General features: G+C 37.9%; 2 protein-coding genes across 9 annotated transcripts; both read left to right on the top strand.

Moving 5' to 3' along the window:
• The first annotated feature begins 8255 nt into the window (after positions 1-8255).
• On the top strand, positions 8256-89625 carry LOC132141163 (spectrin beta chain, non-erythrocytic 1-like). Of its 7 annotated transcripts, XM_059550452.1 has the most exons (43): positions 8260-8689; positions 9089-9196; positions 39747-39931; positions 62162-62313; positions 62576-62749; positions 66883-66974; positions 67083-67163; positions 67986-68101; positions 68300-68412; positions 68532-68719; positions 69345-69462; positions 69566-69724; positions 69808-70110; positions 70929-71082; positions 71167-71561; positions 71646-71750; positions 71869-72027; positions 72702-72913; positions 72997-73134; positions 73321-73540; positions 73637-73990; positions 74546-74728; positions 74910-75112; positions 75524-75614; positions 75813-75959; positions 76305-76568; positions 76733-76957; positions 77202-77291; positions 77397-77687; positions 77821-77951; positions 78041-78245; positions 78387-78764; positions 78886-79130; positions 79452-79590; positions 79730-79814; positions 80003-80199; positions 80314-80429; positions 81179-81254; positions 83992-84105; positions 85675-85856; positions 85955-86128; positions 86248-86290; positions 86387-89625. In XM_059550452.1, the coding sequence occupies exons 3-43, from the start codon at positions 39775-39777 to the stop codon at positions 86594-86596; spliced, it is 7179 nt and encodes a 2392-aa protein (XP_059406435.1). In that variant the 5' UTR covers positions 8260-8689; positions 9089-9196; positions 39747-39774; the 3' UTR covers positions 86597-89625. The 7 variants fall into 7 exon arrangements, with proteins under 7 accessions (XP_059406440.1, XP_059406435.1, XP_059406433.1 ...); XM_059550450.1 differs by lacking the exon at positions 9089-9196; XM_059550453.1 differs by lacking the exons at positions 8260-8689; positions 9089-9196 and adding an exon at positions 9332-9588.
• Positions 89626-91366: 1741 nt separating this feature from the next.
• Positions 91367-102863, top strand: cdc42ep2 (CDC42 effector protein (Rho GTPase binding) 2). Of its 2 annotated transcripts, none has more exons than XM_059550449.1 (2): positions 91367-91669; positions 101606-102863. In XM_059550449.1, the coding sequence occupies exon 2, from the start codon at positions 101896-101898 to the stop codon at positions 102664-102666; it is 771 nt and encodes a 256-aa protein (XP_059406432.1). In that variant the 5' UTR covers positions 91367-91669; positions 101606-101895; the 3' UTR covers positions 102667-102863. The 2 variants fall into 2 exon arrangements, with proteins under 2 accessions (XP_059406432.1, XP_059406431.1); XM_059550448.1 differs by lacking the exon at positions 91367-91669 and adding an exon at positions 96206-96536.
• Positions 102864-107342: the final 4479 nt, after the last annotated feature.

The raw sequence follows: 107342 nt of genomic DNA, 5'->3' as shown, positions 1-107342 counted from the left end.
CTGAGGACTGAAACTATTTAACTTCCCTATAGTCTGAATTTCCAAATATAAGCAATGCCATCAATAAAAACAACACGCTTCCTCAAATCTCCATTAAATGTATGCACAATTTAAATTATTCTCTAATTACTATTCTATTCTAATAATTTTCCTAGAGCTGCACCATAGGATAACAGTCTATCTAGAAAGTCTGTCTGCCATTTATTTAAGGATCCTCACGTGCATAACCTCACTGTGCCACTGATGCAGATGGATCTGCTTTTGGATGGTTATGTAGTGTCATACACAGTCAAGAATAACCCACGATCCCATATTTCTGGTTGCATAGCAACAAGAAGCATCTCATGTTCTGATAGCTTGCTCTCATTCCAGTTGCAGAGAGAAAAGAGAGGGGTGGATCAAATGATATTTTAACAAACAGAAAGGCATAACTTGGTTATGTAAGCTGCACAGTCTGTTGCAAGATGTTATATGTTTTCAAATGAAAATGTGTTATTTAATTATACAACCCGAATTCCGGAAAAGTTGGGACGTTTTTTAAATTTTAATAAAATGAAAACTAAAAGACTTTCAAATCACATGAGCCAATATTTTATTCACAATAGAACATAGATAACATAGCAAATGTTTAAACTGAGAAAGTTTACAATTTTATGCACAAAATGAGCTCATTTCAATTTTGATTTCTGCTACAGGTCTCAAAATAGTTGGGACGGGGCATGTTTACCATGGTGTAGCATCTCCTTTTCTTTTCAAAACAGTTTGAAGACGTCTGGGCATTGAGGCTATGAGTTGCTGGAGTTTTGCTGTTGGAATTTGGTCCCATTCTTGCCTTATATAGATTTCCAGCTGCTGAAGAGTTCGTGGTCGTCTTTGACGTATTTTTCGTTTAATGATGCGCCAAATGTTCTCTATAGGTGAAAGATCTGGACTGCAGGCAGGCCAGGTTAGCACCCGGACTCTTCTACGACGAAGCCATGCTGTTGTTATAGCTGCAGTATGTGGTTTTGCATTGTCCTGCTGAAATAAACAAGGCCTTCCCTGAAATAGACGTTGTTTGGAGGGAAGCATATGTTGCTCTAAAACCTTTATATACCTTTCAGCATTCACAGAGCCTTCCAAAACATGCAAGCTGCCCATACCGTATGCACTTATGCACCCCCATACCATGCTGGCTTTTGAACTGAACGCTGATAACATGCTGGAAGGTCTCCCTCCTCTTTAGCCCGGAGGACACGGCGTCCGTGATTTCCAACAAGAATGTCAAATTTGGACTCGTCTGACCATAAAACACTATTCCACTTTGAAATAGTCCATTTTAAATGAGCCTTGGCCCACAGGACACGACGGCGCTTCTGGACCATGTTCACATATGGCTTCCTTTTTGCATGATAGAGCTTTAGTTGGCATCTGCTGATGGCACGGCGGATTGTGTTTACCGACAGTGGTTTCTGAAAGTATTCCTGGGCCCATTTAGTAATGTCATTGACACAATCATGCCGATGAGTGATGCAGTGTCGTCTGAGAGCCCGAAGACCACGGGCATCCAATAAAGGTCTCCGGCCTTGTCCCTTACGCACAGAGATTTCTCCAGTTTCTCTGAATCTTTTGATGATGTTATGCACTGTAGATGATGAGATTTGCAAAGCCTTTGCAATTTGACGTTGAGGAACATTGTTTTTAAAGTTTTCCACAATTTTTTTACGCAGTCTTTCACAGATTGGAGAGCCTCTGCCCATCTTTACTTCTGAGAGACTCTGCTTCTCTAAGACAAAGCTTTTATAGCTAATCATGTTACAGACCTGATATCAATTAACTTAATTAATCACTAGATGTTCTCCCAGCTGAATCTTTTTAAAACTGCTTGCTTTTTTAGCCATTTGTTGCCCCCGTGCCAACTTTTTTGAGACCTGTAGCAGGCATTAAATTTTAAATGAGCTAATTAAGTGGATAAAAGTGTAAAACAGTTTAAACATTTGCTACGTTATCTATGTTCTATTGTGAATAAAATATTGGCTCATGTGATTTGAAATTCCTTTAGTTTTCATTTTATTAAAATTTAAAAAACGTCCCAACTTTTCCGGAATTCGGGTTGTATTACGTTAATTATAATAATATAATTTAATTATATTACGATATTAATTTGACTGGGTGTTCAGCTCATCCTCATGAGATAATGTTTGGCTTTGCAGGCCTCAGCCCTTTTAAGTCTTAAATTAGCATGATTAGAAAATCACTCATGAATAGGTCAACAAGTCCCTTGGTACCAAACCCAGAGGTGGCTACAATATAGGACACGCATTTCATTTATTCATTAGCTGACGCTTTTATCCAAAGCAACTTACAATTGCTATATATGTCAGAGGTCACACGCCTCTGGACTAGGGGTTAAGTGTCTTGCTCAGGGACACATTGGTGTCTCATAGTGGATTCGAACCCAGGTCTCTCACACCAATGGCATGTGCCTTATCCACTGCACCAACACCACCCATTTCAGTGCCTTAAATGCCCTTAGTGAATTAAACACGCTTGCTGACACATATGGAAGTGTAGAGTAGCATGATTTGACATGGTTTTCAGCCACTCTTTTATATATGAACAGAAGTTTTTCAGGACAAGTGATGTTTTGTGACCGGGAGATCCCAGTTGGTTTGATTCTGGAACGCATGAAAGTGTGTTTCACCCAGAGCAGAACAAACCTCACGCCTCATTTTGCTAAATCTCAGTTGACCCAATTCGCACACAGCACAGCCTCAAACTCTGTCTGTTTCTATTTCTTGCTCTCTCTATGTTGTTTCATTATCTTTCTCTTTATCCCTATGCTGCTCTCTCTCTCTTTCGAGGTCAGAGATTGAGTTTGTATCAAAGTCACAGTAATTCAGTGAGTGAAGCATCCAGCGTGTGTCTCCAGGCTCATAGTATTAATGATAACAGCGTCAGTGTCTCGCTACCTATACTCTACAAAATTCAGAATGGGACGCTGTAATGAGCTTGAGAGAGAGATATAGAGAGCGAGAGAGAGAGAGAGAGAGAGAGAGAGAGAGAGAGAGAGAGAGAGAGAGAGAGAGAGAGAGAGAGTGAGGGAGGGAGGAACTGTAAGTTTGTGCGCCCTGGTTTAAGATGGCTATTTTAGGTCGGTGATTGATTTAAATAGTTTTGAGCTAAAGTTTGAGGGCAGAACTTTTTTTTGGGATATCTGGGTTATCTAAACTGATAATGTGATTGTAAGTGTGTGTTTAGGGAATAATGCCGCCCAGTACAAAGTGTGAGAATGTGTGTCCTTTATTTTCATCACTTCCTCCTCTCATCTGTTCATCATTTTTTATTCTTTGTGTAGTTTCATCCACTGTCAGATATCTGTGTTAGGTTAGTGTGCATTTTGTAATGTAGCCTACATACACATTTGTTTTTCTATTGTAGTGTTTCTATTGTTTTTATACTTAGCTCACAATATTTTCTATTCTTTAATCTTACTCCTAAACTTTGCCGAAACCTTTCACCACTTTTATAATGATCAGTAAAACGTATATTTATAAAGCTTATTTCCTTGTGGGAAACACTGGTTACATTCTGTTCTTCAAAATGTAAGTGATTTCATTTTTACTATCCTTGAGGGGACATTTGGTTCTCATAACGTAGGCAAAATTTGCCCCACATACACGCTTGCGCAGCCATCTGTAGCATCTTGTAAGGGCTATATCATTTGCCACTGTCCAAACAGTACATTCTGGGAAGGAGCCGGAGATAAACATAACAGAGATATAATCTATTTAAGAAATGATCTTCCCGCTGTTCCAATCGCATTTCCCATTCTTCTATTTTCCTTTTTGTTCTCTTGCTAATTTTGTCACACCTTTCTCGTTCCTTTTTTATTTATCCTGTCATTTGGATTCATAGCCATCATAACAGTTATTCCAATCTGACACTAAATAATAGTTGTGACACCTTCACAAGAAACTACAGTGCACTGTGTACCTATGCAAAGTCAAAACTTGAATAAGCAGGTTGGTTTAATGTAAGAATATTTATATTTGGTTCCACATCTTAATATACAATAAGCTGGATCAGTCTTCTGCAGCCTGCTGCTTTATTCATGTTGTTGTTTATTTTTGTTTGTTTCTGGGTAATTCTGAGGAATTACTGCTATAACTGTTTTTAGAGTTAAGTGTAACCTGGTTTCTTTAGTGATGTAAGCCACATATTTCTTCTTGCCTCAAATGTCATCGCCTAAATTACTGTGCAGTCTCTTTGGCTATATCCTGATCCCTTTTTCCTTGACTCTGCCTGCCTCCATATCTCCTACATCTACGTCCTATTTTTATGGCAACAATTCTTGTGGTCTAAATTGGAACAGGTGACCTTCAAAAACTTGTTTCTGGAGGATAGGTAGAACTTGTTGGTGTGAGAATGAAAGAGAGAGAACAGAAATAGTTTGCTTGTCCCGATGAGATGACTCGAGGAGGTTGTGAGAGGAATATAAATAACTTTTAGTAGGTCGGAGAGAGAGAGAGTGGAAAAGATAAAGATACAGGAGAGATGAAAGACAGAGAAAGGGAAAAGGAGGGCCATCGTAGTTTGTATTTGCGTTTAATCATATAGTCTCTCTTGGGTACAGTTGTGACTTCAGCATCAGGGTACCTCATCAGTCAATGGAAACAAGAACTACACAGTCTAAACAGCTACAGTGCGGTGGGAGTGTTGTGCACAGCAACAGATTTGAAAGTCTCCATCTATCTTAGCACAATCTCCCTGGTGGTTAGAGCCAACAGATTTGGAGATCCAAAACTGGACACATGCACTGAGCCTGAGGCAAAAATAATTGCTTCTGCACACAAAACAAACAAATAGTCACAGACTGAACTGTGTGCTCATAATTTCACCCACACCCACATATGTGTATGTATAGGATATATATAGGGAGTTGTGCTTTATCACTGCTGCCATGAATTCACACACTACTGTGTGATGTTATACAAAAAACTGAAGCAGAAGATTCTACCCTCCCCTCATTCCCTACATTACTGGGCATTTTATTCAGCATGACGATGAATATATTCATTCTCCCATGGTGAAAATCCTTAAGTGGACATGTATTTCACTCAGTCTTAATGCTCTTGAGCAGCTGTGGGTTATTCTGTAGAGACGAGCTGAGCAACACTCTCCATTAAAGACCCGAGCATTTAAGGAAGTCGTCCTCCAGGAGTTAAATGGCACCGACGTGAAAATTTGTCATGAACTTGTACCCTCAGTGCCAAGAAGGGTCAGAGCAGTATACTTTAAGTTCTGGAGAACATACTAAGTACTAGAATATTATACATTTTCTGAAATAGATCTAGGGTGTACTAATTTCTGCAATCCTTCATTTAAACAAAATAGGCTAATTAACTTTTCTTAAAGAAAATATTGGCATATACATATATTTTTTTTAAGAATATTTTTAATATGTTTCAATTTTGCCATCTTTCCATGAATTATATTAGAGATCATTAAGAAAATACATCTTCTATATTTAATCAGAGGGGGTGTACTCATTTATGCTGTGCACTGTGTGTGTGTGTGTGTGTGTGTGTGTACATGTTTATGCTACATTGTGGGGACCAAATGTCGCCACAAGGGTAGTAAAACCTGAAATTGTTGACCTTGTGGGGACTGGCCTGTGGTCCCCATGATGAAAAAAAAAAGATTTAAATATAGTACATGATGTTTATCTGAAAATGTAACAATGCAAACAGGTTTCCTGTAAGGGGTAGATTTAGGGTTAGGAGATAGTAAATATCATTTGGTCAGTATAAAAGTAATAACAGTCTATGGAAAGTCCCCACAATTCACAGAAACACACACACTTTTTAAACAACTGTTTATATATAAATATATGTATATAATAGATTATATAAACTAAATAAATTCATTTTGACAATCCCAAAATCTGTCCCACTTTAGCCTCACCACAGCCACACTGCCATGTCTTTTATATAAGGACAGTAGGACAGATTTACAGAAAAACTGTAGACAGAGAGACAGACATTAAAAGATAAAACTGAATAAGAATGAGAGACTGAATGTGCTGTAGTGAGCAGAAAGCAGTTCTATGTAAGCAGAGCTCCAGCCAGTTTGTCCCAGCTCGAGAGGGCCCCAGTACCCACAGACACTCAGTGCTGCCCACTCAGCTCTTTTCCTTTGTCTTCCACACTATTGTTTGCTCTTTCAAAAGAGGGGACCAGGTACAGGGATGTGGACCATTGTAGGTGAGAGGGGTGGAGGTTTAGATAGAAAGAGAGAGAGAGTCAGACAGACATTAGTAAGAGACATTTATCACTGCATAAAAATTCAATTCAACCCCTCAGTCAGGAAGAAACCTGATCTGTAATCTATAACCAGCAATCGTTTTTTATCTGATTAAAAGAATATCATTATCAAAAGAATACTTGTGCTTAAACTTGTGGTGTTGGCGCATCGGAGATGTCACATGCCTTTGGTGTGAGAGACCTAGGTTCGAATCCACTGTGAGACACCAATGTGTCCCTGAGCAAGACACTTAACCCCTAGTTGCTCCAGAGGCGTGTGACCTCTGACATATATAGCAATTGTAAGTAGCTTTGGGTAAAAGCGTCAGCTAAATGTAAGATTTAATAAACTTGAGATGCCTGTGTGTCTTGAAGAGCCCATTATGAGAGTGTGTGCATCTAGAAGTGTGTATTGGCTCAGACTGAGCAAAACTGTTGTTCCCTTAAAACAATTTTTGCATCAGAGAACTCAAGATAATGAGCAACGGCTAAAAAGATCTCTAGGATATGTAAATTTAAAAGTGACATGTGAGACCCAACAGAATTAGATAAGGGCATGAACATCGTCAGTTGGCATATATAAAGGATGTGTTTGAATACATATCTGCTGCTATGTAAATGTCAATGACAGTCTCCATTATATGCCCCATTAGCAAAATTATTTTATTGTGGGACACATGCCCAGAGGCCCAAAGGAGTCTGGCCCCTCCACCCCAAATGAATCGAAGACCCCATCCCCCAAAGTCACCACTCTTTCATGTATCTTCAGGAGCCCCATTTCCAACTCCCAGTCAAGAGCAAAGCTGTCTTGAACCTTTTATTATTTCATGATACAAATCAATCAGAGGCAACTCCCTTTCTGATAAACATTAGGAATTCTATCCTTTTATCACTACTGCCAGCAAAAAGCAGATGGCCCCAACATCTAGCACAAGGGGCCCTTTGGGACTGCAAACGGGCTGAGGGGGAACGTGATTACTCACCCTCACGTCGTTCCAAATCCACAAGACCTTCATTCATCTTCAGAACACATATAAATCTATTTTTGATCAAATCGGAGATTCTCTGACCCTCCATAGACAGTAAAGCAACTGAAATGTTCCCAGGTCCAGAGTTCAACTGTAATTTTATGAAGCTGCGATAATACTTTTTGTGTGCAAAGAAAACAAAAATGGCTTTTTTAACAATTCTTCTCCTCCAAATACTGTCTTCTGCCATTATTGAGAGTACCTCTGCACATAAACAATATGTGTGATGCTGTTGACCTAGAACATGTATACGCTGAGCCTTGTTTACATGCAGAGGAAAAGCAACATGCACGCATCATGGTATTCTCCATAATAGCGGGATTTGATTTAGTCAATTTTGAAATTGATTAACTATTGTCCCGCCCTCACACCACTGTACACATCATCAGAGAAAAGAAGTCATTGCAAGGGGGAGAGGATGCTAATGTTTTTGATTTTCAGATTGTCAGCACATTGTCTACCAAGATCTAGTTTTACTGGTGACCATACAAAGGGCCCAGTTTGCTTTGGATCTCGTCTTGTTTGGGTAGATGATGCTATCTGTAAACCAGCGTGTAAGCATGTATAGGCTACAGTATAATTTGACAGATTAGACTAATAATATTATTTTAACTACTCAATCAACCCAAATTACAGTATGTCACACCACGTGGTACCTACAAGTTTACTTATATCTTGATTTAATATGCATCATGGTGGCAAATATCCATCCCTGGGCAAGACAAGCAAGTCTACTCTGTGTCTTCTAATGTTCACCGGCACAACTATTGTTTTGAAGCACCCACCGGCATTACCCACACTGTCTTTGATAGAAAAACAGCTAAATTAATTCGCTCGTTGTTCTTCATCCGTGGGCGCGAAATGCGTTTAACATACTAATCAGACGTGCCCCTCTCGCGCTGCTGTATGTAGGCGCGCGCTCGCTCTAGCTGTATGTATGAAACATAGATGCTGCGACTGAGCCCCCCCTCCCCCGCTATCATTCATTCTTTCGTCTATCATTCGGACTAAATACAGACGAGAGCGACACGCCGGAGGTCGCATGGACACAAGGCTTTATGACAATTACGAAGGAATTCAAATATTCGACGAGAACTGAAATAACGGTTTGAAATCTGTGTGGTTAACGCACCTGAGCTCACCGTCACGCGAGGGATTCGCTTTATGTTTCATAACCGCCCGCGCTACTCGGGCTGAGGAAAAAATATCCCACACACAAGGATGCGGATTTAACGGAAAACTATCGAGAGCTATCTGGCTTTTAAAACGGGAAGAAACCAGAAACACCTATGTGAGCTGGACGAAACCATTCCGCTTTGTCTTCGCCTGAGAGAAACGTTGAGATTCGTTGGATTTGAAAACACAGCCACGCCATAGGTAAGTCTGTGTAGCTGTAATGACTGTTCATTAAATATCAAGCTTTAGTCGTCGCGAATTAACAATGGCCACCAACGCATTTTGCGGTTGTCAAAATTGTGAGGTAATGTAAGGTTCAGATATCTCACACGGGTCGCGTGTGTGTGAGAGAGTGAGTGTGAATGACCATGCTGCTCGCCTTTTGTTTCGGCGTGTGTCTGTGCGTCCACCGCGCACATTCGTTTTTGCCCAGACTATCATGTGAGCTTTCCACCCAAACATTACGGTTCAGCACACTAATGTGAGGGATATGTGTGCGAGCGGAGGCTACCTGGCGTTTTCAATGCAATGCAATGTTATTTAGCTCGCATCTTGGGTTCCTTGCATGCCATCTGCTGTGTTATTTTGATTTTGTCATAGGTGGTGGAGGGGGATGCGTGGCCTCACGAGCTGTTGCGCTGTCTGAATCCAAGACTGGAGAAAAACATCACTACGATATTGCCAAATTGCCGTGGAAAGGGAGGACAGGTATATAAGTAAACCCAATGCAATTAACTGTATTACACAACAACGTTTAATGCCAGTGTTTTGGAAGGCTATCGTTGGCAGATTAGAGCGTTTAACGATTGAATCGGACATGACAGTGCCTGCTATTGCATGCTGTATAAATGGAGAGATAGGGCGAGAACACGGGATTTGATGACATTAACGTACCATGCGGCGGAGGATGGAGGGGGGATTACAGCTCGTGCTGCTGTTGACCGTCAGTGTCTCATTCATTTGGGCAGGCTGAGCTCTCTCTCATCTCGTCTGGATGGGGAATTCGAGGCGCTGCATAGTATCCCTTCTTTATTGAGCCCTTCGTTTGAGTACAACTGATTTATTTTTAGTCTCTTTACTGGACTTGAGTCAGTTTTCAGGTAATGTGACAATATTCTTCCAATTGAACAGCAGGTGAATAATGTTGTACTTTCTGTCTGTTCCTTCCTCTGTGGTTGAGTACGAGATGTACTGTCTGTATGTGCTATCTAAACAGTTAATATAGGAAATGTTGAGCTCTGGTCCCTATGTAATCACTCTCAGCGGGCCTTTAGATAAAAGGGAAGAATTGTTTTTGCCTGTCTGTGAGTTGAGATATTGGTTTAATCACGTTTTATAGGATGTTCAGTCATAGGTTTTCGAGTGGTCCTTAACTTGCATTTATTTTTCTCTCTTTCACATTGCTCAGTATCTCATTAAGTAGCACATTATGAGATATACCAACATGCAATTATTGAAATGACTGATTTAGTCATATCATATTGTGATGACCCATGATTATGAATACAAACTTTTAAGGGAAAATTCACCCAAAAATAAGAATACTGACATTGTTTACCCTCATGTCCAAACCTGATGACTTACTGGTTTTTAGGGTATTTAAAAATGTTAACCAAATGGATAAAAACACTGAGACATTTCTCAGAGTATCTGCTTTTGTGTTCTACAGAAGAAAGTCATACAGGTGTGGAATGTCATAACGAATGACAGAAATTTCATTCTCTTTAGCATTTCGTATTGTTGCTGTGCAGATAGAACAAATAAATAAAAGCACATTTAAACAGGAGTCTCTGGTTGAACAGAGTGTGCAAAAACTACAAACCAGCAAGTTAGCCTATAACCTGGTGCCAACAGGAAGTTCTTTAAAAGAACAGAACTCGGATGTTTCATTTGAGCCAAAATTGAAAGTAGTGAACAGAACTTAGTTATGCATTCCATTTGTTTTAGAACAAATCTCTCTTTTTTTTCCACCCAGTTTTAGGAATTTTAAGTCATATTGAGAAATGTAATAATAATAATATTAGAAATATATAATGCATTAGAAATGTACTTATTTCAAAAGTAATTTCTTCACTTTCAAGCTTGTTTAGTCCTCAAGACTTTATTTTGCTGTAGGACTGATGGAAAATCAATAGTTTTTAATGTGCTTCACATTCTAAATCTGGAGAAATGCTGTCAACTGCATTTTAGTGTTTTATCTTTTGTTTATATAAAAGTAGGGCTACACGATTAATCGAATGTGATTGTCATGGGCTTCTTGTCATTAAAGCTGGTTTTGTAATCAGTAGTAAATCTTAAGCACGTGCTTTCTGATGGAGCAGAATTTACTACACAGAGCCATAGTTCACTGAAAAGCTACGCAAAATTGCGTTCATAATCGCGGACGATTTAATTGCGCGATTATGATATAGAAGAAATCGTTCTGTGAATATGAAAGCTGTATGCGTAGCTTGTCTGTGAACTATGGCTCTGTGTAGTAAATGCTGCTCCATCAGAAAGTGCAAGAAAATACCACATTTGATAAGTTTTTACTCCAAACTCTTCATAACGTCAGTCGAGTGTTTGAAATAAATCCTTGTGAGATGATGTGGCTTCTTACACAGAATAAGGCACGCAACATATTTCATATTATTCTAAGCAGTGATTAAGGCTATGTCAATTAGCAATGCATTATTATATAGTTTATTATAATAAAATTGATAAGAAGACGAACTCCGATAAAACATGTTTTTAATAGGTAGTTAAATCTTCTGTTTATTCAGCAACTGCTATAGGGATTTCCTGGGTTTCTTCTGCAAGGCATATTTGGAGTTTCAGCGCGAGAGCGCCCTCTGGCCTTCAGATGGAGATTTACTGCTGATCACAGAACCGTGCTTCACTGAAAGATACGCATGACAATCGCAGTTTCTGCCTTATTGTGATTTATCGCCTTTCTGATTTAATTTCGTTTAATCGTGCAGCCCTATATAAAAGCAATAAAAATATTTGGAGTTATGCAAATGTGCCATTCCTGTTATGCCAGTACATTTTGAGCTCTTTGAATAATTGAGCTGCTCTAGAAATTGCTGAGACCTTGAACCTCATAGATGGGTGTGGATGGACAGATTGAACTAAAGATAATTGGAATCATGCTAGCTGACAGATGGACAGACAGATCTGCTCAGATGTACTGATGAATCATTGGCTGCAAGTGGCTGTGTTTGCTGGTTGATGAATGAATGAAGAGATAAATGGATGGATGCATCAGTATAGTGGAACCAGTGAGAGGAATGCGACGTTGGCCCCCCAGAGTGCTGACAGTCTAAATCCCCCCGTACTCTTCTCTCTGTATGTTGCTGTGGGTGAGACCACTATTGTCCCGATGCACAGGATGCTGTGTTTCTCTAAGCCAAGTCATCATTACTACTGCCGGTGCTTTTGTTTTCACTAATGCCCCTACATTCCTGCCCACCGCCACACTAGGGCACAGAGATGGGCACAATGATAATATGATCTGTATCAGCATTTAGCATTTGTGTGACTGGTCAGCTGGACGAACAGCCAACACTAAGCAAACCAGAGTCAGTTCCAGAATCTCAGCTATACCTCTACTGATTTATGCAATTTGTATAGCTTGAAATTCATGCCACTGGAAAGGTTTCAATATATGTTTATTATAATTATTGATATGGTGTTGGGTATCTTCTGTCAGAGCAGGGTAAAGGGGAGGCCGATATAATCTGATGTAAAATCAGCTGGACAGCTTCCCAAATGTCTCTTAGTAGCTCAGTTGCTTGGAGTAAACGTCTTTAACTTCCACAAAACCTAATGTCTGGGTCAGAGATATTGCAGTCAATGTAGTTTATCTGACAAGTATTTTAACTCCATTAGCAGTTTTGCAGAGCCAAATTCTGGCATGTTCAAGCCCAGTATAATTGCAGAAAATATGATTCTTTGGTCTCCCTAACTGGGTGGATCTGTTAGATTGACATGGCAGTTTAGAAGTTTAGGTGGGAAATGAACAGCTCAGGGCTTGAATTAACTTTTTTACTTGGTAGCACTGGTGCTAAATGTCAAAAAGTTAGGAGCACCACCAAAAATGTAGAAGCACTCACTAAAAATTTAGGAGCATCACAATTACAAATTATATATTAACAGATTTTATCTGTACATTCTTAACTTTAATGCAGATTTTAGATTGGTTAATATTAGCTGTCAATCACTCACTGCTTACGCTAACTACCATGAGAAAAAGAAAGGGCTGATGAAGAGAGAATATGAAAAGAACACTGACAGATTTCTTTTGTAAACAACCTAAAGTTAAGCTCTTCTTTGGCAAGGGTTAGGATGGTGTATGAGGTGTTAAATTTTATATTCAGCCAATTGCATGGAATAGCTGGCATCTAGGGGTGTGCAATATTGAAAAAAAAGGTATTTAGATGCATTTACACACTGATTAATGCAGGACATGAATGCATTTAACTGGCAGTTAATCATGCATACATAATATTTTAATATTGTTAACATTAAATGTTAAATACTGATATTTGCCATTTATGCTGCGGCGCCCGGGGAGCAGTTGGGGGTTCAGTGCCTTGCTCAACGACTTAGGTGCCCTTGAGCAAGGCACTGAACCCCCAACTGCTCCCCGTAAATGGCTGCCCACTGCTCCGGGTGTGTGTTCAGTGTGTGTGTGTTATCACTGCTCTGTGTGTGTGCACTTTGGATGGGTTAAAAACAGAGCACGAATTCTGAGTATGGGTCACCATACTTGGCTGAATGTCACGTCACTTTGAAATATTTGAAACTTTAAATGTGAAATGAAAACCACCAGAGGGTGGCAACAAGTCACTGTTAATAAGTGAGTCATTGTGATTGAACCGAATCATGTAACGAATGATTCATTCAGGACCGAAACTCCCTCATGTTGCTCAGAGACGCAAAACAGTGCTGTGACTTCATGCTTGTAATGATTTCTGCGTCTTTCTCTGATAGTTTTAAATACTTGCACACTGCCGACATGTTTGCTGCATTAGTGCTTGCCTCTATTTGACCACGTTAGTCAGTGTTCGGTACATATTATTCTGCCTTTTTGCTTATGCAATAAAACTTAATAATTTCAGTTGCCGAATATTCGTTGCACCCCTTTCTAACATATTTATTTTAATCTTGAAGAAAAAGCACTGTCACAATTGCTTATTCATATATAGTGTGGGGCCATTCTTAAAAATATTTTGGTTTGCAGTAACAGTAAAACATTTTTAAAAAAGGGTCGGTAGGTAGGTCTGTATTTTTTTTTTTTCAAGTTTCAATGTAAAAAAAAAAAGTACATTTTGGTGATGGTGATTACGTAGGTATGAATTTAAACAAATTAGCATATCGTGACGTCACTGACTGGGTCTTTAACCCGTGCCTTCGGGCACATCATTGCAAACCTCATTTTGATGCAGGCTATATAGACCACAAACAAATTTAAATCTTTGTCAAAAACATGTTTATTGCATGAATTTCAGGTGAGAACAAAAAAAAAAGAGGTCTGTTATGCTGTTTTACTTGCATTCACCGCTAGGAGGACCTACAAATGAGAGACCGTTTACTTTGCTTTCTTGGGTTGTCACTTTTGTGAAAAAAAAATTCCTGTTTGATTTGACAGAAGTGTTCATTAAATCGATTGAAAAATCGATTATGCATGTCTAAATACGTTTTATACGGCAAATAACACCAAATATAAGTAAATCCACGGACAACAGGCAGGACGAATGTAAAGATTCAATATATTGGTAAAGACCAATATTTCTGATGATTTATTCGAGTGAAGTTTGTGCACAATGACAAACAGGAGTGCAACATTCTCGAAAAAAAATAAGCAGAGTGGACTGCCATAACAATGCAAAACATTTACTGCAGGCTTCAACATGGCTGTGTTTACGATTAGAAATGTCAACAACAACAAAAAATGGCATAGGCGATTCTAGCCCGAATTTGTATGCATGAGACTTTCTGAATACTGGCAGAATTCACATTTCTGTTGAAAAAAAGCTCATTGTGCAGTAGTATTATTTGCTGTTATGTGTGTGTGTCCGAAGCTGCAGTTGCTGTGTGACATGTGTTCCAAAAAAAAAAACCTGCATACGCTTCGAGAGAAGGTCGTTAAAATCTATTTTCTATTTTCGTTTTCGAAACTTGTGTTGGTTGGTCCAATCGATTCGTGCAATAGATTTGCGAACATAAAGTGACAGTCAACACGGTCACTGTTTTAGACTAGACGGGAGAAGGGATGGGAAAAGATCTGGGCACAGTTTTTCCAGAACTTCGTGCCAAGTTAAAGTGATGTCGAGCGTTTTAATGAATTTTTTTGATGTATTATGGTGCCCGAACCCGTATGACTGAACAGTGACCGCGAACATTTTGTTTACTGCAGCCGCAGCCATCATTACCAAGCGCGAACCGTTGACTCTGACAATAAATGAGAGTATGAAATGAAGTGAACGCACAGGCCATAGTGTGACATCCATCGAAACATAAATGAAGTCACAAGTTTTTTTAAAAGAAAGAACGTAGCCTTCGTTTGTATGTAGTCCTAGGCAATTTATATATTTACAATACTTACTCAAATATAATTAATTAATTAAAAATAATAATAATTAAAAATTATTTTATTGCTTTTGTATTTGTTGTTTGAAGAGTAAAAAAAATTGGTCAGTCTTAAGGCAAATTTACAACCGGCAAGTCGGTCGGACTAAAAGCAAAAAAAAGGTCAGGTCACCTGAGATTTTTCACTGTCAAGTAGGGCTGCACGATATTGGGAAAAAATGACATTGCGATATTTTATTTTTCTGCGATATATATTGCGATATTTTTTCTTACAAACAAAAATGGGGTGAGCACACTTACATTCTCATTTTAAATGATTTAAACATCGACACCATCGTGTCAATTGATTAATATGCGCGAGGGAGAGAGAGCAAGACAGCGCTCGTGTTGTTTGAAAACGGCTCGCTCTCTCTCGGTCTCTCTCTCTCTCTCTCTCTCAATTCAATTCATATTGCTTTATTGGCATGACATACAAAGGTACATATTCCTAAAGCATTGTACATAGCAGAATAGAAACAAACAAAACAAAAATACATATATATTCATAAGAAAAAAAAATTACATGCAAAATAAATCTATATACATTTCTATAAACATTGATGGTACTTCTAATGTACTCTCTGTCTGTCTCTCTCGCGCGCGCTCTCTCTCCCTGTCTCTCGCACGCGCTCTCTCTCCCTGTCTCTCGCGCGCGCTCTCTCTCCCTGTCTGTCTCTCTTGCGCGCGCTCTCTCTCTGTCTCTCTCGTGCGCTCTCTCTTCCTGTCTGTCTCTCTTGCGCGCGCTCTCTCTGTCTCTCGCGCGCGCTCTCTCTGTCTCTCTCGCACGCTCTCTCTCCCTGTCTGTCTCTCTTGCGCGCGGTCTCTCTGTCTCTCGCGCGCGCTCTCTCTCTCTCTCTCTCTCTGTCTCTCTCGCACTCTCTCTCTCTCGCTCTCGCTCTCCCTGTCTCTCTCGCGCCGCCGCGCGCTCTCTCTGCCCTGTTAAACTTGCATGTGGTTTTCAGTCCTGTCAATTATAAACTTTCACTCTATGATGGTTAAGCTGTGCAATTAATCCGCGAATCACATTCGTCAAGGGCAGGGGAGTAGCTGGCCCGTACAGTTAATGAATAACGGATCAACTACGACAGCCTACATCGCACATCCTGCGATGTGACTATCGTGGATTTGTACATCGCGATATCGATGCTTAAACGACACATCGTGCAGCCCTACTGTCTAGAGTATATATGCTTTTCTTTGTTGTTTTTTAATTTTTTTTATTTATTTGCATTATGTTTACATTTGGTCATTTAGCAGATGCTTTTATCCAAAGTGGCTAACAAATGAGGACAAAAAAAATTAAGTCAAGTAGGGCTGAAACGATTCCTCGAGTAACTCGATTACAAAAATTGATCGAGGCAAATTCCTCTGCCTCGAAGCCTCTTTTAATTTATTTTAAATCTCATGTCAGGTTCTTTCGCAATGATTTATTTAATGTGACACAAAGCGTTTACGCCACCCACAAAGCAGAGACACAAGCGCTGCGTCTGAAATCGCATACTGCAAGGAGTCAGCAGTGTTTTGATTTAAGGGCGCAGGCAAACGTAAAGAGAACGTCGTGGCGTGTGTCCATTGCAAGATAGAGCTGGCATACCACAACTAGGGCCCTGTGATTTTCGTAATGCAGAAAACGCAGAGGGAATTGCGGAATCCAGTCATAAAAACGGAATATACAGTTAAACGCGGAATGGCACGGAATTTGCCAAATTTTGAATGAATTAATCAAAAATAGGTCATTGCACTTACATCAAATCACGATATGGACTAATATCTGTAAATATTAAGCTGGAACAGTCTATTTAAATATGAATCCTGCATGTTCTGCGTGTCTGTGTTAATGAATGGAGCAGAAGCGCGTCTTCCTTCATCACACACACTGAAGCGCGCGTAACGCTCCGGTGATTTCAGCGTCTGCTGTCTCACTAAATAAGGACGTGAACACATGAACAACATCTCCAGAACTGCTCTGACAGTCACTTCATGAGCATTTGACCGTTTGATTTGAGTAAAACTAGCGTCACATACACAGAACTGTAAAGGTACGTCAACCCGTCAAAATAAAAGTCCAGTTAAAGACTATTGTTCAGCAGAATCTACATAGCCTACCACAAAAAAAAAAAAAAAAATCAAACATTATTTTTAAAGGTTTAATCACACAACATTTCTTCCATGTTTTATTTTTAATAGTAAATCCCCTTTGTTTACCAAAAAGTTGTTAATTTTGAATAATTAAAAGATAAATTAAATTATTGTTTTATGTGTTTAATGTTTAATGTGCATCATGCTTTATTTAAAACCCCAACTGAATGGCACTTAAATGCACTTAATTCATCTGTCAACTTTGTTGTCATTGTTCACAGTACAAGTACAGACAGAGAAACAATGGGTACTAATTAAATGTTTATTTTTGATGTATGCATTGCATTCTATGCATTTAAAAAATAAAAATTTTCTAAAAAAGGAAACTTAGTTGTTCATTTTAAGAGGCCTGTGACGGTCACGGAGGGACCGCACATTCAACATGGACGATAATACGCACAAACACACACCGAGACTGTTTGGTGATACAAGAGTTTATTGTAATTATTGATCAGAGAGTGAATAAAATACCTGCAACCCTCAGGCCACACTCTCCACTGCAGAAACAAACACAGACTACCTTCCATTACAAAGACATTCAGATTTATACTGGTGGCCAGCACCATTACCACATGTGGAGGGACAAACTCACAGAAAACACTTTACACATGTTCCCTTAAATATACAGAGTCTGAAAGAAACATATTGGCATGATGTTTTACTTAATAAATCTACTTTGATGTTATTAATTAGTTCACATTAAACAGGAAATAACAGCAACAACTCGGCCACGTTGCCCCTGAAACCCCCACGCTCAATTAATACATGGTAGATTCCCACCCTAAGCGGAACCAATTATTCCTGCCATTGTTTCTTACCAGGACTCTAAAAATCACGGGACAAACGCTACACGGGTTACAGGTAGCTACACATAGTTTATAGGTATTTCATTCACTCTCTGATCAATAATTACAATAAACTCTTGTATCACCAAACAGTCTCGGTGTGTGTTTGTGCGTATGTGTGCGTATTAACGTCCATGTTGAACGTGCGGTCCCTCCGTGACCGTCACAAGACCCAGGAGTCCTATTTTATCTTGCATAATTATTATTGCACTTTAATTAAGCAAAAACACATTTTATCCGATTACTCGATTAATCGATGGAACTTTTGGTAGAATACTCGATTACTAAAATATTCGATAGCTACAGCCCTAAAGTCAAGTCAGTTTTATTTGTATAGCACTTTTAACGTTACATAATAATACTACTACTAATTCTACTAACATACTAACAATATACAATGCACTAAAGATTGGTGAGCTACTGGGGTCATGAGTATTATTATTTGCTAGTTGCTGAAATCAAAACAGGGATGGTAATAGATCAGTGCCAGCCAGTGAGATTGCCATTTGTGCATTAGCTTCGCCCACTACAGGAGAAACCAGCATATCTTCTGCTTGTTTTAAAAAGCTGAAAAATTCTAAATGAGCTCCATTATTTTGACAGGAAAATACAACAAAGAATATAGTTTACATGTAGCATGTCAATTTAGCGTTGTAAGACTCTTGCTCTTTCTCTTTGAATGTTTGAGAAACAGCGCTGTCAGCAAAGCGACGGTGAGTCGTGCGCCTTCACACAGAGTTTACAGTTTGGCAAACACAGGTGCGCTGTGTGTCCATTGAGATGAATTGAAAAAGTACAGATCGCTTGATGGAGAGTGAAACTCTGAAGCGCTCAGTCAGTGTTCAGCGAGTGAAAAAATATATCTGTGCTAAACTTTTAAGCCTTGAACACACACTGGTGAGTAAAATCTAAGAATTTAGAGATAGACATAATTTTTCTATTGAAATGCAGGCTGTCTGACTGATGATTAGCATGCTCATAAATACACCTGTGAAGTCATACAGTAAACAAAATAAATTAAATTTATTCAATGAAAGCTAGTCATGACATTGGCAGGTATTATTTTGATGTTACATGAACAGTAGCATTTAAACATGCTGCAGCTGCTGCTTTTGCTCAAAACAACTACATACTTATGTATCACTAACAAAAAATGTCAAAAGTGCATTACAGCACTCTGTGTCCACAGTGTCCTCTCAGTGGAGAGAGACAGGGCTTTTTTAGTCCAGTCCCCTGTACTAGTTGAGAAGACTATATTTAGTACTTCACCTCTCTTCTAGCTCAGAGTTCATAGATCTGCATGTTCTCTCTGGAGGGAACCACTCAAACACCTGAGATTATTGAATCACATCTAGCAGTTTTTAGCAGTATACTTTTCTGTAATACAGTCTCAAGGCAATACACACACACACACACACACACACACACACACACAGCACATTATTACTATATTACTGTGCCATAGTAAAATACATGTGCCTATTTTTTGATCAGTTGACCAGCTATCTGCCCAATCAGGTATCTATGTGACACAGTTCGTAGTTCTTGAGAGTATGGTTCCTCTCATTCATTGCATGGCACAGCGCAGAGGGAATACAAATGAGATAATACACCATATAAGGAACTACAGTCTATTTTACTAAGTATGACGTCTTGTCGCAATTTTGCGACTTTGGCGCTTAGAGGGTTAATTTTACATGGCTTTCTAAACATGCGGCTCTATTGTGTGAGACACGAGTGCAACGGTAATAGAAGATGTCCCTCTCTAGAAAATGCGTGAAATATGCGTTCTGTGTGAATGACTTGGTTTCAGTTTTGATGTTGTTCACTTTTATGTTGTCATTGCATCTCGTGCACCACTGATAAAGTATATACTTTATAAAAAGTATAATTTGACCATCCGCATCTTCGCACCGTCCGCATTATGTAATTTTCGTCATCAAGAGGGCTCGCGGACAGCTGCGCATCCGTCCTTGCGGTCTCAAAAAGTGCCTGCACGCGGACGGGGTGCGCTGCTGTCAACAGCGCACGCACGAGGTGAATGATGACAGAAGTGGTACTGCTTGTCGAGCTCGTCTGCCTTCTGAAAGTTGTGCGGATGAGGCTGTGTGTGAGACGGAACAAAACGCGGAATGTGAAGTATACCCGGGGCGGGCCTTAAAGCTGCCTCCTTAACGGACACCTAAAATTCGAATGCAACATCTTAGCATTCAAATGTGGATTTTTTTTTTTTATTCAACGAATATTCGAAATTCTAATTTTTTTTGACAGCCCTAGAACTCACAAAGCCTTAACATTTCAAAAATATGAAATTCTTTGTTCAGACAACTGTGTTTGACTAGTTGGGGCAACATGTGGGGTAAATTTGTTTGTCTTAAAAGGGTTTTTATGTAGTTTCAAGAAAATATAATTTTTTTTTGTTTTGGAGACTCAAAGGGTTTCGTAAACTGGAAAATGTGTAGTTGCATTTTTTTTCCAGTGCATAATACAATATAGGTAATGGCATATATTTTATGTTTACATTGTGCACTACCTGTCAGGTACAATATTTTGATTGTTTGCCTCTTGTTTTTTAAACCCATAAATAATAATGTACTCCTTCTAATAAATTTATATTGTAATGTACTCATTCTAATATATTAAAATAATCTTAACATTGCTGGTAGGTTATCATTGCACAAATCAACACACTCGCTACGTTTAAAGAGTTCTAAACTAATGCACTGTCTTTAGTGTACCTCACGCACACACATTTAGTCACTAGCTCACACTGCATGCACACAGACATTCATTTTGGCACTGCCCCGCAATTTTGACCTACATTTATCTTTCTCAACAAGGAGCTGGTAACATCAGAATTTCTAAAGGAATTAAATGTTTGTATATATGAGGGATTATTTATATATATCTACTTTATTTTCTAACAAAAATAATGATAATCTTGTTTGTATTGTTCAGAATTTTTATATTGTTGCATTTCTGGTATTTTTCAAATATTCGAGGCTATGAAACTAGTAAAAACTAGTCAAATCCTAATAATAGGTGTTTTTTTTTCTTTCTTTTTCTTTTTTCTCTTTTCTCTGATGCACTCATTGCAGCCTGTTAACATTGTACCCTGTAGTCATTTTGTGTGCAGTATGCATCAGATGGTCCCTGAATGTCTGTGCGTGTGCTGTATATAGCTGAGACCAGCTGGAATGTGCCCAGTGGCTACTGAAACCTTGCTAAATAAGCAAAAAAAGGAAGAAAAAATCTTGTCTCTTGATATTGTTGATGGGTTGCTAACTTTTGATCAAATTCTGCAATTATCATATTCTTATTATGGCCATGACCACTGCTTTAAATGGACCTACTTTTATCATGAAGATGTCTTTGTAAACCCTAGTGGGTCCTGTTAGCTTAAGAATCTAGGTTTTTTACATGGTGGGTGCTGGTTTCAGTTTAGGTAGGGGCAAACCTATTATGAAGATCAATTTTCTTCGCTGTTCCAGGTTGTAGTAGTGCAAATACATCACATCATACCATTTGACGGGCTGACTACAGTCCATGTCAGCTCTCAAGGTCACAGTTCAAATCATTATCTCATTTTAGTTGCTCTGAAAAGGACCACTAATATTCGAAGGGGGCTTAATATTGTGTGTGGGTTAGCACAGTGCTCTAATCAGACATCAGCAGGATTAAAGCATCTCATCTGCTCTTCATTTACCTGCTCAGGCAGTAAGAGGAATTTGTCTGTGTCTACAGTGTTGTGTGATAATACTCTCGTTCTAACAGGGTCAGTGTGTGTTAGTGAGCGCGAGGCAGACTAATCTTATTACAGCAAATCTTGAGTGTGCATATACGTGATAGGGCTGGTCCGAATACCATTTTTTGAGCTTCGAAGCTTTGGTTGTAATCAACACCGAATATTCGAAGCTTCGGAGGGAGAGGCTGAACATATTCTTCTCTCTAATAAAGGCAGGAATCTCTGCGTGTCTGTCGGTCTGTTTGCATTTTTATATGCAGTGTATAATTTTATGTCGAGAACAGTTCATCCAGTCAACTTCACGCGTGGCGGGTGTGTTGCTGTGGACCAAAGGGAGAGAAGTGCTGCAATTTGGTGCAGTATGGACAGAATTAATAAACTTTTAATAAACCACAGAACAGCTCAAGCCGGAAGCGGTCAGCCTCACAAGGACTTGTATGCTCAGAGAATGGACATTGCACTAGTGATACAAAACACACAGGTCTGCTTAGAGCAATACTTTTAATATAGACAAATTATTATTAAGCTGGGCTACTGTACTTTTTTTTTTTTTGCTGTATTCGCAAGTATTTTCCAAGTAAATTAAGTGCACATTTTTATCATTTGTAAAATAACTGATTAACATGGAAGACAAATGCAGCTTGTTTTTTTTTAACACCAACAATATACTGTAGGCGTAGTACTAACAGAACTAACAGTAGCCTTCTCTCTGGCCGAACCAGTTTCATTCTGTTTCGATTCGGGCAGGTCAGCATGGATACGGTTTCATTTTCCACTGTGGTGGTTATAACGGAGCTCTTTGGAATGCAATATAAATGTGTCAGTCATTGCCTTGGTTCTGTAATATAAACAAGCGGTATGGACGATGATCAGATATTTCTGTTTTTGTTTTTTTAATCTGCTATTTACTTTGTTCAGTAACAGAAAAAAAGACAACTCTTGACGTGACAAATAAAATAAACAGAAACAGACAACAGGTATAATATCAATAAGAGCAGATGTTTCCTCCACAGACCAAATTGTCTCAGACATTTTTTAATTTTTTTATATTGAACGCAGCGTAGCTGTTTAACCTACTTGGCTGTTTGATCAAATAGCACGCTTCTTCTTAACTATGGAGAAACTGGCAGCCAGGAAACAGAGTGGCGACTTCACGCACTCTAACAGCACTGCCGAGAATTCCAGGCAGAGAACGATTTGCAATTGTGCCGTGCCGTACCTGGCTCACGTGGAAATACAACTGTAACTGTACTGTATTAAAAAAAAAAAAAACGCACCCCTCCCCCAGTGCTACCAAATCTGCTGCTGGCGCCACCATCTGTAGAATTATTGGCGTTGGTGCCACTGCTTACAAATGTTAGTCTGGAGCCCTGGCTGGGGACTATTTTTAGGTGCTGCATAATATCATTGTGGTGGTGTTGTGTGGATTGTGAAAATGGGTGTTAACTGATCAGTTTTATTGAACTCCGATCTAGACATGGGCTGGTATGAGATTTTGATGGTATGATAACCTTAAGCAAATATATCACTGTGTCACAATATCACGGTATTGTTGTTACAGCTCTGAAATATGTTAATTTTAAATGACTGGGGGAAAAAAATCCTGCTGGACGTTCTATTTATTAAACTCTTTAACTACATTAACATTTACTATTACTAAACTGCACTTCTACAACATTGTTAATTTCAACATTTAGGCTATAGCCTTCATTGTTAAATGAAAATTAAAATATCGCAATGTCATTTTTTCCCAATATCGTGCAGCCCTACTGGACACTATATTTTGTTTTTGAGCAACACACCGAATATTAGAAACAGTAGAATTAGTTTTTTTTCTTTGATTTGTTTCCTAAAAATAAATAAAGACTGACATCTTTATTTAACCTAAATCTGTAATTACTAGGGGTGTAACGGTACGCAAAAATCACGGTTCGGTACGTACCTCGGTTTTAAAGTCACGGTTCGGTTCATTTTCGGTACAGTAAGGGAAAGAAATGCAAACATTAAACTGCATCTTGTTTATTACTATAAACTTTTTTTTTAACCATTTGTTTACAATTGTTTTTTAAATACTTTAATAAAATATATATAAAATAAAAAAGAATAAGAAATAAAATACTGCTGCAAAGTTCTCCACTAAATAAAATACTCTGTCTCAAACCAATATCATATAATAAAATATAATTAAAAATATAAATAAATAACTATGATTACAGTGCAGCATTACCAATCCCAGCTTGTAGGCCTGCTCATGTTTAAAAAATATATATAACTTTTCCAAAGTATAAAGTCTGTTTAAATGCCGACGGGAGCTGCGTTTGAATTACAATCGTTTTTTTCCTAGTTGTAGTGATGTTCACACTCGCGTGATGTCTTTTGAAAACCTTAGGCCGGTGACACACTGACATATTGCAACTGTCAAACATAGTCTATTTTGCCATCAATACTGTTGACTGTGTCCTTTATCAGTAGGCTTTATATTTATGCTCAACATGAAGTATAGATATTGTTGTCGTGAAGACAAGATCCTGGTCTGTCGGCGGCCTCCCTCTATGTCACCTACAGTAGCAGCGCCAGCGCCGCGTCAGGCACGATTCTGGTGTGTAAAGACACAGAAAACGCGAAGCAGCCGTCACGCAACTGACACGCAGCAGAAACGCCACGCTCACGCCACGTAGCCAGTGTGTCACCGGCCTTAGAATCAGCTGCAGAGCGGGATTTGCGCTGAACGCGGAGACTTCCACCACTTAATATGTTCGTTTGGAAACACGAAAATGTACCTATGTTCCGCGATCAAAATATTGCATTCGGTCATTCGGTACACACGTGCACCGTACCGAAACTGTCTGGTACGAATACACGTACCGTTACACCCCTAGTAATTACAGTTATTAATTTTTAGTTATATAATTCATATACATATCATAATAATAATAATCATACACATAATTTGATTGAATAATAATCCAATTTGAAGCAAGAACAGAATGTTCTGACAAGCTTTGTGAAATTATACCACGTAAACTTTTCAGAAGACGGTCAGCTCCCCTCAGAAATACATTTATATAGATGCTCAATATAGACCGACTATACAGTCATACAGACCATTCATATAGACCTTCCAATAGTTTGTGCATCATGAACAATAAGTGGTCTGCCTGCTAGAGTATTTTTCTATTTGCGTCCGTCTTAAGTGTCTCTGGCCTGTGTTAACGGGCGTTAACACTCTTCATATTTTCACATAAATGACATTTTGGAAAATGATTACATTGCAATGTTTGTGCAAGTCCAGAACAGAGAGTTCCAATAAGGCAAAAAACGTCCGGTGGCATGGAGGCATGTGGTCTCTTATTCAATCTCTTTTATTAAAAGTGTGCAGCCAAAAACAGATCATCCAGCTGAGACCCAGTGAAAGGAAAGTTAAAGTAATGAAGGTAAGGCTGTGAAGAAATAATTTTCCACTCAAAAATAAAGGCTGTTACGTGGTGATGTTGATGCTCTTAGGTCTAATTGTGTGTGAACATATGATTAAAACAGTGGTCTCCAACATGGTGTCCGCGAGCACCTGATAGCCCGCGTGGAGTCTCTGAGTCGCCCGCCGAGCACGTTCTATAAATAGCCTGAATTGTAATCTTTAATTTTTTTTTTTTTTTTTTTTTTATGATAATGGCATAAAATGAGAAAATAACTATTGGTGACATTTCATATACCATTAAAACATAATAAAATAATTCAATAATTGAAAATATTTAGAATCTGCACGCCAAGTCAACGTACGTTGACATAGGCTACATTACGTTGTGAAAAAAAAAAATCACTTCTGTGAGTTGAGGCGGTCGCGGGCAGACGGTACATACATGAGATAAATAGAACTATAAAAAAGAAAAAAGATTAATTATGGCTGATGATGCAAGTCATGCAAAAAAGAAGACTTATTATTTCAACGAGGAGTGGGAGACAGAATTCCTCTTCACCAACGTTAAAGATAAAGCTGTATTCCTCATCTGTGGAGCTAGCGTTGCGTTTGCCAAGAGACACAATGCGGAGAGACATTTCACCACAACCCACAAGACCTTCAATGTTCGTTATCCACCAGGTACATCACTTAGAAAAGAAAAAGTTAGTGAGATGAAAACAACATTTAAGCAGGCAGCAATCATTTTTTACAAAACCCGCTAAAAAGTCACAGGCTGAAACCGAAGCTTCATTTAGAGTTGCTCATTTTTTAACGAAACACAAAAAACCTTTCTCTGATGGTGAAATTGTCAAGGGAGCAATGACTGTGATAACCAACACTGAAATGAAATAATGTCCTCAGTGTCCAATGTTCAACTCGGGGCTAACACTATTGCGAGACTAGTCTCGGCTATGTCAGCAAACGTAACGGAGCAGCTGGAGAAAGACTTGGGTTTGTGCAAATGGTTCTCCATCCAGTGTGCTGAATCTGTGGATTCTAGTAGTACAGCGCAGCTCATGGTTTTCATCTGAATGGTATTCAGTGATTTGTCAGTGAAAGAGGAATTTTTAACATTACTGCCCCTCAAGACAACAACGAGGGGTGTTGATATTTATGATGCAGTGAAGAAGTACTTCATGGAAAAGAATGTGCCATTTGAAAAGTTGGTATCGGTAACAACTGATGGAGCCCCTGCAATGACTGGGCAGCATGCAGGCTTCGTTGCGCTATGCAGAGGAGACCCAGATTTCCCAAAGTTTCTACATTACCACTGCATTATACACCAATAGGCACTGTGCGCCAAAGTTATGGGATTTGATCACGTAATGACTCCAGTCATTAAAATCAATAACAGCATCCGGTCCAAAGCGAAACAGCACAGGTCATTCAAGGTACTTCTAGAGGAGCTGTCAGCTGAGTTTGGTGACCTATTCGGTGAAATTCGATGGCTGAGCAGAGGAAGGATTTTGCAACGTTTTTTATCACTTTTGTCTGAAATCAAAGTGTTCATGGAATCCAGAGGGGAGGACACCGCCATGCTTCAGGACACTTAGTGGCTACTGGACCTTGCCTTCCTAACTGACATCACTGTGAAACTGAATAATTTGAACTGTGAACTGCAAGGCAAAAATAAGACAATCAGTGAGATGATCAGTGCTGTAAATGCTTTCAAAGCCAAGATTAGCCTTTTCTCCACGTACTTGCAGAGGAAGAAATTGCATCACTTTCCATCCATGCAGTCGATGCTAAGTAACAATGATTCTGCATCTGAGGTCTTTGACAGAGCAAAACACAATTACTTTGAACTCCTGAAAAGGCTTGGACAAGAATTTGAGGACAGATTCAATGACTTTGATAGTCTGGAACCATGCGTGTCATTCATTGCAAATCCTTTCATGCAAGTGGACATTTTGCACATTTCTGAAAAACTAAGTGATGCGTTTAACCTGGTTTCTAGTGAGGTTGAGATGGAGATTCTCACTCTGCAGAGTGACATTAACCTCAAAGCCCATCAGGGGGCAACAGAATTTTGGAAACTTGTTGACCCAGAGAAATACGTTAACATGAACCAACCCATGAATTTTGTGAACCGTTACACCCCTAATATATACCCGACTATAAGACGACCCTGAATATATGACGACCCCCCCCCATTTTCCTGACATATTTTTGGGACAAAAACAGATTTTTGTGGGAAAAAATCTGGTTTTCAACAGAAAATAATTTTATTTGAAAATTGCAGTGATATTTCATTCTCTCTCTTCCAGCACACGCGCGTGCACCTTTCTCTCTCTCGCGCGCGCTCTCCCTCTCTCTCTCTCTCTCTCTCTGCATTTCTAATTTTACATGCAAGTATAGCCGAAATCATTCAGTCACTATTTCATATTTATGCCATTGTTCTTTCTCCCTTTCCCCCCGTGATTTTGCCTATATCGCGAATATAAGACGACCCCCCATTTTTCAGCCTATTTTTAAGACAAAAAACTCGTCTTATATTCGGGTATATACGGTAATTATAAATTCAATCGTCATAATATTTAACTATTACTGTTTGTTGTATTATTCAAAACTTTAAACTTTGTGTGTGTGTGTGTGTGTGTGTGTGCGCGTGTGTCTGCGCGTGTGTGTGTGTGCCTGTGCCTATATCAAACAAGTAGCCCTCAAGACTATTTTATCCCTTCAGGGAGCCCTCACTCACAAAAAGGTTGGAGACCCCTGATTTAAAAAGTAAAAAGAATGAAATAAAGTTAATTAGAATATTTTGATAACACATTACTGTAAGCTGCTATGAAATAACATAATTAAATTATCTAGACTAAAAATGGCCTTAATTGCAACAAAAATCTAGTAGCCATTGGCAACAGACAAGAAAACTTTATCAGATTTCATCTGGTGAGTAGGCGTTAGTTAATTATATCTTTAGAGAAGATCAAGAGTTTCCTGTTCCTCTATTCAGAAGCTGTCTATTGCATTGCCCCCTCTGCACACAACAACAAACATCTGATTTGCTATTGATTAATTGAGTCAGGAGTCATTTAATCTCAAACTCAGGAGTAGTCAATTCTAATTTGAATGTAATTTAAGTGGGCAGCATTTTTACACTGAATAAGTACAAATGACAAGGCAGAAATGGAGGAATGGGAAGAAAACAAACCCTAACAACACCCCTGGTTATTTAAAGGAATTAAAAAATGGTGACACATATTTCACCATATTTCTTTCATTTTTAATTTGGCTCAAAATGAGCATTTACATCACTTTATTTCGACCGTTATATCTAGGGGTGGGAATCTTTAGTCACCTCACAATCCGATCCGATTCCAGAATGATTCTTGATCTACCCCCCCCCCCCCCCACTCCTTCATTAATTAATCCGTTTACAGACTGGAGAATCTTAAAATCATTACATTTACATATCCTAACATAAGTAATTAAGTACTTTTTTTTTTTTAATTACAAATTGAAAAAAAATAATGAAAACAGTTGTATGTTAAGAATTTTAAACTAATATAACTTCAAAAAATAACTAACATTAACAATATTAATTTATCTTTCTAATCATGTCGAAAAATATAATAATTGTCTACCAAGCTCTGATAATATGTGGAACATAATATTAACAGACTATCCAAAATGTTAATAAAACAATAGGCTTTAGAAGCACGGATGTGTCTGTCACTTTAATGGTATGGTTGACAAAAATGAAATTAGTCATAATTTACCCAGGTTGTTCTAAACCTGTATAAAGTTCTTTCTACTGTTGAACACAAAAGAAGATACTTGGATAACTTATGTGCAAAATTTGAACATCGCACAAAACATTTGCGAACAAGCACCATTTCCATCCAACAAAGTCAAAGAGAACAAAATCGTCACTTCCTGATAAACTGGCACTATACATCACTAAGAAAAGTAGGAGAAGCTACTGAATATAATAATTTTCATATATAATAAATTACTTGAACCTCTGAACGAGCAGATGAAACACAGTGAATGCGGTTATTGCTTTTGGAGGTGGATGCTGCTGTTTGGGAACACAGTTGTTTAACAGTTCTTGGAGGGAATTATACAGAAATACTTTGATGACAGACTTTGCTCGGGCATTTCAGAATGACCATAACATCATTATAGATTCTTTGGAATGAGATCAGTCCACTGGTAAGTCAGAATTTGTCATCCCATAGCGCAATGTCACATTACTTTTTTTGATGCGCTTGGAGGAATTTATTAGCAAAATGCATTTTCATCTCCCATTATTCACTAACCCTTTTACGCAAAATTCAAAAACCTCCTCAAACAAAAGTAAAAACCTTTTTTGCAAATTAAGGCATTTTCATTTGAAAATTCAGAGATTCCATCTTCCATTCTGATGTGATCGTTCAAAATGTGCATAAAAGCAGGATGATGGAAACCCAGCTATTGAGAACTTTCCCGTTCAGCCCTACATCTGGAGAGTCTTGTGTTCAGAGGGCAGATGTGAGCTCCAAGATGTTTTAAACCGCAAATGTTTGTTTACCTCATGCTGCGCTTGTGTGAAAGGGCTTTAATGTCACACGTTCTGGAGACTCTGTCACTATGGAAACAAAGACGCCAAAATTGTGCAAATGAGCTTCTCTATTAGCCTACTTCTTATGAAATTTATTTAATTATAATTGCTACTAGTATTATAAACAGTGCAAAATTATTATTATTTATTCAAATATCTGTTGGCCTTTTAGCATTAAATATGGGACGATTCCATATTTTAAGGGACCGGGTGGCCCCTCATATAACTAACTGTTTACATAAATTTTGTGTGATAAAACCATTTTGAGACGTAAGTACATTAAACCACTTAAACTGAGTCGCGCACAGCCGCATGTTCGAGAAGTCTTCACAAATAAAGTGCGCGTCAGCTTTTGAAATTGAAAGCAGCCTTCTGTTAGTGAGGTTCATATTTTAAATATATAAGTCCACTGCATTCCTAACCATGTAAATGATGAATTCGTAGAGCATTTGTAAGGAAAATACAGATGGGCGAGAACTTAGTGTTACATCAAACAAAGCGTACGTCTTTCACAGTGCATCATGTGCAATGAAGTCTATGAATGTCCTTGTAATTCGCTTCAACCTTTCCAAACTTTTATAAAAGATTATTTTACGGAAGGTTCGAGTGGTGTATGTGTGTGAAAAATTGGAAGCAAGCAGGGTACGGGTGTTTCTAAAGCAAACTCAGCATCATTGCGCATCTGGTTAAAAACTAAGCTCAGAATCGATTCTGAAATTCTCAGAATTGAACCAGTATTGTTAGAGAGAGAATTGCGATGCATTGATGCACTGCACTGATTTTTTTTTCCCCCACCCCTATATCCCTATATTGCTGCCAGTCATATTCTACAGGGCTCTTTTGGTAATATTTTACAATAGACAGTCATTGGCAAAAATGAGGACAGCACAGTTGAGTAGGTGTTACATTTTCCTCTTCTCTTATGTACGATACTAGTAAAATAGAGTTATAGCCACACCATTAGTCATTGAGTGTGAATTCTTATCTTAGTGGCCAATACCCATCTGTAAAGATAGATGCTCGACAAAGCCCTAAGTGTGTGTCGTGTGTAGTCTGGACCCTGCAGACATACTCTGTGCAGGAGGAGCAGTCACACACATAGGCCTACTTGCCCCTAAAACCTATTGATTTCCTATCCTTCTTTTGTCATCTTGTCTATAGTAGAAGGAATCTAATAGCCAATTAGAATGACCAAGCCTGAGCATCTGTCTCTTGTTTCTTTTTTTGTGTGTGTAAACGGAATTGAAATGACCATTAAAATGAAATTTGCTGATACTTTTAGTTAGATACACATTAATGAAAATATTTAAATGCCAGAATTGCAAGCTACTGGTGGCAAATAGTTTTTAGAAATATAATTAGGTATTTTTTGTACTCATTATCTGTCTAAATTTAGAGTGACAGTGATGTCATATTCCAGATGTGGTCTAATGTCAGAATATCAATATCATATTGATGACTTTGCATGCAGTTCTCAGCTATTCTTATTGGAGTTCTGCTCCAATAAACCGTACTTCTTGGCAAATAAGCAGCAAAGCAGTTTAAATGATTAAATGTTAATGAAAGGGCAGGATGTTCTGCAGCCTAAACTAAAGGCATAAACACATATTTCTGTTCTGAACTGTAATTTGAATTAATTTTTTTATTCCAATGATCCAGTTAAAGAGGCGGTTTTTGATCAATGTAGGATTTTGTGATTTAGACTTTTTGATGTTTGACAAATACCATTTTGTGTTTTGTTTGACATGCATGCGTTATTTATGTTTAACAATTACAGTAGCCTAATTACAGTAGGACGAGCTGTTTATTTAGATTTTAATGTTTTTTTTGTTTTGTTTTTTCTTTCAGAAATGCATTTTCCACTACCGTAGTTTCAAGATCACTGATAGTGCCATTAATGTGTAAAAAAACATAAGATGCTGGACTGGGGTGGTTCATTGGATTTTTAGGACACTGTTAATGTCTTTTTGTTCATGTCTTTTCTACCTTTCTTTTTTCACTACTATAGACCTATTTATCCCCTTCTTCACAGACACACACACACACAGTGTCATGGGCTGGATTGGTATATTTGTCTGATCCTCCCCCACCCCAGCCCCAACAAACCAGATTGGGATTATTGTGAGTGATTTTAACACTCCTCAGCACCCTTCAAGCAGCTTTTTGAAGATGAACAGTAGAGCAGGTTAAAGAGATTTGGGAGGAGGGAACTGTTTTGTCTGGAATGGCTGCACCTGAGTCCCTATTCTCAGGGGAGTTTTTCTCTCTCTCTCTGTGTGTGTGTGTGTGTGTGTGTGTTGGGTATATGCATGCACAGAGTGGTTGACTGACCTGCCATTTCTGTCCTGGGACTAAGGACTTTATCTATTGTTACCTCATCATGAGGATCTTGATAAGGTACAGGCTTGAATCATTTTATGACCAACAAAAAGTCCTTAATTTATGCTGCTTTTTGTCCTTTTTGGCTCCTAGCAGTATAAATCACCTTACATTTTCATTGTATAGAAAGTACATCTTGGATATACTGTCTAACACCTAATTATTTGCTTCGTAGACTGAGGAAAATTAAACCGGTTCGGATTAGAATGTTTGTTTTTGACTGAAGTATTGCTTAAATTTCCATTTACATGAAGACAAATGCTTTCATGAATAAGAGCTACAGCCAGACAACAAAGAAAATTATATGTTATTGTTTTTATTCTGCAGGAATTTGCCATATGCCGAGATATGATAATTGAAACTGTATTATGTCTGAAGAAAGGCTGTTATGCATAAATTAACTCAGAATTTTTGAATCAGGATACTAAAACATCTCAACAATGTTTTGTCAGTCAGGGTTTCATTCTTTAGTGTGACTATTCTGTTTCAGGTTGTTCAGAATGTACAGCTAATGTATGAAACCCAGTTTCATTGAAGCACAGTGACATAAAGCATCTGTCAATGGTGTTATAAAACTGCGGCTGAGAGCTAAACAAATAAAAAGTGCTGATTTTAGGAACCTGTCTGATAGATATTTGACAGAGGAGATGTCAATGTTTTGTCAGTAACAGAGGCGCTTAGAGGGGTAAGTATGGCCCTATGAAATCCGTTTTATTTGTTCCTAAAATCAGTTTAATTTTTTTCCAAATTCCGTTATTTCCGTTTTAATTTTTCTGTTTTCAGTTTTTTTCGGTTTTAATTTTTCTCAACTAAATTTTAGTTTTTAGTTTTAATTTTAAATTAAAGTTTATTAATTAATCAAAAAGCAAGTCTAATTAATTAAAACCATGAAACTTATACATTTTCACATCAGTTTAATAAAAGTTGAACAAAATTATTTACATATTTTTTTACATATCCTTTGACATGTTTTAATTTTTCTCACCATATTCTTTTTATTGTTACCAAATTCTTTTTTAGCATGTCTAATTATTTGAATGCATAAAACAACTGAATTAATTTTTTTGATTTACTATTAAAGGGGTCATATGATGCTTTTTTTTTAAGATCATTATTTTATGTATTTGGTGTAACAATATGTTGACATGCTTTTATGTTCAAAAAACACATTAATTTTCAAATACTGTACATTATTGTAGGTCTTCTATGCCCCGCCTCTCTCAAATGTGTAGTTTTCTACAAAGTCCCTCCTTCTGTCAACCCAGTGCATTGTGATTGGCCAAACACCGCAAGCACTCGCCGGAAATATAATTCCCCTTTCCATAATCGCTAGCTTTATCTTTTAAAATAAATGTAAAGACAGTTAATAATGTCCTTAGTTTTACCATCAGTTCAAGCCCAAAGGGGAACAAATTGCCGTGACAGACATTGATGAAGCTCGTATGTGTTTGCAGTACACAAGCCACGGACGGTTAAAACCGCTGACTCCACTGTCTGACCCTCTCTCTCTTTCACTCTTTCGCCTAGATACATACATCATCTGCCTGGCACGGCTGCTTCAACATCAACTTCAGTTACTGAAACCACGCGTTCTTTCTTTGCGTGAACATTTTGGCGGCATTACGCAAATATTTCCACATAGTCACGTAGATGTGGGGGCGTGTTTAAATGAGCCATTTTAAGGGGGTTTGGTAGAGTCTTAACTTTTGCTAAAGAACATCTCTTTGGACTTTAGTCTTTGCAACTTTACAGATCTTCTTCATTTACCAAGAGCTTGTAACACTCTAAAAAGAAGGGAAACATTGAAATCGCATCATATGACCCCTTTAAAATTAAAACATGGAAGAAATGTTGTGTAATTAAAAAGTAATGTTTGTTTCCTTTTAGTAGTTATAGTAGGCTATGTACAGTACATTCTACTGAAAAATATGACACTAGTTTTACTCAAATCAAATGGTCAGATACTCATGAAGAATCTCTCAGAGCATTCTTGGACATGTTGTTCACCTGTTTACATCCTCATTTAGTGAGATGGCAGATGCTGAAATCACTGCGAGCGTCACGGACGCTTCAGTATAAATTAAACCTCACGTTTGCACCATTCATTAACAGAGTCACGCAGAACATGCAGGATTTATATTTAAATTGGCTTAAGTTACAGATACTAGTCCATATTGCGATTTGATTAAAGTGTAATTACCTACTTTTAATTAATTCAAAATTTGACCGATTCCATGACATTCCGCTTAAAACGTGAATTCCGTTTTTATGACTGGATTCTGCGTTTCCGTCCACGTTTTCTGCATCATGGAAATCATAGGGACCTAAGTGTGTGCGTGTAATCCAGGATAGAGCTTAAGATCTTTGCCCGAACCCGACGGGACCCGATGGGAAATGTCAGCTGCTAGTGGCGAAGCAAATCCGGAGCCTTTATCTTAATTTCGTTATTGCCAAATACCCATCTTAATTTAAAATTTATCTTAATTTAATTTGTTAAAAAAGACTCGTTTTTATTGGTGCGTTAGTCTATTTATAGGCTAAAGGAGCCTATGTCTATTTAGAGTGCTGAGATGTTAAGATGTCACAGAGGACTTATTTCTTTATTCCAACTTCCAAGTTGTGTAGTCTACGTTAGTTATTAATAAATTGTTAAAACATGAATAAATGTCTCATTTTTGACAAAGGCAAAAGATCTTTGTGCGTGTGCACATTTGAATAATGTCGGGCTGTAAACGGGTTCGGGCTTTTAAAAAGCTGTCAATCAAAATGTACTTGTCGGGCTCAGGCCGAAACCTGTCGGGCTCGGGTCCTGTTGGGCCCAACTTTTAAGGCCCGATTACAGCTCTAATCCAGGATAACTGCTCCATGTCCAGTCTTTATTTTCAGCACTTCCTTAATCTACACACTAATGGGATTGGAAACAGGCCTCCTTCTTTCTTTGTTTGGGTTGAGATCTCTCCAAAATATGGGTTTATCTCTCTCTGTGTGCCTTGTGCACACAAGCTAGCACTCACATACATTCATTCTGCTATATCACGTACACCTGTTTCTATATAGCCTATCGTTCTGTCTTTCTGACTTTGTCTATTACTCATTTAACCTTTGAGTCTGAGTGGTGTTAGTGTTATTTCCCTATATTTACAGTATTAAAATTATCTTGGTGGCAGTCATTAGATCAGCTTCACTTGTCCCCCATACATTATGTCTTTAGTATTCTTAAAGCTGTAGTTTCTGTGCCATTAGCAGCAGTGACAGGTTTGCTGAACACTCCAGCAAGTCATCATACATAGGAAATATCCCAGTCAAACAATTTGAGGGAAACCAGTAAAGCCCATCTGCCATTTGATTTGAGGCATTTCCAAAAATCTCAGTTCAGAGTATAGTTTGCTAGCAGTTTTGGCTAGTATATTCCATTCCAAATGTTAACTCAAATACATGAAACCAGGTCTATAAATCACTGTAGTACACTGTAAATCTCAGTCCTTCGTAAGGTCATCAGTGAATCCATATTTCACCATCATGAGCAACTGGGGTTCCTTGGTTTGTGTGTCCCTGAAAGACACTCTGTATCCTCTAGAGCAGTGGTTTTCAACCTGTGGTCCGCGGCTCCCTAGTGGGTCGCGGTGGTATTGCAGGTGGGCCGCCAATTATTTTCTGTTCATTGCCAGTCCATTCTAGAGCTGTGCGATTAAAATAAATCGTTATAAAATCACGATTTGAGCGTGCGCGATTTTTAAATCTCTTTATAGCACGATTTTCCGTGGCCCTGACCTGCCGCAGTATGCTATCCGATCCAATCAGAATGCATTGCGCCTAGCGCGAGAACAGAACAGACTGGACATATGCCTAACTCCAGGTTCACACACTGTCTGTGATGCGCCTTTTTTCCGAGCCCATGTTAACGGATCAGAGCGTTCACACTGCACGCGGTAAAAGGCTAGAAATAAAAATGTGCGAAAATAATATCTAACACATGAGCATAGAGAGAATTGTGAGTGCACGGGACGCAGTTTAAGTGAGAGGAGACACGTTTTAAGTGCGCACACTCTCTCCGCGCAGAGCAGCGTGTATCTGAGCAAGTACGTCTGGTTTTGTGACAGCGCAAAGGAAATCTGCGTGCGAACAGAGAAATTCGCGCTCGTGCATTATTTTAATGTGCTTTCATGTTATATTTATACGCTCTCGCTGCTGACCGCATACACATACTGTATACACACTGCAAACACCCGAGGCACCGCTACAATTACTGAGCTCTATGAACAATGCATGGCAAAAAAGAAAAAAAAGTCCCTGTACACTGGATTTGTTTTTTTTGTTTTTTGCCATAAGTCTATATACATTTTGTTACATCTTTACTATAGTGATAATTTTGACTTATGTCTGTTCTAGAGACGTTACAACTTTTTGATAAAGCTCTAATTGGTTTTCTTTTGGTAATATGTTTCAAATTAATCCTGAATGAATTTATGACCGTAAAAGCAAATCGGTGTGTGTCACAATCGCAAAATTGATCAAAGAAATCGCGTTAGGTTTTTTTTTTTTTTGTCCATATCGCACAGCCCTAGTTCATTCAATAAATAGCCTATAGTTAACAGTCTAGCTTCTGAGTACGAAGTTATTAACCCAACAATAGCGGGGTCAGTACATTTTTTTTTTAAGTGGGCCGCGCAAACATATGTGTGTGGTTGTGTGGGCCAAAAAGGTTGGGAACCACTGCTCTAAAGTCCAGTCCCCCACTCTTCCTTATGACTGATGGAGCTGTCGTGATGTGATGTCCAGGGTGAGGCGAGTGGATTTAAGATAGACCCTGCTGAGAAAGAGCTGACAAGTAGACACATGCTCGCTCCCGCTGATATGTGAACTACACAAGCTGTTCCCTACCACATGAACCAAAACACATGCTCATATGCCTCCCCTGATTTAGGCCATTAAACCAATCACCATATAGCCATGCACACAGACCACAATTGCCTCTGAGGCATGCACACAGTGATTCTTTTTCAAAACCTATTGACCCGCCTGCCTGTCTGCCACCGACGTAGACAGCTGCCTTCTAGGTCAGATGAAATGAAACCTTACAAGGAACTGATTTGGAAATGTTCTACATAGTGGACATATAAAGACATCATACAAATAGGACATTTAAGTGAACAGGATAGTGTATCTTAGTTGTTCGGATTAGCACCATGTTAGAACCTAGCCTATGTGTTTTCTTCTCTTTTCCCCATCAAAAGGATAAGGTTTAGAAATATTCTGGCTGGACTTGATTGTTTCATGGTTTTCTATGCATACTAGGGCTGTCAAAATTACTCAAAATTGACGTTCGAATATTCCCTCTAAAAAATACACGAATATTCGAACTATTCGAACATCTGGTGGCGCATGTTGTCAATGACGCGCATTACGTCAATAACTGGCAAAAAGTAATACAAAGAGACATAACTACTTGTATAGATAGTCTATTTAAGTTTAAACATATATGACAACGTATTACCTACACAAAAACAAGGAAATCAACTAATGGCCAAGACTGCAGACCTCACGCTCTCTCACCCTCACGTTCTCTGCGCATAATGGTTTAAATGAACAAACAAATTTTTGTGCAAGCAATTTAAGGTTGCGACTGTTGTCCCAAATATAGCAGGCTTCATTCAGTGATTGAAACAAATATTATTAATATTAATTGAAGTTTTACAGCATATAGAACTGACATTGAATGCTCCGAGCGAGCTGTGCTGTGGTAAACATGGAACTTTTCCTTGACATGAAACGATAAATAATCAAACCTCGGATCCATTGCTTGACAGAACTCCCCGAAGCGTGCCCCATCCGCGATACTGATCGGTCTCATGTCCTTACAAATGAACGAAATTATTTTATCTGTTATGGCCTCTTGTCATGTTGCAGACAAAGTGCTTGCGGCGAGCAATGCAAAGTAACGTTAAGTGTCAAGACGTGACTGTTTAACTGGAGTTCCACACATTATGCCATGCTCATTTAGGTGCACATTTTTGAGATGTGACCTCATGTTGCTAGTGGTCGAATGGTATGCTAACTGCTAACTGTATCTTAAATAGCTTGCATACAACTTTATCTCGCGGGTCAACAATTTTACCTCATTTTCTCTGCTGTGGTCGAGTTGGGCTCTGCACTTGCTGGCATCTTCCATGAAGACGTGTCAACTTTCAGCAGTGATGCTGTGCCAGACAGTGCGACTCCTGTGAGGCTGTGACCTGTCCCTGAACCCTCAGGCGCGCTAGCGCGCCCACTCGCAAAGCAGACAACCACGCCTCTACTACCGCGGGCCTTTTTTTCCACATTTTTTTTTATTCGAATATTAATTTTCACCTTCGAAATTCGTTTTTTTTTAAACTATTCGAATACATATTCGAATTTAAAATATTCGTTGACAGCCCTAATGCATACCACCTTAGTGTCCAGTGTCCTTGAGTGCAGGTGTATGTTTCAGTGTGAAAGAGAGAAAAAATGAAAGTAGAATGGTGTGTGAGGGATGCACATTTTAACTGCTCTCTATTTCTCTCTTTTGGCCCTGGAGGTTTGTAAAGCGGTGAAATATTTATGGGATAAACTTTGTCCTACAGGCAATTCTCTTTTTCCTTCCAGAATCTTTGGACTCTGTAAGAACTCATCTTTCTAGTGGGATTAGCTCGTTACTAAACGAGGGACTACATCTGTAGCATGGACACACGTTTTGAAGCACTGCAGTTTTAAAACAACCTATTTTTAAGCCGTTGAAACAAACAACAGAGCTATATATGTGCACTGTCTCTGTTTCTGTGTGAGAGGAGCGCAAATTTTTGAAAGTTTACATAAACACACTTATATGCGTCAGAATCCTCGTCTTTGCAAGTATCCACATAAACACAGTGATTTAGTCTTAAGAGAGAGTAAACGGCTAAAAAAGAAAATGGATATGTAATATATAGAAAATATCTCACTGCTCGTGAATAAATCACTTTAGTAACTTCAATAAGAATAAAAAAAATATATTAATAATGATATATTTATATACATGTATAGAATCTATAAATAATGCAAGTGTTAATTAGATAGAATTAACACTGTGAAGAATAATTTACACAATATATGTAGCATTTATGTATTGTAGGTGTTTTTGTTCTATTGCTTGCAATTCGTTTTTTTTTTGTCTCTTTTTGGTCTCTTTTTAGGCTTGTATTAGTTTGATATTGACATTGGTGATAAGGATTATGAAAATTCTATGGTATCAAAGATTTTAAAACACAAAAACCTTTTTAAAATATTTTTTTAAAACTATATTGTGATGTATTTCGTTATCGTGATATTCATATTGTGATATAAGATTTTGGTCATATCGCCCACCCCCAATGTTATGTTTTGAAACACTTTACCAGAATAAACCTAAAAAAAATTGTGCAAAAGGTGTAGCGGATGTGATCAATGTCCTGTCCTCCACCTTTGCTTGGTAACATTTTTTGAGACATCTAATGAGCTTGTTTGTCGTCATCTCACTTTTCTTCCTCTCTGATTTCCAGGGCAGCTGTTTAGTTTCCAGCTGCGACCATGAGCACCCTATCACCGACTGATTTTGATAGTGTTGAGATCCAGCAGCAGTACAACGACATCAACAACCGCTGGGACATCGCAGCTGAAACAGAGTGGGATAATGAGAACAGTTCTGCACGTCTGTTTGAGCGTTCACGTATTAAAGCTCTCGCAGGTCAGTTTCATTTTTTTATTCTAGTGTGTGCAAGTCAAAGTTTGGTTTGTGCACCAGTGTGCTTCCTGTTTTTCTTGGTGTGTGTGTGTGTGTGTGTGTGTGTGTGTGTGTGTGTGTGTTTGTTTGCATGCTTGCTTTTATCAGCTAGTTTTCAACAGGTTGCACTTATGATTGTGTCCAGTAGGGGGTGGCATAAGGCAGGGTGTGAAAAAAAAAAATCACTTGAACCACTTTAAGACAAGCACCCTCAACATTCTCTTGCAGTGATCTTGGAGAACTGTATGATAATATAGTTATAATAATTAAGAGGCTTCAAGTATGGTTTTTGAGTATGGAACCTGGTTTTACATTGTTAGAAGACGTTCTATTTATAGATGTCAGCGTGTAACACAGCAGTTGAAGTGCAGTGAGAAACCATCTTCTGAGAAGCAGTGACTTGATATCCACATTTTTCCAGTGCTGTTATTAACGTTGTGACACTCTCTCACACTCTCATCTACAGGGCTTTTATAATGTCAAATTTATGACCCGCTGTATCTCTTTAATTGTTTCTCTTTCTGCTGCTGTTGGGTGTTTTAAAGCTAGTTGTTGTCATGTTTTTTCACATATTTATCATAATTTGAAGCACATGATGAATCAATTTATGATTTTAAAAGTTGCGTTTATTTGAATGTCACTGGATACTGGGAATTGAATGTCACTGGCTGGGTATTTGTGAAATCAAGATTCACCAAATGTCTGCATGCAACAATAGATCAAAATGACAAAATAAATATATGAAACATTTTAACATTTGCAAATATTACAAATAAAAGTGTTATTGTAAGTTTTTTAAATATATATAAGTGTTTGTTTTATTTTGATATAAATCAATATAGTATTAAGCTAGATAAAATTAGGCCTGTCACGATAACAAATTTTGCTGGACGATAAATTGTCCAAGAAATTATCGCAATAAACGATAATATCGTCGTTCTAAGGCCAGTTTCAACTAATATAATGATAATAGCATAATAACGCAGGTACACCTTTTCAAAGATCAATAAAAGTTTAATTTTATTTTATGGCAGATTCAGAGCAAGAAATACCAACATGTTGACTTTGTGTGGCTTAAAATTTATTAATTTTGTATGTTATATTATGTTTATATGCCAGTTAGGGATGCTCATATTGACCGTCTAACCGTTAACCGAAAGTAAACATTTTGACCGAAGAAGGGGCCGTTCACATATCACGTCTTTTTTTGTGCTCGTTCGTTATTTCAAATGCGGTATGCAAGCTCATAATGGAGCTAATTTTTTTTTTATCGTGCGATTCATTGATTCATTGATTTATTGACTATCGCGACAGGCCTAGATAAAATATAGAGCCCGACCGATATGGATTTTTGGGGGCCGATGCCGATATTAACTCGAAAAGAGCCGATTTATAAGCCGATATTTTGATTTTAAAAATAATCTGGATATTAGACCCATTTCCTATAAACTGCACTTACACAACATTCAATAGCAAAATATCTGCCTGTTCTATGTATGTGGGCTGTATAAATAAAATTTTCCAGAATGGACTATGTTAAAAAAAAAAAGCCTTAGATTACAGTCTCAATGACTAAACAATTGCACATCAAAAGTATATATTTTTTAATGATCAAAAAACAGTCTGGTTTTAAACATTTAACACTTTTACTTTCTTCCAGTTGAAGCTGGTTTTAACAGTCTGTGTGTGTACTGTAAATAAATTATAATACTAAAGTTAAAGTATTTGCAGAAGTAGTCCCACACTTTGCTGCTACAGCATTCACCTTTTTCAGCCATCTGTAGGCAGAAAGAGAGACAGAGAAAGAATAAGCATGTGTATTAATAATATCACCATGTATCATTACTCATGTCATCATTAGAATTATAATAATAATAAACTGGGATCTCCTACATAGGCAAAAGTGAGAAATATATATTTTTTTTATTTGTCAAGCAATAGGTATTACCTACTTATATTTAACAATATTATTTCAACATTTTCCTGTTATGTCTGTAAAGCTGCTTTGAAACAATATGTAAAAAAAAAAAAAAAAAAGCGCTTGTTCAGCTCACATTTATTTACATGTCCCCTCTGGTTTAATCATTTCTGACGCACCTACTGTAGTTACTGTAACTACACTATATTTGCTCTCACAGAACATCGTCTTGCCTACTATTACCGGAAGATTACGGAATCAATTCGAAGTTGAATGGTTAACGTTAGTGTCATGAACACACCGCTGTCAATTTTGAGAAGAACCACCTTCAAACAAGTTAATAGCAAGCATTTAAGGGGCCTGCTAAAAAGGAAGCTATTAGCGTTAGAGTAACGTAACCAGCCTGAATTCACCAAATTGTTCTCTGGACCTGAGGGTAGCCTCTTCTTCCTAGCTTCTCTCTTAATTCTCATCAGCAGGACTAGCGCTATCGCTCGCTTCTTACAACGGGACAGATACATGTTTGTTGCTGACCTAAAGGAGGAGGAACAGACTATGAAAGAGCTCCCGCTAAACGTTTTTAAAACCCCGCCTACGCCATATTCAGCGTAAATCGCGTTGTATCTGAAGGGCAACGCTGAACCCAGCGGCAAGCGCCGTGCATACCGCGTCCTGTGTGAAAGGCCCATTACGCGGTCATTATGTGGGAAACACACCGCAATAGAATAAGAATAAGTTAAACGCTAACGTTATAGTTTGACCTCCTATTAACGTTCGCGCTCTTCCACTGATAAACATGGTATTAGCTTTGTGGCTAATCTAATATAGCAATGCATTAGCGGCTGTAAGTCATGTTACAGAATATTTAGAAGTGATAATGATAGGACCCTTAGCTAGAACTACCACACAGTTTTTATATAAAGGGTATGAACTAAATCTACAATCATTTCACATGACGAACGACTCACCGTCAAAACAGTAAGTTACATCTCCGTGGCTTATCGCTTTCTTCTGTAGTGGACTTCTGGCGCTGTTGTTAACTCTGGAGCTGCAGAGCTCCCTCTGGTGGGCACACTATGCAACACTCATAACATGAGTGAAGCATGAGACTCTGTTTCTCATGTTTCATCGGCCGTTATAAATGCCGATGCCGATTTAAATGCAATTAGCTTATATCTGCCGATAATATCGGCCGGCCGATATATCGGTCAGGCTCTAATAAAATATTACAATATTTTAGTAATATTAAATAGTTATTGTTTTATAGTATTATACTATATTGTTATATAGTAAATGTTATGCATTTAAAATGCACTATAAGATGTATGACACTTACCCAGAGATTTTTTTTTATATATATATTCTAATATAAACTACTTTAAATGTATTTTTTAGCAGGAATATTAAATGGATATTGAATGAAAGTGATTCAAGGTGACATGTATGTGTGTTTGTGACATTATTACGTAAAACATGGCTTGTTCCAAAGTGGGACTGAGAAGAGCCTAACCTTATCTTCAGGGCAGTGTGTTTGTTTTGGGGACAAAATGGTCCCCAGGAGTTAATTAAATCTAACAAAACTTCCCTTCAGGGATATCAAGGATAATCCTCAAAGGTAAAATGTATCATAAATAAAATAATTAATGGCTGGAAAAAAGACATTCGTTACATGGAGCTTAATGTAGTTGATAGCAGCACCTGCTAGTCTATATAACTGTTTCACTTGAGAGGAGTTTAGTTCTTTCTGTTGTCTTTATGCATTGAACCCAGCATGTGAAAACCACCATATCAATCGCAATTAACTTTAAGCAAAACTTTTATTCCTGAATGTGCTGGTAGGGCAATGGAAACTGAGAATACAGAGTTAGAATATCTTTTGAAGCTCGTGAAGGACAGAGGAGAGGAGGGTCTCAGAGGCCCAGTGCTCATGTCTCTCACACCCATACACAGTTAACTTTAGCTGTTCTCAGACATTTCTGTCATCCTCTGTCTATCTCACGCTCTGTCTTTTTTCATTACATAAACATGTTTAATAAAAGCATTTTATTAAAGTTAAATGCAAGTCATACTGTACATACAGTAGCACAGTAAACTCATTTTTTTGTTGGTTTTTCTGTTTACTATCAGTCTCCCTCCATCTTACCTTCCCATTTTGTGTGAATTTGGAGTCTGCTTTGATAAAATGCTTTCTTCAAGTGACACGCTGGCTGACTGTTGCCCTAGTGCTTCTGGCCATGGTGTGACCTGTGACCTCTACTCTTTGATGGTCATTGCTGGTGACATTTGCTAATCAACACAACCTGCCATTGGACTGGTCTTCATTACACTTCATTACACCACTTCCTCTTGTAAAATCTGCACACACAAGAAATGCATGTGTGAAAGTGTGTGCACTACAGTTCTATTTGTGCAAGCTTGAAATGCTCTATTCAAGGTTTTTCTTGATAAAGTTTCTGCACTTACATGACAGATTGTTATTTTAGTCATTTGGAGGCATTATAAGATGAGTTTTCTGTCACTGCCGATGTTGTCAGTTTATGGGTGTGAGGTGGTAAACACACTTGCACAGGAAGAAAGACAGCTCTCGCTTGTTGAGTCTTTCTCAAGTACTTCCTTCCTGTCTTAACGTCTTATTTTATCTGTGCATGTGCTTGAGAGAAAGAGAGGGACTTTTTGACATGAGTTATTAAGTTAAAGGTATAGTTCACCCAAAAATGAAAATTCTGTCATTAATTACTCACCCTCAAGTCGTTCCAAACCTGTAAGACTGTTCATCTTCGGAACACAAATTACGATATTTTTGATGCATTCTGAGAGCTCTTTGACCCTCCTATAGACAGCAAGGGTACTACCAGGGCCGGCGAGTAACGAAATGCATGTAACAGTATTTAGAATACAAAATATGAGTAACTGTATTTCATTATAATTAAATTTTAAAGGGGTCATATGATGCTTTTTTTTAAAGATCATTATTTAGTGTAACAGAATATGTTTTAATGACATGCTTTAATGTTAAAAAACACATTATTTTTAAAATACTGTACATTAATGTATGTCCTCTATGCCATCCCTACAAGTGCAGTCTACTCTGATTGGCCAACTGACCTAGTGTATTGTGATTGGCCAAACACGGCAAGCACTTGTCGGAAATGTAATGGCCCTATAAGACAGTTAATAATGTCCTTAGTTTTATCATCAGTTCAAGCCAAAAGGAATGCATCACAATTATCTTAATTTGTGTTCTGAAGATAAACGAAGGTCTTACGGGTTTGGAACGACTTGAGGGTGACTAATTAATGACAGAATTTTTATTTTGGGGTTTTGGGACTGCTCCTTTAACGGTCTAACAACTGCTGAACACCTACAGAAATCACTAAAACATAATATTACCTAACATAAAAATCTAGGCACTCCTAAAAATAAGCTCAAACTCATGATTTCTGCTGACTATCTGATTACCTCCATGGGCTGGTCCCACACGCTCATCTCTCCTTTGAAACCACCCATCTCTTGAACTCTACTCCACCCCCTGTCCACCTTCAGAAATGGTTCAGCCCATACCTCCTCACCCTCCCTCTGTCTGTCTTTCTCACGCGCTCAGCCTGAGATTTGCTCCTCCCACACACACCTTATGCAAATGCCAAAGCTCAGAAACCAAGAGAGAGAGAGAGTAGGAGGCTTTGTTTACTTAGGAAGCTGAGCACAGCTAGTTCTGCGAGCTTACTCAAACAAGGTGTGTGCGTGCGTGCGTGTGCACACAGACACACGCAGTCTGATCTGAGTGGCCGAGAGAGAGCAAGAAGGATATCGAACTGAGAAAAGATTGTGTTTAAAGAAAAGAACGCTGAAAGAAGAACATGTTGATTTTACTGTACCCTTTTCCTCACTTCAACTGCATGTGGGTTCGTTTTTTGGCAAAAAAAGAAAAGAAAGAGAGAGAGAGAGTCCATTAAAGGAAGATTTTTTTTTTTAAACGGATGAAGCAGAATGGCGCGGTTTAGCATGCACTGATGAAACTCTCGGATACACGCGCTCACCTGGAGAGTTTCCGTTTCTAAACCCAAGTTTTTTTGGACTTTTGAGGAAAGTTAAACATCTGGCAGTTTGTTTTCTTGGTCTGCTTTGTTTGTTTTTTTTTTTTGTTTTTTTTTACCTTACATGCCATGCTTATGACTCCTGGCTCTACTATTGTGGTGTGATCGATTTGTTTTGGATAAAAGTTGAGAGTCAGGGTTGGAGCGACTGTTCCCAGTGAAAGCAACTGAGCGTTACAGTGTAAGAGAAGAGACATGGATTTTGATCCACGTGAACATGAGCCATGTCTCTCGCCAGCTGCCTTTGTAAACCAGGTGCAATATTCCAACATCCTGGAGGGCCGTTTCAAACAGCTGCAAGGTAAGACTGTTTGTTCTTTGCGACCTCATTCTCTTTCTCTTTTCTTGAGTAGCTCAGCCACTCGGCTAGTCTTTAAACAATGTCAAATAACTTGTCTTTTGTTTTTTGAACCATTTTATAAATCCCCTGTGACAGTCAACAACCTTGAATGTCTCATTTAAAAAGGTTCATGTGACCTCATCCAGATCTAACTGAAAGTGACATTTCCCCTGACAGACTGACCCCATTAACGTTTGCGTCACTTATTTTTAAAAAGTTGGTGGTGCACAGATATGGTGGTTGTGAAATCACTAATTGATGGTGGGTTAACTCATGAATATTAATCTGCTTATGCACAAGTAACTTCACGAAGATGATTTCTCAAAACAGTTGAAGATAGATAGATTAGGACTGTAGTACAGTATTTTCTAATTTTCAAGTTGTACTGTTCACAATGTACTGAAATCACTTCAACAGTACATTAAATTGATATCGAACTAAGCTTGTCTTGCTGACTTGTTCAAAGTTCTCAAACAAATGTGTGACATTTAAAGTAACGACACTTCAACATTTATAACTGTCAAAATTAGGTGGAGAAAAAAATGTCCTTTGCAGATGCGAATGAATTTAGTTGCAGAAATAATCAGCGTTCCTCTTATCTCTCTCTCTCTGCACCCAAAGATGGTGCTGTTGAGAAAATAGGCCTTCAATGATTTATTTTTATGCCTGTGCATGAGAGAGAGAGACACAGAGACCTGTGCCGGTCTCCTGGAGAGTGGCCTTATTTCAGGTACCGCAGGGCTTTTGCCCCAGATCCAAATTACACTCTGTTAAAATAGGAGTGAGGGACGATCAGAACGGAAAGGTGTAGGAGAGAGAGGATAAGAGGGGAGAGGATCATAGGTGGGAAAGGAGTGGAAAGGAACAGACGGTAAGGGAAAAAGAAAAGAAGGGTGAGTTCAGAGGATAATAGGACTGGAAAGGAGAGGATAAAAATTCATTTTGGGTGTATTAATTTAGAGTTAATTCTGAAGAACGTTCAAGATGTTTGTTTTCCGTGGGTGTATCTTTCATTTAGTATTTTCTTTTCCTCTTTGAAACCACACTTTTTAGACGAGGCGCTACATAGCATGTGTGAACTCTGCTAATCCCTCCACATGACGTGAGATCTGATCTTCTGTGTTTGTGTGCGCGCTTGAGGTCATGGGGAGTGTTTCTCAGTTAACAGGGAGATAATGACTCAAGCATTGTACTCTTCAGGGCTATTATCTATTGTAAAGGAAGAATGACATCTTAAAAACAAGCCTTGAATATGAACACACACCTCTAAAGTGTCAAGTAAATACCTAAAATGAAACCTGAATTCTGGAAGCAAAGTCTCTAGTAGTCCAGTCATGTTTTTTCAAACTATTTAAAATGTTTTAATTCAAATTTTTTTTGACATGTTTGGTTATTCATACAAAGAAAGCTCTAGACCAGTAGTTCTCAATTGTTTTGACTCCAAGGCCCACCGTTGTTCACAACAATATTGCCACATGATTTTTCAAGTCGTTCATGAATTGCTGGATAGGGATTTCAAATTTCTACCCAATAGAATATTTTAGAAGCTGTTCCTTTAATATTTATTTATATTCTTAAATGCCTATGGAGTTATAAGAGTTAATGAATGTACATTTTTCTAGATCCCTAAATCAAACTTTTCAAATTAGGCTGACTTATTTAAACAAGATCATGGGGAGTTCTTGAGGGAGTAAATTTCAGTAAGAAATGACAATTAATGATTGATTTGTTTTATTTTAAACATTAAGTAATCTTGAGGCCCTCTTGTAAGTTTGCTGTAGCTCCTATTGGGCCCTGGCTCTCTGGTTGGAAACCACTGGTTTAGACAGACTGCAAGTGGATGGATGTCAAACACCAATGTTCTGTGCATAACACATGATAGTGTTCTGATTGAAAAGGGTCCGTAGAAGACATGGAGATTCAAAAGTAAGAGAGAAAACAGCATTTCACATACAGTATGTGTTAATGGTTACTGTAGTTTCATCATGAAGCACACATCTGAAATCTGGCGCATACCAGCGTTTTGACACACATTCACAGAGTCTCAGAGTTTATCACAGAGTTTATTCACAGAGTTTATCATTTCTGCTCAAGCGGCCTGTGATCCTCCCCTCTTCTCATGTTCTCACACACTGGTAATTCCGGTCAGGTTACCCTTAGGCTGACTTTTTTGAAACATTTTTCAGAAGTACAGGTGTGTCGTATCAGGGGGCTTGCTCAGACATGGTCTTTATGCTTGGGCTGGTTCTTCTCAATGGATGTTCTTGATGCAGCACCAGTTTCTCTGTTGTGGTTGTAATTCATTATCTTAATTTAAATAAATCCCTGAAGCAAAATAATATTGCATGTATGCATGCAGGTGTTTGTGCATGCTGCAGTGATTAGAATGGGATAAGAGTCATTTCTCACAAGGTTGTTGTTGCCACTTCTAAAGAAATTAATGTGTCACTGTCGTTGCAAAACCGATTGGATAAATCAGTGTTTCAGTTCTCCATTACACACATTCTTTTTTTAATCCCCCCCATTCTTTGTGAACTCGGTGTGTAAAATGTAAATGCAATGCATTTTACATTTACATTTTACATTTTACAATGCAAAATATAATGCCGATAAATCAGCTTATGAAAGCTAGATGACACAAGAAAGATTTTGAAACCGTCAGTTTTCTCCAGTTTTGATGTCAAAATGTAAACAGATTTGCACACAGAATGCAAGTGAAGGATTTGACATGCAGATTGAATTAGGCTAAATATTTTGTTTATATACTGTACATTAATATTGGATTTTGCATATGGGTTATTTATTTATTTATATGCAAAAATGTATGTTTATTAATATACACAACGTTTTTATATATACATTTATAGGTATTTAATAGCCTTTAAAATACAGAACCCTTAAAATAGAGCACCTTTTCTTTCTCCTACAAATTTTTTGTTTATTTAGCATAATCACATAAAAACTTTACATGGAAAAGCATGGATTGATTCAGTGTATAAGTGCAGATGAGAAAGTTGCAGGAAATCTATTATTTCTTTTTCTTTTTTTTTATAAATAATAGCATATTTGTATTAAACATTTTTCAAAGTCTGAGTTATTGGCTGTGGGTGTGATACCTGTCGAAGATCCAAGCAGTGGAAGCAGGCGGAAATGGTGACCCAGAGCAGGAGTGTGGTGACCTTAGGAGTATGAAGCTGGAGAACATCAGCAAGCATAAACAAATCATTCTGAAAACTCTGATTAGCAGTGTGTGTTTGTGAGTGTGCTTAGGTTCAAAAGGTTTTCTACCCTAGTGTCAGTCACCCTGAAGAGGTAAACATGTACTCCTCCTTCCTAGTCATTACAGAGATGCACAGAAATTCTTCACACACAGATACAAACACAGATTTACTAGGATGCCAGGAATTTAAGTCCACTTTGGTAAAAAAAAAAAAAAAAAGTCAGTGTATTTAATAAAAAAGCCTGTTAAGGATGTTAACAGCCACCAGATAAGGGTGAAGGGGGAAGAAAGTCCGAAAGTCACACATGCTTCCACATTTACTTTATCAGCATATGAGATAATATAGATTTGTCTGAATACCATCAGTTGTGATCTATATCCCTGGCTGCTCTTACATATGAATGTTACTTTTGTTTCTATATCTTTCTTTCTCCACCGAAGAGTAAAATAAAATTGTCAATATTTACTTTCAATATTTGAATATTCTTTCTTCTGTGGAACATAAAGTATATTTAGTCCATGGAATGAAAGTCAATGGGGTTTCTATGTTGTTTCATACTTCATTCACTCTCATTGCAAAAACAAAAATTTTTGAAACATGAAAAATATATTCCGTTTTGCAGAAAAAAAGAATGTCAAGTTAAGTAAACGATGACAGCATATTCATTTTTGGGGTGAAGTGTCTGTTGAATGCAGTCCGCAGACTCTTTCACTCTCCCTGTTATCACTGTTGATGTTACTGATTTCTTCAAAATCTTATTTTACTTTCTGTACTTATCTTGGGATAGTCACAGTTGTTCCAGGAAAACATTCTTCTGCTGTCCAGATGTTCTTTCTGTGATGTGTGTGCATATAAATGGCAGTGTATATGAATAATTGTACATGAATATGTGGATTTGCGTATACAGTCAGGTTTGTTTATCTACTACATGATCTCCTCAGCCAATAGTAATACAGAGTACTTGATAATAAGGCCAATAAAGGCTTGTTTTATTGTGTAGAGAAACTTTAACAACAACTTAAGTTAAGCAAGTTAAGCTCAGGTTCACAAAGCCTAATAAAAACAAGAGAACTTTACTTTGGTTTAGATTAGGCATTTTAATGTGGAATGGAGGAAGTGTGTAAAGTGGTTTGACAAGACACTTGATCTTAAATATGTGAAAAATGTCAAAGCTTTAATGTTCAAAACTAAGTTTACCTACAGTAAGAAGACAATCTAGGGAAATGTCTAGCAAAAAATTAGTTTTATGTGTTTTGTTAGAAAAATAGGCTACATCTATAAGTTGTAAAGTTAACAGTCATAATCTTCTGCTCCTTGCAAACCCATGAGAGTCTCTGCTGACTGTATAAGCGATGCATGGCAGGTAGGGACATTTTATGTGGATCTGTATAGTAGCAGCACACACTCTGATGTAAGAAAGTTTGGCTCCAGCTGGTATGTCTGTACTTCACTGAAGTAAGTCTTCTTGCCCGCAGCACAAGCTAATGGCTCTTCAACTGTTATTAGAAATGCTACCGAGATGTTTTGGGCTAGTTCATGCATGTTCAGTTTCACACAAGTCAACTTAATTCTCATACATCTCAGCTCTGATCCTCTAAAACCCAAAGAAACAAACAGTGTAGTATGATCCCAGAAGTGTGGTCAGTCATGTATCTTGACTTCCTCTTGTCATTTTTAAACACACAAAATTAAACTCTGTTGATCTGCAGAGACTCTGTGTCTTGGTTAATTTTTAGAGGGGGAAAATCCCTTTAGTTTCGGAGGCATCATATCTGCATTGGCTATAGTCATTATGTTTTGTAGATGGTAGGTTGGGTATTTTCTGCTGACCAAATTAAGGTACATTGAGGTTTTCTGTTGACTGCTGGAAAATATGGTATTCATGTTCTATAGTTGAGTCAAAGTTGCTTTCATAATTCTGTAAATGTAGCATATGTGTGTAGTAAAGCATTTCATTAAGTCTCTTCAGTAAACTGAAATTTAGGATTTTTATTGTGCTTAACTTTATGGTTCTTTCACAGTATCAGAATCCATTTGAGAACGACACAAGCACACCATCATCTCACACTGTGAATCAGTATAATTGCTTAACAGGCCAAATGTGTCTTCTCCAAACAACTGATCTATTATACAAACTCAGCACAATCAAAAATCTTAAAGGGAAAGTATACCCAAAAAATGTTTAATCCCATCATAGTTTACTCACCCTCATGTTGTTCCAAACCTGTAAGAGTTCCTTCTGTGAAACATAAAAAGAAGATTTAAAAAAAGATAAGAATGTTGATAACCAAACTGTTTTGGCACCATTGATTTCAATTGTAGGGGCCAAAAAACACAAAGGCATTTCTCAACTGTATTATTTCATGTTTCAGTAAGAAAGTCAAACAGTTCTCAAACAACACGGTAGTGAGTAAATGATGACAGAATTTAGATTTTTTTTCTAAGCTACCTCTTTAAGCCCCATTTGGACAGAGCTGCTTTTCCCTGAGGAGGTCATGTTAATTTGTGTTTCATAGACATATTGTGATTTTAATCCAATCTGAATTTAGTATGTATGACACAAATGATCTACTGTTTTTTTGGAGAACTCCGGTTTGATAAATCAAACATTGTTAGAATATGAATGTCTGTAATGTGGGCCCTAAATAGTTCTCATTTTGACAATTGCTTAAGTGTAAATGTTCTGAAGTATTCAGCAGCAGTCAAAATACCATTGCTTAATACTGTACATTTTCATTGTGCTTCATGCTCCTTTATGTTAGCTTTCTGGCCGAAATAAGTTACTGCATTTTATTGTATTCCATGTAGAAAGAAAATTTTAAGTCGCTGACATTTTTTTATGTCTTTTGGAAAACCAATCCCATTGGTGAGATGGTGAAGGGTGAAAATTAAAGTTGTCTAAGTGTCTTTCAGTTTTTCAAAAGGAAAAAAAGCCGCAGTAGGTCTCAATGATGTCTGTTTAGCAGTTACTTATGCCAGCAGCCAATGATAGTATGAAGTATTGAGTCGAGGATGTGTACTGATGTAGTCAAATTTGGGTAAAAATATTATTTTGAGTGTCTTAGTGGACATCTTGTTCTGAGTCCATGTCCTGTTAACACTGTTCTGTTCTCTGTCCTACAGTGTCACTTACATTCTCCAGACATCAGAAATAACTCTGAACCTGTCATTTTCACCCCTCTGTGTATGTGTGCGTATGTAAGAATGGGATTGTGCAAGTTTTTTTCCTCTTTGTGGGCCTGCATAAGCTGAGTTCCTTTAAGAATGTGTAAGTCAACAGTTGGAAAACGTCTTATTAACATTGCTGCATAAAAGCCTTGCAGCAAGGCTGATGTCAGGGCGGAAACAAGGTTCCTATTTAAGATGCCTTCACGTGTGGAAAATCCCTCCTAGCTATTAGCCATTAGAGGTGTGTGTCTTCATTCTTTATCTGTCATTCAGTGTGTGTGTGTGTGTGTGTGTGTGTGTGTGTGTGTGTGTAATAAGTATTAGGTTCTCTTCTCTGTAACGACAGTTTGATTTTTTTGGTCTGGTTTTAGTACTGCTTTAATTTTTTATATGCGGTTTAAAATATTTTAGTCAAATAATACATAGTCATTTTTTTAAAAGTTTTAAAAGTTCAGTTAAAATAAATGTTTGTCAATAAAATGACACTTTTTTTTTTTTTTACTTTTTGGACTTTTTGGAATTTTGGACTTTTTTGTGTGATTTTTCCATTTCAACTGACATGAAGTGAGTTTTTGCACACATAAACCATGACCAGAAACTTATTGTCTCAAGGAAGTAGTAACTGCAGAAGGATGTTTGTCACATTACTGCACATGCCCATCAGGTGATAAAAGGACACACCTCTGTGATTTAAATGACAATTGTGTCATCATTTACTTAAAGGGTTACGCCACCCCAAAATGAGAATTTTGTCATTAATCACTTAGCCCCATGTCGTTCCAAACCCGTAAAAGCTCCGTTCATCTTTATAGATATTTTGGATGAAAACCTGGAGGTTTGAGACTGTCCTACAGATTGCCAAGTAAATAAGTGTCATGGTTTATAACACAGAAGATGCTGAACCTCTTAGCTTCTCTTCCATATATAACAGCTAATGATGTCCAAGGGGCGTTATGCTTTAGTAATGAACAAACAAAGCACCAGTAAAATCGGTCTGTGTGACACGCTGCATTTCAAGTCTTCTGACGTCATATATCTTTGAGAAACAGGCCAACTAGAGATGCACGATATTGGATTTTTGCCGATATATCACATATGACGATATTTTTTAACTCATGCTCATGCTAAATGTTTCTGTAACTTTTTTTAGTTCAGGAATGGGCTGTCAAACTGTCACTGCTATAGTCATTACTGATCAGAGATGTAAATGTGGCAGAAACGTGAGCAAAAAGGACCGGAAGATGTAGGGGTTAACAATAATGACAGGAGAGAGAGATGAAAGAGTAGAATATACGGCTCCCCGTGGCCCGCCCAAACAGCAGCTAAACAGCAGCAATTACACCACTGCTACCAGATGTGTGTGTCTGTGTAACATGTTTTGGTTGTTAACTTTCAGCGAGTTATGTGAGTTTAAACATCTGTTATTGCACAGTTCAGTGTGTTGTTCTATGAATTCCACTAATTCTCATTGTCTGTCGTTTATATCTCTTCTTTTCTCATTGGTTCCAAATACAAGATATGGTCTGATGTTGTCTCTATATTTCTTTGAAAGAAAGTAATACTTGTATTTTGAAAGGATGCATTAACTTGATTAAAAGTGACAGCAAAAGCTTTTACATTGTTGCAATTATTATTATTCTTTTTTATGAAACATGAAAAAATAAGTACTACAGCAGCTGAAAATTCTGATTTGCCATCAGAGGAATAATGAAAATTAAAAAAATAAATTAAAATAGAAAACTTTTTTTTTTTTTTTTACAGTATTAGTTTTTAGTAGTTTTTTTTTTGTTTATTATATTTAATCAAATAATTGCTGCCTTGGTGATCTTATAAGACATCTTTCAAAAACAATCTTACCGACCCCAAACTATTATATATTATATTACATGTATATGTTCCCCATGGACTACTTGTTTTTTTTTTGTTTTTTTTTCACACTTTCAAAACAAATAAACAAAAGTCAGCTACCACAGGCATCCATATTACAGGTGTGTATCATAGGAGAGCATTAGTAAACACTGCAAGTTGACATTTAGCTTTGACTTTGTGTAGATGGCTGTAAAATATTACAGTGAAATACTGGTTGCATCCATACACATACAATGTGAGATGACGTTTCAGAATGAAAACATGAAGATATTTGAGAGTTTATCTTTAGGACATCAGAGCTAAAGCATTCCAGTCATTATTTGCACAGTGATCTTGCAAGATCTCTGGTATTGTTTTCTCAAAACATGACTGTATTACCTAGTAAAGGGGGTGTAGATGTGCATATGTGTATGTATGTTTTTGCAGATAAATATGTTGTGTACACAATTTAATACTCCTGTTAGTGTGCTGTCAACATTGCACTAGCAAATGCAGAAAAACTTCAGACATGCATCAGCTTTCAGACATACCTGAGCTGCTTAAAGTAGTTATTTACTCACCTTGTATTACTAGAACACAGACACGCTTAAAACAAACGTCGGTTACCACAAGTTTTGGATCACAAGACCGAAGTATCACAAGTGTGGAGCAGCAACAAAATATCAAGACATTTCTGTATGATGATGAAAGAGAAAGAATGCAGCAACAGTATATATGTGCAGCAACAGTATTTCTTGCATGCTCACAGCAGCATGTTGTGGACGTATTGACAGTAGCAAGTCTTGGTACTTGCTCTGCCGCAGCAGCAAAAGCATAGCAGATCTGTTCCGCCAAGACCAAACACATTAAGGGTGTTTTTTTGGTTTTTTTTGGGTGTGGTTCGCTTTCACACTGCCCTTTTTGCAAGTGAACCAGAAATCATAAACAAAACCACACATGTGCTTAAGGTCATCCATTCGTTGGTTCATTCATTCAACTGTACCAGAGCTTGTTTGGAACCGGACCGAGACAACCTCTTCAGCGGGGTCTCGGTATGGTTGTTTGGTCCACACCAGAGTGCTATTACTGTGTTCACACCTGCCCAAATCCTCACCAAGGGGGTAAAAAAAACTTGAGTTTGATTCAGTCGAACCAAACAAACAAGTGTGAATAGTAATAAAAAACGAGATGGGAGGAAAATAGATGTTTTAATAATTTCTCTTGAATTTATATCATTGGGTAATTATACTATATATAAATTGCGGGCAACAGGGAGCCGCTATTATGTCTGGCATTGAAACTGCTTTTGAATGCAGTCGCTTTTAAGTATTACTTTTTACTTTCAAGATTCGCGATCTCATGTAGTGTGTTTACCAGTTTTCACACATTTTACAAGATAAAATGTTTGTCAGTGGTGCTGAGGATCTGCAAATGTGTGTGTATATGTGTACATTCGAAATCATCCACAGTTGTCTCTTCTTTCTCTTTTTATGTGCAATGTAACAGTTTTCTGAATTTCGGGCACGAAAATGGCATGAAAGTGCCATTCTGTAATGATGCTTTGGAAACAAAACCAAAGGACGAAAGTGAGGAGAGCAAATGTGTTTTGCCATCTTCTCCTGCATTGCGGTTAATGGTACTGTGCATGGTTTGGTTTAAACAAACTAAAAGGTTTTGTGTATAATAAACGTGTGTGTGTGTGTTATATATGAATGTAGATTATTTAACTGGAAGTTCTGTATTTTAAATATTGTTTGTGCGTGCAGGAAGAAATTCATTTGTCCTTCTTTCAACTTTTATGCTTAATGTTTTCTCATAATTTTCCTAGTGTTATGCCAGTGTTTCCTCAATGTTTGAGCTGTGTCTCAATATTGAGACCATGTTTGAGCACCAGCAGTTATTCTCTCTCTCTTGTGTACATAATTTATAACTAGCTAGACCTTCAAAAGACCTTCAGAGGATGCTGTTAATGTCCACAGACTTCTTGTTTCCATATTGAAGGGACCTTTATGTTTCTATGGTAACTCTTTCTCTATACTGGAAATATTGCCATGAAAGTTAATGAACATTAGCTCATTGTGTTTGTTAGTGATAAAATCTAAGTACAGACCCATGTGACATTTTTATGTTAGAAAGGTTTCTCTGAGATTGACATCAGCACCAGTGACATAAGTGGAGTAATGAGTACAGAGCTGTTTGCCTGTACAGACGTGATGGTTTAAGTGTGTGTATATGTGCTGTGATCTGGTTAAAAGCTGTTTAATGTGGTTCAGATCAGAAACAGACACCTCAATATGCTACATGTCGAGACGTGGTGGTGGTGGTGTTAAGTGTGTACTGACAATTCACACAAATGTCTTTCACATTGATTCCCATGCTCCCACACTAGGGGTGGGATTTGCAGGGTATTAAATGCAACCTTTTCACAGTTGCAAAGTTGTTTAATTGCAAACTGATAGAAAACGGCACAAATAGGTCTGTAAATCAAATGTGCCTATTTATATATTTATTTATTTAAACCTTGTATATATAAAAATTTATTTTTGGTGTTTTTGGAGTTTTTTTTTTTGTTTCAACCTTTCCTCTCTACACATGACAGCTGTTCACATTGCGTATTTTGCGCTCTCAAGTTCATTATTTCAGCTCTGACAAGGTTTTGTTTCATCGTCCATGCCATAGGTTCAGCCATAATTCTTAGCCATAATGAGGGAAATCCACCTGCGATCCGAGCGGAGAGGTTAGGCTACTCATGGACTCAATATGCACTCTGCAATGATAATGTGATTGATGCCTACATTCCATGCTGATAGCTGTTCTGGGGTAGTTTTTTAGTTCTCCATAAACATAAGACGCCGGTGCATCTCTGATTTGTTGTTGGTTTATCATTATGCCCATATTTCTTCTTCACTGAATTTCAATTTCCATTCATCTGACCATCTGCAATCTGGGAAGTGCCACCACAAGATGTCTGAAGGTACTGCTGCTATGGTAAACCACAGTGGTAAACAGCCACAGTGTAGGTATGAATTTAGATCTTTTGTATGTTTAAAAAAAAGATCAATACTTGGTGCCAGAGTATCAATAACGTATCGCGGCCGGAAATATCACGATAAATCGCCACAACGATTTATCGGCCCCACCCATACACATCCTTTACATCAAGGTTATTTTAAGCTTTCTGTGTGTGTTTTGGAAGCGCCACTTTCTAGACTGTGTGTTTGTTTATTCTGAAGGCTTGGTGGATGAATGCAAACCTTGTGTGGAGTGAGTCTGCTGATTGGTTTCCTAGGGCCCTATGAAATCAGTTTTATTTTTTCCCAGATTCCGTTTTTTCCGTCTTAATTTTTCAGAATTTCTTTTTTTTTTTTTCATTTTAATTTTTCTCCACTCCTTTTTCATGGTTAAATTAAGTTGTATTAATCAAAAAGCATGTCTAATTCATTAAAATCATAAAACTTCTACATTTTCACATCAATTTATTAAAAGTTTTTAAAAAATTACATATTTATGGACCTATGAAATGTTTTATTTTTTATTCACCCTGTTTTATTGTTACCTAATTCTGTGTTTTAGCATGTCTAATTATGTAAATGCATAAAAACAACTTACATTTATTCAATTTTTTCTTAAAATAGCCTTATGAAATGTTTTCCCCCTCAGAAATTCTGTTGTGTATTTGCATTTTTCTGGTTATCGAATAAAGGCATAAAACATTCATTTAACTTATCTTTCAATTATTGAAAATTACCTTTACAGTTCTGTGTATGTGATGACGCTAGTTTTACTCAAATCGAACAGTCAAATACTCATGAAGTGACTCTCAGAGCACTTCTGGAGATGTACCTCATGTGTTTACGTCCTTATTTAGTGAGACGACAGAAGCTGAAATCACAACGAGCACCACGCGCGCTTCCGTGAATGAAGCCGTGCTTCTGCGCCATTTATTAACACAGACATGCAGAACATGCAAGATTCATATTTAAATAGACTTTTCCGGCTTAATATTTACAGAGATTTCCGTTTTTATGACTGGATTCCGCGATTCAGTCCGCGTTTTCTGCATCGTGGAAATCATAGGGCCCTAGTTTCCTGTCTGCCAACAATCTCATTTGCACTTCTTTTTCATTTACTGACTGAAAGCTCATGATGATGCAGCTTTAGCTCTGTGTGTGTGTTTTCAGGTTAATCTGTAATTGACGGATTAGTCAACAGTGAAGATCAGCTGTTGACATTTACAAGAAACGTTTACACTAAAAACACCTTAAAATAATATATTGCTTGTATTACATACAAGTATATGGAAATATTTTCCAAGTATATCAGGCATAAGTTAAGGCCTTTAATTGGCCTCAATTGCCACTTATTTCACAGTAACATCAACTGTCCCTTGAAGTCTCAGAAAAATGAAAGACCTGTCTAGACTTTAGGAACATAAAGTGAAATGCATCATGATCATCAATCACCGTGAGCTGGTCACGTGTGATCCTTAACTCAGTGACTGTACTGAAAGGCTCTTCAAAACCATGTGGGCTGACAAACTTCTAGGAAAAGTTGTAGTAAAATGGTCCTGACCTTCAGCACAGTTTGGAGGAACTGCCCCGAAGGTTGCGATGTATAGAGAACAGCCCTGGACTGTCAGGTCACATCTCATTACCTCCTCCTCCTAAAATAAATCAGAGATTGTACATTGTGTAACGTAGGTCATATGTGTACACTGGCCTTTTCTGTAACTATGAGGTCTATTAGTGTGGAATGAGGGAAGCAGACAGATGCATTGCATGTGTGTGAATAAATTTGAATAGCAGGTATGTACTGATTAACTGTTCATATTGACTGTCCATCTTAATGGTCAAATGACTGCTGTACCCTCTCATTTCCAATTTGCATTGTAAAGCAGGTCAGAGTCCTTTGACTCCCTTCTGCTTTGTGTCTGTGTGTGTGTGTGTGTGTGTGTGTGCGTGCGTGCGCGCTCGCGTGTCCTCCTCCTCGGTGTGGAATGCTCAAGGTCTCCTCATTTCTAAACAGATCAAGGCTAATGTATCAGAGCACCACAACTCTTATAACACACACACACACACACACACTGACCCTTCACTGCAGTTTTGGAGCTGTTTGGTCAACACACAAATTCCTTTTATTTGGTAATGGCTAAATATTTATTCTCTTAAAGCAAAATGCCCTTGGACACCTCATGTAGTGTGTGTGAGTTACTACTGACAGTCATGTTCTGAAATGGAATTCCAATATTTGATCAAACAAATCATTCATATTTGAATAGATTTTCATGTGTAATTAAAACATCATTATTCAGTACTGTGCACTATATTCACAGGTGTACATAGTGGTTTTCTTTTTACTCATGAGATGCCAGCAATTCCCAACAAGAAGAAACTGAAAAATATGCTGCAATGTGAACTGCTTATTTTTGCAGAGTAATAGATGTTTTCGCAAACTGGCCAGAGGTTGAAATTGTCCAGACGTCTAATCAAAGTAACCCCCACTCCAGCCCTGCTCAAGCTAGTTCAGGTCTCTACATCCAAACCATTAAAGCGGAGAATTTTCTGCGATTATGTGCATATAAGAGTGTTTTTGTACTTGAAAGCACTGTTCCTCCTCTCAGTGACAGGCAGAACAGGTTTCCTCAGCTGGTGTGTGGAGCATTTCCCTGAACCATTTGTAGGCGAGTGAGAGTGTGATTATATCAGTGGAAGCAAAGGGACCAAGCCCTTTTCGCTATTCTAAATTCTTTTGACTGTAGATCAAGATTAGTATAGCCTCATGTAATGCAACTAATATAATTGTATTTACCCTGTACTCTGTTTGGATTTGAGAAACCCATCGAAAACCATGAAATAAGATTCAAACTCTTTATTAATAAACACTAGGGTATGTATTTAATGTCTATATAAAATGAACCACAATTCCTATTGTGACTCTGGAATTGTATATTATTATTATTAACAATGCTGAAACACAAGCTAGATATGCAAACACACAAAGGCACACACACACATGGTTTTGTACTCCTAGCTTGTTTATCTCCCAAAATCGCCTGTTGAGAATCACTAGGCCAGATTAAAGATAGATTACACTCTCAGTTTCCTCTTAACCCATTTGTCAATCCATCTGGGTGTGAACGGTCTCAAAGGTGTTTATATTCACTTTTCGCCTGCTTTTCTTTTACTATCTGGTCCTGCTTATATCAAAAATATAATTTTTTACAAATATATAATATGATATTGACTGTTGATTTAATTAATATTTATTTCCAAAACATTTTCAAAAAATGATTTGTGACCTGGATGATCTTGTGACAACAAACTATTTTGTTGATCTTGTGAACTCATTTGCATCTGACCCGTGTCTGACCAGGATCAGGCCTCTGCAGACACACTTTTCCGTTCCTGTGTCCTTTTGCTTTTTAACTACTTTTTTTTTTTTTTTTAGCATTTTTTTTTTTTTTTTTTTTGTGTGAAAGTCAATTAGGTTTTCAGTCGTAGATGCACAGGTGTTTCTGTTTGGTACTGTTTGATCCAATTCCCTGTGAAATAACAAGCTCAACCCTAATGGAAGACCATGTGTGTGGGCTTGTGCGTGAGAGAAGATCTGTGACCAGATGGCTCTGAGGCTGACCTTGTGTTGCCTCTCGCTGCTATTGTGCGTTATTTTGTGTGCTTGTTTTCAGCATTTACTAGGAGCATGTTTGTTTAGTGACTGAGGCGTTTTGTGCTCATGCCATTTTTCTTATCAGCAATTAAATTATCATGCTTCATTTAAACTTGTTACATAAATGATCTTGTGTTAGTGTTTACGACAGCGCACAGCTCTTGCTCAGTCTTTCTGAATATAGATGGTAGTGAGGGCAGCATGTAGTAGTGTTTGTGATAAACAGCTTTCTCTTCCTCAGTAAAGGTCACTCAGGTGACAGCAGTGGGTTGAGCTTCTTACTGACCAGCTCCATATGCTTTCACATGAGCTCCTGCGATGCTAATACTGCACTCTTCTTTACTCAGTAGACACTCATCTGTCTGCAGTCATATCAAGTGTTCCTGTTCTTTTCCTCCCCATCTTGGTCTTTTTCTATCTGTCTGTCTTCATCATTTATTGATCAGTATTATGAGCGGATGCACTTTTTTTTAAATGGTATGCTTTGTAACATCTCACAGTGCTTTTTGCTGGTGAGTCCCGCCCCTTCCGTCATGTAATTGGCTGGCTGTGAGTGCGGTCTCCACTGATTAATGTGGGCAGCCATCAGTCAAGCTGTCAGTGCACTGCAGTAATTGAGTTGCTTTAATAGAGTTTAGAGTTACAGTCAGTCCTTGGTCACTGCATGTCATGCATGAATGTTCATTTTATGCAGAGTTGTTAAATTCAGGTCCTGACATGGTGTGTAGCAGGAAAATGTATGGAGTCTTGTTTTTAGCGACCTCATGTTTTTTACGTGTCATTTTAGATCATTTTGATATGCATTCACAGGCTTCTGCGGTTTATGAATGCTGATCTGTGTTCAAATTGGTGTTTGTGCTTGGGCTTTAGTGAACCATAGGTGAATGTTACAGATTTGTGTTGTTTGACTTTTAAAACTACTTTGAATTTTTCTTCTAGATGAGAGAGAGGCAGTGCAGAAGAAGACCTTCACAAAATGGGTGAACTCTCACCTGGGCCGTGTGACCTGCAGGATTGGTGACCTCTACACTGACCTCCGCGATGGACGTATGCTTATCCGACTGCTGGAAGTTCTCTCTGGGGAACAACTGGTCAGCAATACCCCCATCCATCCATTATTCTTTGTCCAAGTATCCATTATTCCATCCCTCTATGTATCCATTTATATATCCATCCATCTATTAATTCATGCATCCATTCATTCTGCCATACATCCATCCATGCATCAAACTCTAATAAACCTGTTTTCTAATGTCTTGATCCTCTGGCATTCTATTAACCAAATGTTGGGTTAGTGTGATAATCACTACACTCATTTATTAAATTAGTTTTACTTCTCGTTCTCTTGTTTAGCCAAAGCCCACCAAAGGCCGTATGCGCATCCACTGTCTGGAGAATGTTGACAAGGCCCTGCAGTTCCTGAAGGAACAAAAGGTTCATCTGGAGAACATGGGTTCTCATGATATTGTCGATGGAAACCACCGCCTCACACTTGGACTCATTTGGACCATAATTCTCCGCTTCCAGGTAGGAGGGCGTGGCTTTGACTAGAGGTGTGAGAGATAGACAGACAGACAGGTGGAGTCGTTAAACGAGAGCAATAGTGTTTTTCATTTGCAGTGTTGCCACAGTTACTTTGAAAAAGTAACTTCGTTACTTTACAGATTACTTGATTTTAAAAGTAACTTAATTACTTTACAAGTTACTTTATTAGTTACATTCAGCAGCTGCCGACAACATAAAAATGACAACCAGTTTTGCCAACACTCACTTTATTGGAAGTGTATTTTTAACCGTAACATCAACAATCTATCTCCTGACAATTAAAGTTGAACTTAAAAACTATTTCCTGAAAAAATACGTTTTTACAAAAAATAAAGGCAGTTTTTTCTTGACTTAACATAAATACTTGTTTTAATAAAAAATAAAGGCAGTCTTTCTTGACTTAACATAAATACTTGTTTTAAGAAAAAATTTCTAGACTCCACTTAACATAAATACTTGTTTTAATAAAAAATATTAGATTTCTCTCCATCACTGCATACTCCTCCTCCATGTAAAAAGAAAAAGCTGTTCTGTGAGGCAGCGCGGCATTGACAGTGGTAGGGATCTTGTTTATTATGGCACGAAATGAGGGCGAGTCAACCGTATTTAATGGCAGTATTTCCTCCACAACAAACTGCCCGACTAACTTCAACTCTCCCCCACTTACTGGTTTTGCACCGAAGTCCAGCTTTTGTTGTTTAGGTGGTCAGGGACCTCCTGCTCTCTGCTTCTCATCACCTGGTGTGACTTGCTCTATAAGTTTGACTGTGCAGTGCTGCGACTCCAAATGTTTTTTTCAAATTCGACGTAGTGTTTTTGTCACCGCCAGCACAGAGTGTACAACAGACCTTAATGTTGTCATCTTTAGCTGACACAAACTCAAAATAGTGACTGTATTTCCATCTAGAAAACGCACATCTCTCGCCTCCCTCCATTATTAACGTTTGTGTCGCTGCGTGGTATTTACACGTGACGTGAACTTCATGCATGCTGAAAACGTGACTTCACTCCCCGAGATGCAAGAAGAAATAAATATATATTTTTATTAATGAAAATGACAAAAATAGTAATGCACAGTGACTTGGTTAAGTAACTTTAATCTGATTACTGGTTTGGAAATAGTAATGCGTTAGATTACTCGTTACTGAAAAAAGTGGTCAGATTAGAGTAATGCGTTACTAAGTAACTAGTTACCAGCATCACTGTTCATTTGTTACTGAAGAAATGGCAACAACTTTTTTCAAATAAATCAGTGTTCATGCCAATGTTTTTGTGCACTGGTTGTAGTTGTGTAGTATAGCCCACAATATTAAATATAATCCTGACTTTGGAGTTTGATTCATAGACTTGCATGTTGAGCCCCAAAAAAATGTTTTAGACAGAGTTTGCGATTATCTGTCATTAATAATTAGCGTATTTTTGATTGGTTTGTAAAAAAAATTTAATCAGCTCAAAATTCCTTCAATTGAAACATATTAATTATCAAAGCACTGCTTCTGATTAGTTTGTGAAGTTGTTGCTGATTTGTGTTTTATTATATTGCTGCAATGACATAATTACAGAAGAACTGTTGACTTTTCATTCTTTGCTGAATGAATCCCAGATTATGAATTATGATTGGGATATAGTCTGAAATGGATCAAGATTACTTTAATAACAGGCTTAGTGAAGCTTGGCAGTGTTATGTTCTGCATTACTGTCTGGTTTAAGATATCTCTCAGCAAGAGTTCTGTTTGGCTGTGATATAGTAATATAGATCTATAGATTTTAGAGCCGCAAACTGTTAGCATGAGGGTATGAAAGCTTAAGAATTTGGAATATTATTTTATTATCCACTTACGGTTTATTTTATGTATTAATCGTTTGTTGTATATACAAATTTGTATTTACGCACCCTTCACATTTTGGGGTTAATAAGACTTTTTAAATGAAATTTAATATTTATTCAGCAAGGATGCATTAAATTGATCAGAAGTGACAGTAAAGATATTGTTATAAAAATTATATTTCAAATAAATCTGCTCTTTTGAAAATCTGTCACAGTTCAAACTAATATATTAACCAGCACAGCGTTTTTTTCAACATTGATCATAATAAGAGGTGTTTTTGAGCATCAAATCCACATATTAGAATGATTTCTGAAGGATCATGAAACACAGAATACTGAAACAATTCTAAAAATTCAACTTTGCCATTACAGGAATAAATCACATTTAAAATATATTAAATTATAATTCACACTATTATTGTTTTTACTGTGTGCTTAACCAAATAAATGCAGCTTTGTTGAGCATAAAATCCTTCTTTTAAAAATATTTTTTAAAAAAAACTTTGGAACGGTGTTGTATTAAAGACCAGTAAAAAATGTGATCAGCAGCAAACATTTCATTAATTTATATGGTTTGTTTGTGTTAAATCACTTAAAGGTCATGAAGACAGCTAAATAAAGCTGTCACTGCTTTCCTGAGTGCTGAATCATGTATAGTACACACAGTGTTTGGTTATTTATAGCAGTGGTTCCCAAACTTTTCCATTCTACGACCCACCTAGACAAGTGTAATCTATTTCACGACCCACCAAAATATATATATATAAAAAAAAATAAGAAAACGATTGACATTACTTTAAGCCTAATCTTAAAAGTTTGATGACAGAAATTAAGTATTTAATAAAAATAAAAAATTTTCACTACTAATATTTCAGTTTTAATTTTTGTTTACAGACGTTAAAATATGTAGTGTCCATAAAAACGTGAAGCAGGCTCACTCTAGTGAACTGTAATCTGCGCTGCTGTGTTTTGTTGCAGAAAATACATTCATGATCTTCCGTTTGTGTCGGCGAGAACGGAGCACAATCCAACACTTATTTAGAAAAGCATGAGAAGCAAAGCAGAGCTATCTAACACAGTTTTGAGATTAAAATAATTGTGAAATTGGTAAAAAATTATAATAAACAGATGTGTCTCATTTTAAATAATAATAAAAAAAATATATTTATTTTTGTGATGGTTAAATAAATGTTCAGCAATATCTTCAAAAGACTTCTGAACTTTGGCAAATTTTTTTCTAAACAGAGATGATACATCAAGGAAATATTGCAAACTTTTGTACATTTTGTTACGTGGAAATGTTTAAATCTTGTAGTGTTACAATTAATCCTGCATTTGTGCCCTGCTTATGGAATTACATTTGTTTCAATAATAATGAACGAAACTTTATAAAACTGAACGTAACTTTTTCAGAAACTATCAAAAATATGCCATTACAAAAGAAGAAAAACACTATGAAAATGAAAAAAAATTAACTCAGTCGCACAAATTTAACAGGCTCTTCAAATATGCTTCATTCTTTGTTAATGTTTTTCAAAGATTCGTTTTCGCTAATCGTGGATTCTGAATTCATTGCTACAGATTTCGCTTACGTTTCGCAGTTTTTCGTTTGGTGTTTTGACACAAACATCTCATGGGGGTGGTGTTAACAGTGATCTACTCTGATTGGATAGTGAGCTTTTGATGGACAGGTGCTCTCTGACCGGGAAGTACAGATGCCACCCAGTGGCCTCTCTCGTCCTTCACTGTCGTCGCTCCTCTTTTGTATACTTCCTATCTCCTCCGGGGTTCTCGAGACCGGTGAGTGTTGCAGGTGTCGCTCATTTCCCAATCACTCCACGGCTCTCGGCCCCGCCCCACTCGTCACATTCGTGCAGCCCTAGACTGAACTGTGTGAGTGTGTGTGTGTGTTTTTATTGAAACGCAAATTTAGCTGCAGCCAAGTGACTTTGTGTGACCCACCTTGTTCCATTCTGTGACCCACAAGTGGGTCGCGACCCACAGTTTGAAAACCCCTGATTTATAGGAGTGACAACTCCTATAAAAATATATTAAAATATAAATTCTATATATAAAAATATTAATTCTACAAATCAATTTACTGCCAGAAATTCTGGTAGTGGTTGCAGTGTTTGTTAAATTCTCAGTAGTGTATACAAAAACTGTAAATACTTTTTTTTTTTTTTTTTTTTTACGCTCCAGTCCTCCAAAATTAGGATCTAAACTACAAGGAAAAAAATATGCAGTTTAAACAGCAACATGTATTACATCTCACTTGTTTTAACAGATCCAAGACATTAGCGTTGAGACAGAGGACAACAAGGAGAAGAAATCAGCCAAAGATGCTCTGCTGCTGTGGTGTCAGATGAAGACTGCAGGGTAAGAGTGAAAGAGAAAGAAATGAAATGAATGAGTGAATGAATGTATGATGCTTTATGAAATACACTAGTTCTGCTCCTGTACTAATGAATGCTACTCTCCTTTCAGGTACCCAAATGTCAATGTCCACAACTTTACCACCAGCTGGAGAGATGGTCTAGCGTTCAATGCCATAGTGCACAAACACAGGTATCGATCTGAGCTCACAAACACACACACACTGACATACAAGTACAAGGCCTAACACATGACAAGCTTTGGTATGACTATGATTTCCACATATTAGCATGTGCTCACACACTCTACGCCCCTTCATTCTTCAGCATGTTCCCACACATACAGAGAGGCCTGCAGGGGCTTCAACCACCAGCGGCATTCTGGAATTTTAACTTTGTTCTCCAAAAGTGCATAAAAATACAGAAGTCGAAAGACTTGTAAATTGTGTAAAAGCCTATGTCTGTTTTTTTTTTTGGACATAAAATATAAATTTTCGGCTTTTCTCTTTTTTTGTGCTTCTAATTTCAGTTTAATTTCGTTTTTAATTTAATGTAATGCATTATGTAAAAAAAAGTAGAAGCATGTTCCTGGTCTCAACTGTACTAACTGTATAGTGTACAGTATTGTATGATTTGTATATTTCCTATTGCTTCTTCCTAAGAAATCATTTCATTATATATGAATTGGACCCAGTAGGATTTTCTGCTTGTTTAATCCTCAACGGTCCCACTAGCTCCTCAATTTTGCTCTTTTCCTCTCAGCTGTGGCCGAGCAGCTTTGTTCTTTCAGCAATTTTTGCATGCAGAGGAACAGAAAAAAAAAGAATTTCGAATTTAGTTGACCTAAAAAAGGAGAGAAAAATCCTTCACTTTCTCTTTGCAGTGTTGGAGTGCTTCCCTCTTTTGTTGGAAAAGCGTATTGCAGGATTTATCAAACTGAAATGTCCTCTTGCAATTTTACCAACCCAAAATAACTTTATTGTTGATTTCTTCTTCCTCTCTTTCTCGTTTTTAGGCCAGACTTGATTGACTTTGATAATCTTAAGCGCTCTAATGCCCACTATAACCTGCAGAATGCCTTTAATGTGGCAGAGAAGGAACTGGGTCTTACCAAGCTACTGGATCCAGAGGGTGAGATAAATATGTGGGCATAAATAGCAAATAAATGCATAATTTTTAACCTGGCAGCAAAGATAGATCTATCATCAAGCACTCTATAAAAACAGAACCTTTCAGTGTTCAGAAAGACTAGATTTGCCAAATGAAAACAATGAACATATTATTTATTATTAACTAGCTGATGTGTTTGTCTTATCTCTTGTTCTTTAGATGTGAATGTTGATCAGCCTGATGAGAAGTCCATCATCACATATGTGGCCACATACTACCACTACTTCAGCAAGATGAAGGCGCTCGCCGTAGAGGGCAAGAGAATTGGCAAGGTACATGGAGAGCGAGAGAGAATTACAGTCCACCACATAGCCATTTCCTGAATGTTTCTATTTCTGTAAGTGTGGGTTATTATTCTGTGAAGTGAATAAGGGTGTATTTGTTTCTGTAGGTGCTAGACTATGCTATTGAAGCAGATCAGCTGATAGAGAAATATGAGACTCTGGCCTCAGAGCTGCTGCAGTGGATTGAACAAACCATTGTTACCCTTAATGACCGTCAGCTCGCTAACTCGCTCAATGGGGTTCAGAACCAGCTACAGGCCTTCAATACATACCGCACCGTGGAGAAACCACCCAAGTGAGTAAAATATACTGTAGAAGAGTGATGTAAAGTTTGACCCGGTTTACTTTATAATGCACATTCCTGGCCTTACTGATCAAGTGGTGCATGTAATTCCATAGCAGAAGATTCTGTGTTCTTCAGTTAAAATGTAACTCGCTCTTACTCTAAAATGACTTCTTTTCTGCTGACATCAGCTGTGCATTCACTGCAAAAATAGTTTTCTAACTTGGTATATTTGTCTTGTTGTCTAGTACAACTAACTAACAAAATGGCGTAAGCTATTGCTCAAAATATTAAGGTGATTACCCCAAATTAAGTTTCTGCTTAAAAAAAAAATCTGCCAATCTGGTAAGAGAATTAAGCCTTTACCCCATTGGATGGTTGGTGGAGATTTTCTATTGGAAAACAATAAAAAAAACAGAGTAAGAAAATAAATGTTTGCATTGTTGGATAATGTTTAATAATAGCTAGTGTAGGCATTGTTGAAGCATTTAATTCCTGTGGGATAAAATCAGGTTTACAGGATTCAAAATACAAAAGTAAAAATGGACTGCAAACAGGATTTTTATATTGACTTTAAACATTTGATGTCCAGAAGTCATTCTAGACACATCGCTTTAATCCCGTATGTGTTTGGCAGGTTTACTGAAAAGGGAAATTTGGAGGTTTTGCTCTTCACCATTCAGAGTAAAATGAGAGCAAACAATCAGAAAGTCTACATCCCACGAGAGGGAAAACTCATCTCTGACATCAACAAGGTATATACACATCAAATACTCCTCTACACACTAAGCTAAACTAACATAACTTGAGTTTTGAGTGATGCTCATGGCCAGCTGTGCTTGCTGCTTATCTGGAAAGGCATGGGAGAGGCTGGAGAAAGCAGAACATGAGAGGGAGTTGGCACTGAGAAATGAGCTGATTCGTCAGGAGAAGCTGGAGATGTTGGCCGCACGTTTTGACCGCAAAGCAGCCATGAGAGAAACCTGGCTCAGCGAAAACCAGCGGCTGGTCTCACAGGTGACGCAGATTAACACTGGCAAAAAACAATTATGGTTTAATGTGAGATGATGAGTAACATAAGAATTTGTTGTGACCTTTAGGACAGTTTTGGTGTTGACCTGGGTGCTGTGGAAGCAGCCACTCGCAAACACGAGGCCATTGAGACAGACATTCAGGCGTATGGTGAGCGTGTAGCAGCTGTAGAAGCTGTTGCTCGAGAACTGGAGGCGGAGGGATATCATGAAGTGCGGCGCATACTGGCACGGAGGGATAACGTCCTCAGACTGTGGGAGTATCTGAAGGAACTACTTGCAGCACGTAGAGAGAGGCTGTTTGCACACAGAGACCTGCAGCGCCTCCTACAGGAGATGAGCTACATCATGGACTGGATGGAAGACATGGAGGTACTGACTTATTCAGACCAACATTTTATTTTCCACTGCTACAAAATAATGTTTTTTTTTTTTTTTGATGGACCCCAAAATATGATGATTCTCTTGTGATAGACCTCATTCTTAAAATATAAAGAAAGCTACCCATTTAAACTGTGAAAATACATTTTTATAAAATATTATGAGTATTTATAAAATCTTTTAATCTTACGGTAGAATAAAATTGCTTGTTATAACCTTTTGATTGTTTAGAACAGAATGGAACTGTAAAATTGGATAATTCCTTATTATTTTTATTATTATCTTTTGTGTCATGTGTAAAAATAAAAGTGAAAGTGACGTGACGTGACATTCAGCCAAGTATGGTTACCCATACTCAGAATTCGTGCTCTGCATTTAACCCATCCAAAGTGCACACACACAGAGCAGTGCACACACACACACACACACACACACACTGTGAACACACACCCGGAGCAGTGGGCAGCCATAAATGCTGCGGCTCCCGGGGAGCAGTTGGGGGTTCGGTGCCTTGCTCAAGGGCACCTAAGTCGTGGTATTGCCGGCCCGAGATTCGAACCCACAACCCTACGGTTAGGAGTCAAACTCTCTAACCACTAGGCCACAACTTCCCCATTATATTTACAATTATTATTAATTATAATAATTAATGATAATAATTAATTATTATTAATATTTTAAATTATTATTTTCTTTTTTCCTCTTGAATCTCCTAGCACTCCCTTACAGCTCCACTACAGATCTGTCACTGGAGATCGCTGTTTTTTGCTTCCACAACTAATTATTTGTGTGTTTGTTTGTGTGTTTAGAGTCGCCTGCAATCTCAGGACAGTGGCAAACACCTTCATGATGTGGAGGACTTGCTGCAGAAACACACACTTGTGGAAGCTGATATATCCGCACAGGCTGAGCGAGTCAAGGCCGTGCAAGCTGCTGCAAAGAGATTTACTTCAAATGAACAAAGTGAGGATATTCCCTGTACTTACACAAACATGTGGTTGTTGTAAGTTCAGAATTAAAACACAATTGGTTCTCCTCTCTTTTTAGATTATAAGCCATGTGACCCCTCTCTGGTTGAAGAGAAGGTGGATCTTCTTGGCCGAACGTATGGAGATCTCGGGCAGCTGGCAGTGGATCGACGAGCTCGACTGGATGATTCACGAAGGTTGTGGCAGTTCCTGTGGGAACTGGGAGAGGAGGCCGCCTGGATCCGAGAGCAGGAGCAGATCCTGTCCGGAGGAGACTACGGAAAGGACTTAAGCTCCGCTCTTCACCTTCTGTCTAAACATGAGGCCTTCAGGGATGAGATGGCAGCCCGGTATGGCCCTCTAGGGAACAGCATTGCTGGTGGAGAGACCCTGGTGAAGGAAGGGCACTTTGGAGCTCCTGAGGTGACAGAGCGAATCAAGGACGTGAAAGCACAGTGGTCGCACATGGAGGAGGTAAAGGATCAAACTTTAAAGTGGAATGTCTTTTTCCACAGCATCACAATCTTATACTACATTTTGCACTTTCTTTTTCTACAGGCCTCACAGTTGCGTGAGCAGGGACTGAAAGAGTCTGTAGCTCTCCATCAGTTCCAGACAGATGCAAACGACATGGACGCCTGGATACTGGAAACACTAAGACAGGTAAAACAAACACATACACATTTGTTTAACTTACTGTTTGTCCAGCTATATCTATCATGGTGTAGCTGTGCTGCTGAGCGGTCGCCAGATTGACTGTTATTCTGTGTTCTGTTTGCAGGTGTCTAGTCAAGAAGTTGGCCATGATGAGTTTTCTACACAGACTCTGGCCAGAAAGCAGAGAGAGGTGGAGGAGGAAATTCAAAGTCACCGATCACTCATCGACTCACTACATGAACAGGCCTCTACACTGCCTGAAGCATATGCACAGTCTCCACAGGTACAAAAAACACACTTTAGAAATTAACTAAGCATTAACTTAAAGTGCCTCTATTATGCCATTCTTACACTTCCTAATATGTGACCCTGGACCACAAACAAGTCTCAAGTGTAAATTTTTCAATTTTGAGATATATACATAATCTGAAAGCTGAATAAATAAGCTTTACATTGATGTATTGTTTATTAGGATCGGACGTTCTGTGAGTCCCGCATTGAAATCCCCAAGATTAGGGAAGCAGTCGTCAGTAGAATGACTGGTTTGTGGGCGGAGACAAGTTGTTCGCGGACGGCCAATGTAGAATATAGGCGTATAAAGATAACTTTATTTATCATGCACTTTCAGCTTTACATCTTTGCAGATCATTTACATTCACATACAGCTACATAATACACAGGATTAAAGGCAATATTGGAAATGGCATAATAGGGGCACTTTAACTACAAATTAATAATCAATATTAAATGCTATTTATATATTTTAATTTGAATCGGCGGACACTGGTGGTAGTACTTATACGCTACTCTTTGATTGTTTGGATCAGTAAGATTTTTTTTTTTGTTTAATAAAGACATTTATAATGTTAAAAAACATTACAAATTTTTCTTTCCCCACACTTTTGAATTGTAATGTATGTTATGAATAATATATATCTATCTTGTTTTTTTTACCAGGTGGAGGGCCGTCTCCCAGCAATAGAGCAGCAATATGAAGAGTTAGAGAGGCTGTCGTCGTCATGGCGACAGGACTTAGATGGAGCACTTGCATTATATCGTATGTTTAGCGAAGCTAGTGCCTGCCAGCTGTGGGTCGGAGAAAAAGAACTGTGGCTGCATAACATGGAGATTCCCACCAAACTGGAGGATCTGGAGGTGGTCCAGCAGAGGTGAGAACAAATAGATTGATGCCTGCATGAAACTCATTGATATGTCATATTTTGGTGTAATATGGTTTTTGTTTCGACTAAAGGTTTGAAACTCTGGAGCCAGAGATGAACACACTGGGTGCTCGCATTTCTGATGTCAATCAAGTGGCTCAACAGCTTCTTGGATCAGACAACCGCAACAAAGAGCAGATTGACCAGACACAGAACCAACTCAATAAGAGGTACAGTCACCAACACAAAGAGCAGATCAACTACACCCAGAGTCATTGCACATGACAAAACCACAACAAAGAAGAGATTAACAGCACAAGACCCAACTCAACCCAAACAAAAAAGTTCAAAAAGTTACATGATCAGATTCACACAGAAATGGCTTCATGCTTCTCCTTCCTTATCCTTCTCTGCAGGTGGTCTGATTTCCAGAGTCTGGCCAACCAGCGCAAACAAGCTCTGGAATCAGCACTGAATATCCAGAACTATCATCTAGAGTGTAATGAGATCAAGAGCTGGATGAAGGAGAAGACCAAGGTCATCGAGTCCACGCAGAGCCTTGGAAATGACCTGGCTGGGGTCATGGCTCTGCAGCGTAAGCTCACTGGTATGGAGAGAGACCTGGAGGCTATACAGGTAAAAAGAAAGGCATCATTACGTCTAATACAGCCGTAAAGTCACTGTAACTTTGGCCTTTATCTTGCTTATTCTCTTCTGCTTTCTGCTCCACAGGGTAAGCTGGATGACCTGCGTTCTGAGGCCGAGAAGTTGGCATCTGAGCACCCCGAGCAGGAGGAGGAGATCAAGGGTCGGCTGGCTGAAATCCAGGATGTGTGGGAGGAGCTTCGAGCCACCATGAAACGGCGCGAGGAGTCACTGGGCGAAGCCTCTAAGCTTCAGGGCTTCCTTAGAGATCTTGATGACTTCCAGGCATGGCTTTCTCGCACACAGACCACTGTGGCATCTGAGGACACACCTACATCTTTGGCGGAAGCAGAGCGTCTGCTGGCTCAGCATGAGGCCATCAAGAATGAAGTAGATAATTACAGGGAAGATTACGAGAAGATGAGAGCTACTGGAGCTGAGGTCAGTTAATGGAAACTTGAAGTTTAAAAAATCTCATTACTCCTACTGTTCAAAAGTTTATGGTCGGTAATATGAAAAAAAGTATTTTATGCTCGCCAAGGCTACATTTATTTGATTCAGTAAAAACAGTAATATTCTGAAATATAAAGATTTAACAAAACAAATAAAACAAAAAAACTGTTTTGTATTTTTTTTTAAATGTAGTATATTTTTGTGATTTTCAACAGCTATTATAGATTTTCAAAGTTACATGTTCCTTTAGAAATCATTTTGTTATACTATTTGCTTGACTTGAAAACAGTTATGCTGCTTAATATTTTCGTGGAAAGGAAAACGCTGACACATTTTTGAAATCATTTTTTGATTAATAGAAAGTACAAAATGTATTTGAAATATAAATCTTTTTTTAATGTCATAAATACCATTGCTGTTATTTTAATGCATCCTTGCTGAATGAAAGTATGTATATGTTATTGAAATTTGACAAATACCTCAAAATAGTCGTTGTTAAGATAAGGAAGTTGAATGATCTCTGAATTGGCTTTGTGTGTTTAGGTGACTCAGGGACAGACTGATGCCCAGCACATGTTCCTAGCTCAGCGGCTTCAAGCATTGGACACTGGCTGGAATGAGCTGAGGAGAATGTGGGAGAGCCGCCACTGTGTCCTCGCTCAGGCCTTTGATTTCCAAACCTTGCTACGAGATGCAAAACAAGCAGAGGGCTTCCTCAATAGCCAGGTGTGTGATTGCGATACTGCTTGTGTTTTACTTGGTTACTATACAACTGAATGCTAAATGTTTAGTATTATATTATAACATTCCATATCTTTCTGCCTTTTGGGCAAGGGCCCCATTTCAGTTGAATAAGCTGCAAATAATGACTCTGGATATTAACAGTTTCCTTTCTCTTTGCCTGCAGGAGTATGTTCTTTCACACACAGAGATGCCCTCCAGCCTTCAAGGGGCTGTGGAGGCCATCAAGAAACATGAAGACTTCCTCACCACCATGGAGGCCAATGAAGAAAAGATCAACGGCGTGGTTGAGTCTGGACGGAGACTCATTTCAGATGGCAACACCTATGCAGACAAGATCCAAGAGAAGACAGACTCCATTCAGGAGAGGTGAGCAGGAACAGAACAAATGAAAAGGCATGTGACAAGACTGGAGTAATGGCTGAAAAATCTGCTTGCTATCATAGTAATACATTACTTTTTAAATATATGAGGTTTCACAACATTACTGTCTTTGCTGTATTGGTGAATAAATGCAACTTTGGTTGAGCATAGAAGACTTATTTTATAAACATACTAAAAACAATCTTACCAACCACAGACTTCTGAATGGTCGTGAATATACTACACTCTATCCTTCCAAAATGCCAAGTAAGAAGCTGCACTATATTGGACATAGTGCAGAATTCATCACTATCCTGGCAATGATCTACACTGATGATGTGTTTTCAGCAAACCTATTAAACCCATTACAGATAACATCATGTTTTTCATCTCATGTTCTCTTTTGATTTCCTTCAGGCACCAGAAGAACAGACAAGCTGCAAATGAGCTGCTAGCTAAACTGAAGGACAACAGAGAGCTGCAGCACTTCCTGCAGGATGGACAAGAGGTAATAAAGTAAAGAGCAAACAAGACTACATAAATCCATTGTATTGACTGCATTATGAGACAAAGTCCATCCGACTGTTATTATAAAAGATAATGATACTAGTAAACCACAGCAACACCTAGAGCATGAAGCCAGTTATTATACATTCAGGCTTCTGTGTGATTAATAATTCTTCTTTTTATTTGCCCGTCTCTTTAGCTGAACTTGTGGATAAATGAGAAAATGTTGACGGCTCAGGACATGTCCTATGATGAGGCTAGAAACCTCCACAGCAAGTGGCAGAAGCACCAGGCCTTCATGGCTGAGCTAGCCTCCAATAAAGACTGGCTGGACAAGATTGACAAGGTATATTCCCATGCATATCTCTTCCAGTGATTTTGGATGTCTGATATACCAATACAAGTTTTGAAATTGTGGGGAAAAAACTAATTGTGGAAAAGTCATGGAAATGCTCAACTCTGAGAAATGTAATTTGCTGGAAATTTCTCTTTTTGTGGGAAGTCTGGAAATGCCATGGAAATTCAGTGGTCAGAAATTGTGGAATTCCTGGAATGCATGTTAATATTTAGGATTCATAGCTTAATCAGTGCAGTACTAAATAAACCAAAAACAAGGCATGCAAACTTGTAAGCAGGACAGCATAAATCAAAACTACTACAGTGACTTGCTCACTTTTCCTTGTTCTCGTAGGAGGGTCAGGTGTTAGTGAAGGAGAAGCCTGAACTGGAGCAGACGGTATCAGAGACTATGGGCAGCCTGCAGAAGCAGTGGGAGGAGCTTGAGAGCACCACTCAAGCCAAAGCTCAGTGTCTGTTTGATGCTAACCGAGCTGAACTTTTCACACAAAGCTGTTCAGCACTGGACTCCTGGCTCCAGAACATCTCCTCTCAACTCCAAAGCGATGACTTTGGAAAAGATCTCACCAGTGTCAACATCTTGCTCAAGAAGCACCAGGTAAATCCAAAGCCAAATGGAAAGATGGCTCCTTGAGATATTCACAGATCACTTAAGTGTGAAAGTCCCAGGAAAAAATTAGAAATATGTTTTATTATGTGTAAGCAGACAAGTTTTAAACCTAATGACCCCCTATGTGAACCTGTACCTGTGTGTGTCTTCAGATGCTGGAGCATCAGATGGAGGTGCGTGAGAAAGAGGTCCAGTCTCTGCAGTCACAGGCTCTGGCCTTGGCCCAAGAGGATGCTGGGATTGTGGAGGTGGATGGGCAGCAGAGAAGGGTGACAGAGAGCTTCTCTAATCTGCAGGACCCTCTAAGACAGCGGAGGCAGCAACTTCTTGATTCAAAAGAGGCTCATCAGTTCAACAGAGACCTTGAGGATGAAATTGTGAGTCACATTAAAAACCTGTTACACTGTATTAAAAAAGTATGTGACAAAGAAAATACTTTTTCAGTCTTTCTACTTCAAAATGTAATTTAATGTGCTTATTGATGTTTCTTTGTAATATCTGGAAATTTACTAGAAATTTGAGTGAAATATTACACCAGTTTTTAGTGTATTCATACATATGAATAATATTCATTTGGGAAAATGCTTACAGTTTTTAGAGTAATTATGGTTTTGTCTAAAGTTATGGGTAAAGGAGAGGATGCCTCTCGCCACGTCCACAGACCATGGTAAAGATCTTCCCAGTGTACAGCTTCTCATCAAAAAGAATCAGGTAATCAATCGCTCAATCAGTTTTTTGAAAAAGTTTTTAAAAAGCTTGATTACTACATTTTCCACATTCTTTTTCACTGTCTGACTGATTTTTCATCTCCCCCAGACTCTGCAGAAAGAGATTCAGGGTCATCAGCCCCGTATCGACGACATCCAGGCTCATGGTAGGAACATGTCCCCTGAGGAGTCAGAGATGGACAGGGAGAGGAGAGCTGCTCTTGATGTTCGTCTGGCGGAGCTGAGGGAATTGTGGGCCCTTTTGATTTCTGAGACAGAGAAGAGGAACTTGAGGCTAGAAGAGGCTAACCGAGCGCAGCAGTTTTACGCAGATGCTGCAGAGGCTGAGGCCTGGATGGGAGAACAAGAGCTTCATATGATGTCAGAGGAAAAGGCAAAGGTCAGTGAACTTTCTATGTGTTTTTAGCAACTATTCAAAGAGCTAGTTCATGTTACATTTCTGATGAGTTTACTTGATGTTTATGATGTGTTTACATATTCAATCTTTAAAGTTTTTATAATGGTTGTTGTAGGATGAGCAGAGTGCTTTGGTGATGGTGAAGAAACACCAGATTCTGGAGCAGGCTCTAGAGGACTATGCTCAGACCATCCACCAGCTGGCCAATAGCAGCAGACTTATGGTGAATAGTGAACACCCAGAGAGGTGAGGGGCATAGTAGGATCTCTAGACTGTCAGATAAAGCATTTGACATTAAGTATTGGTAAAATCCATTTTCTTTCTCCCTTTTGTAGTGAAAGAATCACTCTGAGGCAGGCCCAGGTGGATAAACTGTACGCAGGGTTGAAGGATCTGGCAGAAGAGAGGAGGGGCAAACTGCAGGAGAGACTGAGACTGACCCAGCTGAAGAGAGAGGTGGATGATTTAGAGCAGTGGATCGCTGAAAGAGAGGTTGTCGCTGGGTCTCACGAACTCGGACAGGACTACGAACATGTGACGGTATGAAATCCACTTTTCCTACTCGCTTCCTGAATCTTTACTACTGGATTTAGATTGATTCGATTGATCATACTTATGTGAATACTGCTTCTTGAAACTATAATAGTCTATAAATCTGGATGTTTTCTCTCAACTCTCCAGATGTTGCGTGATAAATTCCGGGAGTTTGCGCGGGACACCAGCACAATTGGCCAGGAGCGTGTGGATGCAGTGAATGACCAGGCAGATGAACTTATTGAGTCAGGTCATCCTGAAAATGCCAGTGTGGCTGAATGGAAGGACGGGCTCAATGAGGCCTGGGCTGACCTGCTCGAGCTCATTGACACACGCACACAGATGCTTGCCGCCTCGTACGAGTTGCACCGCTTCCATCAGGACGCCCGGGAAGCTCTGGGGCTCATACGGGAGAAGAAGGAAACACTAGCAGGGGCTGAACTCGGACGGGACCTGAACACTGTCCAACACTTGCTTAGACAGCATACGGCATATGAGCATGATGTACAGGCACTGAGTGGACAGGTGAGAGTCAGTCTTCATTGAACCTTTTCACATATATGTTGAACTTTCTCTGATGGCTTGATTTTGATGGTTTGATTATGTGTCAAAAAGTTAAACTTCTTTCTTTGACTCTTCACTGCAGATCACACAGGTTCAGGATGATGCTGCACGTCTACAGAAAGCATATGCTGGAGAGAAAGCTGATGATATCCATCGACACGAGCGTGCGGTCACAGAGGCCTGGGAGGGGCTTCAATCTGCCACTCAAGCCAGACGGCTACTCCTACTGGACACAGTGGAGAAGTTCAGATTCTTAAACATGGTCAGAGACCTAATGCTGTGGATGGAGGGAGTCAGTTTACAAATCCAGTCACATGACAGCCCAAGGTACATTCAAGTCAAAATCAGACACTATCGTTAAAAAGTTTGGGGTCGTTAAGCTTCCTTAAAGTTTTAGAAAGAAGTCTCTTTTGGTCTCCCAAGACTGCACTTGATCAGCAATACAGTAAAAACAGTAATATTTTGAAATATTACTTCAGTATATTACTTAGTGTATATATAGTGGCACTGAGAAGTCATACATTTAGTATACATGAAAATCAAAAAATGCCTCACAACCATACAAGTTATTAGTAATTGATTTAAGAAATTACACAAACAAGTAAGTAAACAACTAATGAGATTCGTATATGCCCTGTTTTGTTATAGGGACGTCTCCTCAGCTGGTCTGGTCATTGCCAACCATCAGGATATTAAGTCTGAGATAGAGACCAGAGCAGACAGCTTTACCGCAAGCAGTGAAATGGGACGCACCCTCATCAACAACAACCACTATGCTTCAGATGAGGTCTGTCCGCACAAATGAGCATGCACATGTCTGCTCTGTGCAAGATAACACACACATTTTAACCACTGCATGTTAGCCAAGGAAACCTACATGCACCCACTCACACACTGTACGGTAATTGGATGTCTGTGATTTCTAGATTCAAGAGAAATTGGATCAGCTTCAGGCCAGACGCACTGAAATTAATCAGAAGTGGCAAGAGAAAATGGATCACTTACAGATCGGTGAGTATGTGGGAGGAAGCTTGTTTCTGTGGCTCGTGGCATGCTATTGAGATTTACATCAAAGGTGGCGGTTTTGATTTATATGTTATATACTTTATTATGAAATTGTTTGACCATGTGACACATTCTTGCTTTTATGTGATTCCTTATATGTTGTATTCCTCTGTTTCTGTGTGTGTGTGCGTTAGTTCTAGAGGTGTTACAGTTTAGCAGGGATGCATCTATGGCCGAGTCATGGCTGGCAGGACAGGAGCCACTGGTCAGGGGAGCAGAATTGGGCTCTAACGTCGATGAGGTTGAGAGTCTTATCAAACGCCATGAAGCCTTTGAAAAACTGGCAGCAGGCTGGGAAGATCGTTTCACACAGCTAGAGAAGCTCACCACGGTTTGTTAAATACACACCCACATTAACAAAATTGTAGGATTTGTAAAATAATAATAGCATCATTTATAGCATCTGCCATTTGTATAATGTTATTCTCATGTTATTCTCTATCAGCTGGAGGAACAGGAAATTCAAAGAAGACGGGAAGAGGAAGAGAGGGCCCGACGACCACCCACACCTCCCCCTGTGGAGGAGGTAGTACAGTCTGAGATAAACGATTCTGCTGCAAGGTAAAAAAAAAATAACAGACTGTACTATTCCACTCAACAAGACACTTAACAAGTAGAAATAATCTTGGTTTTATTTACACGACCATACGAAAGTTTGGGGATTTGTTTTAAAGACAATACTTTTATTCAGCAAGGATGAATTAAAGTGACAGTAAATACATTTATAATGTCACAAAATATTTATATTTATATTTCAAATAAATTTTCAAAATATAATTAAAAATATATCACAATTTCCACGCAAAAAAATAATAAACAGCACCTAAATATTTCATATAAATATAATAATCATTAAATATAATCATGTGGTACTGAAGACTGGAGTAATGGCTGCTGAGCCATTCAGCGTTGCCATAACAAGAATAAATTACATTTTATTCAGATAACAAAATATATTGAAAACAAATCTATTCAAGAGAAATATTCAAAAACAGTTATTTTAAATTATAATAATATCTCACAATATTAATGAAATAATTGTATTTTTGATCAAGTAAAACCTTCAGAAACATTTTCAAAAATTACCAATTCGCAAATTTCAAATGATAGGCTATTTATTTATTGAAGGTTATTATTTAATTTTTTTTTTTTTCATATTTTCAAATGTTGTTTTATTTGGAAATGCATTAAATCAGGCCAAATGCTAAACAGCCGAATTGTTAATGCCAGGAGTAGCAAAAAGATACCTTTGGTTGTATTTTTCTGTATTTAATGATACGTTTACACATTTGCATTGGCTTCTCTTTAAGGACGAGTCTGGATCAGACTACATTGAACCAGTCAGTATCTGTCAATGGGGACTACAGTGACCAGGAAACATCACAGGTCAGATACGCTTCACACTGCACTCATATAACATTTTCTATTGATAGATCCAATTATGCATTCACTTTCATGTATGGAAGCACATGGGTAGCGATATTCAATTTGCAATGTAATATGCAAAATGACAATGCAATATGTAAAATGGCAATGCATTTCTGTATTTACATTTACATTTTCCAATACATTTGTGCAACGTTTGGTGCAAAATGTCGCATCAAAATTAGTATTAAAATTAGTATTCATTTTACATATTAAAACTGGTGTATGAAATGCCAAATGAAAATTATGTAATTTAATTTTCATTTGGCATTTCATACACCAGCTTTAATATGTAAAATGAATACTAATTTTAACGCTTTATAAGTTGCAAAATTAAAATGAAAATGTATTACAGAAATGATTAGATATGTATAACATGTTCAAGCAAAAACTGTGGCAAAATTATCATGCTATTATGCTATTTTTCTTAAATGCGTTAACACTCACAGTCAAGACACTTACGATTGCATTTTCATTCAATGTCCCGCAATGAATGTAGCAAAATTCAATGTGCACATTGAAAATGCATTCCGAGCCGATCACGTGTCCACCCCCTCCCAGCATGTCAATCACTGTGTGAACAAGGCGGGGCTGGCAGAAGGTCTGAGACTCAAATCTCAAGATGAGGATTCAAGTGAGAGAACATGGACAAGACCGTTGGTCCGTGTACGTTTTTTGATCATTTCGGTTTATGGCTTCAATATTACATTCGCACTGGTGGGCGGCGCTGAAACGCTGCTTTCATCTGATTGGTCGAATCGCTCCAGCTTCAACTCGGTCTTTCCATTCTTTCAGGCAGAATAAGAGTCAGTGCGAGTGAAGCACTGTAATGTCTGAAACCACCGCTCACTGTTAATTAGCATAATATTTGAATCAGATGATGCTGGCCACATAATTCGTGCTGCTGCGACTTGCAAGAGACCCCGTTAAATTATTTCTAGGTTATAGTATTGTATAAATATTGTCCCACTGATATAAACAGTGCAAATAGTTCTGTCTCCTTGGATAACAGTGAAGTAGAAATAAATATAGTTAAATTTATGAAATAAAATTAAATAGGATTTTTTGGGAAGGTAAGTCTGGCCAGTTATACAGCAACACGAGTCAGACGAGTCTGAAGATCTGAGCTGAATTTGGTGAAACATTAAAGTTCTAGTCTGTGTCAGTTACTCTCATAATAAATAATAATAATAATGTTACCCGTATTTTTCGGTATAAGTTGCATCAGTCCAAAAACACGTCATGACGAGGAAAAAAACATATATAAATCGCATTTATTCAGAACCAAGAGAAAACATTACCGTCTACAGCCGTGAGAGGGCGCTCTGGGGTAGGCTACAGGAGCACTGAGCAGCATAGAGCTAATTTTAATATTTTTCTTTTTAGAAATGTAACTATATTCATTTTTACAATTATTTATTAATGTCACACACACATACCTAGTGCCTTATGACTTAAAAGATGAGAGTGGTAAATGTTACAGACATGGAACTGTTCAGTCTATTATTGATTTTTATTTCCACTTCACTTTTTTCCAAAGAGACAGAACTATTTGCACTGTATTTATCAGTGGGACAATATTCATACAATACTACAACCTAGAAATAATTTGCAGGTCTCAGCAGCACGAATTATGTGGCCAGCTACATCTGATTCAAATATTACGCTAATTAACAGCAAGCGGTGGTTCACTCGCACTGACTCTTATTCTGCCTGAAAGAATGACAGAGTTGAGGGTGGAGCGATTCGACCAATCAGATGAAAGCAGCGTTTCAGCCCCGCCTACCAGTGCAAATGAAATATTAAAGCCATAAACTGAAATGATCAAAACGTACACGGACCAACGGTCTTGTCCATGTTCTCTCACTTGAATCCTCTTCTTGAGATTTGAGTCTCTGATCTTCTGCAAGCCCCGCCTTGTTCACGCAGTGATTGACATGCTGGGAGGGGGTGGACACGTGATCGGCTCGGAATGCATTTTCAACCTGCACATTGAATTTTGCTACATTCATTGCGGGACACTGAATGAAAATGCAATCGTAAGTGTCTTGACTGTGAGTGTTATTGCATTTAAGAAAAATAGCATTTAAATTATAATTTTGCCACAGTTTTTGCATAATTTCTGTAATACATTTTCATTTTAATTTTGCAACTTATAAAGCGTTAAAATTAGTTTTCATTTTACATATTAAAACTGGTGTATGAAATGGCAAATGAAAATTATGTAATTTAATTTTAATTTTGCACCAAACGTTGCACAAATGTATTGGAAAATGAAAATGTAAATACAGAAATGCATTGTCATTTTACATATTGCAGTCATTTTGCATATTACATTGCAAATTGAATATCGCTACCCATGTGCTTCCATATTCATGCACATGTTTACATTTTATGTCAATATATTGACCGTTTTCAAATTCATGTCAAGTCACACATCACAGTCCTGGTCTCAACTGTACAGTCTTGTTGTGTGTTAAGTGTCTTTTTCCTTGTTCCTCTTATTTATGTTGATTTGAATGTTCTTCTGTAAACTCTTGTGTCTCTTTGAGTGTGGGAAAATGTCACAACAAAACGGGTGTCTAACACGTTTTCATACTGTGGATGTCCTTTTAATTGTCAGAACAATCACACACAAGTGCCAGTTCTAACACACTCCCGTGTTAATACACATTCTTGTGACGTCTCTTATCTGCAGTCATTATCGGTCTCTGTTTCTGAACTCAAGAAACCTGAACCTAAACCAGAGAGTAAACCTCAGTGTAACCCAGTTTCTAAGCCTGTGCCTAAAGCCCACAAGGCACAGGAGCGTGTGAGTACTAACCCTTTAGTGCCAGCCTGTAGCCGTAGTGTAGCATCGCTGCCTCATCGCTGCTTGCGCTTAACAACCCTGCAGCCTCGCAGCATGTCGGCAGCTATACCACACCTGCTAGAGTGCAAAGTCACAGCTCTGCTACTTCCTATTGCTTTCAGTGGATCAGTCTTGTGCTTTTTTGTATGTATTTGGCTACTGCAATGTTGAATATGTAATATTTTTTTCTTTCTTAGGCCTGAGCTCTAACATTAGTGTTTGCGATGCACTTTGTCACATACAAATTTCTACTTCATGATGTTTAAAGGCATCTTTGTTGTTCTGTGTAGTGCTGTTGGTTTGCCGTTTGTTGTCAGGGAACCTTAACTTATATTATGTATGTATAGTGTTTGGGTGCATCACAACAACTGAACTAATTCCTACTAATCCAACTCACATGAGATATTGTTTCTTTATTTCCTTCAGTTTCATTGGATTTTACTTTATGCCAAGGCAACTATTTTTTTTTTTTTCTAACATTGTATTTACGTGTTTGGGTTAGGATATGAAATTAGTTTGTTACTGTTTTAGGCAGATGTGTCCTAGTGTCTTTGTGGCAGTTATTTCATTATTACACCCACATTCCCCAGGCTTGTCCATACTGCCCCCTGTTTGTCCTTAGTGGAACATTCCGGTCTTGTGTCTGTTTTTTCTTTTTTTTTCAGTCTCTCTTTTTACTTATGTCTTTGATTGTGCCCTTGCTTTCCTTTGTGTGCATGTACATATTGTGCTGACTAAGTTTGAATATTTTGATTCAGATCTGTTTATTAATATGATTTAAAATATTTGTTTGTTATTAGGAATTATACTTCAAAATTAGTTACAGAAAAAAATAGGCATAATAAGTTAACTTGTGAGTATACTGAAATAGGACATGTATTATATGGGGTCAGTAAGATTTAAATTCTTTTATTCATTAAATTGATTAAAAGTTACAGTAAATACTTTCACTTTATTTAAGATTTGTGTTTCAAATCAATGCTGATCTTTTGAACCTTCTATTCATCCTGAAATAGAAATATCACAGTTTACACAAAACCTTAAGCAGCAAAAACTGTTTTCAACATTAATAATAAAAAAATTATTATTATTATTATTGAGCACCAAATCAGATGATAAGATTGCTGAATGAAAACTGAAGAATTGCTGCCAATTCAGCTTTAAAATATGATTTTTTAAAAATGTATATTAAAATATAAATATTTTAAATTGTTATATTTTATATATTGTCATTATGATTAAATAAATGCAGCAAAAACATCAAAAAATCTTACCAACCCCATACTTTGAAACGATAATACATATGTGAGTGTATTTGTGTTTTTTTTTTTTTTTTTTTTTTTTTTTTTTTTTTATGAACAGTTTGAAGAGTGTTTGTTACCTATATAAACGTGGACATATTATAAAAATCCTTTAATGAATAACAGTAGTATTGTCCGATATAGTTGTGACCTAATCGGTATTTAATAGTTAATAGAAACAATGCATTATTGTGCCGTCTCCTAACTGCAGCATGTTTCGGTCAAGCAGGGATCAGAATCAGAATCTGTAAACGGTCCGGGCCGTGACAGCGGTCTAGACTCAGCATCACGGCAAGACCCTTCAGCTACACTGCCAGGGCGAGGAGGAGCAGAGGCGGCCACAGAAATTATGGAGGGCATCCTTTGCAGGAAACAGGAAATGGAATCGCACAACAAAAAAGCAGCCACCAGGTTACACAGGAAGCAGATCAATTATAATAAGAATGACTGTGAGAGCCCAATCAAGTCAGTTGTGTAAATGGTGTGTTTTTCTCTCTGTGCTTTTGTAGATCGTGGCAGAATGTATATTGCATATTACGTAAAGGCAGTCTGGGCTTCTATAAGGACAACAAGAGTGCCTCGAGTGGAATCCCCTACCATGGAGAAGTTCCCATCAGCCTTACTGAGGCTGTCTGTGAGGTCGCCCATGACTACAAGAAAAGAAAACATGTATTTAAACTTAGGTGAGAGAGAGATAGTAGAAATAAACTGTTCAGATTTTATGAGTATTCTTGAAACTGCAAATACCCAAGAACCTATATGAAGTTTTTAGAATGTGACATATTGCCTTATTTTGTTAAAGGCTTGGGGATGGAAAAGAGTTCTTGTTCCAAGCAAAGGATGAGGTATGTTTTGCAAAGGATGTTTCTAGGTCGTTCTATTATATTAAGTTTAAAAGAAGTGTTATAGTCATATTGTGATGCAAATATTCTCTCCGTCAGGCTGAGATGAGTTCATGGATTCAAGCAATCCAGTCATCCTTGTCGTCCACCGAGCATTCACCGGGTGGCACACGAGGTCTGAGTCGGGCGATGACCATGCCGCCTATGTCTCCCAGCTCGGGCGATGCAGGAGGTGTAACCATGCGCAACAAAGATGGCAAAGAGAGAGACCGCGAGAAGCGCTTCAGTTTCTTTGGCAAGAAGAAATAAGTACCCAAATATGCCACAGATCTCAACAGTGAGCCAAGCAAGAGAATTTTGTCAACACTCAAAAGAAACTGATAAAATTAGAAAAGGCGAAGAAAACTCGCTTGTCAAGTTGTAATACATTTTTCATTTTTGCCCTTTTTTCCACTTTACATTTTTTTAGTTTGTCATATTTCACACATGGATCTGGTTCAGTCTTGCCTCCTAGATTGAACGCCACTTTTGGTGACCATAAGCTCTGAGCCAAGGGAATGTTTCCCAGACCAAGAGTCTTCCTGAAAGTTCAGATCATACCTTTCAATTAGACTGGTTATTCTCTAAAAATCATTTTGTTTTTGGGTTAGATGGCGTTTCCATATTGTAATGACCAAGAGTGCTATTTTGTCTTTTTCCCCTGATGATTTCCTTTATATGTCCTGATTTCAACCTTTCCCTTTCTTTGTGAAGGACCGTGATCCTTTTCTTTGTTTTTGTTTTTTTAAATATTATTATACTTACAACAAAAAGATTTAATTGTGATTGCTATTATTAATATTGTTTTTTGAGTCAATTTAAAGTTGAATATTTAAAGAAACTGTAAGTATAGTTGGTGTGACCTCATGTTCAGAGAGAGGACAAAGGAGAAAGAATCCCATGAGTCAGTGGTGGGAGTTTATTCTGGTCTTTTTTCCTTTCATCTACATGCTCTTCTAACAGACAGAATATTTTCTTTCCTTCTCATTTTTCTAGATATGACTGTGTTGAATGCTTCTTTTATTAAGTAGTGTTTTTTCGGCTTGCAAGTTAAAGAAAATGAGTTAAAACTCCACTATTTATGATGGTTTTATTTTTTATTTGATCTTTCTACTCTCTTGTTCATTCCCATTAAGAGGTACTTTGAGTATGCGTTCTTATTGTATGGTTTTGTTTCTATAGGTTATGTTCCTTTAACCACTTTATCCTGTTCTCTTCTTAGACCAGAAACATGTTTGTTGTGAAGATTGAAATTGAGGTGTGATGCTGTGGTTTGGACTTTGGTTTTACAATTGCTAGAAAGCAAACAGACAAAACACAAGTATCACTTGCACAAGCCAACATTAAACTTGCGTCAAACAAAGAATTTGAGGACGGGCATATTTTGCTTTTTGATTTTCAAGTTTCCTATCGGAATGTATTCTCAGGCGTCAGTTTTACCATTCACACAGTGACGGACACACGCACATAAGCCTACACTTTAAATATTTTACAGGGATGAACCTCTCTGACAGCTGAAGTTGGGTTAGTGTCAGTGATGCTCTTTAGGTTGATGCTGTATTTTTAGGTGTGTGTGTGAGAGAGAGTGAGTGTGTGTGCGCTCAGAAGAGGTTGCTTTCAGGTATATCGGTTGTGAATGTTGCTTCAGCTCTGAATGAGAAGCAAAATTACTGAGGTATTCTTAATGTGGACCAAAATGACAATTTTCCCCCCGCTCATGGTGATTGAGATGATCTGTTCCCTTTATTTGTACATCACAAGTTACTTTCAATTATCTTCCTTGGAGGAATGTGAAATTTTTAATTGTAGGTTTTATACTTGCGGCCAGCAGGAGAGTCTCTCCTATCCCGTAAGTCACGTTACACAGAGGCAGAATCAACAGCAACCTAGAAGACAGGATTTCAGATATACTTTTGCAGTTAAACGCATGATGTATTGGTAACAAGTGTTCCCACTGTGGCATGAAATCAGTATTTTTGTAGGATCAAGATTTTTCAGCCTCATATGATTGTGAGAAAGCTTGCCTTGGTGTGTTAATATTAGCCTGAGTTTTTGACGTTATACAATGAAGCCCCTTCCTCTGAGGTGTGTGGAGTATTGAGCCATGTCCACTCCTATGTCATTCATCTCGACATTTCCTTTGGAGACGCATTTAAGGGGGTCAACACGAAGATGGAATCTAATCTTTGTTTTTTTGCTGTGAAGTTTGATGTGAAGGAAAATGATGCAGACTCTCTGCTGAACCTTGTCCAGTCCCCAAAACAGCCTCTTTCCAGTTTTCAGTGATTGGGCAATGTCACGGAAACACATTTTCCACTGCATTCCAGTGATGTGAAATTAGGATCTTGGAGTCAGCGACGTTATGAAACATTAATCTCTGGATCGATCTGATGTTCTCCATCCTAAAGGATTAAAAAAAACACTGCGGTAGAGCGATTGTAGTGCTTTTGTTCACACAGAATACTGTCATTGAGCTGTAAGATGATTCATTTAGTCTGAGCCTGCACATACAGTTTGGGACTGTGTGCTAAATTGCTTCCTGAAATAAGTCAGTGTGTTGCATTGGATTATTCTCATTTGTGCTGTTGATTTTATTTTATTATTCTTTTTATCAGTTACTTTATCTGAAAACTACTATTTTCTCTCACATTTTACACTATTTAGTATGGTTTAACCCAGTATGCTTAGATGGTCAGTTACATTATGGCACATAAGGGAGTCTGTTTGTGTAAATTTCAGCGGACCAGTGTGGAAAATTGTAGGGAAATGAAATATTGCAATACAGTGAATTCAATGGGAAGAAAATAGTCTCTCAGTAAAAGTGAGTGTGGCCTCAAAGTACTGAGCATTAGATTTGATAAAATCTGGGATTTTTTTTAAGCAGAATTTCTTTTCCTCATCCAATAGTGTTATATTTTACAAAATTTTAATGCGTCTTCAAGAATAATTCCGCCAAACCCATTAAAAATACAATTTATTAAAGAAAGTTGATTCCGTTCTTGATTTGAAATTGATTTTAAAGTTGTTAATATCACTACTATTATCTGTTGTTATTATTATAATAAAAGTCATTATTAATATTACTATTAATACTACTGTTGCAACTGCACCTCTTGTAAAACTGCAGCCTATTCGTGCTGAGTTTCTCGTCTGTAATACCAAACCCCGCCATTTGGGGGCAAGTGTGCTGTGGAGCATTTTTCATTACTGATCTAAACAAGAAAAAGACTTGTTTGTTGACTTGTGTATCTACATCTAATATTAGGAATAAAAACATGATTTGAAAAGAAATAAAAAAATGTGTGGTGTTTTTCTTATAATAATAGGTGTATAAATATAAGATTAATATTCATGTATGCTCACCACTTTCAAAAGCTTTTGAGTCCATTATTGTTCATTATTTGGGTGTAACTATGCTTAGTCTTGCCTTTTAATTTTCCGTTCCCACACATGTCTAAGCACAAAGCAGACCTTTCTCAGACTGCTCTGCCAGCTAAGTCTTTAAAAGGTCATGAACTTTGACCTTAACCCATCCACATCTATGAAGTTTACCATCTTATCAGGAATCAGCTTGCCTTGAATGCAAATCTCTCCTCCTCCCTCGTGTCCCTCCACTAGACACAACAGTATCTGACTTCAGATTCTTGTGTTTGCAGAGGTGTTGTAGCTGAATTAGATTTTTTTTCTACAATAATAAGATTAAATATTTATGATAAGGCTTTAAAACAAATGATAGATTGAGAATGAGGTGCATTCTCATTATCTTAACCATGTCTGCACCATGCAGAGAATAGTTTGTTCTGAATCTGGCCTTGAAACTCAACCACAAAGCTTTCAACTGCCCACAGACCTGCAAACAAGGACTGACTGCATGAAATGCTCCTGTTGGCCTCTCAACAGTTCTCTTTATATACTTGCTCAGTATGCAAATCGTCCGTTTAGTTTGTATTGTACTGACCAGCGGTCGTTCCTTCTCCTGTGTTAATGTTTTAAACTATCAGGCCTGATGAGTGTCATCTATGGAATGATATTCCAGACTTAATTCAAAAGGAATTGCAAATTGTATTTGCAATTGCGTTTTCAATTTGTGGACGCATAAAATGTGACATAATGCAAATGCAAATCGCGCATTACCGTTTTCATTTTCGTTTAAGCGAACGCACAGTTTCTGCCAAATTTAAAATGGAAATGCAAAGTCCGTTTGCAATTGTGTTTCCCATGCGTTTATTAAACACTTAATATGTCCGTTTGTGCTTTGAGAATCGCCGAATCTGCTGCCGTCGTTCTAGCACATCTGCAGCGGAGACCTGAACCAGGAAGTTGGTCACTCACCAGATAACACAGTAACCAGTTATAAACCGTAACACTGGGAAGATTGACTGGTGACGTAGGTCTGCGCGCGTTTCAAAACGAAAAAAGATATGAAATACCACTTCCTCCTTTCATTTTTCATTTAAACATAATAATAGCAGCAGAAATGTACTTAGTTCAGGGAAATATGTATATATACATTCATTACAAATGAAACTAAATATTTTATGAATTGCCTTTTTTTATTACAGTCGACTGTGAGTGACGTCACTTCCCAATGCAAACACGCCCAATAAAATGGCCCCACCCCTGTCACTTGATTGACAGGTTTCCGTGTAGACGTTGGAAATTCAAATGCGAAAGGAATTGCGATTCCATTTGAGTTTTGGCAGTTTACATGCACAGTGCAGAGAGAGTGAAAAGGCAAATGTGGTAATTAATATTGCTGTTTAAATATGACAGGCTCATAGCTCGTAAGATATGGGAAACACAATTGCAAATGGACTTTGCATTTCCGTTTTAAATTTGGCAGAAACTGTGCGTTCGCTTAAACGAAAATGCAAACGGTAATGCGCGATTTGCATTTGCGTTTGGATTATGTCACATTTTATGCGTCCACAAATTTAAAAAGGCAATTGTAAATACAATTTACAGAATCGCTTGGTAATTGCAAATACAATTTGCAATTCCTTTTGAATAAAGTCCGGAATATCATTCCATAGTCATCTATCAAGTCTATCAAGTGTTCAGAATCGCTTGGTAACGCAGCACCGCTATGCTAAGGCCGATTTAACCTCACCTCCAGCTCTCCCGGGCCCCGCTTTGTTCAGTCACAATGGCGCGTTACCCAGCGACCGTTAAAACCGGCTGAGTGCAGCGCGAGGGGCTAGACCCTCGCCCTCACTAAAGTGTCACAGATGCTTTAAACTGTTGTCAAACTGTCTTTGAGCCCCAAACGGACTGGTATAATATATAAAGAATGTCGTTATTGGGTCACAAAATTTAACACTGGATCTAAGCGAAGGAATTATTGTAAGTAGCTTAAATTCAATTATATTACTTCTATTTGTGTGTTATGCATATGGAATAAAGTAATGTAGTATTTTTATTTGTTTATTTATTTTTTTTACTGGAAAGGAAATGGTTACCATTGGAATTATAAAAAGAAAAGTTCGAATATTTGTCACTGTGCTTGTTCTAGAATTTGAGTGAGATTAAAAAGACATTGTTGGCTGTGTGGCAGAATTATTCAGGTGAATCTGTGCAATAGTTTCAAGAAAAGGCGTAAATGTTCAGTAGATTTGTTATCACGGCCGATAACATTCACGAAGTGGAAATTCTGGTGCGTGTGACTTTCTTGTAAATCAGCTGCAGATGAATGTGTTGAAATGCGATTTCAGTGCTGATAAACAATTTTTCATTTTAAAGCTGAGTGAAATGCGGCTCTCCGTGTTCAGAGGAAGAGCTGTGCAGAATGTGAGTCAGCAGGGCACTGCAGTGCGCGTGACCCCCGGATGCTCTCAGCTCCACTGGGAAACGCGTGCGGGAGTTTGATCATTAGTGTAATCGAGTTACATATGACTTTCCACAGCCTAAGAACCTGACCTGGAAAACCAAAGAGAACAGTGGCTGTTAAAAGCCTGATTTAATATAGTATTAATGGACCCGCTTTTTATGAAACACAAATATTCGTTCATTAGGCTACTTCAGTATGTGTGTTGTCTGTATGTATTTATGCTGTCATGATTTTATTGTGATCTCAACATTTAAGTTGTTTTCTCAAGAGATCAGTTTTTAGTTGAAAAGTTTATTCAGGCCTATTATTTATTTTATATTTTAGTCTTGAAGCCAGTTCTAAATGTAATATATTAATAATAAATGGCCTATATTGCTGCATTGTTGGGCATGTTTGTTTTGGACTCATTCTAGCTGTTTCTGCACGTGTGAACTTATTTTGCCTTTTGACTGCTGAATTAGCAAAATAACTTTTTGTGTTTGTGTCGGGGGGGGTTGATGCAGTCTAGTCCAATTAGCCAAGTAGCTCCACTCACAAGTCCCTACAGACCTGAGGTATATGCTATGACTCACTGATTCCACTTTCAGCTTCAGAATGGGGTTCCTTAGTATCTTAATGTGCATGCATTGTGTTTCTTCTCTTATGTGTATGTTTCTATAGAAGCATGTGTTCAGGAATCAGCTCTGCTCTACAAAATGCACATCGCATCTTGAGTGGATTTAGAGAACAGACAGATGGATAACAGCTAGCCCTACCTCCCAAGATTGTTCTGCAGGCAAATATGTGTGATGCTGAGGGCTTGCAGTTCACAAGAGCAGATAGGGTCATGAGGGCAGATAAGCAGATAGACAAAGCAAGAAAATGTAAAGAGTCCAGATATCAGACTGAGGGGAAGTGACAAAGAAAAAATGTTTTCGCTTCTCTCTAGTGTCCATATGTTGAGCAGAACCATCAAACATTGTCTTATTTACTGTAGTATGGAATGGAAAAAAAATTAAGAAGAGAAAAAGAAAGAGGCCTTTTTAGATAAATTGATTCGAACTGTTGAATGTGTAATAAAAAGCATCTAAGAACTGTCAGAACTAGCAGAAGGTTGAGAAGAAAAGTTGAAAAATTGTTGATATTACAAATGGAAGTTAGAAAATAAGACTGTGGTGAAGCATTTAGTTTGGTCTGGAGTGTCTGTATGGACCCGCATTGTTAGAAGAATGCCCCCATGCCAAACAACAGTGGAACAAAAGAGAGCTGCGAAAGAAAAATGAGGACAAACTGGTGTGTTTCATAAGTCCTGTCTGTTCAAGCTCCCGAGAGTGTCCTAAACTCTAACTCAAAATCTCTGAGCTCAGTTTGGAAAATTAAACCGTTTTTGTCCAGTATGCATTGTTAATTAGTGCATATTTTTGAGTCAGCTTTTGGTGCTATGTTGTGTGAACAATCTGTTTGACGTGCATTTCCAGTGGACATCCTGTCATTGTCAGATGTGTGATGAACTTTGGAGCACAATGAGAGCAAGACAGGTCAGTTAGAGCTATTATAGGATCCGCCATGCAGGAAGAGTATTCACTGACTGTGTGAGTGTAACAATAAAAACTCCATAATCATCGGGAAGGAGGAGGCAGGAACCGGCAGACAATCAAATAAGGTTTAATAATGACAAAATAAAAACCAAACACAACTAAAGCCCAGGCCTGGTCCTCTCTCGTCTGTCACTGTCGTCACTCCGGTTTTATATCCCTCCATCTCCTCCGTGGGACTCGAGACCGGTGGGTCGAGCAGGTGTCGCTCATTTCCCAATCACTCCACCGGCCTCGCTCTGTTCCCACGTCTCTCAGCCCCACCCCACTCGTCACAGTGAGTCACGGGATTGTGTTTAGGAATCTATACAGACTTGAAAGAACAAATGAAATCTTTATACCGAAATAGGTAGCCTATAGGAAAAACAAGGCTTAGATCTTCCCAGAGGCAGACAGTCAAGCAACAACTGCCCAGCATTGTTAGAGCTGAATGCATGGGTAAAGGTTTTGTCTACTTTTTAAAAAGTTGAATCATTCAGTACTAAAGGAGTATAATTCCATTAAAGGTATACTCCACCCCAAAATTAAAATTTTGTCCTTAATTACTTACCCTCTAGTCGTTCCGAGCCGTGTCACAAGGATACGTTTTCTACGTATATTTACGCTTTGATTTGAAAGAAAACAGCGCATCCTGTGGCGCGGCTGACACAGAAGATATGCTGCCTGCTAGGGCTGTCAAAATGGCTGAAAACTAAGAATTTTGTACTTCTATATTATAAAAATTCAAATTTAAAATTCATAATTTTAGTTAGGGTGAAGAAAAGCTTTTGGCTTCTCTCCTGAGAAATATTACTAATGCACGTTTATTCAAAGCATTAGAATACATGACTGTGAAGTGAAGAATATTTAAAATAATGTTTATAAACCAATTATAATTAAGTTGCTTAAACAAAACAGCATAATGTATGCATGCATAGTTTAATACAAAGGCCGGAAAGCCAATCACACAGAGTACATTTTTCATTTAAAAACATTAGAGGCAGTGGGATGTGGAAAAACCCACCATAAAGTCTCAAGATATGTTTTTAAAAAGTTGAGCTTACATTAATTTTACATGGCTTTCTAAGCATGCAGCTCTCTTGTGCAAGACGCGAGTGGAACGGTGATAGAAGATCTCCCTCTAGATAATGCGTGAAATATGCCTTCTGTGTGAACGGCTTGGTTTCAGTTTTGATGTAAACAAGATGTTCTCCACATTGATGTTCTCTTTTTCCACAATATTTTGAAAGAACATTGCAGCAATGCTGCATCTAGTGACTTTAACTGGATAGGCTAACAAAAAAATTATAATGCAATGACACTTACATTGCATTATATATTTAGAATGCAATGACATCATATCTCGTGCCCCACTGATAAAGCCCAAAATATTCTTCCGCCACGCACCGTCTGCATTGCCTTTTTTTTGCATCAAAAGTCCGGGCTATTCAAAATTAGATTTTTTTTTGACAGCCCTACTGGCCTGCATACATCTCAGATTCGACAAAATGGCACTTCACTGATATAGAGTGACACAGAGGAGACAAATTGTTTAATAAATTTGAATAAATTTTCATTTTGGGGTGGAGTATCCCTTTAAGACTTTATAAGATTTACTCATATTGATTTACTCATATTGAGCAGCAGTAAAAAAAATAAAAAAAAAAGACTTTTCTCTGGTGACGTATGCAGGACTTCTCCAATCATTTAATCCACTTAAGCCAAGCCCTGCAATCTCACGTTCATCTGCCTCCACATCTGAGTCCAGTGCAGTGCCCACATCTCAAAATCCAATATATATATTTTTTTCTATAATCCGTTACACTCAAATTAAATTCCTGAGTTTGAACTAGTAAATTTTGCCATAGAACTCCAAATGTATTTTAAACAAAGTAAACCTGAAGAAGAAAATCAGTCACAAAAAACTTTGTTCTGGAGACAAAAACCTTGTTTGAAATTTTCAAAAAGGTTTGAAATGTCTTGAAATTTGAAGGCTTGTATGCCTTTACAATCAATCAATAGATTGAAAGCTAAAACTAATTTGTTAGGAGTTAAGGTAAATTAATTAAGAAAAGTTTGTTTTTATTTTATTTGTTTTGAGGGGGTGCATATTTTATTTTTTGTATTTTGTGATAATTTTGTTTGCGAGTTGGTGTATTTTTTGGCTTATTTTGGGATAATTTGTATTTTTTATTTTTTTTTTGGACTTAAGATGCCTCTATTTTTATATAGGCTATCTATTTTCGTATGTGCTTTCATGAGAAACCATTATCTTTGTCTATTTTTGAGTAGCATATGTGCGATGAGTATATGACAGATTGAGGGTTTGGATGGGAGACATTCACATTGTTATGATATGGTTTATGCGAGAGTAGACGGTGTGATAACTCCACATTATGAGTCACCGCGCGCGTGTGTGATGCGTTGAAGACTCCCTCTGCTGTCCTGCTGGAATCTTCAGCAAACACGGAAGAAGCGGGATAACACGGCGGTAAATGCCAAATAATGGCGTGGATGCCGCAATTGTAGATATGAAGGGCGATCCAGATCCAGTGAATCCAGTCCTGTGTTCTCCGTTTCAGCAGTGATGTGAGAGGGGCTTGTTACAGAACTCCACAGCGCGAGCGCGGCTCTGTTTCTACACGATCAGCAAACACACTCTGTATAGGTATGCGGTATCAAGTGTTAGAGATATTTTTATACTTATGTCAGTTCTGCAGGTTTTCATGAGGAAGGATGACAGAGCAGAAATGATATTGAACAGTTTTGACCTGAAAGTCCTACGCTTAGATACGTTTTGGATAAGAGTTTGATCACGGGCTTCTCAAAGGTAGGCAAAATATATTATTTGCATGTGGTGTTTTGAATATATCGCATGCCGCTTAAATACAAAATGTGAAGTAGCCTAATCATAGGACTGTTTTCACGGAGGAGTTACGCGTAATTATCCAACCTCTTTCTACATATTTGTTATAATGCAAATGATCGTTTAAAACATGATGACTGATAATCTCTCTTGAACATACAGTAGGCTTATAAGAAACTACTTATTGTGTCCGTCAGTGTAATGTATTCTGGGGTGTTGTGTTGCGCCTGTGGCCGGCCAAACGAGCGCAGGGTGGTGCGCGCAAACTGCCGTGACATTGCTGCCATGCGAGATGTAGCCAACAGACTAGACTCTGCTTCGCTCACAAAAGTATCGTCTACTTAAATGCGTACTAAATTTGATTTGTAAATGAGTAGCCTATAATGAAGCCAAATGTGGTAGTTTTTGAATACGTTTGGAGCTTGTTAGTAAATTGAAAGCGCACACAGACACGTGACAGGCTGATTGACCACTGTCTCCACAACAGCTGTATTTCTATTCATTTCCTGAACATCATTCATTTAAGGGCGAGATTGCAAAAAGAATTGCAATTCGAATTTGAATTCAATGCACTGGGATTAATTGATATTAATATTGTTGCTAGTGTACTTTTAGTGTTAAAATGTTTTAGGAGTTAGTTTGAAATTGAAGTTTAGCCAGACTTTGCTATCAGATAGAAACATAACTCAAACATAATTTTCATTGGAATTGGGGTACAGTTACTGAAAAAATCCTTAGCAAAACATAAAAGAAGCATACTGGTGATCACATGTGACCCGCAAGCCAACCATATAATGGCTCTTTTGTTATCCCTTTAATATTTTTATCTGCAATCTCATAGAAGCACATGCATAGTTTCAATGAAATGAATCACACCTGTTAGGAAATTGCTCGAGTTAACTTATAAAACATCTATTTTTGGATATCAGACTTTAATTATAGCTCATTCCAAAATGAATTTGTCATTCTGAATATGTTTATGACAATTAGCAGAAAGCAGTCAGTTTTTTTATATGTGATGTTTCTACCCAGTAGCAATGTATTCAGTGTATTCTCCTCCACTGACTTTAATTCAAGCAGAACAGCTTCCACAATCTGCATTTTAAAGCCATTTTTAACCTGGGGAGGTGCTCGGATTGCCCATCTCTATGGTTTGCTCAGCCTGCATTTTTCTTTTTCTTTGTTTAGAATTTAAGTATGTGGTTGTCCTGAGACTGATGAGAATGACAGATTCAAATCTGTTATAAAATCAAATTTGATAAATACACCTCACTGCTGTTAGTGCAATTGGTTTGATGAGCGTTTTGAATATTTGGGGGCAGATCCAAATAAAAAAATAATTTTAATGGATTATTTGCTTGTTAATTCTGAATTAGACTGAAGTAGAGTAGATATTTATGTTCTTCAGTGCTCATTCTTCTGATTTATAATAAAAATGTGTTAATATCTGTCATCAGGACGAAGATCGTTGGTGTTTTGATGGTTAACTCTCTCTGTTAAACAAACCAAAAGCTGATGTGTTTTTGTGTCAGTTTGTTCTCTGCATTGTCTTCCAAACAGAGCAGTCTGTTGAGGGCTTGTTTGAGCACAGCGCCTCATTTACGCTTTCCAGCAACATTGTTCACTTCTGCTCAGAAACTAATAAATAACCTCAGGCTTTCAGAGGAGCAGCATGGCTCATTTCCACATTGTGAAATGTCCTATTTTTATTTTTTTTTAAACTTAACTTTAATCGAGTTAAATGATGGTACACATCATATTCTCCAGAGTTCCACAGATTTGTCTAATATGTTATAAACACAGAGATACCGAAATGCCATAAAAGAAAAAGCATTCACACTTCCTGACACTCTTCTGCGAGTCTGAACAGGACTCCCCACCCCGTCCTCAACTGTTACTCAGTTGTGGTTTGATTAAAGCTTTTCTGACATCCAAAGTTGTTATCTGAGAATGTAATGCTGACCCATTTCTGTTTAATGCGGTATTCACTCGTATTAGGCTATACACCAACCACATATTATAAATCTGATGCTGCTGTATGTAGTTTAACCGATTTGTAGTTTATTATTTTCACCCAGTTTATGTAATTAGTGCCGGTTGATCTGTTCATTTCGTTCTAAATTTAAATTAAAATGTTAAACAGTGTCCTGCTAAAATCATGTATTTCAATAGTACGTCATATAAATAAGTTATAAATAAATTATCTTCCCTAAAAATTAAATGTGATTTGCAAACAAAACATGCGGGTTGCAATACAATCTAACTAATTAATCAGGTTGCAATGTAATCTAATTAATCTGTTGGTTCATTTGGGCTGGAACTGATGTGCTAATTGTTCTCTGTTTATCTGTGGTTCATCATGATGTTGCTCAGTTCAGCACACTGGCTTCTGTGAAGCATGTGCATGTGTACTACCATCAGCGTGTTTGCTATGAATATCACATGAAACCTCTTCTGCTTCTTCTGCAGAATACATGAGAAGATATTTTGAGGAACATTTAGGCCCAAAATAACATTGGTGACCATTGACTTGCAATGAATGAGCAAAATAAACAGTGAGACATTTATGTAATAGAAGAAAGACAGACAGATATGGTAAACAAGAGGGTTAGTAAATGATGACAGAATTTTCATTTTTGGGTGGGACTGTCCCTTTAATAATAAATAGTACTCGATATGATCTAACATGTATCATAATTAGGGCTGCACGATAAATGGCATGCGATATTTAATGCACATCTTGTCAGTAAAGCCGGTACACAGAGCCGTTGTTCACTGACAAAACATGAGCAAAACATGCACAAAATATGATCGAGTTTTTGCGCAGCTTGTCAGTGAACAACGGCTCTGTGTAGTTAATGTTGCTCCATGTGAAAGCGTACAGGTGATGCAGATTTACCGCTGATTACAGAACCAGCTTTACTGACAAGATGCGCATTCAATATCGCATGCGATTTATCGTGCAGCCCTAATCGTAATGGCATCTTTTCAAGAAGTAATCTCTCAAGTTTCCTCTTTTTGTAACACTTTATTTGCTAAATTTATCAGAGTGATCTAAAGATGTCAACAAGTTTACCGTGATTTTGTAGAAAAGTTGCAATTTGTTACTATATAAAAACATTGCTTTCCTAGAATGTTTAAAATCTTCCAGAAATTTACTTTATGAATCACATGATCAAACTGGAATAGATATGTTTTACTGAATGACCTACATACTATGTTGATGCACTCTGTTAGTCAGTTGACACGTCGATCAGTATAATTTGAAAGAAATGATGTCTAAACACACTAGTATCTTCTCTGAAACATTTCAGAACTTCTCTGACTTTTGCTGGGTCACTTATGCAACAGCAAGGTGGCTTTTCCCACACTTGAGACTAAAACACTGGCCTTTGTTTTTGCAGAGTGTGCGCTAGTTAAACTCACTTTGATAAAAGTCAAGGTTGAAGGAAACACACACACAGCGGCATGTAGTTAACAGAACCAGCTCCAGAAGTATGATTTAATGCTGAAGGTATGCTCTAGAGCCCTGATGTATTGTCACACACATACAGGTCTTACGGTCTGTTATTTTTCAGTATACAGACATACACGGTAAAACAGTTACTCAAATATTCCTATTATACTGCTGATGAACTTTTCTAAGTTTTGACAGCCAAGTCCATTATCAGCAGACACATAGAGACAGTCTTCTATCATATATGTGCAAGGCAAGTCAAACATGCCAAGACTAACAAACCCTGATTATTTGCTCCGACTCTTTCCAGATTGTAGTTTGTTTATTATCTCTCACTTGTAATAAGAGGGTTTTTAGTGTCAGTGGGAACATAGTTTCATGCCACAGAGCTTCTCTTAAATTCACAGACAGCTGACAGACTTGTGCTCTTAGCTAAAAACTTGTAAAGAAAGTAAAATACTTATCCCAGTTGCATAGATTAAATTGTGAACTGCATGCATTAAAGAGTTGACAGAATGCACTTTCTGTACTTGTTTTTCACTACTTCAGTTACATATAGGCCAGGCCTACATGTGATCATTTAATAAAAATCAGTAAGTGATCACTTGGTCTAGATATTTTTAACTTTAACATTACTTTAAAATTAGCGGTTTAATCGAATTTTTTTAATGGGCAAAAGAAAATCATGTTTTTTTTTATTATTTAAATGCAAATGCAAACATATCGAGATATATATTGAATATTGTAAAAAATGTGACAATGTCGAGATATCATTTTTTATATATATATATATATCGCCCAGCCCTATGTGGCAGTGCAATGGTGGGCATAGCTGGCTTGTGTGGGTTAGGATACCTCTGGGCTTACCCCTCTTCTGCCTCCTCTCACACCGCTTGTGGTGCCTCTGCCTTGGGCGAGATACAGTAGTGGGGGTCGTTGATGGTGTAGGCCTTCGAAGCAGACCGAGGTCCCGCAGCTCTTCCGTTTTGCTCTAAAAATGTTATTAGTTTAGTTTAGCTCTAAAAATGTATACGTACAAAAACACTGCGACTCACAAGATGAAAAACACGAAAACACCGTTCTGTCGGGAGAGAGAGAAGCCGCAGCGTGTGTATGCGCCACCATCTTGGATCCGAAAGTTAAAGTGTTTCCAAAGAGAATTTTGCATTTCTATAGTAATAATAGATAAATGTAATACATTTGGAAATATTATTATTATTTAAAATAACTGTTTTGTTTTTTTAAATGTAGTTTATTGAGGGCAAACTGAATTTTCAGCAGCCACTCCTCAAGTCTTCATTGTCACATGATACTTCAAAAATCTTTCTAATATGTTTCTTTTTTATTATTACTGTCAGTTTCAACAGTTGTGCTGCTTAATATTTTTGTGGAAACCCTAATACTTTATTTTTCTAACTTTTTGCTTTCCAATTTGCTTTGCAACATTACGAATGACTTTCTTTTACACTGTCGGTCAATTTAATGTCAATGCGGATTAATGTAGTGGATCAATTTTGAGTTCTTATATACCACAGTGTATGTGCTAAATACTCTCTCTTTTTTTCCCAAACTGCAGGCATACTGGATTTTCAGCATCTTAAACAATGGCAGGATTGTTCTCCTGATAGGAATACTGTTCTTTTGGATGTGGCATTCAAATGTTTATATGAAAAGACACTCTGAAGAATTTTCCACAAGAAAGGAACAAAAAAGTGTCCTGTTTTTGTCCAGTTGCCAAGTGCGTTGTGATTTTTGTCTCTCCTTTACGTGTACAGTCCATTTATTTTATTTCACCTCTCCTTTCTTCCATTCACCCTGCTGCAAGGATTGTCTCTCTGTTGTTCAGGAGGACGCGGTGGGTCCGACATGTCTACCAAAGCCCCCATATACCTTAAACGACGAAGCCGCAAAGGAAAGAAGGAAAAGTTACGTGACCTTCTCTCGTCAGACATGATCAGCCCTCCACTGGGAGACTTCAGACACACCATCCACATCGGCAGTGGCGGGGGCGCAGACGATCTTTTCGGTGACCTATCTTTCCTACAAGGTAAATTTCACCTGTTACCAGGTCAAGAAGGTCACCAGGGGTCATTCCAACTAAGTCGCACAGCGAGTGTAAGCAGTCATCCGCCGGCCTGCGAGAGCTCGCCACTTTTGAAAAATGCCTTGTCACTTCCTATCATTGGAGGGGTGCAGGCGCTCACCCTTCCGGCCCCCACGGCCACAGCTCCTCTGACTTCAGCAGCGACAGCGGTCACTGAGGTCACAACAGCACTGTCAACGACCCAACTACCCCCAGCATCTCCATCTCTCGCTCCACCTCCCAAACCTCCCAGACTGCACCTGGAAGAGAGGAGCGTGTCACGGCATACGTCACTGCCTGCATCTTCGAGCCGCTCTCCACTTCATTTGCACACACACGAACAAAGTCCAGATCCTGAGGAAACTGAGAATTGTGTGAAGGATGGAGATGAGGAGGAAAAGCCGTATCTGTCTAACGCTGGCTCTATGCTTTCCCTCCATCTGGACTTGGGGCCATCGATCCTAGAGGATGTGCTTCAGATCATGGACAGCCAGAGAACAGGAACATTCAGTGGGCGACTTACACCCAGTGGACGACAAGAGATATATACCTGAAAGTGAACAAGAGATCCGAGTCAAAGCTTGATGGTACATAAATGGACTAATAACATTTTTCTTCATATATTAAAACAGTTTGCCTTCAGATAAAACTCATTTACCTGTTGTACAGTTGCATTTGCTTGGGAATTTTGACATTTTTGTCTCATCATACATATAATCTTTGGAAAAAACCTTTGGAAGCGGGGCAAGTTCAAGCTTCTGGGTTCAAATGGAATTTATTTCTCTTTATTTTGGACAACCAATACAAGAGTACACCAATTCTGGATTCTCTTAGATACATTTTGAAACATCTGAAAGCATTTAAGCAAGCACATGTAAAACTACCTGCATTGTGTATGTACTATTACAGAGCAACACTACAGGAAAAGAAAAACTGACATTTTTCTCTTTCAAAGCAGCAATGACATCATCTCCCCCTCTGTGTTGTTGCAATTTGTGTAATCGGGTAAAAATGCGCAGCTCCTCCCTAATGATCTGGACACACACACATGCCAGGAGGCCTCTGCATCTACACCCTTTCTCTTTTTGTTGGGAGTAGTTTTCATTGTTCCGAAACAGAAACCCAGAGGCGTTTTTTTCACGGACCAGAATATAGAATGTTTTCCTGTCATAAAATACCCTTTTTTTCACTGTTTGGTTATTGTTGCAGTGTCTGCAATCCCCCAGGCTTTGACAGATGATCACTTTTCTTTGGCAGCAGTGTTTTTTCTTTCTCTGACTTGAGTGGTGGGCCTTAAGGAAGGTTTTGTGTTATCTTGGTATCCCCCATGTAACTTAACCCGCATGGGTTAATAATGCTCTGTGCTTCCTGTTCACAGGTTAAGACATATTAGTATTAGTATTATTTTGTTATATTATAATTTCAAATAAATAACTTTGAACCTTTTTTATTAATTTACTACAAAGTGTATCAAACCGTCAACAAGGCGGCAAACATTAGCAGAAATAGTCATACTGCAATCAACTTTATATGATGCTACCTTTGCACTGTAACAGCAATAACAAAATCTACTGTATTGATTTACACTCATCAGTTCTCATATTTAAAAAATATCTATATTTTGGGATTTGAAGCATTCTCATTTTTTCCTCTTCTCAAAAACCCTCTTCCCTCTTCTTTGTACCAAGTAGCAAGTGTTAGATTCTTGGTTCCTTATTTATTTTTCTTTGTTCTTACAAGTGAATTGTCTTACAGTTCCATCCTTACATTGTGAAATTAATTTTAAAGCTGAATCTATATCCAAAATCACAGTTCTGTGCACTTCATTTCATTTTTGATATACATCTGATCTAAAAGTAGATTAAATACAGAGACCGATTATATCGTATGGTATACCTTTCCATTTGGCTATGTACTTATTTTTGTACAAATAACAACTCATTTCCTTACACTAAATATGATCATTCTGAACAGGGACCTAAATGTTAGACATAGAATAAATAAATGTTATCACCAATCATAATCATAATCATATTCCTAGACAACATAAACCAGAAATGTGTGGCATAATATAGTCACTTTTACTGCTCAAATGATTTGAAAGAGACAATAGACAATGAAAATATCTTCATTTTTTTTGTATTAGTTTAGGACAACATATACAGCTCATATAAGCCATTGTCTTTAATTAAGGGTGATCAGGGTTACTGAGGATCTTATGATTTTGCATCACTGAAGCAAAAAAATTAATTAAAAGTACAATACATAAAATTCAGGCCAACAATAAACAATTCGGTAAATATAGATGGGTATGTGTAAGTATGAATAGGCAGATGCATTACTAAAAAACACACATTAATAAGCATCTGGGTCAATATCACCATAGAGTGCCTTTCAATTCTCACAATATTCAAAACTTACGGTTTAATTTAATTTCTCATTTGCTTTATGTCGTAAATAGTAGACACTAAAGTACTATTAGCTGAACTTAAATAATTAGATGACAGGATTTATATAGGGGGTTATATCACAAGCACAAACATCTAAACTCCATTTAATTTTTTTTTATATTATTTTTTCTGTCACTAATCTGTAGATTTCTCTTTCAGTAATACTTCTATTACTTCTCAAAATAACCATCAAATTTGTAATCCTGAGACTCAGACCTTCCCAATGATATGTATTTTGCCAAGATTATAAAAAGTTTTGATTCCAAAAGACCATAATGCATTTTGTAATATGACACTTGACACTGCCCACTAAGGGGGAGGAGACTGCCAAAAGATTTTAAAGTACCATTTCCATGGTAACGCATTGTCCGATTTCAAAATGGTTTTCACAGGATGAATCCTGGGCATTTGATGATTACTATAAAATTTGATAGAGAAAAAGGTCAACAACAAAAAAAGAGCGCCAATATTAATAGGTGAACACAATTTGTAAATTTTATGATTTGACAATTTTCTACTATCATTCAAATTTAATGAGCGGTGCATGGGACATAGCAAAATAATATGCATCCTCTTACACAAAACAAAAAAAAAACTATCTAGAAAATGTATCTAAAGAGTATCTAAACTTGGCCTTATACAGTAACACACCCTTTCATAGTCATTTTAAGTTATCAAGCCAAATGAGTTATTTGTGTAACCCTACAGTGATATTGACACATCTCTAAAATAGTTTTCTGCTCCACCACGGCAAAACTCTGGGATCATTTATGTTGTTTAATATTAATAATTATTCCTGGGTTTTAGATTAAACTAAAACTGTGATGTTCTTACATTATTGACATGACTTATTTCACAAATACAATATATTCCTGACAAATACTTTTTACCATAAAAATGCCTCATGGTTTTAGACTGAAGGGGAAAAAGCTGCATCTCTGTGAAGAATATTATAGCATTGCTGCCTTATCAATAAAAGTGAATCATTAATACCTTTGACTACACGTTAACCCTGTGTCAGGTGCCTCTACAGCACTTGTTCAGATCTGCACCAGGAGATATTTTTGCCCACGTGTTGGTTTTTATTGTGCTTTATTTTGTCAGATTCTGTACTAGATGTTAAGTGGATGTTTGCTGCTGCTGCTGCTGCTGCTGCTGTAAGAACTACAATAGATTTACAGAATAAGACATAGAGACAGAAACATAATGGTGAATAAATGCCTATTTCTGATCCAACAGTCTGGCTGTGAAATCCCTCTCTGTTTTATTTGCTCATATAGGTAAACACAAAAGCAGTCACAAGTTGCATGCTTTATGTGGATTTTATGTGATACAATACAGATTTGTAATGACCAACCTTACACTATGTTAATGCAAAAGAATTCCCTAGCTAAGATTGAAATTATTATGGGTGTAAAAAGAGCAGAACTGCAGGCCAGTGCATGAATGACTGTTATTACTGCTCTTACCTGACAGACTATTCTCATCGCAAGTCTTAGCATGCATGCCTTTATTACTTCTATCTGTTTTGAATACAAGCAATGTTTTGAATTTGCAATTTGGAACGTATACCTTGTGGCTGAGACCCATGCTTGTGGTTTTGTGTGTGTGTGTGTGTGTGTGTGTGTGTGTGTGTGTGTGTGTGTGTGTGTGTGTGTGTGTGTGTGTGTGTGTGTGTGTGTGTGTGTGTGTGTGTGTGTGTGTGTGTGTGTGTGTGTGTGTGTGCGCGTGCGTGCGTGCGTGCGTGCGTGCGTGCGTGCGTGAGGCCCATTAAGAGTCTGAGAGTGTGTCTGTGTACTTTGCTTATTTGCAGTAGCTCCTCTATTTTCTGAACAGGCTCTGGGAATCTTTCCAACTGGCTATATTAACACAGAGCAGCCCAAGTCCCTGACCTTACGATCACAATACCATGGGAACACCAGTGAGAAAGAGAGGTGGGAGCAGTACGAGAGAGTAAGAGGAAAGGAGTGTGGAAGGAAAAGGGTTGAGAGAAGGTGAACGAGGGCCAGGATGAAGTAAAAGATGGAGGGAATATTTTCAGAAGAGCAGATATTTTTGGTATCAAAAAGAAGACCGTAGATAACAATCCACAAATAATTTGTCAAAACACATTGTTGCACTTTCATGCACATGTCATTAAAAATCAATAGGGTGAGCCTCCTAATCAACTCAGACAAAAGGAGATCATCATAACCAGCTGATCTGCATTCTGATAGTGATTGTTATAAATCTTTAATTAACATGTCACAGCACTAACTGGCTTAGTTCTGGATTAGCTTTCTGCTGTTTTCACATAATCATTTTGGTCAGTCCTCTGTTTTGCTAGTGAGCCATACTGTATAGCAAATCCATATTTAAAGAAATAGTTCACCCAAAAAGGAAAATTATGTCATAATTTACTCACCTTCATATTTTTCCAAAACTGCATGACTTCCTTTCTGCTATTGAACACAAAAGAAGATTGTTTGAAAAAAAATATGTCTGTCTTTTCTTTCTCCAGGCAATTAAATTCAGCGTGGAGCAATGTTCTTTGAATCCTGTTGACTTTCACTGGATGGACAAAAACAGTTCTTCAAAGACATCCCAGCTATTAAAAATATTTATTCCAAGAACATTTTGATAATGTTTCCATTAAGTTATGTCTGGCATAATGGTAAGTAAATGAGAATGTTCATTTATGGGTGAACTATCCTTTCATCAGACCTAAAATGATCAGACCTGGATACAAGTGCCAGTAAAAACATGCTGATTTTTTGCTTAGCCTGTTCCCGAAGCTTGCA

The sequence above is a fragment of the Carassius carassius genome, chromosome 5, assembly GCF_963082965.1.
Source record: "Carassius carassius chromosome 5, fCarCar2.1, whole genome shotgun sequence".
Classification (NCBI taxonomy): Eukaryota; Metazoa; Chordata; class Actinopteri; order Cypriniformes; family Cyprinidae; genus Carassius; species Carassius carassius.
The sequence above is the reverse complement of the archived record's forward strand: the minus strand, read 5'-3'. Positions and strand labels throughout refer to the sequence as shown.

Bases quoted from the DNA above. Each gene is read 5' to 3' on its own strand.
- LOC132141163 (XM_059550450.1), top strand. From the start codon at position 39,775: ATGAGCACCCTATCACCGACTGATTTTGATAGTGTTGAGATCCAGCAG. The intron at 67,164-67,985 runs GTATCGATCTGA...TCTCGTTTTTAG, and splicing joins GCCATAGTGCACAAACACAG to GCCAGACTTGATTGACTTTG. The intron at 69,463-69,565 runs GTATATACACAT...TTATCTGGAAAG, and splicing joins TCATCTCTGACATCAACAAG to GCATGGGAGAGGCTGGAGAA.
- cdc42ep2 (XM_059550449.1), top strand. From the start codon at position 101,896: ATGTCTACCAAAGCCCCCATATACCTTAAACGACGAAGCCGCAAAGGA.